The following is a 142670-nucleotide window of genomic DNA, read 5'->3' on the forward strand; positions in this document are numbered from 1 at the left end:
CAGAATACATTTGAGCCTAGGCTGAAAATTGAGTCATGAAACAGAACATACCTTGGACAAAGGCAAATGCCAAGGCGGTGGCTACAGCGAAGCGCATCTTGATTAGTTGCGTTTTTGAGAAGCTTAGAAGAGCTGGTGTCACAGATGACAATCAGTCAACACCAAAATGTGCGAACCACGAAACAGCAATCAGAATCAGAATTAGTATTGGATTGTTATTGTTGTAATGAACGATTTTGCCTCATGAACCTTCATATTGGAGAATATCTTCTAAACCTCAGACTAACCTTGTAATGGATTGGAATGCTTCGTGTGGAGTTTCTGTTAGTGGCTGGTGGTTGGGATGAGGAGAGAAGAATGGCGATATGAGAGCCTATTATATACTCTTCAGGTTACCACCAAGCTCCTGTGGCCGTCTCATTCTGACTGAGACCTCACTGGCCTTGTTTCCGAAAGTTTGTCAGTTGATCAATAGAACTCTTCCGAAGGAGTTTGCGCATGCATCCGTGTCGCCTAGAAGCTTGTCAGCTCTGAACTACCCAAGGAATCCGTGATTTACACAGAAGCCTATACAAGCTCCTTCCTTCCATGCTCAGTTTATATTTTCCATAAATGTGTTTTCCATGGGGTTTGATAAGGTGCACATTTATTACTACCCATTTGATCTACTCGGTACAGAGGGCCACGTGAAATTTTTGCCCCACAGTTAACATACATAGCAAGCGTCCTACCCCGTGCTAGGGACAAGAAAATGTTGTGTATAACCTCTAACCGATACGAATCTTCGCAAGTAAGACTGTTACGCGAGGGAGCTGTCTATGATCGCGATCAGCAATCATCAGAATTCCGTTTCCACCTGTGCCAGAATTCAAGGCGAATTGCTATGCATGTATGTAGATTCCAAGTTGAATCCCCAAGAAATTGGACAATTTTCTACGTGTGCGGTACATTTAGAGGCGGTTGACGCTTTGCAGTCCAGTGCTTTTCAGATTCCCCTGGGTTATCCCGGCTTTTGTTTATACACAGAAGGAAAAAAATTGAAACCTAAACATGTATGTACAAAGATTCGACCCTCTCTGCCACATCCTCTGTAGATTTAGCCGTGGTCTTCTCCTTCAACTCGACGCGAGTCGGTGAGTTTCAACCGGATTTCCGACTGACAACCGAGAGTTAAGCCTAACCCAGATGTCCTCAATTGGCTGGGGCTAGCTTAGTACAGGACAGTTCGGTATCGGACTCCTGTAAGCGTCAGCCTTGTCAGCGCAAAAGTGGTGCTACCTATTGACGAGCAACTGACCGCGCTATGTGGTGCTACCTATTGACGAGCAACTGACCATGAAGAGATGTATAAATTGGTGATTGAATGTAATCACAACACGTGCAAACAATCGGAAAGAGAACATGTGCATACATACAGCGTTTTCCTGGAAAGAGCTCTTGCCTGAACTCACGAGGACCCAGGAAACCCTCTATAAATGATGCTAATGAAAATGTATGTATTTTTGGCAAAACCCAAAAATGGTACGCACAAAAAGTGTATGAATGGCCTTTTGTGTCATCAAACGTACGCACCTCAAATGTATAAGAGCATCCTTACTGGTCAAGCGAAGTTTGCGCAGGGTTTGACTTGCGGCTGTTGCTAACTAAAGTAGTAAGGAGTGATTTGACCATATCAGTGTGTCAGCAGGACCCTGGAAAGCCCCTAAAAACGTGGGTGATGTAAAATCTGGAATTTTGGCTTAATTCATGGGGGGCACCGGGGAATGGCCTTTTGGGGGCCAATTCATACATTTTCATGTGGATGCTTGAGGCAAAATCCCCCTGGGCAACTCGAAAACCCGGACAAAAAGCCAGGTTCTGTGGGTAGTAGCCAATTTAACCAAATTTTGGGGGAGATTTCATCCATTTTTGATGCCTAACCTCTAGGATTTCAAAACCCATTCATACCAACTTCATGCATACCATTTTACAAAAAAATATAATCATACATTTACATTACCCACCTACTTTGGGGGTTTCCAGGGCCCTGTGTCAGCTGTGTGATATGTGCGGGTAGATAGCTAGCTTGTGAGCTAGCTAACAAGGGTTAGCTGAGGCTTAGCTCAGCCCAGTGTGGTTGAGTTTGCTGACTAAACTAGCTAGCGGTGACCTAAACTAGCCACTTGTAAAGAGCTCTAAGAATATTCTGGGGATGGGAGGGTAGTGACTGAAATGTATGAAATTCCTGAGAGTCAGTGGAAAGGGGGTTGTATTGGTTGCAACCCCCTGCAATAAGGTCAACTGGAGGCAAACAATATAATGGGGGGATTCAAATTTGGGCATGCACAACTTGCATGCACTTTTGCAAGTTGGTGTCCAAGGCTTTTATTGAAAACCAAATTTCAAAAAAAAAAAACATTCAAGAAGGCTTAGGGGTGTAGTACAGTGTGGCTTGCATGCACTTTTGCAAATTAGTGTTCAAGAATGAACTTCAACACCAACTTGCAAAAGTGCATGCAAGTTGCATCTGGCCAACTTTGAAACCCCCTAATATCAGTCTCCATGACCAATCTTATGTTTGGGGGGGCACCAATACCAGCACAGCCTGACAAGGTACATTACATTGTGTTATCCACATTATTTTTGTAACATAACTACCTGTGTTATCCAACCCACCCTGTTATGTTACAGCTTCAAGTAACACACCATTTGATTGCAATCTGGTTAGCATAACAGGGACTTTTGCCAAAGCCTTTACGCTAAGTTGTTGCTTGGATAACACAATAACAAACCATCAAAGGCCGCTTCAGCGCTGAATTTGACATCTTATTTGGGGCGCCGTGTGCGCCAATAACGTAAAAATTATAAAAAATGACATAAGTGTTGGTGCAATAATGTATCATACCACCGTTACGGGTAACTGTAACAATAACAGCTTGAAATCTGTTACGTTACTGTTATTGGTAATTTAACTACCATGTGTTGTCTCTAGCAAAGGTATTGAAGCTGGGGCTGGAGTTTGAGGAGAAGAGGAAGGATCCAGAGGGACTCTGAGGGAAAGAGCAAAGGGGGCCAAGGAAGCCCTCAAAGAGTGCAAAAAGCTACTAGCTTGTGTGGCGGAAAAGCACTCACGCTACAAGAGGTTGTATGCTGTAGAGAACTCAGTTAAATGTGCACAGAAAGCAGATGACTTTTATGTCTGTCTAAGCCAAGGTTATGTAAGCTATTACAATGGAGGGCCAGGTTGTGGGACAGAAGGTGAACTTTGGAGATGCAATCTGGAGGGATAGAAAAGGAGTGACAGTGAAGGGAAAGGAGAGAAAGGAGAGACCAGAGAGGATGGAATTTCAACAAAAGGGGAGGTGGTTTTGATGGGTCAGGTCTGACCACCTCCTAGCTGTCAGAGAAGGGGCACGATGTCCTCAGCAGGGCCCTGATCAGGCAATTTTTTTATCATCTGGGGGTGTTTTTTGCTCCTGCCAAGTAGATACACATCTTACCAGCCCAAGCCGTCAGATATCCATGCGCCAATCCTACCTTGCTGACTGGAGAATTGAATTATTTGGGCTGCCCTTCCTGTTGGGAGGGGCAGTCCGGCGTCAGTTTGGCTCCCTTGGACAGGTCAGTCTGACTGTGACCTTGTCAGACAGCTCGGCCCTTTTGCACAAACTTCCAACTGCCTGACAACATCTCAAACAAGCCAACCCTCTCCTTGTTGCAACGGTGGGCCGCTATGCTACAGGGCAACTTAGCGCTAGCGTAGTGGCACTAACAGCGGCCCTCTTTTCCGTTAGTGTTAGTGCCTTGCTGCAGCCGCTGCGCTGCCCTACAGCGCTTTCAGCAGCAAACTGGGCCAAAAACCCGCTAAAAAGCGCTGTAGCGCAGCGTAGCGGGCGCTTGTTTGGGCCCTTTGCGCGTAGCGTTAACGCAGAGAAGGCAGAATTCCGCTAAAGCTATGCTAAAAGTTAGGGGAATTCTGCTAAGCTACGATTAGCGTAGCTGGCCCACCAAAGTTGTTGGGACTGTCTAGTGGATCCATGTGGCAAGCTGACCATGCTGACCGGTCCATTGGCACATTTGGACAGCCCTTCTTGTTGGAAAGGGCAATCTGGTGTCAAATAAGGCCAGGTCCTAATCTGACATTGGGGGCGGTTTGACGTTGGCCCCCTTTTCAAGTGGTGCCGTGACCACAGCTGGCTGTGCATCCGCATCAGGGGCTAATTTGCTGAGACCTCCTCCAGAGAGCTTTGAACTTAACAAAGTCCCTCGCTGCTGCGGGCGTGTGACTTGCAAAGCAAGCCTCCAACAGCCTTTGGCAGGAGGGACTTATACCGTACCTCCCCATCCTGGCGCACGGAGAATGGGATTTTCACCCCTCTTTTCACTTTTCCTTGTGTATCTCTGTCATTCCGCAAGAACTTGTTTTTTTTTTGCTCCAGATGAGCCCAACATGCAACACCAGGAAAAAAAAAAGTCACTTGATGGCAAGTGACATGATGCAGCTTTGGTTTCCGCTCCAGAGCTACTCAAGCGCTGCTCCAAGTCTTCTCCACCAGCACTTGTAGAGCTTGCAGGACTGCACCAGAGCACTCAATGTGGCACAGTCAGCTGATCCTAATTTTTTCCCAGGAACAGCTGATGCTCATCATAAGCTGAGCAGTAGGCATTGACTGAGCCTGGGCCAAAGCTGAGCATTGGCTGAGCCTGGGCCACAGCTGAGCATTGGATATTCCAAGCCTGAAACAAATCCAAGTGTCAGCTGGACCAAGAATATTCCAAATCTGAGCATCAGCTTAGCCAACAATGGTCCAAAGCTGAGCATCATCTTGGAAAAGGCTTGTGCAGAGCTTAGGATCAGCTGGGACAATACTGTTCCAAAGATTAACACCAGTTGGGCCAAAAATTTTCAAAAGCTGAGCATTGGCTGAGCCAATGCTGGTACAAAGCTGAGCATTGGCTGAGCCAAGGCTGTTCCAAAGCTGAGTATCAGATTTTTTGAGACTATTCAAAAGATTAATATCACCTGAGCCAAGGCTGTTCTACAGCTGAGCATCAGCTGAGCCAAGGCTGGTCCACATCTGAGCATCCGCTGAGGCAAGGCTAGTCCACAGCTGAGCATCACCTGAGCCAAGGCTGGTCCACAGCTGAGCATTGTCTTAGCCAAGGTTGGTCCACAGCTGAGCATCAGCTGAGCCAAGGCTGGTCCACAGATGAGCATAAGCTGTTCAGGAGTGGTCAGACTCAGAATCTGAGCATTGGCTGGGCCGAGATTTATCCAAAGCTGAAAATCAGCTGAGCCAATACTGGTCCAAAGCTGAGCATTGGCTGGGCCAATGATAGTCCTAATCTGAGTCTAAGCTGAGCCATGAATGGAATAAAGCTGAAAATAAGCTGGGCCAGGACTGGTTCTGATCTGGGCAACCAAGCTGAGCATGAGCTGGGCACCAAAGCTGAGCATAAGCTGGGAGCTAAAGCTGAGTATCAGCTGACCAGAAATGGGGATCAGTGGTGCCCAGCAAAAACTGAGGATCTCCTGTGGAAATTCTTAAACTGGTTGGATGGTGGGTAGATGGTGGGTATATGATGGGTAGATGGTGGGTAGATGGTGGGTAGCCTGCTGGAGCTGGAATGATGTCACTTGTCATCAAGTGACTATTTTTTTTTCCTAGTGCAAGCGCTGAGGCTTGTATTTTTTTTTCTCTATTTACGGAATCATGGCAATCCTGAAAAATTATACAACACAAAATATGTTCAAGAGTGCTACCAACTCTGTAAGCCTGAATTGCAGAGATTCATTACAACACAAGAGCACAGACCTTCAAAGTAATACATAGCTTGTTTCACATGAATCTAGTTTGAGGACCGTGCTCAGTAGTGATCAATCCAGCTAGAGCATAAGTTCCAGCAACTAAAGCCAAGTTTCTTTTGGTGCTTGAAGATTGCTCTGCTAGATCTAAACATTTGGAGCTCAGCTAGGGTGGTTGATGGGCAAGGGAAATGTTGAAAGCTTATCAGTCAATAGTACTAGATATCATGATAAGATTGAAGTGGTACGAAGCGCTGAGAAACAATGAAATAAAAGGCTTGATCAACCAACTGCACTAAATGCACAAAACTTGACAAGATTAACCGTTGACTGGAGCGGCCACATCTTGACTGATTTTGTGATCCCATCCATGCCAGCACTCAGGGTTGATTCATTTGAGGACAATGTGGCGAGCAAGGGTAGACTGGATTCTCGGCGGGGATTAGTGTTGCCGGTTTGTGAGAGTGATTGGTGTTGCCAATCGTTGAGAGTGATTGGGTGGATGAGCTTTTTGAGTGTGTATACACGGGTTTATGCGGCCGTGAAAATGAAGTGTAAGTCAAAAAAAAACATATGTATATTTCATTGAGCACAGATATCTTCTGTTACTCGACTTCAGCAAGCTCCAAAATTTTATAATACTTTGATAATTTATCTACGGACTTACTTCGCGCACTGCGGAAAACTCTTCGCGCACTGTGGGGGTCGTCGTCTCGACGTCCAGCCCCCAGTGCGCGCTTCTGCCACGGCTCTTCGTGCACTGCATTTTCCGCCAAAAAAATGGCTTGCATTTCTTGAGATATTTTTTGATGAATCAATAGAATGGCTTTTTATGATCCCCCTAAAAAATAATCAAGTCATTTAGGGGTCTCCTTGAGCCTAGAGAAAATTGTCATGAAAAAACCATATTTTAACGCGGCAGGGACCTGTAATATCGCTTCCTGTGCCCCAGTAGCCCCAAAAATTTCACAGTATCATGGTACATGTGCAAATTCATGACCTGATAATTTTCAGAATTTTCACCAGCTTTCCTGTAGCCCAAATAGGTATTGTGTTTATTATTTTGTGTATATGTATAACTTTTTTGTTACACACACCAAAGGCACAAAATTTTGAGAGCACAGAGAAATATGCTTCAAATTAATTCCCTGAAATTCCTAGCAATAGTGTGTCATTATAAAATGAGATATAAGGGGTGCGCAGCAGGCTTAGTAGGAAAATTACTGCTAACTGTATAGCTTTTTTGTTACACACCCAAACAGTCCCAAAATTTCAGAAATGTTTTCATTGTGGATATTCTCCGCGCCATAAATTTCTTGGCAATATTGTGACATGATAACATGCGATATAAGGGGTGTGCGGAGGGCTTAGTAGGAAAATGGCTGCTACATGTGTAGATTTTTTTTTACACGCTGAAACAGTCTGAAATTTTCAGGAATGTTTCAATTTTGCATATTCTCCGCGCCATAAAGCTCTTAGCAATAGTGTGTCATTAAAACATGAGATAAGTTAGCAGTCATTTTCCAACTAAGCCCGCCGCACTCCATCTCATGTTATCATGACACACTATTGCCAAGAAATTTATTGCGCAGAGAATATCCACAATGAAAACATTTCTGAAATTTTGGGACTGTTTGAGTGTGTAAAAAAAAGCTATACAGTTAGCAGTAATTTTCCTACTAAGCCTGCCGCACACCCCTTATATCTCTGGGAAAAATTCTGAAAATTATCAGGTCATTAATTTGCACATGTGCCATGATACTGTGAAATTTTTGGGGCTAATGGGGCACAGGAAGCGATATTACAGGTCCCTGCCGCGTTAAAATATGGTTTTTTCATGACAATTTTCTCTAGGCTCAAGGAGACCCCTAAATGACTTGATTATTTTTTAGGGGGATCATAAAAAGCCATTCTATTGATTCATCAAAAAATATCTCAAGAAATGCAAGCCATTTTTTTGGCGGAAAATGCAGTGCGCAAAGAGCCGTGGCAGAAGCGCGCACTGGGGGCTGGACGTCGAGACGACGACCCCCACAGTGCGCGAAGTAAGTCCGTTTATCTAACCTTGAAGAAATGGTGTAACATAACTCAGATTGTGTGCGATGAAGCGCAAGAAGCAAGGCTTTGTGCCAAGCAAATCTTTAAGGTAAAAGGTTTTGAGGGCAAGGAACTGTGAAAAAACCACCCAGCCAAACTCAAATTCTAGGCTCTGCGAAAGGGGGTGATAGCGCGCAAGTCCCTCCTGCCGAGGGCTATCGGAGGCTTGCTTCGCATGACCAGACGCCCGCAGCAGCGAGGGACTTGGGTTAAGTTCGGGGCTCGACGCGCACTTGGCTTGGTTGACCCAACGTGAAGCCAGTTGCTGAGGCCGTCAAGTCCAACCATGTCGCGGCTCACACCCCAGCACCTCTCGCTACTCCGGTCCTACCTACGCCATCTAAGCCAGTTCCCAGACCCGATTACACGGTCTGCCAACTTCACGTCCCAAACCCCACGTAAAAGAGTAATTTATCGCTGAGGCTTGAGTTGATCGAGGTCTGACAACGTGATTTTTCATTATTTCTGTCTGTTTTTACTGCGGTCGGATGGTGTTGATGGGATCTTAGGGCTTATCTCTTGAACTTACTGCATCAGCGATGTCGAAGACCTCATGGTTCAGATCCTCAAAGAGTCCAGAAACGAATCGAGAAAACTCGACATTTTATTGAAAGTGTGAGTACACACCTAGCAGGAACACCCGGCAAATGTAACTTTTCAAGGCTAATATCGCTGAGGGGTTTGTTTCGTGTTTAGGTTCGACTAAAGATAGCTGCTGCAAACTCGGGCCATGTGAACGTATACGAGACCTTGTTGAAAGAAGCGTTTGCCCGAGTTGGTGAGAGGCGGAAGGAATTCCTGCAAGTGAGCCCAATAAATTTATAAACGATTGAAAAACAGACGAGTTGATCAAGTTGTGCTTTTATTGCACCAGCCATATTTGGAATTGGTTCCAGGGATCACCAAGGAACAACTGCCATACCCCTCGTCGGAGTTCCCTACCTATTCGCCAGCCTTGGTGGCTCTACTGAGCAGCCCAGATGTATATCCCGGACGAGGGCGACCGTCGATTGAAGACCTTCAATCGATCCCCCCAGGCACGCTGATCACCAATACCTGGTCTGACCTTCCACCCGAGCTCCAATCGCCCACACCACCCAAAGCAGCACACATGGGAATGCTGCATGAGGCCAGGCAGATCAACAAACGGCGCTGGCTACGCGACCGTTGGCTGGCTGGTCTCATCGGCCCGCCTCTCGCGGTACCCCCTGAACTCGAAACCTCACTGCCTCCCAAGATCCTCGAACAATCCCGGAAAATGCTCTCCGAGTTGAAGAGCAGAGCCGCCGATGTCGGTCCGGCTGGTTCGCCTCGCTTTTCCACCGGCCTGCCAAAACCGGAACCTACTTCGGCTGAGACACCCAAAACTCTTCCTGTACCTCTTATCAGGATCCCCGCTCAGATCCCTAAATCGCATCCCCTGAGCCCGACTCCAGTGAAAGTAGAATACGATCCACTTAGTGACCTCTTACCCAAAAGACAGCAGCACCCCATTCCGGGGCCTCCGCCTTTGGACCTCTCCCGGGGCCCACGAAACCTGACCAAACGGTTCGTCAGACGTCGCTACCAGAACGTGTTGAGCCAAGTGCCCATCCTGGTCCATAGCAATCAAAAGAACAAGCAAGCAATTCAAACCAACAAAGAAACTCCGTTGATGGAAGATAGCTTCGATGGCCAATCCGTCGATCGCAATTGGATTACTCCTTCTCCCTCCTGCGATGGGGATCGTCATCCATCGTATTCGGTCAAAATGGCCGGCGATCGTCTCGGGTCGATCAACTTTCACGACATGAGCGACGAAGATTTGGACTGGATGCCTTGAAGATTCTCCAAGGCACCATCGATTTATTATCACCCTTCATCCATCTCTTCCTATTCTACTCCTTGATATGGCATCCCTGCTACAAACTAGCACTGCATGTAAAACATACCAATCGTTTTTCAATCTTTGGATGCCCCTTGACCTGCTTCCTAACCGAGCGACTCCATATCTTTTCTTACATGAGCTCTAATCTGCTCTCTTAACATCAATTTGAACACGCCTTGAGTTGTTATAGTGTAGCAAAACTCATACTCAGTCCTGAGAAACACAATTTCTCATGGTGGCTTGTTGAAAGGGGAAAGCAACAGATGTTGAAGTTCTCAGCAAAGATTTCGCGTTTGCCCAACAAAATTAAGGCGCCAGGAAAGCCAGCACCCTGTAGGTGTTGGGAAGAAACCTCTGAAACATAGCCCACCCGCAGTTTCCTCGTTATCCACAACATTCTCTTCCTCTCCAACTTTAGGATCGACGTGCCCCATTCGACCACAAGTCTCGAAGAGTTTGACTAGTTGAATATACGCCTCTTCATCGGGTGCCACTACAAAAGTACTCTGCTGATCACCGTGGAATGGCTGGCAAGTGACCACCACCTGAATACCGGGCCGACGCCAGTTATTGTGTGGGCCCTTCGTCAAAGGATCAGCCGACGGCGGGCTTTAACGGAAGGCGGGCATCGGAACTTCAGCCGACGGCGGCTTTCGCGCCCCGCTATGGCACATCAGGTCTGTCAAAGGAATTTGGCGGGGGCGGAATCTTGGGCCAACAAAAAGCTTCACGTCGGCCCTGTGTCGACCGAAGTCTGCGATGTATGAATGATGATAAGGATGTTCGCTTCACATGTTAGAGGAGGTCGGAAGCCTGCATCATGCCCCCGAGAAGGCCTGGCCGCCAAGGCCGCCAAGCGACTTGCTCAAACATTTTCGCCGTTGAGCGCGATTCTTGGCTAAGGTTTTCAACCTCTCAACCTCTGGGGTCCCCTCCAAATTGAATGGCACTTTCAGTCACTTCGATGTCCTCATCGATGAGATCCACAGGAGTGTTCACGTCCTCACGTTCCCCCATCAACACCCAGCCAAACATTCCTCGCGGTCAAGACCGATATGTACAACATTCTTTTCGGCAAAGATGTTAGGTGGTCGGTCAGCAGTGATCGAGCCTCTAGCTTCTGTGACTCACTACGCATACGAAGTTGTGCACATGAGGGGCTGCAGTTCTGACGACAGATCGCTCCCTTGAGTTTCTGCAGACGTCATAGCCACCATTTGGCTAGGGAGAACTCTAAGCTCAGGAGAACTTGTGCCTTGGATGATGGAAGATGGTAGATATCAACACCGATAACACCGGTGCCATGAATCATCACCGCCGATGGTATGTGCCTGGCTATGTAACTTCAGGTCGCCCAGATCAGGCTGGCCGTCTACACACTTTGATGATGAGCACAGTGTCACTTTCGCATGTAGAGGGAATATGGACCCTCTACTCGAATGAACACACCACACTGGGAGAGGTCTGCACCAGTAGAAAAAACGCACCCTCAAAACTGAGGTGAGCAGTATTTAATTGGACCGTGATAGTCCACTTTTGCCGGCATTCCGAGCATCCCCATCAGTTCCTGGCGCCCTTCAACAAACACCCGGATCAATTGGATCAATCATTACATCTCAAACATAAGCTTCACGTACGTAGGTTGTTGTGACCGGTCACTGGTGTGAGGATGAAGTTCACATCGAGTTTGCTGATGGCTCCCTTTCATCAACATCTTGATCCCGGTGTACAGCCTCATTTTTCGAAATAAACACCACTCACGTACTTATCTACAATGCGTTGCTCATTGGTCTTATCTTTGGCTTTGAGCCTACTAGGTACGCTCCTCACTGACGTGCAGAAATTGACCAATCATACTAATGTCAAGGACGGCCGACTTCTTGTTTCGATTTGCAGCAATCCATGGGCCAGACTCAACCACTGGATCCTGCTTGAAAGTCGGCAAAAATAAGCTCAGCATGAAACAGTGAGTTTTGGCACAGATTTATCTGATCTTCCATAACTTTTTTGACTCATACTTCTGATTGATAGGTCGAGGTCAACTCATCACAATCGCCGAAACCTTTGCGAGTGGTTACATAAGGGCGATAAGAAGGAGATCGATATTAAGGCAAAGGACCCTAAGGAGTCCTACCAGAAGAAAGACGACCCGTCGTACGGCAAGGGTAAAAAAGACGACGCCCAAAGTGACCCTTCGTACGGCAAGGAGGGCGGTCACGAGGACCCTTCAAAGCAGGAAAACGGAGGGGGCTCTGGAAAATGGAATGGCGACGCAGACCCTGGAAAGGAAGCGAAGGCCGGCGATTCCAAAGGTGACCCTTCTTACGGTAAGACTGGCGATCAGGAGGACCCTGGGAAGGACGAGGACGAGGGGGACTCGGAAAGTGGCAATGGCGACGAAGACCCTGCGAAGGGGGAGGAGGAGGACGATCCTTGGGGACAAGGCGAAAGCGATCCTGACGGAAAAGCTGGCAAAGGCAGCGGTGTCGGAGCTAGCGACCCGGGTTCCTCTGGCTCCTCCGGCAGCGATGGATACACTAAGTAGAGTCGACACGAAATTGCCATGAAATCTCTGTTCCCTTATGCGACTGCCTATCAAAGTCTTACCGCCTCCCCCGTTAGATCCACTATACAAGGAATACATTTCTTCTCCAATGTCACATTTTGGGCCCTTGTCTATATCCTGACCCATCCGATCTTGGCAAGGATTGAGAACCTAATTGCTGAAAGATTTGGAACAACTAAAAGATATTCCTTTGTCTTAATGATCTTGTATGTACATTTACAATGATAGATTTGGGACAAAGAGCTGAAGAATCTTTACCTAAAAGCAGCACAGTTGGGTGCTTGGCTTAGTTTAAGTTTCTTCTTGGAGTTGCCTGTCTTACAGCTGGTGCGGCGACGGTCGCTATGCAAGGCTAGCTTGGGCGTTGCTGTGAAGAATGCCTACGTTAGCTAGAGTCTCCGCTGGCGTTGTTCTGGTCTGTTCTTTTCAAGCTCACCAATGGTGGGGCTAGCTAACTGAACAGCTTGGTCTTATTCAGCCTATGCGGATGAGCTAAGCTGGTGTCTGCTTATCGAACAGAGTTCGGTTCAGTCAGCTGTCTGTTCTATTTCTGTCAATCCTCGAGGAGGAGATTCTGCTCACCTTGCGCGGTGGTTGATGAGATCCTATGGAGGATGGACTCTTGGCTCTGGGTACCGATTCGGTCTGCAAGGGTTCTACGAGTGTAAAGTTGATTAGCTAGTAATTCAAACTTTAACTCTCTCTAGGTACGTACTTGGACGCTTGGTCTGATCTTGTTTTTCCCGTTACGGTTCCCGGTGTAGTTGCCGTATCTGCAAGTGATCGAGCGGAGCTCGTCAGCTAGAGATTGGGTTAGGGTTCTTGTCTGCAGAGGGGCTTACCTCTTTTTGCAGCTGGGGCTAATTCTGGTTCTGTCCGCGCTAGCTTCCTCAAGGGTTGCTGCGGGTGGTCTGGGTTTTGCTGGAGCCGCGCGAGCTTCCCGGAGGATAGCTGCGGGCCTGATTCCGTATTCTCACAATTGCCTGTGCAGTGTTAGGTAACCAGCAAGCGCCCGATTAGGTCTCTCTATCGTGCCGTATTGAGTCTGACTGAACCTCTGACATCGCAATGCGAGTCCTCAGAGAATGAGCAATAGGGCGCTTCGCGCCCTTGACCCTGTTAGTTGTTGTTTGGATGTAAATCGCGAAATGACCGTGCTCTTTCTTGACACAAGCAATTGTTTCCATGAGTCTTCCCAACTGAGTGGCATATATTCACATTCATTAAGTACAATTTCATAGGCCTGCGTTAAGACGAGCCAGTCCACCTGGCATATTTGCCAGATAAAGCATGGGATTGGAATTGAGTAGGCTATGTTGGCCATACATCCAATTGGTTCGGTTTTTGCGATGCACAGTCATTGTGTATCCGGTGAGGCGACCGCCGACACAAGGACTACTAATTCAAGTTCAAAGAAAATGCGGCGATTTGCCTAGTCGGCTGGGACTGGAATATAATTACACGAATTCTTCCAGCCGCGGTGCAGCTCCCATTCTCTGATCATTGACTGGTTAGCATCAGCCGCCTTAGCCAGTTTTGTGAGTTGGACCGATTTCTCATAATCTCGGTTTGTGAATTCTAAGAGTTCAACACGATGCATGGGGAGCAATTTGCATGTGAGTGATGACAAAAGATGCGGCTGGACATGGATAGCAGAGCTGACTGACCAAATATTACCATAAACCGAAGGGTTCGGCTTGGATCAGTGTATGATGGCTGAAGGCGACCGACAACGGATGAGTCGATGATTTCGCCGGCCTGAGTGCTCCTCCAGCCATCTAATGATTCCATTTCCAGAATCAATGGGCAAGATGGCTCGGCCAGCTCTACGGTGAGGAGGTGAGAATGATATGGATGGTGATGATCGGAAGAAGGCCTTTGTGCGACTTGGGTGCAGCGGTAAGTTCGTCGATCGATCGTGCCGATCCGGCTGAAAAGCTCGGCCTCTCTCGCCGAGCGGTTCGTACGCAGACCCTGGTACCTCGGCTGACGGAACAGTCCAAGAGAGCTGACCCGATAAATCGCAGCAAAGCTTGGATTCTGACCATCGATTGCCTCGTAGCGGGCACCCGTCTGGAACTCGGGAAATCTAGGGATGAAGTCCATTTCTGCTCAACCATAGCTTGATCAAAAACCTGTGTCTGGTATCTCGAACCTCATCCTTAATGGCACATGCTCTTCATCGTACCACTCTTGATTCAATCAAGATGAAGATATCAGTCCAATGAGGAGCTTGGGAATTTGAACGTTAGGGACCAATAAACTTGCCGTTAAACTCCTTCAATTCGACGGCCTCTCCCGGTTCTGAGAACACCACCAGGATCGCTTCGTGGTCTGTTTCATCCTCAGGCATCATCTCTGCTTCGGACTGATTTCAGTGGAACGGGCTGGTCGAACTGGTCGAATGCCTGGACGTGGGAAGTAGCAAGCACCAGAAACGAGCAATCCACGCAAAACGTATATCTTGACATGTGTTATGGTAGACGATTCTCGCGCATATGCAGACAATATTGGACCAAACAAAAAGCTCATAGATGTGGCCACATCTTCTTGAACATCCTGTCATCGGGCGGGGAGTAGGGACAGGACCCTGGAAAACCCCTATAGAGGTGGGTAACCAAAAATCCAAGATTTGGCCGAAATTCATACATTTTCACAAGGCATTCATACTGGTTTCGTGCGCAGCCTCAGGGCTCTGCCCAAAAATCCATACAAATTTGGTGCGTACCCCTTTTTTTTGGCCCAGAAACCCCACAGCTAGCCTTGTTGCGCAGTCAGCTTGCCGTTCTTTTCACTGCATAGCATTTTATAGGCAGCTGTAGCATTTGAAGTCAAACAAAATGAAAAAACAAATAGATTAAAAACCACAAAAGATCAATTGTGACTGTTTTACTTGGGAGCTCGTCCGCATTCCAAGAGGGGTGACCACGTGCTTTCTTCAAGTGCTCAAGCACAACTTCAATGCCAAACTTTCCACACCTGAGATTTTATTTGCAGTTTTCAACACCAAAGACCACATCCATGCTTTTACTCACAACATACCACATTCCCTCATCTTCTTCATCTTCAGGGATTATTGGAGGAGAGCTAAACTGCCAAAAGATTAAGTCATTTTGTGTTCCACAAGGTATCTGTGAATCTGATAGAGAGATTGAGAAGAATTTGTCAAACAGATCTGGAATAATGTATTGACCAACATTTTTACAAAGATGAATTAAACTTAGATGAGCTCTGATTTGCTCTGATGAGCCCGGACATGTTTCTACCTTTTTGAGAATTAGCTTGAATTTCTGTGTATTCAAGTAGAATCTAGATTAAACAGGATTAAGCCGGTTACGAGTTGTGGGCTCTCAAACCCCCGAGAACCCCTCCTGCTTGCCGGCGGGCAGTTGAAAAAAACAAATTAGGACAGTTCATGTAGGGCCGAAATCAGCAAGACCAAAATAAAGTTTATCCCACAGTCCCAGCCAATTTGGCTAAGAAGGCTTGCTGATTAATTATAACATCAGCAGGGTTAAAAAATCCCTACGTGAACCGTCCTATTGTTGGCTGGCCTTGGCTTGCTGCCAAGGGGGGGGGGGGGGGGGGGTACTGGGGTGCTTTTCTGCTCAACCCTGAACTTTCATACAATCTTCATTACCAACCCCCCAACCCCATGAGAAAAAAAGTACATCTTCCGTGCGTACCCTCATGCCAAAAAAAGGCCATTCATACATACTGTGTTTTGAATAATGCTTGGATTTTTTGAAATTTTTCCGGTTTCGTTATGCACTTCACTTTGATTTAACCTTCACACCAAACTTTAGCCAAACCTTCCATTCAAGGTTTATTAAGCACTACTCGCAGCAACAAGCACACCTAACTTTAATCAAAACTTGGATTATTGTTTTTGAAGCACATGCAGCTGGCATGTGCTTGTCAATTGCTGCGAAGAGCAGCAGTAATCTTGAGGATCCAGAAAGTAGTGTGCTGACCGGTTTCCTACCTCAAGCTCTCCCAGCCTCACTATCACCAATCGCCACCCTGCCCGTTGTGCCTCCAGCCCACATCACCAACCCCCCATCCTCACCCAGTTTCGCGCACACAACCTCGCCCAGTCAGGTTCTCCCAAACACCCCAGGCCCAATCGTGATTTTTCCCCTAAAATTTTGCTATCATGGTTTACCGCCCCTACTCTCCGGCAACAAAAGTAGCAGTCGCCCGCATGCTCAACCAAGGTTACCCGAAAGAAGAAATCCGAAAAGCACTTGGCGAATCCATTTCCGATCAATCTTTTACCCGATGGCTGTCTCTTTACAATTCTACTCAGCGGGTTGTTCGAGATTCAAACAAATACAAGCAACGGGGCGCTCCATTGCTCCTCACTGCCGAAGACCGTGCTTTCATGCTGGAGCTAGTTTGTACCGAACCTGGACTCTTCTTGGACGAGATACGAGAACGTGTGTATGACGATTGCGGTAAACTGCTAAGTGTTAGTGCAATCCACCTCAACCTCATCAATAAAATGGAGGTCACCTTGAAGAAAGCGAATACGGTGAACATCAAGAAATCCCTTGCAGCCAAGTTTGCCTGGGTTGAAAAAATGGCATTGGTCCCCGCAGAATACCTTGTATTCACTGGTGAGTCTCCCGCCCCGATTCCAAGCCTGATGTTGTGTTGTTTAGAACAATGAATGTCTCACATGTTTCCGCCAGTAGACGAATCAGGTATCTGTTCCCGAGATCTTCTCCGAACGTTCTCCCGATCTATACGAGGCACGGAAGCCAATCGAACTATCGTAGAGCAGAACGCATACCGATATAGCCTCATCCCTGCTATCAGCTATTACGGCGTGCTGGCCACGAGCATAATGGAGGATACTGTCAAGGGGAAGCATTTCAAACACTTTTTGAAACATCGCTTAGGAAGTCTTGAAGCTTTGGCTGGGTCCGACTTAGTTTAACTGAAATTGACTGGACTAATTCATATTTCATTAGCTCCCACGTATGAACCCCTATCCAGGGATAAACTCCATCCTGGTGATGGATAACGCAAAGATCCATCACACTCGGAAAGCGGCCCGATTGTGCCGCGACGCAGGAATTCATGTGGTATACCTTCCCCCTTACTGCCCGGAGCTCAATCCAATCGAGCTCGCCTTTTCTCAAATCAAATCTCACCTCCGCCGAACTCAGGGACTGGTCCGCTCTGACGATCCAATGTGGGCCATTCACCGCGTTATTCACCGTATCGTAACTCCGGCCTTATGCCGTAGTCTATTTAGCCATTGCAATTTTTTATGTCCTGAAGCTGACTGGCCTGTAGTGCTCCCTGCCGAGGATTGATTCCTGGCTACTATCCTCAACTTCATTTACATTTGCTTGGCTTGCTTATTCCTCCACCTCATATATATTTGTTGATAACCAAAACGTAACCAAACAAGATTGAGTTGTGCATGATAAATAGACCAGCGTAGCCGGTTAACAATTTCACTCACAGTGGAGTTTGAGAGAAAATCTGTTTTTAAGAAATGAACTTGAACGATGTCATTGCAGGGCAGCAAACAAATAAGAACAGTGCAGCGCCGGAACATCCGCAAGGCCAAATGAGACAGAGACACTTCGTGTAAGAGCCTCTGATCTCATAAATACACATCACACACAAACCACACACCGCCACACCAAAATGAGACCAAGAGAGAGAGACCCTTGGGGAGGGGAGCCTCAGATCACATATCAAACACAGACAACACGGGCACACAGACAACACGGACACGCAGACAAAGGAAGTACAGCCACATCGGTAGACAGGCAACAAGCAGATAACCACAGACAAACACACACAGACCGGAGCACAGGATTACTTTTTGGAGTGTTCCTTCGGAGTTGAGTGGTTTGCCATCATGAGTTGCATTTCCACAACTCCCGCGATCAGCAGTCGGCTAGTCCCCAAAGAGAATCCTAACTCGGTGAGTTCATCTTCCGAGGATTTGCGGAAGAAAGACCAGTGTACTATTCCGTGGATCTTCATGAGCGCACGCGTCAACAAATCGTTCTTTTCAATGAGCGCAACATTCAGGTAAGTCTCCAGGTGATCAAGGTCCTTCGGCGAAGCCAATTTCGAGGTTGATGGGGTTGATGCGGACCCGTTGCTGACTTCACCGTCATTGATGATTCCCTTCGGATGCTCCCGGAGGTATTGGTGTAATTGGGACACCCCGTCGCTAAGCAGACGGCTGGTTCCCAATGGGAAGCCCATCTTCAACAGCTCGCCTTTGCTCGAAGTTTGAAAGAAAGTCCAATGGATGATACCGTTGACAATCAGTCGCGCACAAGTTACCTCGTCTGTGTCCGGCAAGTGTGCCACTTTCAGATAAAAAGGCATGTCGACATAGTGTGCCGGAGCTGATGCCGGGGATTTTGGGTTTAGTCGTAATAATTTAGGGGTGATGGCACTGTAGAGGCCGGTGATCGGGTCTAAGACTTGAATGCCGTCGAAGGGCTCCTCTTGGCAAGCCGACGTCATTCCATCACGGCCCCCGCCCAAGGCGATCCGGCTCCTCTTGCATGGGATCTTGGGCAAGCTATACTTCCTGGTGTCCTAGATAGAAAACAATGCATGTTGGCACTCACTCGAGAAGAAGAGCACAAGACCTCAAGACAAGGAGAAATGACTTACCACCGATCCCTCCGAGGGGTCAAGGGGGCCCAACTGTTTTATCAAAATGTGTTCAGCATGTAATGCCTAATGAAAGATATAGCGTGAGGAGAATAGATGAATAGATTGATTCAGTTATTGGAGAAAAGAATGTGCATACATGGATGGAGTCTTACTTACATGCACTGGCTCTTCCATAATGGCGCGGATTTCAACCCTGCTGGGGTATGCATCATAAGCTTGCATTGCAAAGTCCTCGAAGGCAAGCTGGCCTTCAATCCGAGTTTGAATGCCATACTTTGAGTCGTTTTCGATCTTCCCGTACCAAGATAGCTTGTTGGTCTCGTTGACGCTTTGAAAATAATCAACCAAGAAGGGCTTTCCAGGAACTATCTGCTTGATGTATTCGGATTGGAAGTGTTTCCAAGTCATAGATTGAATGTTGACCATCCAGGATTCATTGACGTTGGTGTCAGGCGATATCTTTCTCCATTCCCCAGGCTCAGGGGGATCAGGGCGGACGCGCACTTGAACGAATAAGCAGTAGTCAAGGTGAACTGGTGCGACTCGAGGAGGACGCAACAAGACGTCTTTGGGCACAGTCTCAGGACTGTGCACTGGCCCAGGTGCGTGATCAACTTCCTCGTCCATAGAATTGACAAGAAATCACAGGAAAATATACAAGGCCTTTAACTCAAGAAGATTCTGATTTGAAGAGAAGGGAAGTGGAGTAGCCGAGTGATTTAGGGAGGGGGAGTGGCCAAGTGAAGGGCAGACTAGGTGGAGTCTCTCCCTCTTATAGAGCTGGTAGGTAGTTTGTATCATCAATTCGGCAAAGATGTGTGAATTTGAAAAGCATAATATTATGATTCAAATGTTTTTCGTCACCAGTCCTGTCGGCGGTGAATCCGAGGATATCAAGAAACCCAGCATCATTGCTCTTGGGATTCAAATAGCAGGTTAGTTCTGTCGGCGGTGAAACCGAGGCTCTTGGGAATCAAATAGCAGGTTCTTTCAAGGCTTCCCAGCCAAATGTCAAGCATAATCTTATGACATCTAATTATCTGAGGTGCTGTCTGCACTCACGGCCACTAATGCTCACATCAGGATATGACCACTGGCATATGACCACTGGCACGAACAACCAAGGTAGAAGTTGCAATTAAAAGATTATGCAGGTAATGATGCGGTTGAGGATTTAGAGTGGGTGCACACCAAAATCCAAATAATAATAAATGAATTGCCCTCGAGGCGGGGAATGCATTATCAACATATGAAATGAAACAAATTTCAGGGCCCTTGGGGGCGGAGAATAACAAGACAAACCCATTCAGAGGGCTTAAGAAAGACATTCAAGGAGCATACGAAACAGCAGGTTTTTTTTTATGGTTTTGTTAACTATATGGATCTTCAGGGCTTTTTGGGGTTAAATCTTTTGTTGGTGGATTAATGACTGATTTTGATAGGAATTTTACTAGACTAAAATACAAGTGAATCACAACATGCAGAACATAAGTACCAACTGGAGAGCAGAGATTAATTACGATATGTGTAACTTATACCGTTGGACACTGCAACGTAGCTTGGCTATTGTGCCCACCTTGATCCCCATGTCCGTTAGTTTTTCCACAGACACATCCTTTTGCTTGAAGAGCTTGTAGTGATCAATCCCGTTTTCGAGTAGAATTTGTAAAGTCATCTCCTTGTCAGTTCGAACCCCTGCAAAATCTAGATAATCTGACATTGCATGCGGAAGTCCCCCAATCGGCTCGTTGATCCCAGACAATACTGGCGAGGGATCCCGCACAGGAGGTGCAAGAGAGGCTTGCGCAGCCACATGTGCTTGCGTGATTGCGGATGCAATTGCAGCCAATTGTCCTGGGTCAATTGATGCAACAGCCCCAGTATATCCTTTGCGAGGGGAAGGCAAGCTGCGTGATTCATACTTCATGGACGATGGAGGCGAATCAATTGTCACACCTGGGGTACGCTTAAGCTACACGGAGTATTGATGTTAAACTAGACATCAATCTGATACCGGGAGATAAATATAAATTGAACCCACCAATGCCTTGGCCCAAATGTCCACGTGTGCGTTAGAAAGAACTATGTATTTTTCCGGGTCCGCTGGGTGGGGATAGGAGGGGAGCAACGTATTGTAGTGTGGGTTAATTGAGTATTTGTTGTAGATCTGATCCATATAGATTTCCAGGTCCTCGTATTCGTTGGTGGAAGAATTATCCTGAAGTATCAGAACACATCAGTCACATCAGATTGGTCATTTCTGAGCTCACAGTTCAAAAATATAACATACCTCTTCCGTATCCAAGTCCGACCCACGCGCGCGCCGTTGAGAATCAGATAAAGATAAACCGGATTGGCGAGCTTTCCTCTTCAGGACATGCTTAGTCAACAGGTCATTTTTGCGAGCTTGTTTCGCCATGTCTTCTGGATTCTCCATCGTGAGTAGGATGCCGCCTTTCTGTCGCCGGCTCATCACAATTTCCCTCATCCAATCTTGAAAAGTAGATTCATCGGCCATTCCTTTGGGTTCAGATTTCGACCACTCCTCGTTGCGGAGTATGTAGGCGCTCCATGTGATTGTAGGGGGGTTGGAATTAGTGCCGTCGTCAATCTTCAGTCCCATATTTTTATATTTGACGGAGCAAGCTTCTTTGACAATTTTTCGGAAGTATTCCCAAGAGGTTTGGTTTGGATTAAACTTAATTGAGCAGCCCTTTGGCTGTCGGTAACAAACATAGCGGTCTTTATTATTCGGCTTCTTATCTGGGCAGTATATTGTAAAGTATATGGCGCAGGTGAATACCAAGGGGGTGCACAGGACAGGACGACTGCGGGTTTTTGCAATGGGAGGAGGAGCCGGTGACGATTTGCGCGAGGCCGGGCCCGGTTGGTTGGATGAACGAGTGAAACTGTTTGGTTTGGTCTCTTCAGTTATTTTGGTTGAAGTACGTGAGAAAATTCGAATGGCTTACCGGATTGACTCAACCGAGTCAGGAAGGGGTGATGAACCATTTGAGAGGTGCCGGCCCGGCGCAGGAGTGATTCTGGCAAGTTCAGGTGGGTCAGTAAGCTCAAACAACATGGGAAAGGATAGTAGCTGCTGACCTGAATGGATCGGTTGAATCTGTTAAGGAAGTTGAAGCGCGCGAGAAGAGTCGGGGGGGCGCAGGAGCATAACTGAGGGAATCGGACAATTCTGGGGAATGTGCTGCACGCGTGAGATTTTGCGAGTATGTTGGATGTATGATGTTCTCGTCCAAGTCGATGGGGCCTGTTGAACCGCGCAAGATTGAGTGATAGGGTGCAGGGGACCTGCGGGAATCGGACCATTCTGGGGAATGTGCTGCACGGGTGAGATTTGGCGAGTATATTGGATTTATGATGTTCTTGTCCAAGTCGATGGGGCCTGTTGAGCCGCGCAATATTGATTGAGAGGGTGCAGGGGACCACCTGACCAAATCTGGGAATTCGGTGGGAGCGCGCAAAAAATGTGGGTCAGGGGCAGCAGCAAATCTAAATGAGTCCGAAACAAGGGGCGACCGTTGGGAGGGAGCAGGAGGCCGGTTGATGTGTGGGGACAGGCTATGGTCTCCATCGTAGGCGTGCTGGCTAGCTGGGGAGGGAAAAGAATATGTGGCAATGGGATGTGAACGGTTGGAACGAGGATAATTGTTTGCGTTGTACTGGTTTGGAGGCATGTAACGGTTTTGCAAGCTGTAATCTGGATTGTAATTGGAGCTCATTTTCAGTATTGGTAATTATTGGGTCAGTCGAAAATGGAGAATGATTTGAGACGGGGGTAGGGGAATGGGACAGGTGGGAGGGAAAAAAATCAGGCAAACGGCAGGCTTACCGGTTAGTCTGGCCTGCAGCCCCAAACAAGCACGATTGGGATGTTTCGTGGGCAGAAGTGATATGACTTGCGCAGTATCTTGTGTGATGGAGCTTAAATGAGTTGACACTTCACTTGGAGTGGGGTGTCACATTGTAACATATTAGCTTTGCGCAGCTGGTGCTCAAATGTTATAGTTATGCGACCAACAAAACCGGAAAAAATGAGAATGGATCCAAGCATTATTCAAAACACAATATTGTGTTTTCCGAATAGCTTGGAACGAGATGGTTTTTTATTTTTTATTGGAGGACTTCCTGTCGATCTGGAAAGTCAGATCTGAGCCACCAGATATCAAATTTCGCAGGGAAATCTGGGTCCCCGAAGATCCCTGAAGTGATCCAGAGTTCCAGATTCGAGATTTCCCTGCGAAATCTGAAATTCCAGATCTGTTCAAAAGTGACGGGAAGTCCTCCATTTTATGCATTTATTTCAAGTGGCCAGATTAACTTCTGGCTGAAGTATCCCACCACCCTCACATCCCTTACAGCTTGTGTAACGGGTCCGGTTCTTGGTCGGCCCCTCCGTTGGGGGCGGAGGGCAGTGTCCGTTCGCATTGGTAACGGGTGGGCTAGGTCAACAATGAGCTCCGGTTCAGAATCTGAACTCGGTTTTTACTGAACCCTGCTTCAAGATCATCTTCCAGAGGATGATGGCTTTGAGTTCTGGGCTGCGTCTGACACCTGTCAACTCAAAACTTGGACTGGATATGAAAAATATGCAATCTTCATGGATCCACCAAAAAAAAAAAAAGAAAGAAAGGTTCCAAGCTTTACGGAAAAGACAATATTCGGTGAGTACCCTTTTTGGTTTTGGCCAAAAAATTCATATATTTTGGTTACCCACCTCTATAGGGGGTTTCCAGGGTCCTGTCGGGACCTTTCTGTATATCCAGGCTTTATCAACGGCCGACCTTAACGAGTTGGAAAATTCAACAAAACGACCTGCTTGGGCGGATTCACGGTCTTTCAGCCTCACCAGCTTGCCAGGCGACATGCAGAAATCTGTGATAAAAAACTGCCATTGACGAGTTCGGCAAGTTACTGGCCACCGTGTGAGAATATACGGGCAGTTGAACTTATGATGGTCTAACACGCACGTTATAAGTGAAAAAAACTATAGCGAGTCAAGTTCTAGATTTTATGATGAATAAAGAAATACCAGCTTCGATACCCTTGTCTAGATGAGGAACGTCAAAGATGGAAGGTAAGGAGATTTTACCCCGTCTGAATGATAAGTAGATGTATTGGTTTTCACTGTTTTCACCAAGAAATCTATTGTCTATGTAATTGTATAACACTGATAGAAAGGGAGAGCAATCTAGTCATGAAGAGATCATGTAGTGTAAAACTTGATTGGGCTCCTGATGAATTAATTTGAGGTTAAAATTCTAGTGCATTCCGGTGGGGTGATCCAAGCTGAAATAAGAGTTGATTTATCATTCCTGTTGCTCTTGTTCAGTATCATTGGCATCTTTCATCTTTTCGAGATGAAATGGAAATGAGTCTGGAATCGTACCATCATGAAACCAGCTTCGATATAGCATTGAAACCTGTCAACTCATCACAAGAAGAACACAAAAAGAATCAGCATCAATTTGTCAATCTCGATATCGCTGAATAAATCTTAAGGAGGTCGTCAAATTTCGATCATGTTAACTCTTTTCTATTCATCAACCGAACATGTGTCTCAACTCCCAGATTTTGACGTAAGTTGGCATGTCATTAAGAGCATAATTGAATCACTCTACATGTATTGGCACGTGGAAATCAGAAAGAAAAAGAGTGCAGGCAACCTAACCGCTTGAGATAGTGGAATTGGTCCGGGGTGGCCCTGGGCCTGATTTGTCAATCGATCTGCGAAGTCAATCACCTGAAAAAAAAGTCCAACAGATAAAAGCAGATCATAAAAGGGTTAGATCACCAGGACAGTTTTAGGATGCCCTTGGCGGGGAAAGATAAGGTATGGTAAACACACGCTCAGCATAGGCTTTGGATTGGGATGGCCGAGTCGGGATGCTTTATCGTAATCGGCCAACATCTGATCAATTTTTGCCAGCCTCTTCACGGTTCGCTTCTGGCCATTATCGGAAGTGGAAGTAGTAATAGTAGTTTGATTCGTAGATGACGACGGTAGATTGTTGATATTGTTCGGTTGTAGCCATGACTGTCGGATCGCATTCCAATCGTTCAACGGCATGTTTTTCCGATCAGCATGGACCTGTGGTGATGAGTTGGCGGTGCTATTTTCGTTCGTCTTTGCTGTCGTTGATGGTCGTTCGGTCATGGTTGGTGTGATTGCGACGAGGGTTCGATGGCCATCATTCGACCGCGTCTTCATGCTTCTCCCTGCCCCTGCTGGCGATGCCCAGTGAACTGGCCGGACACATTCCCGTGAAACCCTCCTTTTTTCGCTGACAGGCATGTGACAGCAGATGTTTCTTCTCTCCGAGCAACAGCACATCGTCTACGAATGAGGAGATATTTGTATCCCGACATCCACCTCGCATATTATTGATCAGAAACGCGGTACATAATCAAGCTTATCTCAGCGGACCTTGTCTTTCCATTACGCAGAGATCGTCAGATAGCGTCAGATGAATTGGTGCCTGCAGGTCACATTCATCGAGCGGAGTCATGGCCAGCGGAAAATCTATTGAAATTCTCGGAATCGATGAAGAAGAACTCCTGAAAACTTACCGACTCTCGTCTTTGAAGCCTAGCAAATGGGAAGACATAGATCCCTCGACTACCTCTCAAGATGTCCGTGGTCTCAGTACTCCCAATTCGACCAAGTTCTCGAAAGGAGAAGACGATCCACTCGGACTACTAAGAGGGCCGATATTGTGAGTGCTTCTGGTAAACTGTTCCTGCCCCTATCTACGGTTCTTACAATCCTTGTCGTGCGTTTCAGGGCGGACGTGTCCGGGGACCTTCGTTGAGTCGAATTAATATCTGGAGTCACGGTCTCGAGAAAGATGTGAAACCTAATTCTGTGAATTTTAAATTCGTCAGGTAGCACTGTTTCGACAACCTCCAAAACTTTTGATCCCAAGGCTTTCTTATCCACTGTCCATCCCAACGCAAGTTTCAGTGACTTGAAGAAGGGGGGAGCCAGATTGAGAGGTAACAGATACGGTTCTTAGACTAAACACAGGTCGCTTTCATTCATGGGAAATTTTTGTCTCTCATATTTCTTCAGAAAGTTTGGAGCAGAGGAGTGAAGCCTTGAAAATATTGGTCGAAAGCGAATTCGATCGCTTTGTGGCCGTTAAAGTTGCCAATGAAGGTTTGTGACCCCCCATCACGTATCATTTGGCCATATGTGACAGTAGTTATGACTGATTGAAAGGTTTGCTTTTACTGACCTGATTTCGCTCAATGCCCCAGGTGTATACGAGCAAATGAAAGCCGGTCCTTTGAGATCAGAATGTGACTATGGAACCGCCGACCTCAAAGAGTCACTTCGGCGTGAGTTTCCATCTAAACTCAAGTATTCATTATTCAATACTCGTGGAGCTCAATGGTTAATAACCCACGTTTTTATTTTTTATTCTAGTGGGTACGTCCAAGGCCGATCAGGTCTATACACCACTGCTTGAGAACCGCAAAAAAGCGGAACGACTGCGAAGTACGCTTGGTGTTTTCGAGCGCAGCAAGTTCTTTTTCAACCTACCTGGTACCCTCATTGAGGCCATTGAAGCCGTCAGTGTTTTTACCGATCCATGCCTTCGCATGAAACTCATGGCCACGCTCTAATTTTCCGATGGTGGCGTGACAACATGTTCAGGAAAAGTACGACGCGGTCCTCTTGGCTTACAAGCGTGGCAAGAACATGCTGGATTCCCGACCAGGTCAAGTCTTGAATTTACCAGCACCAAGTAATCCCGAGCAGCTAGCACAACAAAAGAGAATTTTCGACAAAGTCTGGTCGGATGCCGAAAAAGTTGTTAATGATTTCAAGCTTAAGCTCCTCACAAAGTTGGCTTCATCCACTACTGGCTCCAAGCCGCTTGAAGAAATTGAAAAGACGATCGAGTTGAGTGTTTGACAATGCCGCTTGTTGATGGCGTCCTGCCAAAGGCTGGCATTCTCCGTGGCATCTTTACCCTAAACGTATCCCATCTAATCTAGCGCTTGCTGCTTTCGTGGATGTAACTAGGATAATATTGGAATTAGATCCGATGTCCGATCCTGCTTGGACTTTCTGCGAGAACCAATACAAATCGACCATGGAAAAGCTAGTGGTCACCTTCAAGGAAGCCGCTAGGAAAACCCGAGGTGGGCCAGTCCTTGCCTTTGACCACCAAGAAAACACTGACCCAGCTGCATCTCTCCAGTTATCACTGCACAAGCAAACTCTAAAGAGTTGTCCGAAGAACAGTTGATTGAGGAATTGCGAGGCTGTTTGATTGCGATCGAACCAACGACAATGATAGTTTCTGATGCTGTCGTCAAGCATGCGGCAGGCTCCGAGGTCTGGTGTGCGATTCTCGAATTGATCCGAGTCTCATCGCAATTACTTTCTAAGGAGCTTGCGGTATATTGGCATGTTGTCAATGGCTATTTGAATGGAAAATACCAGCGAGTGAGACCCAAAACTTCTCAATGAATTTTCTGGTTTTAAAAATCAATATTGCTTTCACAGAGCTGCAAAATTGATGAAGTTATTCTGAATTATATAGAGTGATGGAAAGTCGCGCAAAGATACGAGGTCCCGCAGATTGTTATCTTGCAAACAAATGACCAACGAAATCATCCTTCGATATTGTAGCTTGTTGTCTGAATTTTTCGTGCTCTCCTCGGATCCCAACTCTGCATCAATCCGTTCTCCAATCACACAACTATCAGAATTCGCACCGAAGTACGCGAACTCAGTCCAGGCCGCCTTTTATCTCCGGAAGCTCTTCGACCATCTAACCGAATGGGTGCATGAATTTATGCATCTTGAGATACCCAAGGAGAGCCTCAATTGTCTCACAGAGTTTCTTGAGAGTGCGGGCTTCAAGTTTCTATCAACTATATCTACCTATTGGGTCAAAGGTCTGTTTCTTGGATAATCATACGTTCATTGCATTTTCTCCTAATTGGTTTAAATACTCAATTCTATCGATGCCCTTATAATTTCTATCCACGCAGACGCCAAGATTTTCCATCTCCTTGAAGATTGGGTGCGTCCTGAGCGGAGTGAGGACGAGAGTCAGCCGGTCGGAACAACGATGTACTTGAAGCGGATGGACAATTTTCAGCGATACATGATGCTCAATTCGTACTGCTTGTCGGGAGGCAAAGAGCAGGCAGGACTTCAGATTATGGGCAGCCCGGGTCGGACTGACCAATCAGCAAGCAAATCCAAAATGAGTGTAAGTTGATGTCTCAGTTGGCCAGCTGAGTTTAGCAGTTTCTGATATCATGACTTTATGTTCTGTTAGAGGAGCTCGATCCCTGCCACTAATTCAAGAAAGGCCCAGGCTGCTTTCCTTGATGGTCTGTATGGCTTTTTGGATGGTTTGGTGCACATTGCATTCACTTCGACGAAACCTCGACCGGCGCCACCTGAGACTCTATCCTCATCGATCGAGCTTGGTTTCACTTCTACCTCCATGGATAACGAGACGATTGCCAAGGGAGAGAAAGGGAATGAGTCTGATGAAGAGGAAATTGTCAGTGAGGGTGCCTTTTTTCCAAGATTCCCAGCATGCGGGAAAACGTTGGAATGCTGAATATTGGCTGTGTTAAAACTGAAAATTTAATTGGTCATGATTTCTAATAAAGGACATCCGTTTGCTGTTAACAATCAGCAATCTGTCGAACTTCACGGCCGTCTACATTCCTAGGCTATTCCATCAGTTTTCTGAAGCCTTTTCTTCGGACATGACGAACGACCTAGAAGTCAGTTATCTTTTCAGCACAGCTGCATAGTCACTCAAAAAAGGGACATTCCTTCCGTGTGTGTAGGGGAAGGGGCTGATTTTCTTTTTTTCAATCCTCAGACTTTGATGGATGTGGTTGGGCAATTGGACACACTTTTACTAGGAGATTACATCAAAAGAAAGGCCGAGATCCTATCTGAGATCATTCAAACAGGTGTCCTTGGTGGCAAAGTGGATTGGCTGACAGCCCCTAAGCCGACTGGTGCGTGCTGCCTGAAACAGCCCTGATCATGATGCGTGTAGCTCTCAATGTTGACTCCTATATTGCTTTGAATCAGGCGTCAATTCGTTTGTCTACGATGCCCTGTTAACCCTAGTCTTGGTACATTCTCAAGTGACAAGCCTTGTCGGACCAATACCATCTAGCCAAAGTGGTGGTGAATCACTGGTGAAAGTCGTGCTGTCCAAATTGGTTGAGGAACTTGCTCAGGAATGCTTGAACGCGTTTGGCAGTGTCGAAAAGTTTGGAATGGGTGGAATGTTACAAGTGAGCTTCGACAATGACCGGTGGAAATAAGCGATGTTCCTTAGTCGTGCCTGAATGCTAACTTACCTTTTATCTGTCTCGTTAAACCCACAAGGCGACACTAGAGATTGAATTTATACATCGAACGCTCTCGGCCTACATCACACCGGAGGCAGACTTGAGTATGCAAGGTATCTACCAGAAGATCACCAGTGCCTACCAACGTGCCCCGGCCCAAGGTGAAAGGGATGGGGCTAATAACGAGCTCCAGAAGGAGTTAGAGGCCTTGAAGCGGACACTACATCTTAGCCGACGGACTACCGCTTTGGCATTCGTTTGCTTCAAGAAACCAAAAGCCGCCTCATCCGCTTCACCACATGAGGATATCACGGAACCTGTGACCAAATAAATGAATGCCATTTCTAATGTATCTCTTTCATCCATTTTCCACCTTTACAATGAAAATTTGTTGTTCCCCTAGCTTACCACCCATCTTTGGATTCTTCTACTGGAAAAATAGATAAATGCATTTTTTTCTCTTTGCCTTTGTGTTTCTGCGTGCGTTGTGAGAATGATAGTAAAAATAAAACCATCAAAACTTCAAGGCAACACTGGCAGTCACTGAAGCTCGTTGATCAATGAGTCTTGAGAGAAAAGACAATGATATTGTTGCCGTCATGAGGTGTGCGAATTGACATGTTTGTTAGCCTTGACAAGGCCCTCAGTCCCCGATGGCCAGGAAGGCGTCCGGGTCGACTCGTGTCTTGGGGACAACTGCCGGGATGGCCAACTGGATCTTGCAAAGATTTGAGCTTGATGGCTGAGCCCAAGACTCCCACTTCCAAGTTCCACTCAGCTGAACCCAAGAAAATACCTCAAGACCACCAATTAATAACATCAAGCTATCATCATCACATTAACGCTGACTTCCAAGTTGTAATTTTTCCAGGTTAAAGTATGGTTCCCAAAACATTTCCCGGTTAAAATATAGTTACAGAAATGTTTCACAGTTAAGATGTGGCTCCAGAAATGTTTCACTGCAGGAAAAACTCTAGAAACTGCTTGCAGTTGAGATGCAAGAGCTCAAGGCAAGCTGCGCCTCATGCAAGAATCAAGCACTGGTTGATTACATGCAAATTGCATAATTTATGCGTCTAGGCTCCAAAAAACTGAGTACAGGCTCCAAAATACTGAGTTGAAACTTGATACCTGTGCAAATTCCCCTTTCATGTGCACATACCCCTTTCATGTGCACATACCCCTTTCATGTGCACATACCCCTTTCATGTGCACATACCCCTTTCATGTGCACATACCCCTTTCATGTGCACATACCCCTTTCATGTGCACATACCCCTTTCATGTGCACATATCCCTTTTTATGCATTCACCCCTTTCATAAGGTGTCCATACCCCTTTATGTGCACATACCCCTTTCATGAGCGTGTATCCCTTTCATGTGCATGTATCACTTTCACAATGTGTACATACCCCTTTCATCATGCATTCATGAAGCTTTCATTTTTACATGTCCCCTTTGAGTTTTTTACATCCCTTTCAATACCCCTTTCATCATTCAGGTTTACATACCCCTTTGATGTTTACATATCCCTTTTATGTGTTAATACACCTTCTCCCATTCCCCTTTCATGCTTACATAGTAATTTATTATGTACATACCCCTTTCATGTGTACACACCCTTTTTATGTTATTTTGGCTGGATTCAATGGCACATGGAGTGTTTAATAAAATAAAATAAAATAAAAGGGTGCTCAGGGGGATGCTCATTTTTAAGGTTGAACATTTGACTCAGCCTACTGCATGTTCACTACAGAATGTTCAGCATTAGGATGCTGAACAAGGTATACACTCAAGGTGCACCAACACAGAATTTGGGTGCTTGACTACAGCTTGAACTGAGGCTTGATTCAAGCTTGCTGCATCTCAACTACAAGCAGTTTCTAGAGTTTTTCTTGCAGTGTTTCACAATTAAGATGTGGTTTTGTGTGGTTCCGGGAACATTTGAGCCTCTGTGCACCATTCTGGAACATTTTTGCTTCCCAAAGCATTTTTTTCAGCTTGCATGCCTAATTGGCGGCTTTTTATGTAGCTTTCTCTCAGGGGATGCTACAAGCCCTAAAACACCACACTTGTTCAGCAGCTGTGAACATAACTGGATGAAAAAAAATAATCAAAGCGGCATTCTTGCTGTGCCAATGTGGGGACTTGGGAGGTATGGTGTAAGTCCATCCTGACGGAGGCTTGCTTTGCAAGTTCAGCCTACCCCTCCAGGGCCCAAAGTCTTGAGGGACTTTGACAAGTTTGCCATTTATCACTTATCACGGGTGAGGCCAAACAGGGCCAAAGGAGTTAATTGAAATACAAAGCCCTGATGTTTTAATCTTGCTGATAGATTAGGGGGGGTTCTCAATTGAAATCTACAGACCTTTAGGCCATATTTCAAGGTGTTCATTGTTGAAATTTCATCTCTTTTCTCTTACTACTTATATTTCTTCCTCTTTTCTATTGTGATCATTATAGCCTGATCTTTTGTCTAGTTTATGCATTTCTGATCAAATTTCATGTAGTCTTCAAACCCTGACATCCCTGCTAGGGATGAAACCGGGTCGGGTTTGGGTCAGAAAACAGTGCCCAAACCCGACCCGCAATTTAGTGCGGGTCGGGTCGGGTCGGGTCAGATTTGAAAATATGCTGCCCGAACCCGACCCAATGTCTTACTGTTTTGGGTTGGGTCGGTTTCTGACCCAACGGGTCTTGGGTCGACCCGACCTATTAGGCGCCAAAAACCCCCAAATTTACTATTGGAGGCGTTGTAGTTGGGTCACAGGCCGACCCAATTAGAAAATAGGCTGCCCAAACCCAACCCAAAAATCTAGCGGGTCTGTGGCGGGTTGGGTTGAAAACCAGTTTTTGAGACAAAAGCCAACCCAAACCCGGCCTCAGACCCAACACGGGCCGGGTACCTGCCGGGTTGACCCGACCCACTTTCATCCCTGATCCCTGCCTTATCAACTCTCTAGCAACTCATGTCTTCTTGAAGCTTTATTCATCATGGCATAGTTGTTTATTCACCCACAGTTTACATTTACATAGTATACCGTGCTAGTTACATGTGATCAAATCAAAACCATTGGTTCTCTCTTTAATTTTTGGTGCCCACTTGAGCCAGGACCCCGGAAACCCCCTATAAATGGGGGCAATGAAAATGTATGAATTTTTTGGCAAAAACCCAAAATGGTAGGCACAAAAATGGTATGAATGGGCTTTTTTGGCCTCAATGGTAAGCACTTCAAGTGTATGAAATTTTTCCTGGGTAAGGGAGGGTAGTAACTAAGATGTATGAAATTCCTGAGAGTGCACCAGAAAATCCCCCTGGCCCCCTTCTCAGCAGCACACCTTGTCTTAGGGCCTATGCCATAGTGCATCAAAATTTAATTTTCCCAATTTTATCTCCCTCAATATTTCTTAAAACTCAAGCTGAAAATCACCAGAAGGAAATCTTGTGCCCCAAAGACTAAGGGTGCATACCATAGCGGAAAAAAAAATGATTCTTGCACAGATTTCAACTTTTTTTTTTCAAGAATCCATTTCACATCAGAATCATGTACCATAGCACACCAATTCTGGCTAGATTCCAGAATTGATTCTCATCAAAAAAAAGTGTTTCCAGAAACAGGTGTCCCCCTGTTTCTCCAGCTTTGAGAAACCATTTCTCCTTGCTGGGGAGGGTGTGAACTCCACTCATCCCGGCAATTGCAACCCTCCAATTGCTGACCACTCACCCCGGCCATCAATCAGAGGGTATATATTCCACTTGATGACCGGGATGACTGGCCATACCCGCCACTTGATGACATCTCATCCCGGCCATTGAGTGGAGTACACACCCTCCAATCAATGACTGGGATGACTGGTCAGACCCTCCACTCAATGAACACTCATCCCAGCCATTGGGTGGAGCACCCTCCAATTGATGACAACTCACCCCGGCCATCAATTGGAGGGTATACATACACTCCAATCAATGACCGGGATGACTGGTCAAGTCCTCCACTTGATGACCGCTCATCCTGGCCATTGGGTGGGTTACACCCTCCAATTGATGACCACTCATCCCGGTCATCAATTGGAGGGTGTGCGCTTCACTCGATGACCAGGATGACTGGTCATACCCCCTCTCATCTGGCCATTGGGTAGAGTAATTCCTTGAATTGATTACCACTCATCCCAGTCATTGATTGGAGGGTATACATTCCACTTGATGACTGGTCATTGAGTGGAGGGTATAGTCCACTCAATGACCGGGATGACAGATCATTGAGTGGAGTACACCCTCCAATTGATGACCAATCAACACTGGTCATCAATTGGAGGGTATATTCCAATGGATGACCGGTGTTGACCTGTCATCAAGCAGAGTATGTACACCCTCCAATCAATGACCGGTCAATACTGGTCATCAAGTGGAGTAGACCCTCCAATCAATGACCGGTGTTGAACGGTCATTGAGTGGAGGGTGTACTCCACTCGATGATCTGTCATCCCGGTCATTGAGCGGAGTATGTATACCCTCCACTTGAGGACTGGTCAACACCAGCCATTGAGTGGAATATGTATACCCTCCAATTGATGAACGGTGTTGACTGGTCATTGATTGGAGGGTATGCTATGCTCCATTCGATGAGCAGTGTTAGGTCATCGAGTGGAGTAGTTTGCTGGGATGTGACATTGATGGGAGGGACTTGTGAAGCCCCTTTGAGAGCTCCCAAGCGGAGATTACATAAGCCATCCAGCAGCCTCTTAAGCTCAGTTCCCCCGCGCCCTCCTAGCTCAGCAGAGAGAAGCTGATACTTCTCTCCTGGGCTAGGTGAGCGTCTTCCCTTCATCTTCTCATCATCTTAAGTTGTATGTAGAGAGAGAAGCTGATACTTCTCTCCTGGGCTAGTCCAATTGCAATACAAGAGTGGTTCATAGAACCTTTTAGGCCTTTGTGCCTCGTACCAGCTCAGTCAGTGGAGAGTCCTACAAGGACTCTTACAGGACTGCTGGGGTAATTTGTTGTATGTACATAAATAGGTTCCTGTGGTACACCAATTTAGGCAAACCTGTTTCTCAGAAGTCAAAAAAAAATATATGGGAAAGTGCTTTTTTGATTTGCATGGGAATCCATTCCAAAAAAAAAACAAAATGTATGGTACGCACCCTAAAGTGAAGAATTTCAACAATATTTGAACCCTCCTACTGTTTTCTTTTTTTGTGTAGAGGAAAAGACAAGTGGAAATTTTGCAAAATTGAAGCACAGGCCCTTACTTTGGGTACCCCCAAGATTTTACTTTTTTGCACCCCCCCCCCCCCCCCCCCCCAGAATTTTACATTACCCCCATTTATAGGGGGTCTCTAGGGTCCTCTTGAGCAGCATCCAGTGATCAACTCACTCTCACTGCCCTTTTCTCAAAGCATCAACTTGTTTCAACTTCTCCTCATTGTCAGCGTTTGGAGTCATAGTTTCAACATTTATGAACATTTTGTTTCAATTGATTAATTGGACTGATTAATCAGGGTCATTTGCTGCTGTGCATTTTACCAAAATAATAAAATTTTGTTCATAAAGGCCTTAAATTTCACCAGGAAAAAACAATGTTCCCTTGGCAGCAAGTGACATTTGAACAGCTCTGGCCATCTATCCACAGCTGGTACATCATAGCACAAATGCAATAACTGAGTATAAATTTGTTTGCCTTGAACAGCCAGCAGCAGCTAGTGTAGCTCATTCTGTCATGTGCACGCAAAGCTTGTGATGTGCATCTGCTCAAGCAACAGGCACCTGAGTTGTTCAACACCCCTCTCTCTACATTGGCACTGGGACAAGGGCATTGATAAATGCATGCCTGTCCCCCTGGTGCACGCCCATCCCCACACCCTTTGAAAAGGGTGTGTGGGGCCGCCCACCCTTTGAAAAGTGCGTGTAGGGCCACACTCCCTGTATTTGCGGAGGGCGTGCACAACCCTGCATGTGGGTGCAAGGGCATGAATGCCCCTGTATGGGCGTGAAAGGGCGTGCACGCCCCTACATGGGCATGCAAGGGCGTGCACGCCCCTACATGGGCGTGCAGGGGGCTCGCCAAGAGAGATACCTCTTGGCGAGCAGGCATACACATCCCTGCTCGCCGAGAGCCCCTTGGCAGGCAGGTGTACGTATACCTGCTCTCCAAGAGCCCCTTGGCAGGCAGGTGTACGTATACCTGCTCGCCAAGAGCCCCTCGGCAGGCAGGTGTACGTATACCTGCTTGCTGAGAGCCCCTCGGCAGGCAGGTGTACGTATACCTGCTCGCCAAGGGGCTTACCTCTCAGCAAGCAGGTATACATACCCCTGCCCGCTGAGCCTGCTCACCGAGAGCCCCTTGGTGGGCAGGTGCATGTGTGCCTGCTTGCCGGTATGCCTCTTGGCGAGCAGGCATACATACACCTGCCCGCCAAGAGCCTCTCGGCAAGCAGGAACATATGCACCTGCCCGCCAAGAGCCTCTCGGCGAGCAGGAACACATGCACCTTCCCGCTGAGCAAGTATACCTGCTTGCCGAGGGGCTTACCTCTTGGCTAAAGCTGTGACCCGGGGTTTGGGACGGGGGGTGAGACTCATCTCGACGCCCGTATCCGAGTTTACCCGGGTAGACACCAAAACACCTGGGTGTTCTTCTTTTTTCGTCTGTGTCACCAGCGCCCACCAGCGCCAGATACTGATCCTTGAAAAACCCTCAGAACATCTCCCTGAAGCTGCAGCATCATGAAGAGGAAGCAAAACCCAGCTCAACCTAACCCCAAGCCAGAAACACCAGATCCTACTCCAAAAACTGTGATTGAAGTCGACGGAGATAGCGACTCAGACCAAGGCAACATTTCTACGATGCAGAATTTGCACCGTAGTGGTAGTAAAATCCTTGCTTACTGGAGCGTTTGACAGCAAACCTTACCAATCTTGTCTAGAATGGCTCGATGCTATCTAGCCATGGCCAGCTACAAGTGCTGCATTGGAACATGTTTTCTCAAACGGACATTGGGTCTGCTTGTGGTCCCGCTCTTCACTCAGTCCGGGTATCATCAAACAGCTTCTCTGTGTCAAAGGCTGGAACAAATTCTTTGACAGCCCTGTTCTTTGACTTTCTTTTTTCTTTTCTTCCCTCTTAATTGTTGTCTCTTGGCTTCCGCCAAAAAACCTTCAAAACAAAGTTAAATGAAACTTAAAGCCCTAGGCTCATAAAACAAGCACCCAAGCTCAAAAAACAAGGGCAATCTGCTCTTCCCCCCCAATTATTTGTTTCAAAAACACCCGGGTGTTTGGGTGTTTCCAGGGACCCATCCCATAGACCAACACCAGGGTGGTACCACCTGTGAAAACACCCAAGGCACGGGGTTCGGGTCACAGCTTTACTTTTTGGCAAGCAGGTATACATACACCTGCCCGCCAAGCCTGCTCCACAAGAGCCCCTTGGCGGGCAGGTTCAAGTATAACTGCTCGCCAAGGGGCCCTTGGCGAGCAGGGATGTGTATGCCTGATTGCCGAGGGGCTCTTGGCGTGCAGGGATGTGTATGTCTGCACGCCAAACGCCGAGGGGCTCTTGGCAAGCAGGGATGTGTATGCCTGCTCGCCGAGGGGCTCTCAGCAAGCAGTGATGTGTATACCTGCTCGCCAAGGGGCTCTCAGCAAGCAGTGATGTGTATGCCTGCTGTCCAAGGGGCTCTCAGCAAGCAGTGGTGTGTATGCCTGCTCGCCGAGGGGCTCTTGGCAAGCAGGGATGTGTATGCCTGCTTGCCAAGAGGTATCCCTCTTGGCAAGCAGGCAAGGTGCATGCCCATACAGGGGCATGCACACCCTTGGCAAATACAGGGCATGCGGCCCCACACCCTTTTCAAAGGGTGTGGGTGTGGGCGTGCCCCCGGGGGACGGGCATGCGTTGATCAATGCCCGTTTTGCAGATCAAGGGAAGTATTTACATATGTGTGTAACAGCACAAACTTCCCCGCCTTTGCTGTATGTACATCTACATAGCAAGAGGCAGGCCTGGGCAGGCTTGTTGAACTTGGACCCAACAGTCATAGGCTCATAGCTCAGTGGCTCACTGTTAGTGCAGAACTGTGCCAGAATGAACAATGAGGGTGGCACTGCGGATCCTTGAGCTGGGCCAGTGAGCACTGAGCCATGAGGATATGTATGTACATAAACCACTAAAACACACTGAGCACCAAGGACACAGGTGGCACAGGATCAGAGCCACTTTGGAGCTGCAACCAAAGCTGTCAAATGTCACTTGTCTCCAAGGGACTATTGTTTTTCCTGGTGTTTAGCTCCAAACTTTAGTAAAATTCAATTGTGAACCCCCCTATTGAACTGTTGAGAAAAAAACAACAGAATCTTTGGATAACATATCTGCCCTCCACCAACATATGTAGAAGGCAGTTGGATGTGCCAATCGAGAATGTGTGGCATATGCACACTTATATTCAACATTATCTACCATACCATACTCCATGACCTCCTTCCTGCAAGACCTGCAAAAACAAAAGACAACATAATGGAAACAGGGAGAAGTGCAGTGTTTATGTGTCAACAGAAGAAAAATGGAAGCAGGAAAAGAGAGAGAGAGAGGATTCAAGAACTACAGCCACAACAAAGAATTAAGAAGTAAACTAGCAAACAACGCTGCAACCTATATTATACTGATAGATACCCAAGGGCATGAGCTTTGTAAGCGGTGAACCAGTCCAGAAAGAACGAGGTGAAAGAGGGTTCTTTGTCCTTTTTCTTCTTGAAAGCGTCAGTGACCTGGGCCAAGAAGGGCTGATTGACGGTGGTATACATGGTGTCGATGGCCGCGTTGAGAGAGACGTCTTGGAGGAGCCGGGCATCGGCCTGGGGTTTAGGATCGGAGTGGGGGGCAGCAGCAGCTGCAGCCGGCCGTAAGATCTGGCGAAAGAGGGCCAGCTTCTCGGCGCGCTCGTCCACATCGTCGGGCACGGCCATCGATCGCGCTTTCGTCTGTGGTCGCTGATCGGCATCCACATGGGCTGCGCGGGATGAGGACCTAGAGAGAAGAGTGGTTGATGGTTTCAGAGGTTTTTGAGTATCCTCGTTATGTTCCCCGCCCGTCGTAGCGCCCGAAACTCGATTTGAACGTTGGTGAATACGCTCGACTTTGAGCTGAATCAGGTCGTGCAAGAAGCGTTGAGAGACAACGAGGAGGTGGTAGCATTCGCGTTCGATCCTCGATTTCCGCTCCATCTTCTTCGCTTCCTCATCCATATCAATCCCGTTCTCATATTCTTCTTGCCCTCCATTCCTTTCGGTGCTCGGATGGCTGCTATACCTTGCATTCTTGCCTTTCAGCTTCTGATTAGCAGTTGCTCGTTTCCCTCTTGCCGCCGCGGCCGTCGTCGTTTTTCGTCTATCTTTTTGTGTGGTCGTCGTATCGCTGAATGTCGGTCTAGCAATCGATTTCTCTTCGATCAATTTCTTCGTTAGATAATGTAACCACTAAGCAAAACGAAGCAAAAATCAACACAGGAAGACCCATTTGAGTCCAAAGAGTTTACATTACTTACAATGATATTACTTATGGGATTAAACGCCGACCAAGGTTTATTTTCTCTGGTAAGATTGATCAAGTCATAACAATCGAATTGATAGTCGCCACCCGAAGCGCCAAAGATGTCGTGATCAGGATCAGTCCAAAGTATCTCATGATCTTTGACGGGCAAGGCTTTTGGGCCACCCTTCTTGACCTTAGAGTAAGTATTACCAGCCTTATTATTGACTATCTTGGCTCTTGACAAACCGTAATCAATGATCGATACCCCAACACCGCTAGTCTCTGGCTCTAAGGGGTCTGTGATAGCTGTTGAAGGTTTGTTCAATCCGATCCCACCCATGGAGTTGGTTAATTCGCTGACATCCACCTCGGCAATCTTCACTCGACTCTTGCAGTTAGTATTTGTCGGGCGTGGAAGCTGTGAAGGAGGCGGTTCTACTGAATGGATCAAAAGATTTCCCCAATGTAAATCTCGGTGCTTCAAGAGAGAAATGACATAAACCAAGTTTAGTCCAGCTGTCGAGGAAAGAAGACCTGATCGGGATTGCGCCGGACTTACTTCGAATTCATACTCATCTTCAACCTGACTTAGAGCACGGGTAACTTGTTCAAGGACACTAGCAGCTTGTTGCCATCCATTTAAAGTTGACGCCTCCAGATCTTTACCTGCATGTGCAAATAATAAGCAACAATACAGCTGAGTGGCTGCAAATTTACCTGCATGTCAAAGTAGTCCGCAAACCAGACACACACACGAAAACCGATATTAGAATTCACAGTTCACCAATCTTCAGTAAAACAGCTGTTAGTTCACCTGGCCTCGGATTTTCAGCTAGTTTTGGAAACTTTTTCCGGTACTTATCCCATTCTTTCAATAAGGTTCGGGGGTATTCACCTGAAACCACAAAGCAACTTTTTTTTCGGGCATACAAGTATGTTCAAGCAGAAAGGGAAGACGGGTTTAGTGAGAGTGATTCTCTGCAAGTTTACCTAAGAAGAGAGTAAATGATCACCCTTTAAAATCGATAAATCCTTCGGCTGACTTAGAGCCCAGCAATTGAGCCAGTTTGATTTCCTTTTCGGCATCCAGACAATCAGTTTCCAGTGGGAATTCATTTTCCAGAGATTGATTACCGATCTCATCCGGCGAAGACTCGTTTCGATTCTCATTGATCACGCTAGTAGTAGTGGTGGTGGTGGTCACTTGGGCTTTGAGGTATGACTTCTTCAGCCGTTTGATCGGGATGATCTTCATGACAATCTTAGATTCCAGCGATTTCTTGTCGTTCCCACCGCTCTCGTGTGAAACCCCAAGCTGGTTAGGAGACCAACAAAACACTTCGGAGTAGGTCGCTTCGCCAATCTTCTCCCACTTTCCTTTGGTCTTGGTCCGGAGATTAGATAGTCGATTTGAGACCGCCTTCTTCTCGATGCTCTCGACGGTCGTAGTAAAGTTAAGGACATGCGTTTGATTACAGATCTGCAGAAGACTTGAGATTCCATCATTGATCGCGCGGTTTACGTAGGGACTTCTGTTGGTTATTTGATGATGAGAGATCAGCGGAGAGTGGCATGAAATTTTGCGTGATGAGATTGGGACTACTAGTTGGCGTGGGGTCTGAGGACTGGGATGTCTCAGAGGGGATGAGCCAGGGGGCAGTTTTTGAGACTGCAGTAAATCCAGGAAGCGACTTCTTCTGGCCGAGCCGGTGACCATGGACATTCGCCCACGAACTTCGCGTGGAGCGGCAGCAGCGGTGGGTTGAACGGCCGGCGCGTCATTTTGAGGAGGTGGATGAGGATCGATTGTAGGTGCCTGCTGTGTCGGCGAGGGCTGAAGAACATGCTTTTGCGCGGCTATTAATTTCCTTGGTATCCGAGGAATCAGTACGACTGGAGAGTGTGGCAAAGTTCTGACAAAGACCACCCTGTGACGCGGTTTTGGCTTGACTGGTTGACTAGGTCGAGGTTCTAGTTGGACTGTGCTTGGATGATTGGGGGGCTTGGATAGCCGAGTGAGTTTTCGGTTCAGGGGCGAGTCATTATGGATATTTGATACTTTTCTCGGAGGTAGCTTAGCCAATGGGGATTGGTGGGTGGATTGGTTTGATTCAGTGTCGGAGTCGATTGAGATGATGACTGGCCTTTGGGGTAACTGGGCCTTCGATGGGGACGGGTGGTCTGATTCAGTGTCTGAGTCGATCGAGATGTGGCTTGGGGCTGTTCGCTGGATGGGTGTTTGGGTTACAATGGGAGGGCGTGTCTGCGCTGCCGGCTCGTCGTCCTGGTTGGATGAGTCTGAGTCGACATCGATGACCAGCTGTTTGTTGGTCCGCCGATAGACGTTCCTGTTCCGATTCAGTCGAACGAATGCCAGCGTGGATGGCTCTGCTCGGGGGGACGAGGGTGGTTGCTGGTGATGGGTTGGGCGAAAAGTGGGCCACAGTGGTCAACAAGAACATGCATAGGCTCGAAGAATGACGTCATCACTCAGCAAAAACTCCCTGTGCTAAACCTGGACCCGTCAAACCTTGCTTGCTGGTGCTTGATCTCAATCAGTTTTAACTTTTCGCCAGCCAAGTAAGGTTTAGCCTTTCCCTCCAGATCAAGCATTAAGGATGGTTCACCTAGGGCCAAAATCAGCAAGACCAAAACATAAAGTTTATCCCACGGTCCCAGCGAATTTGGCTGGGAAGGCTTGCTGATTTATAATTATGTACATCAGTAGGGTTAAAAAATGGGTCAGCCTAAATGCACTCCAAACTTTTACTTTGTGCACTCCACATTTTTGGCTTTGGGGGGCCAGCACTCCAAAAAAGTTGGAGTGCCTTGATTTTGTACTCCCAAAACATGGAGTCCCCAGATGGGCACTCCATGTTTATTGGAGTACACAACTGGGTACTCCAAAATTGACCAAAATAGGGGAGTGCAGCTAGATGCACTCAAAAAAAAAATGGAGTGCAAGCCCCAGCACTCCACCTTTTCAGTGAAGGATTTTGGCTTTGCACTCCAGCTGGCAAATACCAAATGGAGTGCATTGGGATGCACTCCAACTCTCCTTTTTTTTTGGAGTCCCCACAGGAATCACACCTCTCAATGATTGGTTGGACCAGTCATCGAGGGGACTCACACCTCTTGATGACCGGCACGGACCGGTCATCAGTCACACCTCCCAATGACCGGCACAGACTGGTCATTGAGGGTAATAACACCTCTTCTCAATGACCGGCCATCAAGGGAACTCACACCTCATCTTGTTGAACAGTGTGTACCGGTCATTGAGGGGAGGTGCTACTCCTCTCGATGACCGGCACAGACCGGTCATCAAGGGGAGATGTTACTCCCCTTGATGACCGGCACAGACTGGTCATCAAGATGAGATGTTACTCCCCTCAATGACCAGCGCAGACCGGTCATCAAGAGGAGATGTTACTCCCCTCGATGACCGGCACAGACCGGTCATCAAGAGATGTTACTCCCCCTTGGTGGCTGGTTCACACTGGTCATCCAGAGAAGTTTTTATTCCCCTCAATGACCGGTCTAACCGGTCATCAAGAGGAGATGTTACTCCCCTCAATGACCAGTGATGTCATCAAGGGGAGGTGCTACTCCTCTTGATGACCGGCACAGACCGGTCATCAAGAGGAGATGTTACTCCCCTTGATGACTGGCGCAGACCGGTCATCAAGAGGAGATGTTACTCCCCTTGATGACCAGCACAGACCGGTCATCAAGAGGAGATGTTACTCCCCCTCAATGGCCGGTTCACACTGGTCATCCAGAGAAGTTTTTATTCCCCTTGATGACCGGTCTGACCGGTCATTGAGAGGAGATGTTACTCCACTTGATGACCAGTGATGACCCGTCATTGAGGGGAGGTGTTATTACCCTTGATGACCGGTCTGTGCTGGTCATTGAGAGGTGTGACTGATGACCGGTCCGTGACGGTCATTGAGAGGTGTGAGTCCCCTTGGCAACCGGCACAGACCGGTCATCAAGAGGAGATGTTACTCCCCTTGATGACTGGCACAGACCAGTCATTGAGAGGAGATGTTACTCCCCTCAATGACCGGCACAGACCGGTCATTGAGAGGTGTGATTCCCCTCAATGACCGGTGGTCCGGCACAGACCAGTCATTGAGAGGAGATGTTAATCCGCTCAATGCCGGTCTGCACCGGTCATGGAGATCAGGAGGTGGCGGCTGGCATTGAGTGGGGTGTGTTTGTACATAGCCCAGTTGAAGTTGTAGGCACTCCAGCTCTGGCTGGAGTGCACAGTACTGCACTCCCCCTTTGAGGAGGAGAAATATCAGGAATGTAGTGCTGGGGGAATGTACTCCAATCTGATGGAGTGAGACTCATAAGCACTCACTACATTTCCTGGCCACTGGAGTTCTTTGTTGTGCACTCCAAAGAGTCTTGAGTCCCCGGTTCTGCAATCCAATTGACTTGGAGTGCTCTAGGCGGTGGTTTATTTTTACAATTGGTGTTTTACAATGCCCCTCCATTTCAAAGGAGGGACATTGTAAAATTGTGTATAATGTGTAATTGAATTATTTTTACAATTTCTTGGGTCCATGTCTGTCGCGCCTAAGCTGTACATTTTTCGGAGGATGTGTGGTATGGGGATTTATTTCCTCATACCCATGCAGCCTCCTAGGGTAGCCCAAACGTTCCACCACAGTGGTTGGCTCCAAGCTACCCAATGTGTGGGTCAAGTGCATGAGGAAACCTCTCAAGCTGGTGAAAGGCTCATAGCACTTTCCTCCTGCGCGGCGGCGGCTCTTGGCGCCGAGTGGTCTCTCCTCTGCGAGACAGCTTTGAGCGCATAGCAGGTTTCTTAGGAGGGCCTAATGTGAGCTTCAACTCCTCTTCTATTTCTCTGCTACCTGCTTTTTTCATTTACACCTTATCTTATTTGTGATTTGTTTCACTCTTCTCTCCTTCTTCCCTTGCCTTCCCCCCCCCCCCTCTCTTTTTTTTTTTTTTTTTTTTTTAAGGGAGGGAGGGTGGTTGAGAAAATTTCTGAGGCAAGAAGTACGCTTTTTTCAAATAAAATAGTGAAGGAAGGACGCTGGACGAGTGGACAAACCTTTGGGCAAGCTGCTGGCTTAAATAGCCATGAGACTGCCTGTGACCACTTCCTTGAACAGAACTTCCTTCACAAGGGCTGTTGCTGGCAATTTTGAAATGAGCCGTGCTTGTCTGTCGTAACTCTGGCTGTTCTGTGAGTGCGCGTATCTTGCTCTTGTGGAAAGGATCTGGCCTCGAGGTGCCTTTGGTCATACTTCTCAGCCAACGGTTTCAGACGGCGCTGTTCATGGACCTCGGCCACCTCTGCTGCGTGCCGGTAACCCCCAATTAAACCACTCATTGTAAACTAACACTATGTAAATCACCAATTGTAATTTGCAACCCAGTGACCTGTAACCTGTACATTTACAACCTGCCAGGTTACAATGTAATTTACAATGCATGTAAATATGTACAGTGGGTCATCTAATGTTTTTGGCACCACGTTTTTGAATGCAGAAGCTCAGGCCACAGCCTTCAAGTCATGAGATTGGCTACAGGGGTGGAAAATAAATTCCTAAGAATGATTATGAAATAAAAAAAATAAAAAATAAAAAAATGAAAAATGTGGAAATTTTTGAATTTCTTGCAAATTTCTCAGAATGCTCATTACTGTCCAAACCAAGGGGGGAAAATTAGAGCGCACAGTATGGCATGCAACAAGAATGATAAAAAATGAAAATTTTTGAAACCATTGCCAATGATTTTTATCCAAGTTTCTTAAATCCACACAAACGTGGAAACTTAGATCTAAGTTTTGGTGTATTTCTAATTTAAAAATAACCCAACAGAAGAGCACACAATTTAGACAATACACACAGCAGTTGAAAATATCCCCAAAGACCCAAAGGCCCTATGGATGACCCTCCAGCTGTGCCAGAGCAACAAGCAAAAAAGGGCCGGTTGTGAAAAACTCTATGAAAGAGCTGTCAAGGAGGGGCCTAATCAAGCAACTAGGGGCAAGCAGGTGACATACATATGTATCCTACTTGCCTGGAGGAAACATCTCAACAAGCCTGCATAACATGTATCCAGGCTCGCCAAGAGCTTTCCGCCCAGCGCGTAGGATACATAATCCAGGCTTGCTAAGAGGTGTTCTCCCGCAGGGTAGGATACATTTGTATCCTTCTCAACAAGAGGTTTCGAGGATACATATGTATCCTGCTTGCTGAGAGGATACAAGGGGATTCCTCGCGGCGCAAGCTATAGCCATATCACCCCTGCTCCAGGCTTGACAAGGGCAGGAGGGAAGGCCCACACTCCCTCTCCCATCTCGCCGGTCAAAGAGGAGCTCCTGGCGAGCCTAGATTGTATCCCAGCTCGCCGAGAGGTTTCCCTGGTGATTCAGGACACATAATCTAGGCTTTCTGAGGGAAACCTCCCGGCAATTGAGGATACATATGTATCCTTCTTGCCAAGAGGTTTCCTCTTGGCAAAGAGGATAACACCTGTATCCTGCTCGCCGAGAGGAAACAATGGAGGCGCACAGTAGCTGTATCCCCACTCCTCCCCACTTGAAAAGGGAAGGATGCAATGCCCTCACTCCCTCTCTCATCCTGCTGGACAGAGAGGAGGGCTCTACTCTCACCGGTTGAAGAGGAGCAAGGGCCCTCTTCTTTGACCAGTGAGAGGGGGAAGAAGGTGTGTGGCCCCACACACCCTTTTCAGCCAAGCTGCACACCCAAAAAAAGGGTGTGCAACCTTGCACACCCACTTGGCAAGGGTTGCCAAATAATGGCGTGTAAATAAACGCCAAAACACACCCAAAAGTGGGTGTGTTTGACCGCACACCTTGTTTTAAGGGAGTGTTTGGCCGCACACCCTTTTTTCAAGGGTGTGGGTGTGCGTTTATCAACACCCTTGACTGCACCTAACCTCAAAAGTCCTTTGACTTTCTGCCGGTGGCCAAAGCTTGACTTCAAGCCACTCAAGCCCCCACCCTTTGGCCAGACTTGACATAACAGACGCTAACCCTGGCTGCGGCAAAGTCAGCGCTACTTTGTGCACGTGTGTAGTCCCAGCTTCTTCTACTTATTGCAACTAGCTGCGGCAAGGTCAGTATAACTCAGTCCCAAGATTCTTTGAAGTATTGAAAGTGGCAGTTGCAAGGTCTTTTATACATTCAAACTTTAGTCTTTTAATTTATGATTGGGCTTTTTGTAAACACATTTAACAGACTACTTGTTATGCTTGTGCTCCCTTTCAGACTACTGGTTATGCTCTGGCTCCTTTTCAGACTGCTTTTTATGCTTGTGCTCCTTTTCCTTTTATACTCAAACTTTTATGTGTTTTTATGTTATTTTATTTGTCTAGCAGCTGGCTGAAAATAAAAGGGAGAATGATATTAGTTAACACTCTTTATAAAAAAACTGCTATGCTGAAAAATGATTCAAATTTCTGGCAAAGTTCAAGCATCCAGTGGACAGGATGGAGATAGGAATGGGTGGCAAGCCAAAAATTTTGCTAAAATTTCACAAAAATGGTTTCAAATCTTTTTGTTGGTTTCCAAGCAGTTTTTAAGATTTTTTGATGGTGATTCTTGCTAGGGAAACTAATTTGAACCACTAAAGCTGCTGCGGCAAAGCCGCCTTTGCCTCTAGTGAACTATAAAACCAGAGCAGAGTAGTAACCCTACTTCTGAATCCCACTAATGGTTCCTTGTTGTGAGTGGAGGCTGTTGCACTTTCTTGGCCTTGCATCGCTAGCATCCAAATTTTCCAGGTTAAGAATAGTCCAGATCATTCATTAAAGACTTGAAGTCTGACTGTCTAGGCCTGATCTTCTCTCTTTCTCTCTCTCTCAGTTTGTATTTCTTTATCCCAGGAAATCCAAAATATTCCCCCCATTTTTTCTTGTGTTGTGCTGTCACATAAGAGACACAGGCTCACATGCTTACTCTTGATGATTGGTCTTTACCAGCCATCAAGAGGGATGTGTCCTCCAAATTTGATCTAGCTGCTAAAAAGTGCGCCTAAAACCGGAGTGTCAAAATCTGGCTTTACAAGTTCCAGATCTGACTTTGCAAGGCCTTGTAAATTGAAGGGAATTACTCCATTAAATAGACAGAAACAGAGAGGATCCAAGAGAGCCAAGGAAGTAGGAAAAATAGTGAAATAAAATGAAATCACATTAAGCAAGTTTATAAAACACAATAGATTATTTTGTTCATTGAACAAGTGTTTTTTTTTCAAATTTCCTGGACCCAGGAGGGTTAGATCATGGGTGTCATCTTGGCAATCACAAATTAAAGTAGAATTTTGAAATCAGATCTCAAGGGAGAAATTCATATCAAAATTAATAAATACTTTCTGAGGCAGGCTCTCTCAGAAAAAATGCAAAGGGATTACTGTGGAAAATATGATTCCCCTTTTCTCCTTGAGAAATTCTATTATTCATGAGGGAAATAATTAGTCAAAAATTCTTCTGCTTCATGTGAAAGCCAACTTCCATAGAGACTCAGAGTGATTTGGCACATACAGATTATAAATTTCTAAGATTAGATACGTCTTTTCAAGATCAAAGTTAACAGGTTCTTTCATATTTGGCATTTTGGTCCTTGAAAAGAAAAATCAGTGAGAGGTATTGCAAAATCCAACTCTCTCAAAACAAACTCACGGAATTATCTTGTTTTCAAGAAAAAAATTTAAGCTGCTTGATACAAGATTCAGGACCCATTTTTCTTTTTCAAGAATTGGAGCTGGTGAAATGTCTCTAAATTGGGCTCTAAGTGATCAAAGACAGTATTTTTCTAAAATCAGAATAAGCTACACAGGTATTCTAAATGTTTTAAATTGGACGCCAACATACTTCAAATGTTTCTCCAATTTTGTTGCTTCTCTTTGACTGATTCCAAAAAGATCACATGTAGCTTGAACATATTTTTCCAATGACCTAAAAAATATTTTCAGTTTTTGTTAACAACTTATTTGGGATTAAAAAGGGAAACTTAGAGCATCCGCATCGGTGCGGGTGTAACTCGAGGAGTAACAGATCTGCTTACTCCCGGATTAGCGCTAATCCCGGCCGGCAGCCGCATTGGTGCGGGATAAAAAGCTGTGTAAGTATGTGGTATGCACCTACAGCTTATGTAAGCTGTGTTTGGTGCATACTTTTGGGTGGGGAGGAGTGTCTGCATGCATGTGAATATGCATGCAGCGCTTACTCCCAGGATTAGCGAGGAGTAACTTTACTCCCGCTTACTCCAAATCGTACTCCCGGGAGGAGTTTAGTCCAATTAAATCGGACCCGATGCGGTTGCCGAGGAGGATTAGTTACGCTAATCCTCCCTTAATCCGCAACCGATGCGGATGCTCTTACAGATTTACCATGGCTTCTTTTGCTTGACTGTGTTTTGCAGGAAGCAATATGAGTCATTTAATTCACAGCTTGTGAACATGGATATGATTTAACACATAGGTGAACTTCATTTCTGAAATAACTGTGTTGACCAATTTGCTTGGATCATCAATATTTGCAAAACCAAGGTTTTTACTTGAACAGAAGTAAAATGATTAGCAAATCAAAGAAAAATGAAAGAGCTTCAAATCCCACACTCACTATCGAATTTTCATTCTATCAAACTCTGCCTTGGTTTTTTGAATGAGTGTGTATAGCCATTTTTCTTGGCCAGGTTTCCCAATCTCAGGGTTGTTTCTAAGGTGGTGTTTGATCAAACAGTTTGATACATGAAATGGAAACTAAGCTTTGATGTATTCCCTTATGAAGTGTGTGTATTTTTTAGAAAATATGTTTGGGATATAACATACCTTATGATATCCTTCCATGCATCTCCGGCTGGCCCCTTCAAAGTGGGAAAAAGTTTTGGTACCACTCCAAAGAATTGCTCCAATGATCTAAAATCATATGATTATCAGCATTGAAACATGAAATTTCCTTGTAATAAACAAAAAACATTCAAAAGATAATCAATGGCTAGACTTACATATTATTCATGGCCTTTTCCAATTGACTTTTTTTGAAAGGAGATGTTTGGGCATTTGTCAGTAAGGTTAGTTTTATCAGCATGACTGGAAACATTTATTTGTTGTGCATACAGATCATCAAGCTCTGCAATCACAGATTGCACCATTCTCATTGGATGAGCGCGACTTGAAAGACCATACTTGTTTCTAAAATGTAATGAACAACAACAAAAAACTCAATTAAAATTCATAAAGAAATGAAATAACAAACTACAAACCCATAATTCTCTATACCTTTGTCACGAAGGAAAAAAACAGTCCCATAAATCAGGCTCCGGACCTGATCTTTTAGAAATTGAGCCATTCCTGGATGATCTTGATCCTCAGGAGCAAATTTCATTTTGCTGGGATGCCTCTCAAGTCTGCAATATTAGAAGGAAAATTGATTAATCTTGGTTACAATTTGCAGCACCTGTAGTCCAACCTACACTGAGTTCAGAAAATTAATCAGTTCTGCAATAGTTTCCTCATCTCCTTGGTATCCAAAAAGCCTGGGTGTGAGGGGTGCATAAGCCTCTAATGACCTAAGATGAGCCCATTTTTGAAGTACATTTCAGTTCTCTCTATTCAGAATCAAGTAACCCATCTTTTTCACAGTGAAACTTACATGTTTGCAAGGGTTTCCTCTGATTTCCAGGTAAGGACATCTTTTGGATGAAATGGTGTTCTTCGGCTCACTTGGGGTGCATCCCAATCCATGTATCTTCCCTTGCTGTGAATAATGTTTTTGAGCCTCCTCCTTCAAAAAGCTATGATACATGCCAAATAGATGCTACCCACCTTTGATGGGCTCCACCAGCTTCAATATTGATATCATTGTTGGACTGTATGACTTGTTCTAAATCTAAACAAGGTTTCCTAATTAGATACAGATGATTCATACGCACATTGTCAGAATCACAAAACCAAGAAATAAAATTGTTATAATCAGATCTAGCTATCACAGTTCAATATTATTGAGAGGTTGCTTACTTGGCTTTGCTTGATTCAGAGACACCGCTGGATCAAAGGGTAGAGCCGTATCAATAAGTTTAAGTAACTAAAAATTTCTTATATTTAAAGGGCTCTTTGAATACACACGCTTGAGTCCCCTCCAAGCTGCCAATCTCCCAGGGTACCATGTGCTTTGATGGAAATGAGCCAGCACATTGTCTTGGCATGTCTGCAATGCACATGGCAAGCATAACATAAACAGCCAGCAACCTGAAATTGACTCGAGCCATGGAATTAAGTATTCTTGTATAAGAGACTATAATGAGATGCAAATGATGAAAATTGTTGAATTTAATTGAATAGAGTTTGTTGCAAAAGTTAGTGGGGTTTCAGTGGGCAATTGACAGACGCTTTTGACAGCTACTTGCAACGGTGGAGGTCCGGATTGAAATTGGGAGACACTTTTGAACACTATCTGGGAGATGTGGAATCAGCCGCTTCCTTTTATCATGGGTGCAATAATGTGATCAAAAGCAAGATAAGTGGAGTGCCAATGTATGCTCCGGCTATAATACCATATTGATGTCGTTGGTAAAACTTGTCAAGTCACTGTAAAGTTAGAGTGTTGTATGGTAGGTTTGTATACTGGTAGGTCGTTAGACAGGTTTGACTGTGCCAATCTTTCAATGCTTCCGATAACACCAGTTATACATCCGTGTTGATTTTTGCACATCCGGGGATAAACTTGACGTGGACCATGGAGTACATGCAGTTCAACGTGTATGCCCGACTCCGGTCTAAACGAAGCCAAAGCTTGTCGGCGGTCTCTCAAACTCAGCATGCGCGGCGGCTTACAGAGCCAGTCAGCCGTGTAACTCGGTGTATGTATTGCAAGTGGCCCGCGATAAGACCTGGGCTAAGGTTTGTGTCGTCGAGGCAATTGAACAAATTCGAGTGAATAGATGTCTGGCCGGCTCTGTTATAAGCTGATGTGCCAATGTTGGGTGTTGTAAGGTTAGTTTTGGATTGCAATCAAGCACATACTTAATTTTACAATTTGGTTGTGGAGTACATAAGATAGAGAGACTTGATTTGATTGTGTACTACATACAAAAAAAGAAGAAATGACATAGCAGAAATGACTCCCTCATAAAAGAACATCAATAAGCAACACCTCGATAATCAGCATGGATCAGCTTGATGCGCTGTCTTCAGGTTTAGATGGAGAAGGAACAGGTTTTGAAGATGACGAGGATTCTTCTGTTTGCTGTTGATCGTCTTCGTTCGTCGTGTTTCGTACCGACCGACCGCTAATCCTACCATTGACGTACTGTTGTCCAATGATCTATGGGGGCAAATTGGTGAGCAATAGACTCGACACGACCAAGACAGCCTGGAAAGGAGAAGAGAGAGAGAGAGGGGGTACGCAACTTCGACCCCGCGTCTGATGACATCCACCAAGACGTCCTCGACCCATTCGTTTTCCTCGAAGGGGATATCGAGCCAAGTCGCCGGCGTAGACTGGGTGATAGTAGCATGGTCGAGGGAGTTCTTGACGTCCCTGAGCAGGATCAAGAAGAAGAGATGGTTCTCCTGGTCGACGGTGACCCCGCCCTTGGCAGGCTCGGCTGACGTCGCGCCCGAAGCCGTCGACGGGAGGGGCCCGGCCGAAGAGCCAAAGACGGGCAGACGGGAGAGGATCGGCTGGATGCGGACGTATACTGGACAGTGGGTGATCGGAAGCACGCCCTCTTCCGTCGTCGTCGTCTCTTTCGTCTCCGATCCTCCTGCCTCCGTCTTCGCGGAACCAAGCTCGGCTTTCTGGGCTTCGATCCGCTTGATCATCTGCTCGAGATTCGCCTGTGTGTCAAAAAAAAAAGTCTCTGATCAGCTCAGATCGCTCTTTCTGCTCTCTGAGGCCAAGCTATCCAAACGAACCAATGCAAGTTTATAGCCTTCCATCATCCCCTCAACTGCTTGCAGGTCGCGTTCAGGTTCGCCAGATTCCGACGGCTTCGGCCGCTCCTCGTCGCCCTTATTGAGAATCAAATCCCCCCCATCAACTTGCTCCATGACCTGTGTGAACATCACCAACCCAACAGGATCAGAAGCTGTTCTCGGGGACGCGTGCTCAGACACGCGACGAGATCCGATCAAAATCGGATGAGGATAACTACCTTGGAGAGGGAGCGATAGACTAAGGTCTCGATGCCGTCGTAGCCGACCATGTCGTAGGATAGTTGGACATCAATTATCTCGTGCTTGGAGATCGGTGGTGCAACCATGTTCAAGATATCCGTCAGCGACTTGATTCCAGTGGCCTGCAGATCTTTCCCTGATCGGTCATTTGTTTAGAAACAGGTGAGTGGACACCATAATCTGCTGCGGTCCAGGAGAGATGACGGCACATTTACCTAGTTGATCGATCCCACTGGCCTTGACGTAGCCCATGACGCCCTCCTTCCATTTCTTGGCAGCTTCACTCTGGCCACTAATCTGGTTCTGGAAGTTGGAGTTGAAGCTCTTGACGATTTCCGAGGACTTTGAGGGGTCAGAGACGACGGACTGGACCTGGCCGGCGGCGGACTTGGCCTGGCTCAGGACGGAGGAGGTGGCCTGTTTGAGCACGGAGCCCCAGCCCCAGGAAGAGGAGGGCGGGGCGGTAGGCGAGGTGAGAGGAGTGGTGGCCGGGGCTGGCTCGGGCTCGGCGAGACGGCCATCGGCGGAGCGTGGGCCGAGGGAGGAGGTGGACGGCTTGCGCGAGACCGGCCGGCTGGAGGTCAGCTTTTTGGTGGCGATCGAGGCCGTCGGCGTCGAGCTTCGTTGGGTGATCTCGTCGATGAAGTCGAGGACGCTTTGGGCGTCGCCAGAGTTGCTCGCCGGGTTGTTGCTGGGCTTGCCGCCTTTGGGATGAGTCGTCGGAGATGATGATGCTGGCTTGCTGCTGTTGCTCGCGGTCTTGAGGTATTTGGTTGTGTTCGGCTGGGTGGAGGAGGCAGTGTTGGGCCCTGCTGGGGTGGCTGGCACTGGCGCAAAGGAGTCTAGGTCGTCCAGGATCGAGAGCACCTGATCGTGGGAGGGGCGTTGTTTGGCTGGGTCTGCCATCCTTCCGGCGTGGTACGTGGTAGTTTGTAGTGGGTTTGTGGTGTCCGCCGACTTCTCCGCCGCCGTATCCATCCCGCCGACTGCGGAGTCCGAGCTGCTGCCGACTGCGCCGCACACAGCTGCAACAATGCAGTTCAGCAGTCTGGAATGAAGGGGCAGGAGGCCTCTTCCGAGAAGCACTCCCGCGTCGAATAAATGCCAAAGTATTCCAGCACATTCACATTGCCTGACAGTGAGTGGACTAGCAACAGGAAGCTGCGCCGAGAGTGTCAAGTTGGTTGGCTTGGACGGAGGACATCCAGTCCTCCCCCCAAGCAGATGTACTCAAAGACGACAAACGGGAGGAGAATAGAGTGGATGATCATTAATACGTGACTAACTTAGGAGGACTGGAAGATATTACACAACGACAAGGACAACGAGCAGACAAAACACATGCATACAAAACACACAACAACACGAGGGAATGGGGTCGGAGAACGAGGGGGATGCGGGGAAGATGGACGACGGGATGGGGAATGGAAGCCGACAATGACCGAAAAGCGTCCGGAAAAGAACCGAGTATGTAGGAGAAAAACTCGCGCATACACCATGAAGAAGGAGAAGAACGAATGGGGGGTGGGGGGAAGAAAGACACGAATGGGGGCGATTACTAGGCTATTAAGTGCGGACGACGACGGGGCGATAAATACTTCAGGCGGGGGGAAATCTAGCGAGAAAGAGAGATATGTACTGGTTGGATCGGGGGTCGGCTGAGGATTGGAGTCAGCTGACGTTTTGGATGACTTTCGGATGTCTGCAGCGCCGTGTCGAAAACACAGAGAAAAGGATGTGAGGGACGGCTGGGACGGCTCTGGAGGGCGAGTGAGAGGGAGCTTACAGGAAGATTTTTTTGATTTTGGACCAGGACTTGACGGGGGAGATGGCGTCGGGGATCTTGATGAGATGGGAGTAGGACCTGAGCGGCCCGACGGTCGTGGATTTCTTGCGATGGAGGTCTGGACTCTCGTGGTCGTCCTCAGAGCCGCCGGGCTTGTGGGGAGAGGGGAGGGCGGGGAGGGCGTCTGCTGGCAGGCCGACGAGGGCCGGCTGGTTGGGGTGCTCGTTCTCGAGACAAGAAGACGAGGGGAGCGGGAGCTCGGTCTTCTTGAAGGATGGGCTCTCTTGAAGCTCGGGGTGCGAGCCGTCAACGCTGGCCGCCGGCTGGCTGGTCGTACAGGCCGACACGCTCGGCACCCACCGCTTCTTGCGCGAGGTCCGCGCGACCCGATGTTCGGTTCGCTCGAGGGCGAAGTCCAGGTACTGGTAGATGAAGTTCACCGCTCGCGTCGGCCCGTCTTCCGCCCGGATCTTCTCCCCCACTTGACTCGCCTTCTCCTTCATGATTCGGTCCCCCGTCGCTTTCATGAAGGCATCCGACAGGCTCTGTGTCGTCAACGAATCCACACGCATCCCTGCTCCTAATTTAGTCACCCGCTAAACATCAACAAATAACAAGATGGATGATTAGCACTCCTTTCGATCTGCTCAGGATTTATATTTGCTTACGTCAGCCCAGAATGGTTGGTCTGAAAATGAAAATGATAGGGAAAGACAAGACAAGAAGAAGAAGAAGGAAAAGATCTGAGCTGTTTGATCCTGCAGATGAAGAGAAGAGGAAGAGGAAACGTACCACCAAAGAAAGGATGGATCAAGGTAGGCACGCCATATCTCAACGAGATCCCGGTTGTCCCTGCTCCGCCGTGATGACAGACAGCATCGAGCTGGGGAAAGAGCCAATCGTGGGGGACGGAATGGAGATCATAGACCTGAGGGGGCGGCTCGATGGGGGCGTCATCAAGGGAGGTTTTAGTGTTCCCCCGTTCGCTCCATCCTTTGGCCACGATAGCTCGGACACCGGCCTGGGTGACGGCCGCATAGATCGCTTTGGTGACTGCGGTGGGGTCGGAGACGGTGACGGAGCCGAAGCCGATGTAGATCAATGGCACCTGGTCCTTCCGAGCTGTCGCTATAAACGCGACTAGGTCGGCCGGCGGGACGTACTCCCCATGGGACTGGTCCAGGAACCAGTATCCGGTCACGTCGACATGGTCGCGCCAGTCCAGCGGCTTCGGGACGACCACCGAGCTGAAGTTGTACAGGAACGGGACCTTGTACGGCTGCATCTTCTCCAACGAGGTCGACGGGATCTTCAGGGTCTGTTTCCGCCATCGGTTCACTTGGCCGGCCATGGCACGCCAGATCAAGTTGTCGAAGAGCGAGTAGGACAGAAGGTTGTAAGACGGTCCCAGGTCGATATTCGAGGCAAACGCTTGAGGATATGTCGACGTGCTCGTCCAGGTCATCGTGAATGCCCGGAAGTAGGGAATCCGAAGAGCCTCGGCGATGTGAATGCCAGCAAACGTCGAAGGACTCTCGATCAGCAATTCGGCTTCAGAGTCTCGACATGCCAGCCAGGAGTCCATGAAGAGGTCATCCAGCCAGGTTCTAAAACGACCGAGCCCTTCTTTGAAAAACCCGGTGCTGAAAAATGGATGCTCAACCGACAGTTTCTGAGGGTGAGGTTTGATTAGTATATATCTCGGCCTTTGAATGGAGAGGCAGAAGGGAAGACTTACCATCAACGCTGCGGGGTCTCCTCCAACGTCCTTGTAGCGGATGCCGAAGGACTCGACCCAAGGGCGGTATTCAGGATGAGATGCAATGGTGACGGTGTGGCCGTCCTGGATGAGCCGTTTGGCGAGAGACTAGAGAGGGGAGGCGGTGGGCACGGATTAAGGCACAGCCGAAAGGGGGCGCAAGTTAGAAGGGAGACTTACGATATACGGCTGGACATCGCCACGGGAGCCGATGGCAAGACAGATGATCTTCATAGCTTTAACAGGTCTCTCGACCTGTTGCTTGTCGATCACCACCGGCCTCTGTTTCTTCAGGGCGGGCGAGCTGAGCTTGAACTGTTCGGTGTTCTGGCCTAGGGGTTTGGGGATCGGCATGTTACTGAGCCGTCTGTTGATCCGCTTTTCTTCCGCCTTCGCCGCCTGGGCATGTTCTTCGAGGGCTTGCACGACTTCCTCCCGCGTCGACCTGGATGAAAAATCCAGTCGGATGTCCGGCGCTCCTGCTAGTTCGATCGCGATCCCAAAACGCGTCAGTCCGAATGCAGTCGCTTCCCGGACTTGTCCAATGTCCTTGATCGGAACCCTCAGCTTATAATCTTGAGTGATCACTGTACCCCTCCGCCAAAAGCCTTGTTTAGAAAAAGAAGAGATCAGTAAGTAGAGAGTCACTTCTGATGGCGAAGTAAACGCGTACAAAAGTAGTCATTGCTGAGGACCATATGGCCCAGAGTTGGCAAAGTGCGCAGCAAAGCACACGTGTATACTAAAAAAAAAAAGTTACATATCAAGAGTTGAGTAACTCGTCAAACTTGATGGGTAGAGATAAGATCCCACCAGTAAGTTTTTCGGACGCATCCAAGCCGAAGGCCTTGATGAATCGATTGGCCAACTTGCTATTACTCGAATTATTCGAGTCAGGTTTCCCGGCGGTATTATTCTCGGCCTCAGCCTCGTCTTCAGCCGACGAATGGTCCAAAAGTTCGAGCAGCGGTGCTGGAGTGGAATCGGGGAAAGGGTGGCCAGACGCGTGAAGTTTGGCCTGGGTGATGGCGGCGATGACAGTGTCGTCGAAGGGGTCGTGTTTGAGATAGTAGGACAGCTCGATGGTTGGCCGTTCGGGGCTGCTGGGATGGTCAGATTGCTGCTCGATGACGTCACTCTTGGAGGAGCCGCAGAAGGAGGGTGCACAGTCGACCTCGAAGACCATCATCTTGGCGATGTTCTCAAACGTCTCGCGGTGGACGCTGTTGATCCGGCTGAGTGGGAGCATCATCCTGATCTGGTTGGAGTAGTCGGTCTTGAAGCTGAATAAGGCCCGGACAAAGTCTTGGTGCCATAGGTCGGCTGCTTCAGAGGTATCAAATTCAACCACGACCAGCCGACCATCCAGAAGCCTGATGGATAGTGTTCTGGATTGTCCGGAACTGATGGGCAGGATTCTTTGGATCTCCGAGAAGTGGTAAGATGACAAGGGGCGGAATAATTCGGTGCTCAAGCGGTATTCGGTTAATGAACTAAGAGATAGAGAGAAAGTTAGCTCAAGTTGATCATAAGGGTGGAAGGGGAACAAACTCTGTTCTTAATTCGACCCATCTCCTCCGGCGTTTGTTGAACCGGCTGTCAGCTTTGACGGTAGCTGGCCCGCTCTGTAAAAAGAAAAGGATGGGTCAGACGGAGGCTTGTGGAAGAAGGGCCAGCTGAAGACTTACGCGGATGATCTGGCCCTTGTCAAACGTAGGCAGGTATGCAAGATAGCACAGCCTGCGATCGGTGAGTACGATGAGACCGTTGACGAGCACGCTCCGATAGAGGACGCCAGGGACTTGGGCGATCCAGGCTTCAGTTTCGGGTTGGCCCTGGGAGTCCTTGCCGGGCCATACGCCGAACTGTTCTTCCAATCTGTGGAGCCTCTCTTCGCTGCTGACGTACGAGTCGGAGTCGGCGCAGGAGGATTGGATGGTGTTGTTGGAATCGGAGAGCTTGATCGGCGTGCTGGTGTGGCGGTTGAGCTGGAGAGAGGATCGAGGGGTGGGCTGGTTCAGGGACGATCGATGGGAGGAAGGCTCAGGAGTGAATGTGGTGGAGTTGATCCCCTTGCGTACTGCCAGGTCTGCGACGCGCTTCTGCTGGTTGATCAGTTCGCAGGCTAGGCCCTGGAGTGCTTTTGGGCTTGGATAGCCGAGTTGGGATGGCCCGCGGAAGGAGTTGAACCGAGGCGATGTTTCTGGGGGCGTGTCAACAAGGTCGTCTTGAGCACTCTCGCCGTCGTCGTCGTCATCGTCGTCTTCTTCTTCTGCCGTGTCCTCGTCGTCGTCTTCGTCATCCTCTTCACTGTCAGGCTCAATTAGTTTCCCCTTGTGGGCTGATTTTTGGAGTGCCATGGGAGATTTCTTGTCGGGTGTCTGTGATGAGGGATAGAAGTCTGGGTTTTCGAGGTCGCTGAGGGCTGCCTGTGATGGGGCAAGGTGATGGTGAGCACATGGTGGATAGGATGGTGCAGATGATGGCTGGGCACTGACCGCTTTGAGGATGCCGACGAATGAGGCGGTGCTGCCGAGGGAGTGTTGGGCAAAGGCCATTGGGGGGCGGACGGGGGATGGTGAGCTGGGGCCCATCGTTGCGTTTGCGTTTGTGTTGGTGTTGGTGTTGGTGGTGAGTGAGAGGGAAGATGGACGAGGGAAGATGGGCGAAGGCTTTAAGGGAATCCAAGGGTCCGGTTTCAGCAGGCTAAAGCCATACCCCATAGCGATTTCCACAAGAACTGTCTGTATCTTACCGACCAGCGCATACACCCACCATCCTCAAACCGGCCACTTACATCACACCCTGACTGCCAAAGATGGCCATGTCCCGGCTCAGCCTCGATTGCCGCCGACTAATAGCACCCTGAGCACAATCCCCCGCTTAGCCGGCACGGCCAGACCCAGCCATCTCTGTGCCAGGCACACACATCCCCTCACCAAAAATGCCGCTTCATGATTGGATGGAGAACGAGGCTGTCATGGGTGAACGCGGATGCAGGACGCGCATGGCCCGGCTGTCACCATCCACGCGCTTCCCGCCGAGCTTCCACTCCCACCCCCGCCAACCCGCCCGCCCAGCTTTTTTTGTTTTGTTTTTTTGAGTGCAGTTTTGATTTTACATCGCGCAACGATCCTCTCTCTGTAAAAAAAAAAAGGCATTTGATCATTGGACCCGCTCAACCTCTCCAACGATCACATACAGCTCATCCCTTTTTTATGCCAACTCAGGGGCCTCATCTTTCCATCCTAGGAGAGATGTATGTATTCAAACAAAAATATTTACGTATGTATCAGGCTTACCGCGTGAACCGGTACACATGTACAACATACATTTTTATGTGAGGAAGAAGACAAAGCGTTGCCGCGATCCAATCCATCCGTTCTCCTGGATCATCTTGTCACCTCCCATTCAAACACTTCACCAGCAACGGGCGGGCTGCCACGTACGTACACACATGAAACACATAACACGTGCCAGAAAAAATGTGAGGAAAAGTACATGTGGGCGATAGTCCAGTGCAATATGAGACGTATGATCAAAGACGGAAGAAGAAAAGCCTTGGGCGCATGTAAGAGTCTTGGGCTATCCGAGGTGATCACATGTACTTTCATCATTAGTAGAAGACAATGCTAGAAAAGATAGAATTCAGGGATAACCAATTGGTGATCTTCTTGTTCACATTTTTTTGTTCTGGGCAACTTGGGAGACCAGAAGAAAGGATCAGTCGGCGTCTGAATCGTCGGTGTGGATAATTGACTTGCTGCGATGGATCTTCTTCTTGTAGCTCTTCTTGGTTTGGCCCGTCTTCTTTCCGCTTGCCTTCTTTTCACTCGCCTTTCGTTGGCTGGCCGTCTTTTGGCTCTTCTTATCTGAGGAGGCTCCCTCCTCCTTGCCCTCTTCCTCCTTGCCCGCTTGATCCTTGCTCTCCTCCTCATTGCCCTCTTCATCGGTATCCTCTTCCTCTACGATTGCCTTCGATTTTCTTTGCCTCTTGGTGATCGCGCGGGAGTCGAGAAGCTCGTCGTCTTCACTGCTCCATTTCTCGATCAATTTATCTATGGTCTGTTGATTGCCGAGCGCTGGAGTGGCATACATATCCCAAATCAGTTTCACATCTGCTCGCCTAAATACAGACAACAAACTGATTTGGCAATCGAGCAGATGAGAGAGAGAGACGTACGTGGAGGATCACTGGAATCGGCGGATTCCCGCGAGCACTCCCAATCGTTGCAGTGCTTCTTCTGCTCATACTTCTGAATCATCTTCCATTTTTGTCGCATATATTGTTTACTATAAACCTCCCAGCCTTCGACTGCATTCAAGAGTTGTTTCCAATCGAACTCTACTTCATCAACTAGACCCAATTTCTTTAGTCTGTTGTGTTCAAACGGTAAGGAATTCGGTCAAAGTCCTGGACACCCTACAGAAGAGTAGCGAGGGGCTTTGTGCTCAACTGTTGTGCCAAGTGTAAAGTGTCTCTATTCGTCCAAAGCCTTATTTCGCCATCCTTGGCACATCTACATTGTAAGGTCCGGACCCTAAATGCAAAGAAAGAGATATGAGCATAATAATAAATCGAGGAGCAGTAGAGAGGAAAAGGAGGAGTGGGTCACAAACCATTTGTTTCTACACTGAAGTGGAGAACGACGACCCTTCATTTCCTGACTGATCCAAGTCCACAGGCCATCCCAGCTGAGAGACTTCGGGTCAGAGTAAATCGATTTGGATTTGACCATCAGTTGCCTCAGATGCTCTATTTCCTCCTGAGACCATTTATTTTGATTCTTAACGTCCCGAATAGAGCTTTGATTCTTCCACCGGTCCCTGCAGTCATCCGCGGACCGGCCAACGGCTGCACTGATCGCCGTCCAGGACTGGCCATGCTTCCTGTGCGCCTCCACCAACGCGGCCTCTTCCTCCGGAGTCCATGGGCCCAGCCTGCACCGCGTATCGTACGCCCTACGGATGTACTTCCATACCGAGATCAACGGCCGCCCCGGAAGTTCGTCCGATATCGTCGGCACTATCTCTTTCACCTTGTGCCCCTCCCCTTTCTTCTTCTTTTGCGTCAACAGCTCCCTAAATTGCTGCATGCTTATCCTCTGCTCTTGGCAATACTTTTGAATCATATTCGCGATCGTCGTTTTCTCCGCCGTACTAAATATCCCCTTTTTAAATTTCAGTCCTGAACCCATATCCAATCATTTGTTAGAACAATAATCATCTTTTTCGTATTCTCCGTTGTAAGGAAAAAAAAGAACAAGCTAGCATCCCCCTCTGTCTTAGGGATGACTGACCGAAGAGAGCGGTGAGCTCGTTTAGATGAGTGATGTCTAACCATTTAGTCGCCAACATCTCGCGACAGGTAATATTTACGATTTTTTCTTGAAAGAAGAGAGGCAAGTGAGATGCTTGCAAGAGTTCTTGATTTGAGGAATCGATCAAGATTCGATCTAAATCGGGGTCCTCTACTGCATCTTTGGCTTTCAGAGTTGAGTCTACCTGATCTTTTCGCGACGCTGTCTTGAGACCCTTGTCCGAAGTTGCTGTGTCGGAACTCCTGGCCTTCTTCTGGGGAGCATCAAGTTTGGTTGCGGACGTGGCCGAGGATTCAGGGGCCGGAATCGAGTCGCTCGTGCTCTGAGTTGCTTTCCGCGATTTCTTAGCCTTCTCGGGAGAATGAAGTTTTCTGGCGGCCTTGTCCGAGAATTCAGACGGTGGAATCGGCTCCCTCGCCGCTGAACTAGAGATGACAGTCATTTGGACACGATTATTAAAATAGCCCGGTGGTCGATCGTCCTGAGCTTCATCGTTGGCAATCACCGAAGGTATCAAATCGTCCAAAGGTCGATTTTGTTCCTTTCGTTTCTTCTTCTTCGGGGGAACCAGTTCATTGGTGGATCCAACTAAGGCTTCCGTTTTTGGCGAACTATCCGTTTGTCCCAAAGAGCTAGTAGTGATCGGAAGGCTATTATCAGCTGGACAGGTCTGAGGCTTGGCGACTCGGTCGTGATTATGTGGGGATTGATGTTTGTCAGTGGTCGGGTGTGGTCCTTCCGCTTGGGGTTCTTCGGGCTCATCTCGTTTCCGTTTTCTCTCCAACTGTCTGAGCTTTTTCTTCTCTTTCCTCTGCTTCTTCCACTCCGCCTCCGCCGCGTTCGTCTCGCTCTCGACCTGCATCTTGCTCTTCTGTTGTCGATCAGGTCGTTGGCCGCACATCAGCGCGCAGCCTTGAAATATCAATTCACCACAAATTGCATATTCAATTTCCGACTGTACCCCCTCATGAACAAACCTAAGCCCCTAATCACTAGTCCTCATATCCAACAAAATAAATATTTATGTAACACCCAATCACTCAAAACAGAGCAATGAATATTAAATGGTACATGAAAAATTATCACTCAAAAGTGCTATGATGTGATGTTTAAAAAAAAATTATAATTTCAACTAACATTCAACACCCTGATGTATTCTCTGTTTTGAGTGATTGGATGTCTTGGCGGAGCTGGACGGCACGGAGCTCAAGCGGCGCTTCACCGCGGATCAAGTGAAGAAGTTCTTTTCCTTGATCAGAAGTAAGTTCCTCTCCAAGTGTGCACTTCTCGGGTAGTTACTACCGCAATTCCAAAAACTCTACTTTATGCCACGCTTGTGAGCACTGCTGTGAGCCCGCTTCCCGCGAGCTCACAAGGACAATCACGGGGATGTCGCAGATCCAGTCCTGGCAGGACTCTTAGACCTCGACCGCCCGCACCCTCCTAGCTCAGCAGGGAAGAACTAACCACTTCCCCTGAGCTAGGTACGCCTCGACCATTTTCCTTCTATATCATCCTTGTTTCCTCATCTCCCTCTTCAGTTGTACATAGAGGGAAGAACTAACCACTTCCCCTTTGCAAATTCAGAGTTACAGTGGTTCTAGAATCCCTCCAAGGCATAATTGCCTTGCCCCCTGCACTCTGTCCCAAACCAGCCCTGCCCAGACCCAGAAAGATTAGCCTCAGCCCCAGACCAGTGAAGAGGACCATCGTAGCCTCTTACACTTTTTTTTTCTTGAACTGATTCCACTCCGTTTTGTTTTGCCTGGACGACACGAACATCCCACACCTGCACTACGCACGGAATGCCAACCTCAGGTGGCAGAAGACCACCCCCACGAGTCATCCTCACTCTAAAACTGGCAAACACCCCCTTACGCGTCCTGATCGACTCCGGTTCTGAGATTAATCTCATCTCACCCAAAGCAGCAACGGCGACCAGCCTCCCCATCCGACCTCTACCCACCCCAACCCAAGTGAACCTAGCCTTGAAAAAAAGTTCAGGATCCCCCTTCCTTCTACCAACGGTGAAACAAATACAATACATGTATCTGTATCTGCCTGTATTTGTATCTGTTTTGCACCCAATACTATTTATTTGTATTGTATTCAAAGACCAATACTATACAAATGTATTCAAACTTTGGTATCTTGTTGAAAATACAGCCCAATACAAGATACTGTATTTTTACGTTTTTTGATCGTTTTTCTGTATACAGTCCACAGTGGCCAAAAACAAGAAAATCAAGTTTTAATAATTTATTGATACAATACTGTGGTATTGTATCTTCAGGCAGATACAATACATTTGTATTTACAATTTTGTATTTTTCAACAGATACAATACACAAGTATCTGAAGATACCGTATTGTATAGTAGCTGTTTCACCGTTGCTTCTACACACCTACACCATTGGTACTCTCACGGCCGATAACTCTCCCCTGGAGTTCGAGGCAGTTTGGCTACGGATTGGACCAGTTGCAGGAGATTACGACGTCATACTCGGCACCCCTTTTCTGTACCGGTTCGACATCCTGATCTCAATCCGCGGCCGCTCGATCACACACAAACCGTGCGGATTGCGGATTCTAGCCAAGCTTGTCCCTGATCTAGACGTCGCGGCGATTACAACTGACCCCCCAAACACTACAAACATGGATGAACTAGAGGCCAAGCGGCTTTGCCGCTGCGGGGCCGCCCCGCACCTGACGCCAAAACCCCGTGACCCTAGAGACGGCTTGTGATCCACCGAGAGCTGAGTAGCGTACTAAAAACAATACGGGTTGTTGTCAATTGTTGGGCATTCAGGCGCACTGCTTCAAGGGGCACGAACTTCAAAAATGTGAGCAACGGTCTCTTTGCCGTCGATTTCTTTTTTCATCAGTCCATCCTGATAAACGCCAACAGTGGCAAGAATATCAAGCACATTCTAGCACGATTTACAAAAAAAAGGATAAAAAACCAAGTTCAGTAATCAGGATTCATCGGTGGAGAGGAAGAAGAACTGCTGAACTTTGTCACATGGCCCAATTCCGTCAAAAATCAAGCAAACAACAATTTTCTGCCATCCACTACCCTTTTGGCCAGCTTCGGCCCCTTTGCCATTCCAAAATTTGGAGTTGGATTTGCAAATGTCCCGTATCTTTAATCAAAAAGAAAAAAATATTCGCTTAATTGATTAAGTACTCTGTGATGAAGTATGCGGAAGAAAGCTCACGTTCAACATCACACCATGCATGGTATGAGCAAAGAGCACCTTATCCTCATTGTAGTACGTGACTGCGATGAGTAATTTGGTTTCATTGCCAGTGGTTGCAGTCCTAAGTTTCCACCCGTTTTCGGGAGTGAAGTCATCCAGGTCACAAGTAGCTGCTGTGTAACGAAGATGAGAGAATTGCTTCCCAACAGCTTGCTGAAGGTATTTTTGTTCGATGGAGTTAGAAACCGCCTTAGGAACCCTGTGTCAGCAAGCGTGAAGCATGGTCAGCTGGCGTGGCTAGATAGCGCACACTGGTACGTAGGCAATGAGCAACTTACGGATAGTTGTTGATGAAGTTACCCTGTGTAAGCTTCACCCGGCGAGTGATACCACGCTGAACAGGTCTAGCACGGCGTCTCCAATCGTCATCACTGCGATTCGCTAATTACTGAGCCCAGCGGACATCCTGGCCCCTATCCAAGGTTTGAAACCATCGATGAAACAAACCCCAACTGGTCATAGGGACTTGGCTCTAGGTGCTTTTATGTACTACGAGATGTATGGGATGGAAAAGGTTATGCAGGGATCACGGAGAATGTGTGTATCTCAATTGACCAATGATGTCGGAATATGTATCACAGATGGTCCAAAAATTGGGCGCATTGCAACCTTCGAGCAATCACATCTTGTCGTCCATAGGCATCAGCCGCGTGTCCACATATGTAACGGCCTGAGAGCATCGCCGGTAGAGCGTCGAGGAACCCAGATAAAACGTTGATAGAAGCCCAAAATAACCTTTCAAATCAAGGGGCTGGTAGCTGCGTCGCCTTCGAGAATGATCAAGATGGCACCAAGTAGCGGTGAGAGCAGAAGGAAGGTTGGACCCCTAGGGCTGGGTGCTGTAAGCCCCCGATTGGAACTGTTTATGTGTTGTGATCTCCCACTTGATTCTAAATGATGAGACGCGCCCTTTTCTAAATCTAACGACCTAACGCTCGCATGATCCAAAATTCTCACGAGCAAATGATCAGGACTAACAGTGGAGGGTACGGTATGTGAGCACGACCTCGAAACCTGACATCGTCATGCAAATCCGAGCATGCAAGAGCGTTTCTTGAGCTGACAATAGCGCAATGAAACGGTATCGTTACACATATTTACGTTATAGATGCACCTTGCTTCGAACTTGCGAAGACCTCGCTTCGAGCTTGCGAAGTTGTGGGACTAGCCTGATGTCAAGCGAGACGAGATTCGGCTACTGGTAGGATTTGAATCTGTTAGGGTGGAAAATAATGGCAAGGGATATCTTAATTCAAATGGGCTAGGCGAGTCGTTGGCGCCAGGATGGTGAAAACCGGGTGATACCCCTGAGGTATTGGTGCAGGACGGCTTGTGCGAGTCAATTGGCGAGGGAGTTAGTCTGACGGTGGGCTTGGCGTTTGTAGAGTGAATTGCAGTGGGGGATCGATGCGTTTGGTGAGTAGGTGGCTTGGGTAAGCCCGTTGCTGGTTACGATGGCTAAGACCGGTGGAAAATCAGGGTGGTTGGCGAGGCGATGGCGAGGGGGGTGGCGCGGCAGAGTGTCATTTTTGGGTATAGACATTCAATTTGGGGTCGGATTGCGGAATGCCGTGGTGGGGAGGGCGCCTAGCTTAACAAAGCTTCTCGAGCGGAGGGTCCGGGGGACCCCGCCCGGAGGGCTCTCCGCAGGAGAGGCTTATGAGTTATGTCTTGATTTAAGCAGGAGCAGAAAGGATCTGCTACACTAAAAATCCCAACCAATATAGAAAAACTGAATACACAGAGTTTTAGTTTCTGTTCTTGCAAGGAATTTGAGCCACTCATTTATCTTGTAGCCAGAAAAACAACTCCTGGAGTCCCAAACAAGTGGAGCCTCATTTGGAAGACTTGTGCATTTTTTATCTTTTGAAAAGGTCAACAGATTGGGATAGAAAAAATCTGAGTAGACCAAATTGTAGAGAAAGAAAATTAGCATAGGGTCCAGATAGGGCATAGTGGTGGAGAGGCTGGGGGAGGAGCTATAAAAATTTTAAAAACCTCTCAGCCAAATGAACTTTCTGCTCCCGCGTAAAATTTGGGATAATGCGCAAGTCCCTCCCTGCGGGAGGGGCGGCTTCGCCGCCAGCCACAGCGCTCCCACCAGGGGGGACTTGTGTTAAGTTAGGAGGGCGCAGGGTTTGATGTTTCGTCAACGTGCGCGCTGGGGAGGGGATTGTTTGAGGAGGGGGCCCCGCGGCGTGTTGCGAGGGATGTGACGTAGCAGTGAATTGGTGAAGCGGTGTAGGCGACAGGTGGGGTCCGAGGCGCCTGGATGCACTATAAAAAGAGGGCCGGAGCAGGATTTGCTTCCCCAGACGACTCGAATGCTGTGTTTTCCAGCTGACAGGTCGTCTCACCCCCGTCCGCTGTAGCATTTGCGCAGTCCGGCGGGGGATATTCGGGGGCCCCCCTGTGCTTTTGGGCTGGGAGTCCTCTTCCCAACGCTTTTTAACCCTGCTAGACAGGGATGGGTGTTGGGCCACGGTGCGTCAGCTTGCTGCGCTAGGTGGCTGGGTGTGGGTTTTTGGAGTGGAGATTGTTGGAATTGTGGGGGATTTTTTTGTAATTATTCTGTTTGTATGATATTTGCGGCTTGTGGGTTCTCTGTTTTGACAGAAGGGAAACCTGTGACCTTTTTTTTTGTATTTGAGCAGATTGTAGGGTGAACCCTTGATTTTTTTTTCTACGAACCTGAGACTTTAGTATACTTGGATTTGGGGAGGCATATATTTATGGTGTTCAAAGTTGGCTTGCATAATTTTATGCATGCATAATTCATAAAATCATAAAAATATTTTGCTGAGGAAATTTTGTATTACATAATCAGACAGTCATATCCCCTGCAAAGATGATTTTATGATTTTATGATTTACGCATGCATAAAATTATGCAAACCAACTTTGAACACCATAATTGATCAATATGGCATATATTGATCAAATTATATTGATCATTTTTTTTTTTTGAAATTTCTCTTTAATTTGTTTCCTTCCTGCAACATCATAACCCTTCTATCATCTCTCTTTCTCTTGATTTCCTCCTTTCTTAGTTTTCAACCATAGTAAAAGCTTCATTTTGTTGCCAGATCAAACAGGGCATTTTTACATACTCAATATATGAATTATTCCTGAGAACAAATAGTCTGTTAAGTCAGGCAGGGAGGGGAAGGGGGGAGGAGGAATGGGGAGGCATGAATTATTGTCACTTGAACCTTGCAGAAGTGTTGAAATCTACTTTCCAAAGAAAAAAATAAAAAAAACAAACCAAAAAGAAAATAAGTCTCAATATATCATGCTACATCAGTTTGGTTCAAATTTAATGGCTTTTATATATGACTCATCATATCCAATATTGTAAATTTCTACTAGGCCTGAGATTGATTTAATGTTTGTACCAGATTTGAGTAAGGTGTCTTTTGCTTCTGTTGTTCAATCAAAGACTAATGGGAGATGTTGCCATTCAATGGGTCAACTGATGTTATCTCAGAATCTGAGGTTCAACATTTTTTGAATCTAAAGAGATTGATTGAGTATGGTTGGTTTGAAACTATCCCCTAAAATTATCAGGCAGTGTTTTTTGTGCTTCTGCCACTGTGTCTCAACCAGGGCTAAAATTTATTTCATGATATTGGTACCATGAGGATCAGAAATATCTAAACAATAATCTGAGAAATTTTTGTTCTATGAAAGTCCCAAAATGTTGCAGTTACAGTCTGATCAGTGTGAAATATTGCCTAATTGGTTGGTTTTGTTGTGTTTCTGCAACTATATCTCAACTAGCAATGGGGATGAATTCATGATATTAGTACCATAATGATGAGAAAAGTTGAAAGATTAATTTAGGAAGTCTTTTTGCCAATGAAAATCTCCCAATGTAGCAGCCCCATTTAATCAGTCACAAACTATTGCGTCATTTTTTGTGTTTCTGCCATTATATCTCCACCAGGAATGTTGATTATTCCATGATATTGGTACCAGAATGGTCATCCATTTGCAAAGAGTATTTTGGTATAGCTTTCATGGATTAAAATGCCAAAACCGAGCGGCTAAAGTCTGATTAGTTTCAAAATATTGCCTAATTGGGTATTTTTTGGTGTTTCTGCCACTGTATCTCAACCAGGGCTAACATTTATTTTATGATATTGATACCATTATAATAAGATATGTTGAGAGAGTAATTTGGGTCAGCTCTTGACCATGAAAATCCAAAAATGTGGCAGCTAAAGTCTCGTGAGTCTCAAAATATCACCAAATTGGGGTTTTCTTTCTGTTTCTGCCACTATATCTCAACCAGGAATGGTGATTATTTCATGATATTGGAACCAGAATATTCATCCGTTTCCAAAGATTATTCTGGTGTAGCTTTCATGTATGGAAATGCCCAAAAGGAGCTGCTATAGTCTGATTAGTCTCCAAATATTGCCTAATTGGGTATTTTTTGGTGTTTCTGCCACTTTATCTCAACCCAAAATGTGAATGATTTCATGATATTGATACCATTATGATAAGACATGTTGAGAATTAATTTTGGTCAGCTCTTGACCATGAAAATCCCAAAATGTGGCAGCTACATTCTCATGAGTCTCAAAATATCACCAAATTGGGGTTTTCTTTGTCTTTTGGCCACTATATCTCAACCGGGAATGGTGATTATTTCATGATATTGGAACCAGAATATTCATCCATTTCCAAAGATTATTTTGGTATATCTTTCATGTATGGAAATGCCCAAAAGGAGCTGCTATAGTCTGATTAGTCTCAAAATATTGCCTAATTGGGTACGTTTTGGTGTTTCTGCCACTGTATCTCAACCCGCAATGGGAATGATTTCATGATATTAATACCATTATGATAAGAGATTTTGAGAGATTAATTTGGGTGAGCTCATTCCCATGAAAAACCCAAAATGTGGCAGCTACAGTCTCATGGGTCTCAAACAATCACCAAAGTAGGTTTTTCTTTGTGTTTCTGCCACTATATCTCAACCAGGAATGATGATAATTTCATGATATTGGTACCAGAATATTGATACATTCCTAAAGAATATTTTGGTATAGAGTTCATGGATTGAAATGCCGAAGAGGAGATGCTATAGTCCAATTAGTCTCACAATGTTGCCTAATTGGGTATTTTATGGTGTTTATGCCACTGTATCTGAACCTGGGCTAACATTTATTTCATGATATTGATACCATTATAATAAGACATGTTGAGATATTAATATGGGTCAGCTCTTGACCATGAAAATCCCAAAATGAGGCAGCTTCATTCTCATTAGTTTCAAAATATCACCAAATTGGGCTTTTCTTTCTGTTTCTGCCACCATATCTCAACCGGGAATGGTGATCACTTCATGATATTGGGACCAGAATATTCATCCTTTTCCAAAGATTATTTTGGTATACCTTTATGTATGGAAATGCCCAAAATTAGGAGCTGCTATAGTCTGATTAGTCTCAAAATATTGCCTAATTGGGTATGTTTTGGTGTTTCTGCCACTGTATCTCAACCCAAAATGCAAATGATTTCCTGATATTGATACCATTATAATAAGAGATGTTGAAAGAGTAATATGGGTCAGCTCTTGACCATGAAAATCCCAAAATGAGGCAGCTACCGTCTCATGAGTCTCAAAATATCACCAAATTGGGGTTTTCTTTGTGTTTCTGCCACTATATCTCAACCGGGAACCGTGATGACTTCATGACATTGGGACCAAAATATCCATCCTTTTCCAAAGATTGTTTTGGTATAGCTTTCATGTATGGAAATGCCCAAAAGGAGCTGCTATAGTCTGATTAGTCTCAAAATATTGCCTAATTGGGTATTGTTTGTTTCTGCCACTGTATCTCAACCCACAATGCGAGTGATTTCATGATATTGATACCATTATGATGAGACATGTTGCGGGATTAATTTGGGTCGTCTCTTTACCATGAAACTCCCAAAATGTGGCAGCTACATTCTCATGAGTCTCAAAATATCACCAAATTGGGGTTTTCTTTGTGTTTCTGCCACTTTATCTCAACCGGGAATGGTGATTATTTCATGATATTGGTACCAGAATATTAATCCATTTCCAAAGATTATTTTGGTATAGCTTGCATGTATGGAAATGCCCAAAAGGAGCTGCTATAGTCTGATTAGTCTCAAAATATTGCCTCATTGGGTATTTTTTGGTGTTTCTGCCACTGTATCTCAACTCAAAATGTGAATGATTTCATGATATTGATACCATTATGATAAGAAATGTTGAGAGATTAATTTTGTTCAGCTCTTGCCCATGAAAAACCCAAAATGAGCCAGTTACAGTCTCATGAGTCTCAAAATATTACCAAATTGGGCTTTTCTTTCTGTTTCTGCCACCATATCTGAACCAGGAATGGTGATTATTTCATGATATTGGGACAAGAATATCAATCTACTTCCAAAGATTATTTTGGTATAGTTTTCATGTATGGAAATGCCCAAAAGGAGCTGCTATAGTCTGATTAGTCTCAAAATATTGCCTAATTGGGTAATTTTTGATGTTTCTGCCACTGTATCTCAACTCACAATGGGAATAATTTCATGATATTGATACCATTATGATAAGCAATGTTGACAGATTAATTTGGGTCAGCTCTTCCCCATGAAACTCCCAAAATGTGGCAGCTACATTCTCATGAGTCTCAAAATATCACCAAATTGGTGTTTTATTTGTGTTTCTGCCACCATATCTGAACCAGGAATGGTGATTATTTCATGATATTGGGACCAGAATATTCATCCACCTTCAAAGAGTATTTTGGTATAGCTTTCATGGATGGAAATTCCCAAAAGGAGCTGCTACAGTCTGATTAGTCTCAAAATATTGCCCAATTGGGTATTTTTTGGTGTTTCTGCCACTGTATCTCAACCCACAATGCAAGTGATTTCATGATATTGATACTATTACGATAAGAGATTTTGAGAGATTAATTTGGGTCAGCTCATTCCCATGAAAAACCCAAAATGTGGCACCTACAGTCTCATAGGTCTCAAACAATCACCAAATTAGGTTTTGCTTTGTGTTTCTGCCACTATATATCAACCAGGAATGGTGATCATTTCATGATATTGGTACCAGAATATTGATACATTTCCAAAGATTATTTTGGTATAGAGTTCATGGATTGGAATCCCAAAAAGGAGCTGCTATAGTCTAATTAGTCTCACAATATTGCCTAATTGGTATTTTATGGTGTTTCTGCCACTGTATCTGGACTGGGGCTAACATTTATTTCATGATATTGATACCATTATAATAAGAAATTTTGAGAGATCAATTTGGGTCAGCACTTGACCATGAAAATCCCAAAATGAGGCAGCTACAGTCTCATGAGTCTTGAAATATCACCAAATTGGGCTTTTCTTTCTGTTTCTGCCACCATATCTCAACCAGGAATGGTGATTATTTCATGATATTGGTGCCAACATATTCATCCATTCCCAAAGATTATTTTTGTATAGCTTTCATGCATGGAAATGCCCAAAAGGAGCTGCTATAGTCTGATTAGTCTCAAAATATTGCATAATTGGGTATTTTTTGGTGTTTCTGCCACCTATCTTGACCGGCAATGGGAATGATTTCATGATATTGATACCATTATAATGAAAGATGTTGAGAGAGTAATTTGTTTCAGCTCTTGACCATGAAAATCCCAACATGTGACAGCTACATTCTCATGAGTCTCAAAATATCACCAAATTGGGGTTTTCCTTGTGTTTCTGCCAGTATATCTCAACCTGGAATGGTGATCATTGCATGATATTGGTACCAGAATATTCATCCATTTCAAAAGATTATTACGGTTTAGTCTGTTAATCAATATCATGAAATCCTTCCCATAGCCGGTTGAGATGCAGTGGTAGAAACACCAAAATATAACCAATTAGGCAATATTTTGAGACTAATCAGACTATAGCAGCTCCTTTTGGGCATTTCCATTCAGGGAAGCTATACCAAAATAATGCTTGGAAAAGGAATAATATTCTGGTCCCAGTACCATGAAATGATCACCATTCCCGTTAGAGATATGGTGGCAGAAACAGAAAGAAAAGCCCAATTTGGCAATATTTTGAGACTCATGAGACTGTAACTGACTCATTTTGGGATTTTCATGGTCAAGAGCTGACCCAACTTAATCCCTCAACATTTTTTATCATAATTGTATCAATATCATGAAATCATTCACATTTTGGGTTGAGATAAAGTGGCAGAAACACCAAAAAATACCCAATTAGGCAATATTTTGAGACTAATCAGACTATAGCAGCTCCTTTTGGGCATTTCCATACATGAAAGATATACCAAAATAATCTTTGGAAATGAATGAACATTCTGGTACCAATATCATGAAATAATCACCATTCCCGGTCAAGGTATAGTGGCAGAAACTGAAAGAAAACCCCTATTTGGTGATATTTTGAGACTCATGAGAATGTAGCTGCCTCATTTTGGGATTTTCATGGTCAAGAGCTGACCAAAATTAATCCTCAACATGTCTTATCACAATGGTACAAACATCATGAAATCATTCTTATTGCGGGGTTAAGATACAGCGGCAGAAACACCAAAAAATACCCAATTAGGTGATATTTTGAGATTAATCAGACTATAGCAGCTCCTTTTGGGCATTTCCATACATGAAAGCTATACCAAAGTAATCTTTGGAAATAGGTGAATATTCTGGTCCCAACATCATGAAATAATCACCATTACCGGTGTGGTACTCAAAAATGTGAAAAATCAAAAGTTTTTCTCATGTACATATAGAAGGCCTCAAGATACTATCCATTGGACACCATGAATGGACTCCACGGCTAAATTAACCCTTATTCCCCACTGGAAGCATCACTGGAGCCCCAGTACACTAGAAGTTAGACCCTCTGGACAACCTGTAGCACCCAGTCAACCACCCCGTCAGGCGCCTCAAGTCACATTCCCCGTACCATTCTATCCCCACTACATATATTGGTTTGGGTTTGTTTGTTATGTACATGACATCATGCAGCACTGCCCCCGCAGGCTGTGCCCCTTCAACTGAATGGTTCCCCACATTCTAGTTCCTTCTAACTCCACTTTGTTTTGTCTTATTACATCACCTGATCATTCCCTGCACAGCTTATGCGCCCCTTGCATGAACTATGACATCATTTGGCACAGCCCCTCCTCATGTATGCAACCCTTGCATAAATTGTACACAGCCACTCCCTCTTAACTCCCTCATGTTGTACAGCCCAGGCCAGCTAAAATACCTCACTCAGGGGCTTCCCTGGAGCCAAAATCCCTCACATTTGTCTATATAAGGAGCTCTCTCCCCCCCCCCATTTGTAGTTCTCCAGTTTATGACTCATCAAGTTTTACACTCACCCATCACCCAAAACACTTACGTACCCACTCAACCCTCTTACTTACATATAACAACTTTTACATACTGAATAACAACCTTTTTATACTGTGTCACGAGAAACTTGTCTTGAGCTAACCACTCCTATCACTTATTAAAACTTGCCAAGCTTACCTTGGTGGGTCTTGTAGCTGGTAGTATAGAAGGGCAGAGCTTGCACCTCCTTCATCCCCTTCTCCATTCAGCAAAATGGTTTCACAACCACTTTTGAGTCTTACACCGGTTGAGATATAGTGGCCAAAAGACAAAGAAAACCCCAATTTGGTGATATTTTGAGACCCATGAGACTGTAGCTGCCACATTTTTGGTTTTTCATGGGAAATAGCTGATTCAAATCAATCTCTCAACATCTCTTATCATAATGGTATCAATATCATGAAATCATGCCCATTGCGGGTTGAGATACAGTGGCAGAAACACCAAAAAATACCCATTTAGGCAATATTTCTAGACTAATCAGACTATAGCAGCTCCTTTTGGGCATTTCCATTCATGAAAGCTATACCAAAATAATCCTTGGAAAAGAGAGAATATTCTGGTCCCAATATCATGAAATAATCCCCATTCTTGGTTGAGATATAGTGGCAGAAACAGAAAGAAAACCCCAATTTGGTGATATTTTGAGACTCATGAGACTGTAGCTGCCTCATTTTGGGATTTTAATGGTCAAAAGCTGAACAAAATTACTCTCTCAACATCTCTTATTATAATGGTATCAATATCATGGAATCATTCCCATTGCGGGGTGAGATACAGTGGCAGAAACACCAAAACAAATACCCAATTGGGCAATATTTTGAGACTAATCAGACTATAGCAGCTCCTTTTGGGCATTTACATACATGAAAGCTATACAAAAATAATCTTTGGAAAAGGATCAATATTTTGGTCTTAATATCATGAAATAATCACCATTCCCGGTTGAGATATGGTGGCAGAAACAGAAAGAAAAGCCCAATTTGGTAATATTTTGAGACTCATGAGACTGTAACTGACTCATTTTGGGATTTTCATGGTCAAGAGCTGACCCAAATCAATCTCTCAACATGTCTTATCATAATGGTATCAATATCATGAAATCATTTGCATTTTGGGTTGAGATACAGTGGCAGAAACACCAAAAAATACCCAATTAGGCAATATTTTGAGACTAATCAGACTATAGCAGCTCCTTTTGGGCATTTCCATACATGAAAGCTATACCAAAATAATCTTTGGAAAAGGATCAATATTTTGGTCTTAATATCATGAAATAATCACCATTCCCGGTTGAGATATGGTGGCAGAAACAGAAAGAAAAGCCCAATTTGGTAATATTTTGAGACCCATGAGACTGTAACTGACTCATTTTGGGATTTTCATGGTCAAGAGCTGATCCAAATTACTCTCTCAACATGTCTTATCATAATGGTATCAATATCATGAAATCATTTCACTGCAAGAAAAACTCTAGAAACTGCTTGCAGTTGAGATGCAAGAGCTCAAGGCAAGCTGTGCCTCATGCATGAATCAAGCACTGGTTGATTCCATGCACATTGCCTAATTTATGCAAGAGTGAGTTTAAGGTACAAAAAACTGAGTACAAGAGTTGATACCTGTGCAAATTCCCCTTTCATGTGAAAATTCCCCTTTCATGTGCACATACCCCTTTCATGTGCACAGATCCCTTTTTTATGCATTCACCCCTTTCATAATGTGTACATAGTCCTTTATGTGCGCATACCCCTTTGATGTGTGCATATCCCTTTCATGTGCATGTATCCCTTTCACAATGTGTACATACCCCTTTCATCATGTGTTCATGACCCTTTCATGTTTACATTTCCCCTTTGAGTTTTTTACATCTCTTTCAATACCCCTTTCATCATTCAGGTTTACATACCCCTTTGATGTTTATATATCCCTTTCATGTGCAAATACCCCTTACTGCACATACCCCTTTCATGCATGAATACCCCTGCCATGCATACATACCCCTTTCATCATGTGTACATATCCCTTTTATGTGTTAATACACCTTCTCACATTCCCCTTTCATGCGTACATATTTCTTTCATCTGTACATATCCCTTTCACGTGTACATACCCTTTTTATTTTATTCTGGCTGGAGTCAATGGCGCGTGCACCAGCATGTCATTTGGGTGCTTGACTCCAGCTTGAGCTGATCCTTGATTGAAGCTTGCTGCATCTCAACTACAAGCAGTTTCTAGAGTTTTTCTTGCAGTGTTTGCATTTTGGGTTGAGATACTAGTGGCAGAAACACCAAAAAATACCCAATTAGGCAATATTTTGAGACTAATCAGACTATAGCAGCTCCTTTTGGGCATTTCCATACATGAAAGCTACACCAGAATAATCTTTGGAAATGGATGAATATTCTGGTTCCAATATCATGAAATAATCACCATTCCTGGTTGAGATATAGTGGCAGAAACAGAAAGAAAAGCCCAATTTGGTGATATTTTGAGACTCATGAGACTGTAGCTGCCTCATTTTTTGATTTTCATGGTCAAGAGCTGACCCAAATTACTCTCTCATGAACATCTCTTATTATAATGGTATCAATATCATAAAATAAATGTTAGCCCTGGTTGAGATACAGTGGCAGAAACACCAAAAAATACCCAATTAGGCAATATTTTGAAACTAATCAGATCTTAGCCGCTTGGTTTTGGCATTTTAATCCATGAAAGCTACACCAAAATACTCTTTGCAAATGGATGACCATTCTGGTACCAATATCATGGAATAATCAACATTCCTGGTTGAGATATAATGGCAGAATGTTATGAGCTGCGCTTGCGCGCCTGGCTTACTCCAAGGGGCATGTTACTTGTTGTATGTACATGTCACAGGTCCTCAGCATTAGAGGGACCTGGGGGGGAGATCATCTTGCTTCCCCATCGAGCAATCAACTATTTAGCTAGACAGATCAGACAGCGCCTCCTCACCCCGACAGACAGACCAATACATATTGCTAGATCACCAAACGGGGGACAAGGCCGAAACCAGAACAAACCAAACTCCAGAAGAGACAGAACCAAACGAACCGAACTCCAGAAGAAAAGAACCGCACCCCAGAACGCCTACCTTGATTGTTTGAATCACCAATCTTCAAGCCAACAGTTCACCGGATGGCCAACGATGCGGCAGCACTACGCGCCCAAATCGAGGAACTAGCGGCTTCCATCCAGGAGGAGAGAGGACTCCGACAACGTGCCAAGGCCAAACTCGCAACAGCGCGGACGGGTATGGTCGCACCCGCCGTTGTACCCATCGTTCTGGGACAGCCCCCTAACGCGCCTCCAATGCAAGATGAGATCCCGGCAAAGGGCCCCAAGGTCGGCCTCCCGGACAAATACGACGGCACGAGAGGGCTGAAGGCCAAAGTTTACGTGACGCAGATCGGCCTCTACGTCCTCTCCAACCCCCGCATTTTCCCGGACGACCGCAGTAAGGTGATCTTTTCAATCTTGTATCTTACTGGGCAGGCTAGCGAGTGGGCCCAGCCCTACACGATCAAACTATTCGTGGGCTAACCAGTATCCTACCTCAAATTCGCCACGGCCTTCCAGATGATGTACTACGACACCAAACAAAAGTCCAGAGCCGAGAAGGCGCTCCGACAGCTGAAGCAGACCAGGTTGGTGGCGCACTACACATTTCAATTCAATCAACAAGCATCCAACACGGGATGGGAGATGTCAACCCTCATGAGCCAGTATCAACAGGGACTCAAGAAAGACATTCAACTAGCGCTGGTCCTTGCACGAACCCAATTCACCGCGCTCACCGACCTCAGCAACCTCGCCCTGAAGATCGACAACGAGATCAATGGAGCCGATACGGGCATGGCCGACTCTAACCCCGCGACGACAGACCCCAAAGCCATGGACATCTTGGCTATGAAGGTACCTCTCTCCAGCTCGGATAAAGCCGCCATGATGCGGGCCGGCCAGTGCTTCTACTGCGGCGAAAAGGGCCACTTGGCGAGGGGATGCCCGAAGAAGGGGAAGGGCAAGAACAAGGCGGACGCGAGGATCGCCGAACTGGAGGACCAAGTCCGGCGACTAACCATGGGCAAAGGGACAAGCGGTGGAGCGGGAAGAGCGGACGAATCAAAAAATGGCGATGCTCAGGAGTGACGGTTGTGCCTCCCCCGAGCAGTAGGGATACTGTAGTAGCTAAAGTAGGAACTTGTAAACTAGTCGTCCGGAATGCAATGGATTCACGGCTGTTTGCAAGCCTCAGCTTCTCCACACTACATGATCCCCAAGCCACAACCCCCTTTTCCGCCACATTTCTCATAGACTCAGGAGCCACCCACAACATCCTGAGTGGGGCCTTTGCTGCGAGAGCGGGCCTGGCACTGACCGATTCGGTCGCTGTGAGGACCATTTCTGGTTTTGACGGCTCGGGGAGCCAGGCCTCCCAGGAGGTGGACCTCATACTCGACCAAGACCCAAACCCCTCGACATTCATTATCACGACTCTGAAGGACAGCTACGACGGGATCCTAGGGATGCCGTGGATCAAACAGCACAGTGTGGTGTTCCATATGCGTGACAATGCCAAAAGCTCATTGCAGAGGTATTAGGGGGTTTCAAAGTTGGCCAGGTCTGACTTGCATGCACCTTTTCAAGTCAGTGTTCAAGTTCATTCTTGAACACTGAGTTGCAAAAGTGCATGCAAGTCATATTGTACTACACCCCCCAAACCTGCTTGAAGTTTTTTTTGAATGTTGGTGCTGAGGGAAATTCTTGAAAACCAACTTGCAACAGTACATGCAAGTCATGCATGGCCAACTTTGAATCCCCCTATTATAGTGGAGGGAGTGTCTAATACAGTGCGGGGGAAGAAGGGAAGAAGGAGCAAGAGGGGAGGAGAGGCCTTGACCCCCAACATTGGAAGTGGAACAGGTTAGACAATGGATGCAGAGTGTGTGGAAGAGGATGGAAGATGGCTTGGTTGCATAGCAACACATGACATCATGCAGCGCAGTACATGCATGAAAGTGCTGTGTAGCTCAAGCGCCTCATGCAGTATATATCCCTCATTGTTTGTACGCATAGTACAGCATATGCAGGTAGATAAGCTGTACAGGAAGTGTCTCCCGCAGCATAAATCCCTCATTTTTTGTAAATGTAGCACAGCATATGCAGGCAGATAAGCTGTACAGGAAGTGTCTCCTGCAGCATAAATCCCTCATTGTTTGTACACAAAGCACATCATATGCAGGTAGATAAGATGTACAGGAGGTGTCTCCTGCAGCATAAATCCCTCATTGTTTGTAAGGCAGTGCAGCACATGCATGCAGATGCTGTGTAGTTGAGTGTCTCCTGCAGCATAAACCCCTCGTTGTTTGTACATGCATCGCAGTACATGCATGAGAGGCTGTGTAGTTGAGATCCCCTGCAGCAATAATCCCTCATGAGGAGCTTCCCTGGAGCAAAAAATCCCTCACCCTTCAATATATAAGGATGCCCTTTCTCCCCTCATCAGATGTTTCGCCATCAGCCTACAGAGGTTTGGTCACAAGTGGTTAGTTAGTTTAGTCAGCAGTGGTTATTAGCGGTATTAGTGATTAGTACAAGTACCGTAGAAGTTTAGTAGTGGTATAAGTGTGTCAGCAGTAGTAGAACCAATCATAACACAACAACAAATTCGAGTTAAGCAGCATATTAGTAACGTGTAGTACGAGTATAACAAAGTAAGTATATTGTCTGCGAGCAAAGAAGTTATAACAGATTTACTAGCCTGTTGAATCAAGTGATCTAGGTCTGATAGAGATTACTATATGAAAGTAAGATCTATCTTGGAATCAGCCATATCTTTATAACTATTGATTACAAGACTCTTAGATATTTGCATAGTATTATTAGAGGGGCAGGTCTTTCAAACCACCCGTAAGTTGTAATAGCCTTTCAACCTATTAAGCAATTTATTTCCCCCTCAGCGGATATTCCACCAAATTATATTTAGTGTCCCACACGAGTCCTACAACGGAAACAGGATCAACTGGCGCAACCGCCAACTGACACCCCTCTCAACAAGGATCGCCACTGCCGAGACAGTGTTGTCAACTCTGAAAACAACCTCGCAGGACGGGGAGGAGCCTGTAGTGAGGCAAGTGAGGAGAATTGACGAGGGGGTGCGTGCTTTATGCCGATCAACACCCCCGCGATGTGAGTCCCACCAACCTCCCACTCCACATGCCCATATAAGAACAACTGGCAAGCGGATACATCCGCTAGAACTTCTCACACAGGTATCAACAACAACACCCCCTCACAAGGGGCCGGCCGGCGGCGAGATTCCAGCGGGACAGCCCGTAGGGGCGACACCAATGGGTACCACTGCGACCGCTCCAGCGGTTTTGTCTATACCAAAATCGACCTCCACCGACGGGGAGGAGCCCGTAGGGAGGTAAGCAAGGTTAAATGACGAGGGGGTGCGCGCTTTATGCGGAACAACGCCCCCGCAATGTGAGTCCCCAACCATCACCCCATTACCCCTGTATCCCGCAGATTTAAGGGCAACTGGCAAGCGGATACGTTTTCCGGATCTGGTGGAACAGGTACCCGGGTCGATTTGTGTGGATAAGACATCCTGGTCCACATTGGCGAGGCTGGCAGCGGAGGCTAAGGGAGCCGAGCCGGCGAGAGCACTGGAGGAAATGGTACCGTCGAGGTACCACTCTTACCTCCACATGTTTCGCAAGACGGAGGCCCAACAACTGCCTCCACAACGCAAATACGACTTCTGAGTGGATCTAGTCCCGGGAGCGGTACCGCAAGCCAGCTGGGTGATCCCACTATCCCCGGCGGAGAACGAAACGTTGGACAAGCTCATCAGAGAGGGCCTCGACAACGGGACGATCAGGCGGACGACGTTTCCGTGGGCAGCGCCGGTGCTATTTACGGGGAAGAAGGACGGTAACCTGAGACCGTGCTTTGACTATCGGAAATTGAACGCACTTACCGTGAAGAATAAGTACCCACTTCCCTTGACAATGGACTTAGTGGATAGCCTACTTGACGCTGATAGGTTCACCAAACTCAACCTGTGCAATGCTTATGGCAACCTCAGAGTGGCCAAGGGTGACGAGGAAAAATTGGCTTTTGTGTGCCGCGCTGGTCAGTTTGCGCCGTTGACGATGCCGTTCGGACCGACGGGGGCGCCTGGTTTTTTCCAATTCTTCATACAGGATATCCTACTGGGCAGGATCGGAAGAGATACGGCGGCGTACCTGGACAACATCATGATCTATACGCAGCGGGGGACCGACCATGAAGAAGCGGTCAGCGGAGTGCTTGAGACACTTAGCAAGCACCAGCTTTGGCTTAAGCCGGAGAAATGCGAGTTCTTGCGAGAGGAGGTCGAATACCTCGGCCTGCTCATATTGTGTAACCGAGTGCGGATGGACCCAGCAAAGGTCAAAGCGGTAACGGACTGGCCGGCCCCCACCAACGTCACAGAACTGCAACGTTTTGTGGGGTTCACTAATTTCTACCGGCGGTTCATAGATCAATTTTCGAGGACAACACGGCCGCTCCATGAACGCACAAGAATGGACACGCGCTTCATTTGGGATAAACGTTGTGATGCGGCTTTCAAATCCCTCAAAACGGCGTTCACAAAAGCCCCGATTTTGACGATCGCGGACCCTTACCGACCATTCCTGCTGGAGTGTGACTTCTCGGACTTCGCATTGGGAGCGGTATTGTCTCAGGTATGCGAGAAGGACAAAGAATTACACCCAGTAGCTTACCTATTGAGATCCCTCATCCAAGCGGAGCGGAATTACGAAATATTTGACAAAGAGCTCCTGGCGATCGTGGCGGCATTCAAGGAGTGGCGCCACTACTTGGAAGGCAACCCCAACAGGTTGAAAGCTATAGTGTACACGGATCACAGGAACCTCGAGAGATTTATGACCACCAAAAGCTTGTCACGTCGGCAAGCGCGCTGGGCCGAAACGCTGGGGAATTTCGATTTCGAGATCATCTTCCGCCCCGGGAGACAAGGGACGAAGCCTGATGCTTTGTCTAGGCGTCCAGACCTAGCGCCTAGCAAGGAGGACAAGCTGTGTCAGCCGGGCTACTATAATAAGTTAGAGCCCGGCTAACTATTGTAGCATTACAAAAATTATATGTAATAATAGCGGCGCAGAGCGCCGCGTAAAAAATAGACTTCTTTCTTGTAAAGAGACCTAGCTGCGGCGCGGAGCGCCGCGCACATAATAATAAAGATTCCTTAGACGAGTAAGGAAAATAAAGCTCCGGCCGAAGAATCGGCAGGAGAAAGAATATTAGTTAAAACCCGTTCTCAAGCCAAGAGAACGGGTCGTCAGAAACTCTCAAGAGACTACTAAACAGAGAGTAGTCTCTATGAGAAATAGAAGCACTTCGGTTGGGGAGGAGAGAAACAGAATTATACTACTCCTCCTCCCCCGGCCGAGGATAGAACATAAACCACGCTATTCCTCGAGCCGAGGAATAGCAAATAGATCACAGGACAAATAACCATGAAAGAGAGCGAAGGGACTAGTAGAATCCCCCTTCACTCCCGTCATCCTTGTTAGAAGCACGGCTTCCTCCGGCCGAGAAACGGAGGAAGTATTTGCAATAAGAGCTACAACCCTATTGGTTGTAGCTTGAATATATAATAGAGGGCCTTCGGGCGAAGGAAGGCCCCTCAGATACCTTCATAACCGACTCGCCGCTTCGCCAGACCCGCCCTCGTCCTATCCGACCAGCGCGCCTTCTGACCCAGCTCCGATTACGGTTTCTTAAGGAATCAACAGTCTTTTTTTTTCCGCAAACATACTTCAAAAAGTAAGTTTGCGTTTTTTTTGTCTTTCTACCGGGATCTATATCCCTATCATTATCCTGGGAGCGAACCATCGCTCAATCACCCCCTTTTCAAGGGCCCCAGACGCCACAGGTCACGAAAACCCCTGCGCATTTCGTGCGCAGGCCCTGTAAGAACTGCGGAGGGCACTAAAACACCCCAGGCGCCCCTGGCCCCTCCGTTAAACCTATTTTTTTGGTTCATTAGAAATAGCTTTCTAAGCTATTTCACACTTTTTACCGCGCTTTTGCTGCGCGCGCTACTGTACCGTGCTCTGTCGTCGGCGTAGCTAGAAGAGCACTCGTGCTCTTGGCATCACCAAGCCTGACAAGCTGTCATTTGGCCAGCTACTACGACCGGAGAACATCACGCCGGAAACATTCGCGGCGGTCTCCGTACTGGAGTGGGCCGAGGTGGATTAGTGGTTTGTCGACGAGACGATCGAGTTGGAGGACGCCGAAAGGTACTTCAAGGTGGATGTGCTTGGCAGCGGGGAAGGGGACCACTTAAATCCTTCAGATAGGGACATAGCGCCAACAGACGCCGAGCTGATAAGTCTCATCCGCGCTTCCACACATAAGGATCAACGACTGATGGCCCTTTTACAAAGGATGCAGGCAGGCGACGCTAGTCTGGGCGAATACACGTACACGGATGGGGTGATGTACCGGAACGGGCTGATTGAGGTACTGGCGGACAAGTCAATTAAGCGAGCCGTCACGCAAAGTCGTCACGACTGCCAGCCGGTGGGACACCCAGGCAGGACCAAGACGCTGGCGCTGATCCAACGTTGCTTTACTTGGCCGTCGATGAAACGCTTTGTGAACGGATATGTCGACGGCTGCGACTCGTGCCAGAGGGTTAAGTCATCAACGCAAAAGCCGCTTGGGACCCTTGAACCGCTGCCCATACCAGCGGGCCCGTGGACCGACATCTCCTACGACCTAATCACAGATCTGCCGAATCCAAATGGAGCTGATAGCATCCTGACGGTAGTAGACCGTCTCACGAAGATGGCCCATTTCATACCTTGTAAAAAGACCACGAACGCGGGAGAGCTGGCGGATCTAATGCTACGACACGTGTGGAAACTCCACGGGACGCCCAAAACAATTGTATCGGATAGAGGAAGCATCTTTATCTCACAGATCACAAGAGAGCTTAGCAAAGCTCTGGGTATCCGACTAAGCCCCTTGACAGCGTTCCACCCACAGACTGACGGCCAGTCCGAAATAGTCAACAAAGCCGTCGAGCAGTACTTACAACATTTTGTGAATTACCATCAAGACAACTGGGAACCGCTACTCGCCATTGCGGAATTCGCGTATAACAACCATGACCATTCCTCAACAGGTATGTCACCGTTCAAAGCTAATTACGGTTTCGACGCGACAATAGGGGGCGTACCCTTGACAGGACAGTGTCTCCCAGCGGTCGAGAAGAGATTAGAAGACCTAGTCGAGGTACAACAAGAGCTGAAGGCAAACCTGGAGGGGGCACAACTTACCATGAAAAGACATTTTGACAAACGGGTGCGGGAAACACCATCGCGGAGCGTCGGCGACGCGGTCTGGCTCAGTAGCAGGAACATCTCAACGACGAGGCCCAGTCCAAAATTATCTCACCGGTGGCTAGGACCGTATTTTATCTCTAATAAGGTTTCCCCATTGGTGTACACGCTGACACTACCGCCCTCAATGAAGGGGGTGCATCCAAACTTTTATGTTTCTTTGCTTAGGAAGGCTAGTCAAGACACCATAGAAGGAATAGCCGCGGCGGAACAAGGACCAGTCAAGGTAGAAGGGGAAGAAGAGTGGGAAGTTGAGGAAATTTTGGACAGTAGGAAATGGCGAGGAAAAAAGGAGTATCTAGTGGGATGGAAGGGCTACGGACCGGAAGCTGTGGTGATCAATCTTGTGGCGCCGGTGGCGCATTCAGTTTCCAATTTTTTTCTTTTCACTCCCCTCTTCTCAGATTTCCACTCTTACTTCCTCTCAGCTCACCAGCTTTTGTTTTCAGCTTTCTTGGTCCTAACACAGCGCCTGCTGTGGGTTTTATTTCCTTGTTTGTTTTTTGGTTTCTGTTTCTTTCTTGTTTGTCATTGCCTGCCCTAAGTGTTTTCTGTCTTTTCCCTTTTTCTCTTTTCCTGTTTTGTTTCACTTTTGGTTCTTTTCTTTCTGCTTCCCATCACTGTGTTTTCCTTCTTTCTGTGTTGTTTTCTTTTTTTTCCTTCTGTTTCTCCTGGTTTTTGTCGCGCGCTTGTGCGCGCGGGGGTATGATGACTTGTCCGCAGCATGTCACAGTCCCCAGAGTCTGAGTTCAGCTCGAACTCAGATGATGGGGCGGCATGGACTTCGTCTGAACCATAGAATTTTATCTCAGATCATCCATCAACCTCAGAATCCCGAATCCAAAGTTTATTGATCCGACTGTTTGCCAATATACTCGCGGAGCTTCTGAGTTCATCCTCTCAGCCCCGCGCCAATCCTCTTCTAGATCCCTTTGCTTTTTTTTAGATCACTTTTCTCCGGCTAAGTTCGCCGGCTTTCCTTTTCCCTCAGACTCACAACACCAAAACCACCACCGACGGAAATCTACTTTCCGTCGTCTCTCAAAAATCCCCCTTCCCAAACGCTACCCCCTTCGAATCCCAGAATCCTCAGTTTTTCCTATACCACCGCAAAGGCAGCGCATCAGCGCAACATCCCTTCCAGTAACTGCCGACGGCCCAGCACCGGTCGGAGTTCCACAACGCCAATTCATGGGAAACAAGCGCCAATCTCACCCACTGTTGACAATTAACCCAGGAATTCAACAACAATTTTCCCAACGCGGCGGATCAACACCGGAGGTCACGGCGGTTTAAATGAGGGTTGGCTTTTTCCCTGCGGGGTTTTTTGACGCCGCCCGGGGATCAGAGCGCAGAGCCGGGGGCTTGGGCGTTAAGGGCGGAGTAATGTTATGAGCTGCGCTTGCGCGCCTGGCTTACTCCAAGGGGCATGTTACTTGTTGTATGTACATGTCACAGGTCCCCAGCATTAGAGGGACCTGGGGGGGAGATCATCTTGCTTCCCCATCTAGCAATCAACTATTTAGCTAGACAGATCAGACAGCGCCTCCTCACCCCGACAGACAGACCAATACACAGAAACACAAAAAATGACGCAATAGTTTGTGACTGATTAAATGGGGCTGCTACATTGGGAGATTTCATTGGCAAAAAAACTTCCTAAATTAATCTTTCAGCTTTTCTCATCATTACGGTACTAATATCATGAATTCATCCCCATTTCTAGTTGAGATATAGTTGCAGAAACACAACAAAACCAACCAACTAGGCAATATTTCACACTGATCAGACTGTAACTGCAACATTTTGGGACTTTCATAGAACAAAAATTTCTCAGATTATTGTTCAGATATTGCTGATCCTCATGGTACCAATATCATGAAATAAATCTTAGCCCTGGTTGAGACACAGTGGCAGAAGCACAAAAAACACTGCCTGATAATTTTAGGGGATAGTTTCAAACCAACCATACTCAATCAATCTCTTTAGATTCAAAAAATGTTGAACCTCAGATTCTGAGATAACATCAGTTGACCCATTGAATATATTGGGGCAACACCTCCCATTAGTCTTTGATTGAACAACAGAAGCAAAAGACACCTTACTCAAATCTGGTACAAACATTAAATCAATCTCAGGCCTAGTAGAAATTTACGATATTGGATATGATGAGTCATATATAAAAGCCATTAAGTTTGAACAAAATTGATGTAGCATGATATATTGAGACTTATTTTTTTGGACTTACTTCGCGCACTGCGAAAAGCTCTTCGCGCACTGTGCAGTGCGCGAAGTTTGCAAACACTTCGCGCACTGCGCGTGAAGGGCGCAACTTTTTCAAATTATTTTTTGACCAATCAATAGAAAAGCTTATTATTGTCCTCTGTGAATTTATTTGGAGTTTTTTGAAGCTTCCTTGTATGCTTAAAAATCACACCAATAAAAAAAACAAGTACAGCCATTTGGGGACCTGGAATTCATATTCCCACCAGTCAAAAAATCCAAATAATTTAGTGAATAATGATACATATGAATTCAAACTTTTTAGAATTTTTTGGCCACTTTGTGCAAGAATAAGGCTTTCAAAAATTAGGAAAGTTCACCACTTACTGGCGCATTTTGGCATATCTTGAGAAACAGTTACTGGTTTTTGAAAGCCTTGTCCTTGTACAAAGTGGCCAAAAAGTTCTAAAACTTTTAAATACATGTTTAATATGATTCAATAAATTAATTGGATTTTTTGGCCTGTGGGAATATGAATTCCAGGTCCCCAAATGGCTGTACTTGTTTTTTTTATTGGTGGGATTTTTAAGCATACAAGGAAGCTTCAAAAAACTCCAAATAAATTCACAGAGGACAATAATAAGCTTGTCTATTGATTGGTCAAAAAATAATTTGAAAAAGTTGCGCCCTTCACGCGCAGTGCGCGAAGTGTTTGCAAACTTCGCGCACTGCACAGTGCGCGAAGAGCTTTTCGCAGGGCGCGAAGTAAGTCCGTATTTTTTTTTTTTTTTTTTCTTTTTTTTTTTTTTTTTTCTTTGGAAAGTAGATTTCAACACTTCTGCAAGTTTCAAGTGACAATAATTCATGCTTCCCCATTCCTCCTCCCCCCTACCCCTTACCGCCTGACTTAAAAGACTATTCTTTCTCAGGAATAATTCATATGAGTATGTAAAAATGACCTATTTGATCTGGCAACAAAATGAAACTTTTACTATGGTTGAAAACTAAGAAAGGAGGAAATCAAGAGAAATAGAGATGATAGAAGGTCTATGATGCTGCAGGAAGGAAACAAATTAAAGAGAAATTTCAAAAAAAAAAAAAACATGATCAATATAATTTGATCAATATATGCCATATTGATCAATATAATTTGATCAATATATGCCATATTGATCAATATATGCCTCCCCAAATTCATCCATGTTTGTAGTGTTAAAGCACAACTGCAAGGCTGCGGAAGAAGCCATCCTGCGAGAATTCCAAGACCTTTTTCCAGCAGACATACCAGCGGTCTCCGACAAAGCTGAGGAAGCGGGCAAATTCACAGATGGTTCTTTCCCGAAAACGATGCAATCGGCCAGCTCGAGAGTCAGACATAAGATTATCCTGACCAACCCCGACGCCATTATCAACGAGAAGCAATACACTTACCCCCGCAAACATCTCGCCGCCTGGCGAACCCTTCTTTATCAACACCTTGACGCCGGCCGCATACGCAGATCAACTAGCCAATACGCATCCCGCAGTCTAATCATACCAAAAAAAGACCCCGCCGCCCTGCCTCGTTGGGTCTGTGACTACCACAAAATGAACAGCATTACAGTCCGCAACCGGTCCCCGTTACCCAATGTCGACAAGTTGGTCCGGATGGTAGCCACAGGACGGGTTTTTTCAATCCTCAACCAAACCAACGCCTTCTTCCAAACGCGGATGCGCGAAGAAGATATCCCCCTAACAGCCGTGAAGACGCCCTGGGGCCTCATGGAATGGGTTGTAATGCCCATGGGCTTAACCAACGCTCCAGCCACACACCAAGCGAGGCTTGAGGAAGCGCTAGGCGATCTACTCAACGTCATTTGCGTCATTTACTTAGACGACATTGTGGTGTTCTCAGACTTGTTTGACAAACACGAAAAGCACCTACGACTGGTTCTCAACCGCCTCCGCCAAGCACATCTGTACTGCAGCCCAAAGAAGACTCAACTGTTCAGACAAGAAATCAAATTTTTTGGTCACTGGGTCTCGGCCAATGGAATCAAACCAGATAACAGCAAGGTACAAGCAGTGCAAAACTGGCCTCCCCTAAGTCGGCAAAAGGAGTGAAACGATTCCTAGGTACCGTCCAGTGGATGAAAAAATTCATCTGGGGCCTCCAGAAGTACGTTGGAACTTTAACCCCGCTCACCAGCTCTAAAGCTGACCAGAAAAATTTCAAATGGGGCGAAAAAGAAGAAACAGCTTTCAATAATATCAAGCGCATCATGACCAGCCTCCCGGCCTTAAAAAACGTGGATTTTGACTCCGACGATCCCCTCTGGGTTTTTACAGACACAAGCGGCGCTGGCTTGGGTGCTGCCCTCTTTCAGGGAGCTGAATGGAAAAGCGCCTCCCCCATAGCGTACAAATCTCGCCAGATGTCACCTGCGGAGCGAAACTACCCGGTTCACAAACAAGAATTACTCGCCGTAGTACACGCACTACAGAAATGGAAGATGCTACTTCTAGGCATGAAAGTGAACATCATGACGGACCACCACTCCCTCACCCATCTCTTACGACAACGCAACCTTAGCCGGCAACAAGCGCGCTGGACTGAACTCTTAGCCGACTTCGATCTTCACGTCGAATACATCCGCGGCGAAGACAACACGGTGGCCGATGCACTCTCCTGGGAAGACTCTAACGATGAAGCCCAACCAGTCAACGTCAAAGATGTTGCCTGTGTAGCCGCGTTGACCAAAATGAAATCAGCTCTATACAAAGAGCTGCGTCACCAAATTTTGACAGGTTATGCAGTGGACCAGTTCTGCCTCTTGGTACGGAAAATCATGCCCCTGCAAGATGACTGCCCCGAAGTGGACAGACTCCTCTTCATCGACGGACGCCTCCTTATCCCGTCAATCGGCAACACCCGCAAATTGTTGATCAGTGAAGCACACGCACGGCTCGGACACCTGGGATACCAGAAGACACTAGATGAACTGCGTCTAGACTTCTTCTGGCCCCAAATGCCCGCAGACGTGGCAAAATTCACCGCTTCCTGCTTGACTTGCCAGAAAACAAAGGCCCCAACCACCAATCCAACTGGAAAGATGCTAACACCCCCTGTTCCCCGCGTTCCCCTCTCGGATATTGCCATTGATTTTGTAGGCCCCCTCAAACAATCCGGTCACTACAACATGATCTTGACAAGCACATGCAGGCTCTCCGGATTCACCCACATCATTCCCGCCCTCCAAGCCGACTCCGCCGAAAAAAAAAACCGCAACCCGGTTTTTCGCCCGTTGGATCGCAACATTTGGCGCCCCCCCAATCAATCCTCAGCGACCGGGACAAAACATGGACATCAAAGTTCTGGAAAACACTCATGGAAAAACTTTGCATCAAGTTTCACATGACGTCAGCTTTCCACCCTCAAGCCGACGGCCACAGCAAAAGAACCAACAAGACAGCCGGCCAAATAGTCCGGACTACAACCTGTAAACGCCAGGGTAAGTGGCTGGAAGCCATACCCGCGGTGGAATTTGCCATCAACTCGGCAGTCAACGTGTCCACCGGGAAAAGCCCTTTACACTACCAAGATGGATGAATTTGCGATGTTGTATATTGATCAATATAGCGTATATTGATCAATTTTTTTTTTTATTATTCTTCTTGATACGTTTGTCTGTTTTCCATGTCTCCTTAATACCATTCTATAATCTCTCTCCTTCCCCTTGTGTTAGCTTCAAGCCACAGGAATCTTTTTTTTTTGCCTGATAGAATTCATAAATTTCTACATACACCATTCAATTCTTCCTGAAAAAAATACATTGCAAGTTTTAGGATTAATCCAGGGTGGCTGAGGGGTTTCAATTTTTTTTTTCTTTTTTTTTTTTACTTCAACAATTGGTCTGTTATCAGAAGTCTGCAAATCGACTTTTTTTTCCAAAAAGGAAAAACATTGACCCCTGACCTCTCTCATGATACCATCCTGCACACATTTTTAATTTGGTTGGTTGAACTTGCTCAAGATATTGCATATCATACTTGAAGTGATACATGCATAGGAGGCCTTTTGAAATTAGTTTACCATGGTTTAGCATATTTTTGTCAGGTTCCTTTTTTTAACTACTTTTGTTATCAACCACAGATTAATGAGGAATATTTCCACATAAAATTTCATTGGACAATTTTTCTGCATGTAAAACCCAGGAATGATTTATTTGGGGTCACATCCATTATGCAGCAGCTGCAATCTGATCAGTTGCCAAATCTCACTACTTTGTTAGTTTCTTGGTATTTCTGCAACTATATCTCAACACAGCCTTGGAATTTTTCCATGAAATTGGTACCAAAATGTTTAAAAGCCCCCATAGATTCATTGTGTACCTTAAATGACCACAAAATCCCCAAATGTAGCTGCTACAATCTGATCAGTGGCCAAATATCACTAATTTGGTAGTTTCTTGGTGTTTCTGACACTATATCTCAACACAGCCTGGGAGTTCTTCCATGATATTGGTTTCGAAATGATCAATAGTCCCCAAGGATTCATTGTGTACCTTAAGTGACCACAAAACTACCTAATGTAGCCCCTACAACCTGATCAGTTGCCAAATATCACTAATTTGGTAGTTTCTTAGTGTTTGTGCCACTATATCTCAACACAGCCTAGGATTCTTCCATGATATTGGTATCAAAATGTTCAGTAGCCCCCAAGGATCCATTGTACCTTAAATGACCACAAAACCCCCAAATGTAGCAGCTACAATCTGATCAGTTGCCAAATCTCACTAATTTGGTAGTTTCTTGGTGTTTCTGCAACTATATCTCAATGCAGCCTGGCAGTTCTTCCATGATATTGGTTTCAAAATGATTGATAGTTCCCAAGGATTCATTTTGTACCTTATATGTCCATAAAACCCCCTAATGTAGCCCCTACGACCTGATCAGTTGCCAAATATCACTAATTTGGTAGTTTCTTGGTGTTTCTGCCACTATATCTCAAAGCGGCATGGGAGTTCTTCCATGATATTGGTATCAAAATGATAAATAGCCCCCAAGGATTCATTGTGTACCTTAAATGACCACAAAACCCCCAAATGTAGCAGCTACAATCTGATCAGTTGCCAAATCTCACTAATTTGGTAGTTTCTTGGTGTGACTGCCACTATATCTCAAAGAAGCCTGGAATTCTTCCATGATATTGGTATCAAAATGATACATAGCCCCCAAGGATTCATTGTGTCCCTTGAATGACCACAAAACCCCCAAATGTAGCAGCCACAATGTGATCAGTTGCCAAATATCACTAATTTGGTAGTTTCTTGGTGTTTCTGCCACTATATCTCAGGCCAGCATGGGATTTCTTCCATGATATTGGTACCAAAATGATCAAATTCCCCTGAAGATTTATTGTGTACCTTGGATGACCACAATACCCCCAAATGTAGCAGCTACGATGTGATCAGTTGAAGAATATCACCAATTTGGTAGTTTCTTGGTGTTTCTGCCACTATATGTCAGCCTACGTGATGCCAAAGACAGAAACTTCTAGCTACACGTGGTGCAATAATAATATGAAAGAGTATAAAACTCTCAGACAAAAGTATAAGGGATAATTCCAATGGATATATTGGTAATTAATATATGAAAAAATGACGTAATTATATTAATAAAATTAATATAGTTAAATAAAGAGAGGCCTGATAAAATCAGGGGTGTTTAAGCCCTCAAAAGCAAAAACTGGGGCCTGTAAACAGGTGTGGTTTAAATCCCAGCAAGGAATGGCGAAGAATCTCAAGAGAAAGGGGTTTGAACTTACTAGTAAAAAGCCCTTAAAGTCTTGAGGTTCTTCAGGGTAGAAACTGGGCAGTTGAAAGCGCTTGAAGAGGTTGATTCTGAAGGCTTGGTGGACACTGGGCAATTTCTGGCGACAAAATGAGGCTAAAAACAACTGCTAAGGGACTTACCAGGCTAGAAACAGGCTATTGAGCACGTGTTGAAGGCGGGTAAATTCAAGTAGGTATGTAAAAGCGTGAGAAAAGGCCTTTTGGGGCGGCCAGAGGGCCCTTTGAATACCCGTGGTAGCTCTCTGGGGCGCCTGGGGAGCTACAGGGCCACTGGCCAACTTGTGGGCGCTTTTTGGCCAGGCTGTTGACGCTACAAGGGCTAATTCTTCTTTGGGAAGATGTACTAGCCTGTTTGGGGCGCCTCCAGGCGGATTTCCATCCTGGCTGATGGCGCCATAGAAGCTAGTCTTCTTTGGGAATATGTACTGGCCATTTGTGGGCGCCTACAGTTCAGGATTCCCTCATCCAGGCAGATGAGCTGTTACATGTCTCATATTTATTCAAATGGGCCACAGTGCTTCCCAATTGTTCTGTACTATGTATGCATTAGGTATTGAATTGTTTTAGGGTCAGCCTAAATGCACTCCACATATTTACTTCATGCACTCCAAATATGAGTGCCTAGAATGTGCACTCACAACAAAGCTGGCGTGGGGACCAGTGCACTCCAAAAGACTATGAGTGATGACATCACCACTCCAAAAAAGGAGGAGTGCGCAACCAGACACTCCAAAGGCCCCCAAAAACAATGAGTGCACAATTCATTCACTCCCTTAGTTTTGAGTGCAAAAACACCGCACTCCCTTTTAGATTTATTGTCCCCCTGAAAAGGGAGTGCATTACTGTGAACTCCAGTTATATATGGAGTTCACAGTTCTGCACTCCCTTTTTGGTGCATTTAGATTGACTCACAAGTCCACGTGTCCCACTCAGCAAGACTCACACTCCTCCCTCAAGACGACCAGAAACATCTTACCCCACCAAGCAGTACTCTTGACAATCTCGACAAACCCCAAAGTCAACATGTCTAACCAACAAGTTAACCCATCCAAACAAACAACATCGAATGGCGGTACTCAAACAACATCAAACGGCGGTACTCCATCGACCACAAGCGCGATAGGTAAAAACTCTGGAATTGGCACTCCAATGACCGCCGGAATGACCGCCGGCGTGACTGTTACTCCAGAGGTTTGGGCACAAATGCAAAGCCTCCTTGCTTTGTCTCCAATTCAACAAGTCCAACCAAACACAATCAGCAGTTGTCCGGAAGCTCTTTCAATAGGATCTGCAGCTCCAACCGATCTTGCGATGGCTTCCGATTCCACATTGTTGATACCATCTTTGGACCATTCTTTGTTGAACTCTGGCTTGGACAACGGTGGCTCTAAAAACAAAGAAGTCAAATCAGATTCCAACTGCGGCAAACAACTCTCCACCAATTCCGAAGCCAATCAAGCAGCCAAGGAAACCGTCTCTTATTCCGAAGCTAATCAAGCAGCCAAGGAAACCATCTCCGAAGCTAATCATTTCGGCGCCTGTCCTGACACTGAAGTCCTCAAACCTGTTACTCAAGTCCTTAACAAAACGCTTGATTTTTTGAAAAAAAGTGACTTTGATAAGTATGATTTCAAAGCCGGAGGTAATATCTTAGTTGTTTTAGACTGCCTTTTTCTGCCGATCTGATATTTTACTAATTTTTTTGCTATGTAGGGCCATTGGACCCTCCCCCGTCCACTTGCTTTGCCTCGATGGATGATGTTGTTTGCTTCTGTCAATTGTGGGCGAAAACGCACGGATATGCTGTTTCCAAGTCAAACTCTCACCCCGGCAAAAACATTTACATCAAATGCGACCGCTCAGGTCATTTTTGTGGCTCGATAATAAACAAATCCGGCCGAAAAACATCCTCAACCAAGATCAACTGCCCTTTTCACCTTAAAGCCTCAATCCCGACCAGCAAAAAAATCACCAACAAAGTATGGACTCTGGAAGTCTTGAATGGAACCCACAACCATGGCCCATCCGATGTACCTGCCAGTCACTCTTCTCACAAACAGCTTATACCAGAGCAGGTAGAGGAGATCAGAAAGCTTTCACAAGCAAATCTGAAGCCCGCCCAGATCTTATTACAACAAAACATTTGCAACTAACAAAACTATTAGTAACGCTCTCCAGAAGATTTGTCGAGAAGAACTCAACGGTAGGGACCCAATACAAGCCTTATTGGCCGTCCTGAGGGAATTGAACTGGGCCTACGACGTAAAGGTGAACTCGAGTGGTGTGGTTGTCAATCTTTTCTTTGCTCATCCGGGGGCAATTCACCTTGCACGCATAAACCATCATGTTGCTCTCTTGGATTCAACGTACAAGACAAACCGCTACGACATTCCGCTCCTACACGTAATTGGTCAAACGGCAACAAACCGATCTTTTTTGATTGCATTCTGCTTTCTGACTTTTGAGGACAATGATAACTATCTCTGGGCTGTGAATACCCTGAAAAAGCTTGTCTGGCGACCTCAACGCATACCAAAGGTCTTTATTACTGATCGGGACTCTGCCTTACGGAAAGCTTTGGCCGCCATCTTCCATGAATCACAAGCAAACCTGTGCATGCACTACCAAGATGGATGAATTTGCAATGTCGTATATTGATCAATTTATATTGATCAATTTTTTTTTATTCCTGTTGATACCTTTGTCTGTGTTCCATGTCTCCTTAAGACTCTCCTATAATCTCTATCCTTCCCCCTGTGTTAGCTTCAAGCCGCAGGAATCTTTTTTTTTTTTTTTTTTTTTGCCTGATAAAATTCATGAATTTCTACATAAACCATTCAATTCTTCCTGAAAATGCAAGTTTTAGGATTGATCCAGGGTAGCTGAGGGGTCTCAATTTTTTTTCTTCTTTTTTTTACATCAAAAATTGATGTTTGATGAAGTCTCCAAATCTACTTTTTTTCAAAGAAGGAAAAACATTGACCCCTGACCTCTCTCATGATACCATCCTGCACTCATTCTTCACTTGGTTGGTTGAACTTCCTGAAGATATTGCATATCATACTGGGAGTACTACATGCATAGAAGGCCTTTTTGAGATTAGTTTACCATGGTTTAGCATATTTTTGTCAGGTTCTTTTTTTATCTACTTTTGTTATCAACCACAGATTGATGAGGAATATTTCCTCAGAAAATTTCATTGGGAAATTTTTCTGCATATAAAACCCAGAAGTATTATATTTGGGGTCACATCCCTTATGCAGCAGCTATAATCTGATCAGTTGCCAAATAGCACTAGTTTGGTTGTTTCTTGGTGTTTCTGCGACTATATCTCATCCCAGCCTGAAAATTCTTCCAGAATATTGGTACAAAAATGTTTAAAAGCGCACAAAGTTTCATAATTTACCTTTGCTGACCACAAACCCCCCAAATGTAGCAGCTACAGTCTGATCAGTATCCAAATATCACTACTTTGGCAGTTTCTGGGTGTTTCTGCCACTATATCTCATCCCAGCGTGGGTATTCTTCTGCCATATGGTTACCAAAATGTTTACAAGCCCCCAAGGTTTCATTATGTACCTCTGCTGACCACAAAACCCCCAAATGTAGCAGCTAAAGTTTGATCAGTTTCCAAATATCACTACTTTGGCAGTTTCTGGGTGTTTCTGCCACTATATCTCATCCCAGCGTGGGAATTCTTCTGCCATATGGTTACAAAAATGTTGAAAAGCCATCAAAGTTCCATTATGTTCCTTTTATGACCACAAAATCCCCACATTGAGCAGGTACAGTATGATCAGTTTCCTAATATCACTACTTTAGTAGTTTCTGGTTGTTCCTGTCACTATATCTCATCCCAGCGTGGGAATTCTTCTGCCACAGTGTTACCAAAAAGTTCACAAGCGGAGAAATTTCCATCATGTACCTTTACTGACCACAAAACCCCCAAATGTAGCAGCTACAGTCTGATCAGTTTCCAAATATCACTACTTTGGTAGTTTCTGGGTGTTTCTGCCACTGTATCTCATCCCAGCGTGGGAATTCTTCTGCCATATGGTTACCGAAATGTTTAAAAGCGTCCAAAATTTCATTACGTACCTTTACTGACCACAAAACCCCCAAATGTAGCAGCTACAGTCTGATAAGTTTCCAAATATCACTACTTTGGCAGTTTCTGGGTGTTTCTGCCACTATATCTCATCCTACCATGGGTATTCTTCTGCCATATGGTTACCAAAATGTTTAGAAGCCCCCAAAGTTTCATTATGTACCTTTGCTGACTGCAAAACCACCAAATGTAGCAGCCACAGTCTGATCAGTTTCCAAATATCACTACTTTGGCAGTTTCTGGGTGTTTCTGCCACTATATCTCATCCCAGCGTGGGAATTCTTCTGCCACATGGTTACCAAAATGTTGACAAGCCTTCAAAGTATCATTATGTACCTTTGCTGACCACAAAACCCCCAAGCGTAGCAGCTACAGTATGATCAGTTTGCAAATATCACTACTTTGGTAGTTTTTGGGTGTTTCTGCCACTGTATCTCATCCCAGCGTGGGACTTCTTCTGCCATATGTGTACCAAAATGTTTACTACATTTGGGGGTTTTGTGGTCAGCAAAGGTACATAATAAACCTTTGGGGGCTTTTCAAACTTTTGGTAACCATATGGTAGAAAAAAACCCACGCTGGGATGAGATATAGTGGCAGAAACACCCAGAACATGCCAAGGTAGTGATATTTGGAAACTGATCAGACTGTAGCTGCTACATTTGGGGGTTTTGTGGTCAGCAAACACCAGGACAAAAAAATAGTCACTTGATGGCAAAGCTTTGGTTTCTGCTCCAGAGCTACTCCAGTGCTGCTCCAAGTCTGCTCCTCCAGCACTTGTAGAGCTTGCAGGACTGCACCAGAGCACTCAATGTGGCACAGTCAGCTGATCGTAATTTTTTCCCAGGAACAGCTGATGCTCATCATAAGCTGAGCAGTAGGCATTGACTGAGCCTGGGCCAAAGCTGAGCATTGGCTGAGCCTGGGCCACAGCTGAGCATTGGATATTCCAAGCCTGAAACAAATCGAAGTGTCAGCTGGACCAAGAATATTCCAAATCTGAGCATCAGCTTAGCCAACAATGGCCCAAAGCTGAGCATACAAAGCTGAGCATTGGCTGAGCCAAGGCTGTTCCAAAGCTGAGTATCAGATTTTTTGAGACTATTCAAAAGATTAATATCACCTGAGCCAAGGCTGGTCCACAGCTGAGCATCAGCTGAGCCAAGGCTGGTCCACAGCTGAGCATCAGCTGAGCCAAGGCTGGTCCGCAGCTGAGTATCAGCTGAGCCAAGGCTGGTCCACAGCTGAGCATCAGCTGAGCCAAGGCTGGTCCACAGCTGAGCATCAGCTGAGCCAAGGCTGGTCCACAGCTGAGGATCAGCTGAGCCAAGGCTGGTCCACAGCTGAGGATCAGCTGAGCCAAGGCTGGTCCACAGCTGAGCATTGTCTTAGCCAAGATTGGTCCACAGCTGAGCATCAGCTGAGCCAAGGCTGGTCCACAGGTGAGCATAAGCTGTTACAGGAGTGGTCAGACTCAGAATCTGAGCATTTGCTGGGCCGAGATTTATCCAAAGCTGAAAATCAGCTGAGCCAATACTGGTCCAAAGCTGAGCATTGGCTGGGCCAATGATAGTCCTAATCTGAGTGTAAGCTGAGCCATGACTGGAATAAAGCTGAAAATAAGCTGGGCCAGGACTGGTTCTGATCTGGGCAACAAAGCTGAGCATGAGCTGGGCACCAAAGCTGAGCATAAGCTGGGAGCTAAAGCTGAGTATCAGCTGACCAGAAATGGGGATCAGTGGTGCCCAGCAAAAACTGAGGATCTCCTGTGGAAATTCTTAAACTGGTGAGATGGTGGGTAGATGGTGGGTAGATGATGGGTAGATGGTGGGTAGATGGTGGGTAGATGGTGGGTAGCCCGCTGGAGCTGGCATGATGTCACTTGTCATCAAGTGACTATTTTTTTTTCCTGGTGAAAGGTACATATTCAAACTTTGGGGGCTTGTAAACATTTTGGTAATCATATGGCAGAAGAATACCCACGGTGGGATAAGATATAGTGGCCAAAACACCCAGAACATGCCAAGGTAGTGATATTTGGAAACTGATCAGACTGTAGCTGCTACATTTGGGGGTTTTGTGGTGAACAAAGGTATGTAATGAAATTTTGGACGCTGGTAAACATTTTGGTTACCCTATGGCAGAAGAATACACACGCTGGGATGAGATATAGTGGCAGAAACACCCAGAAACTGCCAAAGTAGTGATATTTGGGAACTGATCAGACTGTAGCTGCTACATTTGGCGGCTTTGTGGTCAGCAAAGGTACATAATAAACCTTTGGGGGCTTTTCAACATTTTGGTAACCATATGGCAGAAGAATACCCACGCTGGGATGAGATATAGTGGCAGAAACACCCAGAAACTGCCAAAGTAGTGATATTTGGAAACTGATCAGACTGTAGCTGCTACATTTGGGGGTTTTGTGGTGAACAAAGGTACGTAATGAAATTTTGGACGCTCGTAAACATTTTGATGCCCATATGGCAGAAGGATACCCACGCTGGGATGAGATATACTCGCAGAAACACCCAGAAACTGCCAAAGTAGTGATATTTGGAAACTGATCAGACTGTAGCTGCTACATTTGGGGGCTTTGTGGTCAGCAAAGGTACCTAATAAACCTTTGGGGGCTTTGAAACATTTTGGTAACCATATGGCAGAAGGATACCCACGCTGGGATGAGATACAGTGGCAGAAACACCCAGAAAATGCCAAAGTAGTGATATTTGGAAACTGATCAGACTGTAGCTGCTACATTGGGGGTTTTGTGGTCAGTAAAGGTACATAATGAAATTTTGGGGGCTTGTCAACATTTTGGTAACCATATGGCAGAAGAATACCCATGCTGGGATGAGATATAGTGGCAGAAACACCCAGAAACTGCCAAAGTAGTGATATTTGGAAACTGATCAGACTGTAGCTGCTACATTTGGTGGTTTTGCAGTCAGCAAAGGTACATAATGAAACTTTGGGGGCTTCTAAACATTTTGGTAACCATATGGCAGAAGAATACCCACGGTGGGATGAGATATAGTGGCAGAAACACCCAGAAACTACCAAAGTAGTGATATTTGGAAACTGATCAGACTGTAGCTGCTACATTTGGGGGTTTTTTGGTCAGCAAAGGTACGTAATGAAATTTTGGACGCTCGTAAACATTTTGGTGCCCATATGGCAGAAGAAGTCCCACGCTGGGATGAGATATAGCAACAGAAACACCCAGAAACTACCAAAGTAGTGATATTTGGAAACTGATCAGACTGTAGCTGCTAAATTTGGGGGTTTTGTGGTCAGTAAAGGTACATAGTGAAACTTTTGAGGCTTGTCAATTTTTTTGTTACAATATGACAGAAGAATTCCCACACTGGGATGAGATATAGTGGCAGAAAAACCAAGAAGCTACCAAAGTAGTGATATTTGGAAACTGATTAGACTGTAGGTGCTACATTTGGGGGTTTTGTGGTCAACAAAGGTACATTATGAAACTTTGTGTGCTTGTCAACATTTTGGTACCAATATTTTGGAAGAATTACCAGGCTGGGATGAGATATAGTCGCAGAAACACCAAGAAACAACCAAAGTAGTGCTATGTGGCAACTGATCAGATTATAGCTGCTGCATAAGGGATGTGACCCCAAATATAATATTTATGGGTTTTATATGCAGAAAAATTTCCCAATGAAATTTTCTGAGGAATATTCCTCATCAATCTGTGGTTGATAACAAAAGTAGATAAAAAAAGAACCTGACAAAAATATGCTAAACCATGGTAAACTAATTTCAAAAAGGCCTTCTATGCATGTAGTACTCCCAGTATGATATGCAATATCTTCAAGAAGTTCAACCAACAAAGTTAAGAATGAGTGCAGGATGGTATCATGAGAGAGGTCAGGGGTCAATGTTTTTCCTTTTTCAAAAAAAGTAGATTCTGAGACTTCTGATAAGATCAATTGTTGATGTAAAAAAAAGAAAAAAGAATTTGAGACCCCTCAGCTACCCTGGATTAATCTCAAAACTTGCATTTTCAGGAAGAATTGAATGGTGTATGTAGAAATTCATGAATTTTATCAGGCAAAAAAAAAAAAAGATTCCTGTGGCTTGAAGCTAACACAGGGCGAAGGAGAGAGATTATAGAAGAGTATTAAGGAGACATGGAACACAGAAAAAGGTATCAACAGGAATAAAAAAAAAAAAAAGATCAATATAAATTGATCAATATACGCTATATTGATCAATATAAATTGATCAATATACGCTATATTGATCAATATAAATTGATCAATATACGCTATATTGATCAATATACGACATCGCAAATTCATCCATCTTGGTAGTGGCACATGGCACATCAACAATAATTTTACCTCAAACTGCAAGAAGTATTTTCCTGCGAACCCCAAGAGTGCTGCTAAAAAATCAGATGAACCCGCTCAAATCCCGAAAAATCAGACCAAAAGTCCTGAAGATTGATGTAGTCAAAAATCTTGGGATAAGAAGCCCAAAGCTCCCTGGGATGTCTTCATGCAACTTTGGCAGCAAGTCACCAGCGCGAAAACAGAAGATCTATACAACAAGCACTTCAATACTTTGAAATCCTTCCTTGCGACTTGGCCTGCGGTGCTCTATTACCTCGAAAAAAATATCATCCCACTTAAACATCTCTTTGTCGTTGCCTGGGCTGTCAGTATCCGCACCTTTGAAATCTCAACACCTCAAGAGTGGAATCTGGCCATGCTTACGTTAAAAACTTCATAAAAAACTCGACTGGCGACTTGCTCACTGTCTTCCATTCCCTGTCCCACGCAGTTGACACCCAACTCAACCATGTTCACAAAGCAATTGGACGAGATACTGTCAAGAATCTTGTCAATGTCCCCAAACCGTTTGTTCCTCTCCTTGGCAAGATATCTACGTTTGCATTGAATGAATGCGTGGACCAATACAAGAGGCTTGCCGATCTTGATCCAACCAAGCCGTGCTCTAAAACTCTTACCGTAGGAATTGGTATTCCGTGTGCCCACAAGCTATTTGATATACTCGAAAACGGTGATGTGTTGTCTCCGTCGGATTTTCACTCCCAGTGGAGTCTCAAATATAACCCAGAGATAACTGTAGGAGATTGTTTTTTCAACATTATATTGTTTTTTACAGTTGCTAATATTATGAAGTGGTCCTCTTTCAAAACAACAACAGCATACCAATGACACTGGGATCGATTTGGATGAAGAATTGAAGAAGATAAGTCTTGTACTCTCTCAAGAAGATCCCAGCACCCTTGCAAGGATTCTTGAGCAATTTGATCAAATTATTGCCGGAACTCACATAGCGGTTCCAATTAAAGCTCCCAGCGTGAAAAAACAAACAAAAGGGAGGCCATCATTGAAGAAAGCGCGATCAACATCGACTAAAAGAAATCCTTCGACCTTTGAACTAGTCGAAGCAAAGTTAAAAAAGCAGCAATCGGCGGCCAGAAAGCGCGCCTTGAAGGCTCCGGAGCGAAAGTCCAAGCGAATCAAATAAGGTACCAACAGTTATAAAGCCGCCTCCGAATCAGAAGCGGCCTCCGAATCAGAAGCGGCCTCCAAATCAGAGGAATTTGCCGATGAAGTAAGCAATAAAGAGAGTGAAGAAGAAAGTGGAGAAGAAAGCAATGAAGTTTCTGACCAAGAAAGTGGAGAGGAAGGCGAAAACCGTGCTTCTGAGAATGGACGCAGCGGATTGGCTAATGAATCCGGGCAAGATGGTGGAGTTACTTCGTCTCCCAAAGTGATTTTTTTTCCTCTGCTTTGCCTTTTTATGCAATAATTGCCTGACAATGTACTGATTTTCGCGTTTTTTTAGCCTTATTATGCTTCTCAGATCCCGTCACATCTTCAACAGTATGTCAAATCGATTTTTGATCCTTCAGCCAACAGCAATTGTGGATTTAGATGCATTGCCAAAGCGCTCGGGTACAATCACGACGATGGTTGGTTCCGCGTCAGGAATGATATCTTGGACGAGGTCAAAACAAACAAGACACTTTACTCTAAGCTACAGGGCGGCGAGACGGAGATGGAGAGGATCATTGCGGGCCTCAAGGTGGAAAGCTTGGAAGCCGAGATTGACCGCAGTCAATGGCTCGACAAACTTTTGCATGGACAGATGCTTGCAAATGCATATGTCCAACCGATAATCTTTCTTTCTGTAGAGTCCTGCAGCACCTATCTTCTGCTGCGACTTGGTCCTGTCTCTGGAGCTTCGGAGCCCATCTACCTGCTTCACGTAAATGGCAATCATTGGGTCCTCCCTAATGTCGAGGGGGAAGATGGGGTACAACCAATTCCCCCTATCATGAAGGCCACGAGAAATACTACTAAGAACGCAAAGATCTGGGACAATTTCATCCAGAAGGGCCTGGATCTCTTTGTGGCCGGGCAACTTGAAATGTAGTTTTTTTCTATTGTTTCTTGATTTTCAAATCTTATTGCTTGGTTTTCTTCCCTTTTTACTTTCTTTCAGATGCTTGTGTCCGGATGATGACTGGTCCCATATGAAACTTATCCTCCCCAGCCAATATGGCTTGCTTCACTTGCAATTGCACCAGTTTCAGTTTCTTGGAGTGCACTCCAAGGTTCCTTCTAAATATTGGAGTGCACTGAAATGCACTCCATCTAGCATTGTGCTAGCTGGAATGCACTCCAATTCACCTTTGTGGGAAATTGGAGTGCATGCCCCAGCACTCCAATGTTATTGGAGTGCTTTGACCCTCACTCCAAAATAAATGGCTTTTTGGAGTGGCCATGCTGGTACTCCAATAAATATGGAGTGCCAAGGCAGGCACTCCTACATTTGGGAGTGCGATAACCCAGTACTCCAGAATTTTTGGAGTACCATGTCAAATTAGCCAAAAACATGGAGTGCATGAAGTAAAAAAGTGGGGTGCATTTAGGCCGACCCTTGTTTTAATGCGTCAGGAATATTCTGTTTGCATTCACGTGACATCATTACATATGTACAGCTTATGTAATGTGTGTAGTGTTTTACGTGGAGGGGCAGAATTGATGTCATTACTTCCCTGGAGGGCGTGCTGTAATGTACAGGTAGCCCTTCTTGGGGTTTCATTCCTTTTTAGAGCTCTGCGCCGTCTTCAGGCATAGCGCGCAGCCCGCGGGTTTAGAGTTAACTCAACCTGAGTTGGGCTATCTTCTAAACTTAACATAACACTTCAGTTTTGTGGCTATTGAAGTGTTATAAGCATATGTACATATGTATACAAGCAAGAAGGTTGCTCAATTCGAGGATACCTTGTAAATTCTAATTGGGTGATTACATAATGAAGCAGTAAGAATTAAGGGTATCTGTGAGTGGGGTACCCTAGGTTAATTTAGGCGCAGATTAAGAATATACAATAATATTCAGATTTTTACTTATGTAAGAGACAGTAATAATGTCTCTTTCATAGGTAATTATTTTTTATGTTTTTATTTTATGGTATTACATGTGTAAGAGTGTAATAATATCTCTTTTATATGTAATATACTTTTTATTTTTATGTTACGGTGGCTCTGCTATAATAGCCAGCTGACACTATATCTCAGCCCAGCATGGGAGTTCTTCCATGATATTGGTACCAAAATGATCAAATTCTCTCAAAGATTTATTGTGTACCTTGAATGACCACAAAACCGCCAAATGTAGCAGCTAAAATGTGATTGGTTGCCAAATTTCACTAATTTGGTTGTTTATTGGTGTTTCTGCCACTATATCTCAGCACAGCGTGGGATTTCTTCCATTATATTGGTGCCAAAATGATCAAATTCCCTCAAAGATTCATTGAGTACTTTGAATGACCACAAAAACCCCAAATGTAGCAGCCACAATGTAATCAGTTGCCAAATATCACTAATTTGGTAGTTTTTTGGTGTTTCTGCCACTATATCTCAGCGCAGCGTGGGAGTTCTTCAATGATATTGGTACCAAAATTATTGAATGCCCTCAAAGATGAATTGTGTACCTTGAATGACCACAAAACACCCAAATGTAGCAGCTACAATGTGAATGGTTGCCAAATATCACCAATTTGGCAACTAATCACATTGTGGCTGCTACACTTGGGTGTTTTGTGGTCATTCAAGGTACTCAATCAATCTTTGAGGGAGTTTGATCATTTTGGTACCAATATCTTGGAAGAACTCCCAAGCTGCGCTGAGATGTAGTGGCAGAAACACCAAGACACTACCAAATTAGTGATGTTTGGCAACTGATCACATTGTGGCTGCTACACTTGGGGGTTTTGGTCATTCGAGGTACTCAATCAATCTTTGAGGGCATTTGATCATTGTGGCACCAATATCATGGAAGAATTCCCATGCTGCGCTGAGATAAAGTGGCAGAAACACCAAAAAACTACCAAATTAGTGATATTTGGCAACTGATCAAATTGTGGCTGCTACATATGGGGGTTTTGTGGTCATTTGAGGGACTCAATCAATCTTTGAGGGCATTTGATCATCTTTGTACCAATATTATGGAAGAACTCCCATGCTGCGCTGAGATATAGTGGCAGAAACACCAAGAAACTACCAAATTAGTGATACTAGAGGCCAAGGCAGCTGCGCCGCTGCAGAGTTCAAGAAAAATGGTTGTCTTGCTGCACCGGTATCCAATTGGCAAAACCACTGGAAAATCAATAATACCTCTTGAATCAGCACAATTGATGAATTTTTTTTTCCCATCTCATTTGCTTTTTTATGTAAAAAGTTATCCAGTTGGCAGTCATTTTCCAAATGAGCCCTCCGCCCGTCGCTTAAATTTCATCCTCTGGTGAAAAAACATCATTGCCAATGGTTTAACAGCTCAAATAATATGCAACACTGAAGAATTACTGAAAGTTTTGGACTGTTTGGGTGTGCAAAACATTGTTTATACATGTTAGCAGTCATTTTCCTTCTAATCCTGCAGCATATCACTTATAATTCATTTTTCTCCTGTTATAAAATCAAAAAATCATCAACTCTACAATACTTCACAATCCCTTACAATCCCTTACAATTTGTTTCAGGCTGTATTTGAAGAAACCAACCTGTAACTGCTGTTGTCAAGGGTATTCTTTTATTCCTCAAGTCTACCATTAGCTAACTATTTTATTTTATTTTATTTTATTTTATTTTATTTTATGATATGTTTAAGTCATGGGTAAATGTAACAGACCTGTGTTGTAGAGCACAATTCCCACCTGCAAAGGGCTGTCATGGGCTTGCTTGGGAAGATCACATGCCCACTGACAAGAGAGGCTTCGTTGAGTTTAAATCTGCTCATGATAATTCATTGGTTTGGCTCAGGAGTTAAGCAGTAAAGCTTTTAAAGATGCAGGGAGAAAATTGACCAAAAATATCCAAACATATCTGTACCAACATTTGGGTAGATCAGCAACAAACATGACATTGATCACGCGGACAGAGAAATAAGGGAGGGAGAGACTATAAGAGAGAATTACTGTTATCACAAAACTTGAGGGGTTATTGACTGTGGGGACTGACCAATGTTAGTGGTGTAGTTGGTTGCCCCAAAAATCAGCTTTGGTGCTCGGTAGTACCTTGAACAAACTGAGGTTCGGTTCTCCAGCCACCAAGATCTTTGCTGATCCAAAATCACACGACTCAAGCACTCCAGTCGAGGGGTTTAATAACAAGTTCTGAGGCTTGATGTCTCGATGGCATATTCCAAGCGAGTGGACGTAGGCTAGCGATTGCAAGAGCTGATAGACGTATAGCTTGATGTTCAAGATCGGCATGACCTGAAGCATGAGTGGTACCAACGGATTGATTAGACCATATTGGACGAGATGCGAGAGCGATCAGTCGGCGATGAGAGCCAGCCGCCTGATACACTGGAGCATGGACTGGGGGACTGACCTGCTTTAATTTGGAGGAGTGGCGGGAGGCCCGGTACACGGTTTCGGGCACATCCTCAATCACCAAGTTCAAAAAGACTTCATTGCGCTTTGCCTGCCGAGGATCGTATGGGGGGGTGATGTAAGCAACCAAGAATATCAATACTCTAGGAGCTTGGATAGGAGTGGCTCGCCTTATCTCCACTCCAATAGAAATAAGCACGTAGATTGACGACGTTTGGATGGATCAGCAGTTTCATAATTTGGAGCTCTCAATTCTGGGGCCGTGCATAGATACAGGTGAGCAGGTCTGGGGGGAACGAGGAGAAGGATGCGACGGACTTTGAATTGTTTATCTTGCAAGACTTTCTTGATCGCGACCTCTTCTTTGCCAGAGGGATGGACGGATCCAACGACTAGTTGAGCGCTGAGGAAAACGCCAAAGGAGCCGTTCCCAACGGCCGGTGTAGCCAATCTCGCGTTGCTCGCCCGTCCGCCCATTGCAGGCCAGGTCCTTCATTACTTTGTTTGGTTTGTTGACTGTGTGTGGCGGGGTGGTAGGTCAGCCGCTGTTTTGGTAGTCAGTTTGCTTCTGGCTAGGATGGTGGCTGGACAAATCAGAGGTGTTAGAGCCTGCGCGGAGTGAATTATCAGCTGCAAGGACAAAGATGTCAGCATGGACAAAAACACAGACAAAGTTGAGTGTGCAGTTCGAGGTTAGTGGTTGCGCGGGAGTGGCGTTGGTGCAAAGGAACATGGCAGTGGCGCCACGATGCCCCCGACAGGTCAAATTCTACGGTCAATTTCAGCTTCCAGTAGCGCACATCAGATGTGTTGACCAGGATGGCCAGAAGATCTGAGATGTAGCTAATGCCTTGCGGGTCAAAAATTTGTACAGCGGCGGCGTGGCGGAGGCATTGTTGTTGAGGATACATGCGGGGGGATCCCAGGGGAAGGCTTGAGGCGAGCTTGGCACTGCTGGTTGATGGTGTATAAAAGGGGGTTGTTGTGTTCAAATGATCCCCCAGGCGTCCTCTGCCGCTGTACTTCCAGGTGCGGTTCATCCTCACCCCCTCCGCTGTTGCACTTGTGCAGTTTGAGGGGTTAAACTTGTTGGCCCCCCTTTGCATAATGCCTTAAATGCCGCGCGCTTGGGGTCATCCTCTCATTGTTTTTTAACCCTGCTAGACAGGGATGGACGGTGGGCCACGGTGCATCAGCTTGCTGATACTAGGTGGCTGGGTGCAGGTTGTTGTAAAATTGTGTTTTTTTGTTGATTTTGGCATTTGTAGAGGGAAAACCCTTCATGTCTTTTTCTGGAAGTTGTAGAGGGGAAAACCTTCATTTTTTGTTTGTGATTTTTGGAGATTTGTAGGGGAAACCCTTGAATTTTTGTTTTGTGATTCAGAGGCTTTAATAAACTTGGATTTTGCAACTGATCACAGTGTGGCTGCTACATTTGGGGGTTTTGTGGTCATTCAAGGTACACAAGTCATCCTGAGGGCATTTGATCATTTTGGTACCAATATCATGGAAAAAATCCCACGCTGCGCTGAGATGTAGTGGCAGAAACACCAAGAAACTACCAAATTAGTGATATTTGGCAACTGATCAAATTGTGGCTGCTACATATATTTGGGGGTTTTGTGGTCATTCAAGGTACACAAGTCATCCTTGAGGGCATTTAATCATTTTGGTACCAATATCATCAAAGAACCCCCACGCCGGGCTGAGATGTAGTGGCAGAAACACCAAGAAACTACCACATTAGTGATATTTTGCAACTGATCACAGTGTGGCTGCTACATTTGGGGATTTTGTGGTCATTTGAGGTACTCAATTAATCTGTGAGGGAATTTTATCATTTTGGTACCAATATCATGGAAGAACTCCCATGCTGCGCTGAGATATAGTGGCAGAAACACCAAGAAACTACCAAATTAGTGATATTTTGCAACTGATCACATTGTAGCTGCTACATTTGGGGGTTTTGTTGTCATTCAAGGCACTCAATTAATCTTTGAGGGAATTCATCATTTTGGTACCAATATCATGGAAGAAATCCCACGCTGCGCTGAGATATAGTGGCAGAAACACCAAGAAACTACAAAATTAGTGATATTCGGCAACTGATCACATTGTGGCTCCTACACTTGGGGGTTTTGTGGTCATTCAAGGTATTCAATCAATATTCGAGGGCATTTGATCATCTTGGTACCAATATCATGGAAGAACTCCCATGCTGCGCTGAGATATAGCAGCAGAAACACCAAAAAACTACCAAATTAGTGATATTTTGCAACTCATCACAGTGTGGCTGCTACATTTGGGGGTATTGTGGCCATTCAAGGTACACAATGAATCTTCAGGGGCATTTGATCCTTTTGGTACCAATATCATGGAAGAAATCCCACGCTGCGCTGAGATATAGTGGCAGAAACACCAATAAATGACCAAATTAGTGATTTTTGGCAACCGATCACATTGTAGCTGCTACATTTGGGGGTTTTGTGGTCATTCAAGGAACACAATGAATCTTTGAGGCATTTGATCATTTTGGTACCAATATCATCAAAGAAATTCCACACTGGGCTGAGATATAGTGGCAGAAACACCAAGAAACTACCAAATTAGTGATATTTGGCAACTGATCACATTGTGGCTGCTCCATTTGGGGGTTTTGTGGTCATTCAAGGTACTCGATGGATCTTTGAGGGAATTTCATCATTTTGGTACCAATATCATGAAAGAAATCCCACCCTGCGCTGAGATATAGTGGCAGAAACACCAATAAACAACCAAATTAGTGATATTTGGCAACCAATCACATTTTAGCTGCTACATTTGGCGTTTTGTGGTCATTCAAGGTACACAATGAATCTTTGAGGGCATTTGATCATTTTGGTACCAATAACATGGAAGAACTCCCACACTGCGCTGAGATATAGTGGCAGGAACACCAAGAAACTACCAACAACACTGCAAGAGCTACGCTGCGCTACGAAAAGCGGCGCTTTTGCGTAGCAAAGCGGAAACACGCTACTCTGGATCCAGAATAGCGTTAGCGCTAGCGGAAAATTGCTACTTTGAGCAGTAGGAAAGCACCAGAACCGCTACTGCAGTTTTGGCCTCCGCGTAGCGAAGCGCTTTCTTTTGCCGCTTTGCTACAGTATAGCGCAGCGGAAAAATTGACGCTTTTGGGCGCATTTTGGCGCTAATACACTACCAAGATGGATGAATTTGCGATGTCGTATATTGGCCAATATAGCGTATATTGATCAATTTTTTTTTTTTGATTATTCCTCTTGATACCTTTGTCTGTTTTCCATGTCTCCTTGATACTATTCTATAATCTATCTCCTTCTGAATGTGTTAGCTTCAAGCCACAGGATTTTTTTTTTCTTTTGCCTGATAACATTCATAAATTTCTACATACACCACTCAATTCTTCCTGAAAAAAAGATGTTGCAAGTTTTAGGATTAATCCAGGGTAGCTGAGGGGTCTCAAATTTTTTTTCTTTTTTTTTTTACTTCAACAATTGATGTTATCAGAAGTCTCCAAATCAACTTTTTTTCAAAAGAGGAAAAACATTGACCCCTGACCTCTCTCATGATACCATCCTGCACACATTTTTAATTTGGTTGGTTGAACTTGCTCATGATATTGCATATCATACTTGAAGTGCTACATGCATAGAAGGCCTTTTTGGAATTAGTTTACCATGGTTTAGCATCTTTTTGTCAGGTTCTTTTTTTTCTCTACTTTTGTTATCAACCACAGATTAATGAGGAATATTTCTACATAAAATTTCATCGGACGATTGTTCTGCATATAAAACCCAGAAATATTTTAACATATAATTTCTTTGGGGTCGCATCCATTATGCAGCAGCAACAATGTGATCAGTTCCCAAATATCACTAATTTGGTAGTTTCTGGCCATTTCTGCCACTATATCTCAACACAGCGTGGGAGTTCTTCCATGATATTATTATCAAAATGATCAATAGCCACCAAGAATTCATTGTGTACCTTAAATGACCACAAAACCTCCAAATGTAGCAGCTACAATCTGACCAGTTGCCAAATCTCACTAATTTGGTATTTTCTTGGTGTTTCTGCCACTATATCTCTGCGCAGCATGGGAGTTCTTCCATGATATTGGTACCAAGATGATCAAATGCCCTCAAAGATTGATTGAGTACCTCCAATGAGCACAAAACCCCCAATTGTAGCAGGCACAATGTGATCAGTTGCCAAATATCACTAATTTGGTAGTTTCTTGGTGTTTCTGCCACTATATCTCAGCGGAGAATGGGGGTTCTTCCATGATATTGGTACCAAAATGATCAAATGCCCCTGAAGATTCATTGTGTACCTTGTATGACCACAAAACCCCCAAATGTAGCAGCCACAGCGCAGCATGGGAGTTCTTCCATGATATTGGTACCAAAATGATCAAATGCCCTCAAACATTCAGTGAGTACCTTGAATGACCACAATACCCCCAAATGTAGCAGCCACACTGTGATCAGTTGCAAAATATCACTAATTTGGTAGTTTCTTGGTGTTTCTGCCACTATATCTTAGCACAGCATGGGAGTTCTTCCATGATATTGGTACCAAAATTATCACACGCCCTCAAACATTTATTGAGGCCCTTGGGTGACCACAAAACCCCCAAATGTAGCAGCCACAATGTGATAGGTTTCCAAATATCACTAATTTGGTAGTTTGTTGGTGTTTCTGCCACTATATCTCGGCCCAGCATGGGAGTTCTTTCATGATATAGGTATATCAAAATGATCACCTGCCCTCACAAATTCATTGAGTACCTTGGATGACCACAAAACCCCCAAATGTAGCAGCCACAATGTGATCAGTTGACAAATATCACTAATTGGTAGTTTCTTGATGTTCCTGCCACTATATCTCAGCACAGCGTGGCATTTTTTCCATGATATTGGTACCAAAATGATCACTTGCCCTCAAACATTCATTGAGGACCTTGGATGATCACAAAACCCCCAAATGTAGCAGCCACAATGTGATCAGTTGACGAATATCACTAATCTGGTAGTTTCTTGATGTTTCCGCCACTATATCTCAGCGCAGCGTGGGATTTCTTCCATGATATTTGTACCAAAATGATCACATGCCCTCAAGCATCTATTGGGTACCTTGGATGACCACAAAACCCCCAAATGTAGCAGCCACAATGTGATCAGTTGCCAAATATCACTAATTTGGTAGTTTCTTGGTGTTTCTGCCACTATATCTCAGCGCAGCATAGGAGTTCTTCCATGATAATTGTACCAAAATGATCAAATGCCCTCAAACATTCATTGAGTACCTTGGATGACCACAAAACCCCCAATTGTAGCAGCCACAATGTGAGCAGTTGCCAAATATCACTAATTTGGTAGTTTCTTGGTGTTTCTGCCACTATATCTCAGCGCAGCATAGGAGTTCTTCCATGATATTGGTACCAAAGGTTACATGCCCTCAAGGATTCTTGGAGTACCTTGGATGACCACAAAACCCCCAAATGTAGCAGCCACAATGTGACCAGTTGACAAATATCACTAATTTGGTAGTTTCTTGATGTTTCCGCCACTATATCTCAGCACAGCGTGGGAGTTCTTCCATGATATTGGTACCAAAATGATTAATCAACGCTAGAGATTTATCGTGTACCTTGAATGACCACAAAACCCCCAAATGTAGCAGCGACACTGTGATCAGTTGCCAAATATCACTAATTTGGTAGTTTCTTGGTGTTTCTGCCACTATATCTCAGTGCAGCATGGGAGTTCTTCCATGATATTGGTACCAAAATGATCACATGCCCTTTAACATTTATTGAGTATCTTGGATGACCACCAAACCCCCAAATGTAGCAGCCACAATGTGATCAGTTGACGATTCACTGATTTGGTAGTTTCTTGGTGTTTCTGCCACTATATCTCAGCACAGTGGGGGAGTTCTTCCATGATATTGGTACCAAAATGATCAAATGCCATCAAAAATTCATTGAGTATCTTGTATGACCACAAAACCCCCAAATGTAGCAGCCACAATGTGATCAGTTGGCAAATGTTCTAATTTGGTAGTTTCTTGGTGTTTCTGCCACTATATCTCAGCGCAGCATGGGAGTTCTTCCATGATATTGGTATCAAAATGATCACATGCCCTCGAAAATTCATTGAGTACCTTGGATGACCACAAAACCCCCAAATGTAGCAGCCACAATGTGATCATTTGCCAAATATCACTAATTTGGTAGTTTCTTGGTGTTTCTGCCACTATATCTCAGCTCAGCGTGGGAGTTCTTCCATGATGTTGGTACCAAAATGATCAAATTCCCCTGAAGATTCATTGTGTACCTTGAATGACCACAATACCCCCAAATGTAGCAGCCACACTGTGATCAGTTGCCAAATCAGTGATATTTGGCAATCATGACATTGTAGCTGCTACATTTGGGGGTTTTGTGGTCATTCAAGGTACACAATTCATCTTTGAGGGCATTCAATAATTTTGGTACCAATATCATTGAAGAATTCCCACGCTGCGCTGAGATATAGTGGCAGAAACACCAAGAAACTACCAAATTGGTGATATTTGGCAACTGATCACATTGTGGCTGCTACATATGGAGGTTTTGTGGTCATTCCAGGTACTCAATGAATCTTTGAGGGAATTTAATCATTTTGATACCAATATTATGGAATAAATCCCACGCTGCGCTGAGATATAGTGGCAGAAACACCAGAAACTACCAAATTAGTGTTATTTTGCAACTGATCACATCCTAGCTGCTACATTTGGGGGTATTGTGGTCATTCAAGGTACAAAATTAATCTTCAGGGGAATTTGATCATTTTGGTACCACTATCATGGAAGAACTCCCACGCTGTGCTGAGATATAGTGGCAGAAACACCAAGAAACTACCAAATTAGTGATATTTGGCAACTCATCACATTGTGGCTGCTACATTTGGGAGTTTTGTGTTCATTCAAGGCACAGAATGAATCTTCAGGGGCATTTGATCATTTTGGTACCAATATCATGGAAGAACTCCCACGCTGTGCTGAGATATAGTGGCAGAAACACCAAGAAACTACCAAATTAGTGATATTTGGTAACTGATCACATTGTGGCTGCTACATTTGGGGGTTTTGTGGTCATCAAAGGTGCTCAATGAATGATTGAGGGCATGTGATTATTTTGGTACCAATATCATGGAAGAACTCCCAGGTTGCTTTGAGATATAGTGGCAGAAACACCAAGAAACTACCAAATTAGTGATATTTGGCAACTGATCAGATCGTAGGGCTACATTAGGGAGTTTCATGGTAATTTAAGGTACACAATCAATCCTTGGGGACTATTGATCATTTTGAAACCAATATCATGGAAGAACTCCCAGGTTGTGTTGAGATATAAATTAGTGAGATTTGGCAACTGATGAGATTGTAGCTGCCACATTTGGGGGTTTTGTGGTCATTTAAGGTACACAATGGATCCTTGGGGGCTACTGAACATTTTGATACCAATATCATGGAAGAACCCCCAGGCTGTGTTGAGATATAGTGGCAGAAACACCAAGAAACTACCAAATTAGTGATATTTGGCAACTGATCAGATTGCAGCTGCTGCATAATGGATATGACCCCAAAAACATTATTTCTGGGTTTTATTTTCAAAAAAATTGTCCAAAAAAATTTTATGTGGAAATATTCCCCATTAATCTGTGGTTGATAACAAAAGTAGATAAAAAAAAGAACCTGACAAAAATATGCTAACCCATGGTAAACTAATTTCAAAAAGGCCTCCTATGCATGTAGCACTTCAAGTATGATATGCAACATCTTGAGCAAGTTCAACCAACCAAATTCAAAATGTGTGCAGGATGGTATCATGAGAGAGGCCAGGGGTCAATGTTTTTCCTTTTTTGAAAAAAAAGTCAATTTGCAGACTTCTGATAACAGATCAATTGTTGAAGTAAAAAAAAAAGAAAAAAAAAATTGAGACCCCTCAGCCACCCTGGATTAATCCTAAAACTTGCAATGTCTTTTTTTCAGGAAGAATTGAATGGTGTATGTAGAAATTTATGAATTCTATCAGGCAAAAAAAAAAGATTCCTGTGGCTTGAAGCTAACACAAGGGGAAGGAGAGAGATTATAGAATGGTATTAAGGAGACATGGAAAACAGACAAAGGTATAAAGAAGAATAATAAAAAAAAATTGATCAATATAAATTGATCAATATACGACATTGCAAATTCATCCATCTTGGTAGTGAAGGAGGAGGAGGGATGGTCGTCGGCGTCGGAGCAGAAGCCAATGTTGAAGGGGATGCCCTCGAGCACGGAGCCGTAGCCGGAGCGGACCGAGGAAGTGGACGAGAGACGGACCAGACTGGCCGCCGGCGAGCCCTCCGAGCCTCGCGCTGTCGCCCCCAATTGCCCACTCGGCCGCTGCGGCTTTTGGCCCGCAAACGGCTTGAACGGCTCCGGCAGACTGCCCGAGGGACTCCCGCCTGCGGAAGGCGTGGAAGGAACAAAGCCGGCGCAGGCGGGGAGCGAGGTCATCGGCGGGGGCGAGCCGTTGCGAGACGTCCGTCGGGCCTCCTCAGTGATGATCGAGGAGAGCGAGATAGCCCTGTTGCGTCCGAGAGCCTTGAGATTCACATGGTGATGCGCAGTCTCGCTGGCCGCGCCCTGCATCTGGTCGTGCTGTTGTCGAGGATGCGTTGGGCGAGGGTGGCGGCGGAGCGGCCGAGGACGGTGGGAAACTCGACCTCCTTGTCTTCGATAAAGCTGTCGCAGACGCTGCTGCCGCCAAAGCTGGAGCTAGCAATCGAGTAGGCGGCCGTCAAGCGGGCCCTGCGCAGGTTGGTACTGCTCTTCCTGCCCACATGCTCGTTCTTGTTGTTGCTGGGGAGACTGCCGATGTCTTCGCGGCCTTCGTTGTGCTGCTCCTCCTCCTGCCCCATTTTGTCCATCACAGCCAGGGCCGAGAGATCTGAAAACGGGTCAAGAGTGCTGCCTCTCAGTCCGGCCGCCGACGGGTGTTCAAAGTCAAAGGCCTGGTGGATGGACAGGGAAGGGAAGGGCTGGTGAGCAGAGTGGGGGCGGGCCAGTGTGTCCTGGGCCCGGCCGATGCCGGGCGTGGTAGGCAAGAAGCCGAAGGTCTCGCGGACGTTGGCGGTCGGGGAGCGGATGGTGCTGGAGGTGGTGCCGTTGGAGAGCAAGAGCGGGGAGGTTCCGTGGGGGTGGCCGCTGGGGGGCAGCCGGACGACGCGGGCCTTCTCCTGACCGCGCAGGGCGACCTGCTGGACGGCGGCCTGCCTTCCCAAGGCCGTCCCGACCAGGGTGACGGGGGTGACGATCATGGCGGGGTCGAGGATGCTGCTCAGATGGCTGTTGTGGGTGGTGGCGTCGGCGGAGCCGGAGAGCCGGCAGAGGCTGCTCTGCTGGGTGTCCTGGCCGGGGGAGAGGTACGAGTTGTTGTTAGCCGGCTTGGCGCCTCCCGTCAGCTCCTTCTTCTTGGCCTCGTCGCTCTCTACCTGGGCCGTCCCAGGCAGTCGGAGGTCGAGGTCGGGGGCGCGGTGGGGCCGGATCGGCCGGTGCTGCTGGGCGGTCGGCGTGGGATGGGTGGGCGAGGGCTGGCCAGGGGTGAGGAAGAAGGAGGAGGCGCGGTGGTGTTGTTCGGCTGCTGGGCTGGGCAGGTTGGTCAAGGAGGTGGAGGAGGGAGGCTCGGCTGATGATGGGCTGCGGTATGGACTCCTGTCGGGTCTGAGCCGTGGCAGTCGGTTGAGGGGATGGTGCTTGAGTGCTGCCCTCGTCGGTGGTCCTGCGAAAAGTATCGGGAAAAAATCGAACAAGGTGATAGCGGTTGGGGGGGGATTTGTTGAGAGGGAACGAGGGGGTTGGAATACCCTCGGCGGTTTGGTAGGATGGAAAAAGCTCAGAACAGAAGGGACTCGGAAGAAAGCTGGCGCGGTCGTCGGAATCTCGGGTAGTGATCAAAAAGGAATAAACTCAGGAAGCTCGGGTACTCAAACTCAGAGGTAGATGCGGGGCTGGATCGACACGATCCGGATCAATAAGCTCAGAAAATGTGATGATATCTTGTTCCTTATGGGGGAGGCCAGAATACCATGCGGATCCTTCCTCCAAGTTCGGCTGAACTTGGATTCAGGCCGCAACATGCCGCGCGACGAGCCCTCGTGCCCGCCGCGCCCATACAACTAAGATGAGCAGAGAAAGAGGAAAAGAACAACCAAAGAGAAAACAACCTCCACACCAAAGCCAAAAAGACAAACAAACAAAGCAAAATCTGAAAAGAAACAAAGAACCAACCCTCCTCCAACTCATCCTCTCCAACGCGCGCAAAGAAGAAACAATAAAAAAAGAACCAAGAAAAGAAAACAATCAATGGAAGAATCAAAACAAATCAAACCAACAAAAGAGAAGGAAAAAAGGGAGAAAGGGCAAAGGGAAAGAAAGGAAAGAGAGGGAAGGGGGGGGGGGGAAGAAATGATAACAGAAGAATTGAGGGTCTTGAGGGTCTTGATGATCTTGAGGCCTTTATCCGGGTGTCTTGATCCTGTGTACGCGCCAGAACACCACATCCCCATCCCATTTGCAGTCTGTCCCTAGACTGCGCGTCGCCTCTCTGATACCTGCCGCCAAACAAGGGAGAAAACCGCAAAAAAAGTGGCTCACATAGTGGCATGTAATGCTATTGACGACGCGCGTAGAAAACCCTCGAGATGCACACACATGGGAGGGCTTACTTTTGTGCCTGCCCCTCATCGCGCGAGTAGTACTTCTTGACCTGATCGGCCGCAAATTGCCGCTTGAGTTCGGTGCCGTCCAGTTCGGCCAGAATGTAGGAGCCTCCTTCGACTTGGCGGACCACTCGGTAGGGCCCGTTCCACCTATTAGCAAATAACTGGCCCCACTGAGTCTCCAACGATCGGTTATACGCCATAACCATCGCACCAGTCTCGAGCGCGTCACGAAGCCGATCAGAGCGCTTGTCCGTCCAATATCTGACTGATTCGCCCCGCGCCTCCATCATTTTGCGATAGGCCAGACCCCGAGTTTCTTCGCTGCGCTCGAGTTGAAGAGATCTCGCGGCTAGAAGATCCGTCGTAGTGCGCACTGATTCCCAGTCCACGCCGAGGTATGACTCCATTTCCAAATCTATCGGCAAGACTGCCCGCTGCCCGAAAACCAACTCATACGGAGAGTACCCTGTCGTGCGCTTGGCCAAAATCCGATCCGCAAAGAGAACCAACGGAAGGAACTTGCGGCAATTCTTGCCACTCTCTCCCGCTAACTTGACCAACGCCGCCTTCAGTGGTGCGTGCCCCCGCTCGACCATACCCTGCCCCTCTGGATAATAAGGGGTAGAAACTCAGTGTTCCCCCGGCAAAGCACAAAGCATTTCCGCCAGTGCACCGCCAAATTCCGAACCGCCGTCTGTCGAATAAGATTGAGCCGGGCCGTACCGCATTGTCCAATGTTCCTGAAGGAACGAAGTCAGGTTGTTCAGTATTTTGGCCTCCACCCAACCAGAAAAGTCATTGCGAGCCACGATAAGGTACTTAGCTCCGCTAGCTTTTAAATGGACCGCATCCAAGGCCACTCGCCCAAAAACAGTCGATTCTCCCGTCGGATAACGCTGCTCTAGTGGTCTTCGAAGGCTGCGCCGTTGACAGGCGTCACAGCTCTGGCACCAGCGAGCCACAGATTGCTTCAATGACGGCCACCAAAAGCGCTCGGAAACCCTTCAATAGGTCTCTGTTGCTCCGCGGTGACCCAAATCCTCGTGTAGCCGCCGGAGAACTTCTTCTTGTTTGAAGGGGAGGGTGATGACAATCCGAGGTAGTGGGCTCCCCCTCTTCATAAGTCTACCATTCTGCACAAAGAAATCCGAGGACCTTCGCTTCAAAGCCCGAAATTTGTCCGCTCCCATGCCCTCTGGCCAGGTTAACGTGGATAGAAACAACTCCATCTGGCGCCAGTAACCGTCCTGATATCCGGTATACTCGTCCTTCAGAGCCGAAAAAGAAAAAACGGGTCGAATCAAGGGGGGAATCCTCGTCAAAATCGGAAGGAGGGTCAGACTCCTCGTCGTCTTGCGGGCGGCGAGATAGACCGTTGGGCATGGTGAAGGATTTACCGGGGCGATGGACGATGTCAAACAAGAACAACTGTATGAACAAAACCCACCGCGTCATCGGCGCATTTGGCAGACTCGGGGCATTGATCATCTGGATCAGGGACTGGGCATCCACTTGTAGCTCGAAATGCTGGCCCCACAGGACCGTCTGTAGTTTCTTCAGAATTCGCGCGACACCACATAACTCGAGCTTGGCCTGCGAGTATCTTGACTCCACGTCCGAAAAGAGCAGAGACTCATAGAGAGCCGGGCGATCCAAGCCGTTTGAGTCTTCCTGAGTGAGCACGGCACCAGAGGCGTGGAAACTAGAGTCCACTGCCAGCTTAAGCTTCCCGGCGTCCGGTCCATAGTCTATCTTAGCCAGGACTATGTCCTTTCCGACCAAGATCTTGAGTTCTTGAAAGGCCCGTTCACAGTCCTCGGTCCAGCTCCATTCAGAATCCTTGCGGGTTAATCGACGGAGGGGCAGACAGATCTGGGAAAGTGATGGGATAAAAATCCGGACGTAAACAACAACCCCTAGGAACCCTTGCACTTCAGTTGCATTGCTCGGTGTAGGCCAAGAAACGATCTTGTTGACTTTACTGGCGGCCATCTTGCGCCCCTCCTTGCAAACAACATGGCCCACTATCTCAAGTGCCGGAACACAGGCCGCAAGCTTCGAAGCTGAGACCGTCAATCCCGACTCTTCAATCCGAAAAAGAATACGCTCCAAAGTTTTGGCGTATTCCCAGATGAACCGCCAAATTCCGGTATGCCAAGGAAGCCACTCATTGTTGTAATCGGACTTTGGGCCCTTGATGCCTCCATCGTCAATGAAAATTCCCACATGCTCAGGAATCTTGGCCTGGAGAATCCACATCATCTGCGCCTGGTAAACGGCGACAGAGTTGGTGGCCCCTTGCGGCAATTGAGTGAGTTGAAACCGCCCCAAAGGCGTGTCAAAGGTGGTAAGTGGCCGCGAGATTGGATCCAAAGCGCGCTCGTCGTAGCCGCCCATAATGTCGCCAAGCCCATAACAAGCCCGCCCGGAGGAAGACTCAACGAATTCCTCCGTGGCGGGAGGCACTCCCGCATCCCGAACTGTAACTTTATTGAGCGGTTGTAGATCGTGAACTATGCGAAGTTTCCCGTTCCCTTTAAGCACGCAAAATACTGGGCTCGAATACGAAGACGTGGATTGCTCGTATAAACCCGTGCGGACCCGCTCCCGGATGAGGCGCGTGTACTCCTTGAGCTTGGCGGCCGGAATCGGAATCTTCTTTTTCTGCCACGGCTCGTGTTCGACCACGGGGATAATGTACGGGAGTCCGTAAGTTTCCTTCAAGAGACCTCTTTCTTCCTCGTTGAAAGCTATCAACAAATTGCGCTCAGCCAGGACGTTCTTGATCAGACTCAACTCATCGGGATACAGCCAGTCCTCCGGTCCGAAATTGACCACCAACAATCTTTCTTCCGTCACGCGCCCCTTTGGCCTAAACGGGCCAACCAGTGCCCTCGACAGTCCTTGATATGGATCGCGGGTGAGAGTAGGTCGCTGGAGAGGAGGATTTAAACCTTGCGGCATCGCAAGATTCACGGGCTTGATCTTCTTAGCAACAGGCTTATACTTGGCTGCAAAAGCCAAGTACTCGCCCGCTTTCCACGACTCCAGAAGACTTGTTTGCGCCCGCGATCCAAGTCCGGCTTCCAACAAGAGACTCGTCCGGTGCTCTGCTTGATCCTCGAACGCTGCCTTGTCTGCAAAGGAAAATCGAAGGGGTTGCAAGTCGCTCACGAGTGTGGCCCGAGATAGAGTTTTCGACAAATTGGGAGCATCACGCCGCGGAGGTGCATATTGGTGGGAACTTACTTGCACCCCATATGCCCTCCACGACGGTCCAAACGTGACAATTCCCTCTTCACATTCCATTTGAAAAGAGCATAGTTTAAGCTCGTTGCGGAGCACCACACTGCACGCCGCGCCTTTTGTCGCACCCAACCCTAAAAGAAAAACGCCAGGATCCGGGGTGTGGCTCACCAGAGTGGCACGTGGCAGGGTTTTCGACAAATGATAGGCATCACGCCTCGGAGGTGCATATTGGGAGGAACTTACTTTGTTACTCCCAATCCTCCGTAGTACCTCAGAATCCTGTTCACATGTCCGGACCTCTGCTTCCAGGGAAATTAGTTTATCCTCTTCGCGGAGGTTGCCGCGAGGCGAAAATAGTTTACCCTCGTCGCGGAGGCCGTCATAAGACGTAAATAGTTTTCCCTCTTTGCGGAGGAGGAGTAGTTTATTCTCTTCGCGGAGATGTTCGCAGGTTGAATCTTGATGCTTTCCTTGAGGTGAGAATCGAGAACTAGCGGAGGGTTCCCATGATGGGGCTGAGACCTCCTTGAAATGAAACGAGGATAGTTTATTCTCTTCTCGGAGACAATGATCCGGAATTGCATGGTCGATGGCACTGAAGGAAGAACAGGGCGAAGAGGGGCGGCTCACAGCGTGGCATGTAATGTTTTCGACGCTTGTAGAGAACCCTGGAGGTGCATAATGGATGGGACTTACCTTTGTCCCTCCTTTAGCCGCCGAACCTCCTCTGTTGTACACTGGAAGCCGAGAATTGAAATGAAATCGAGCCTCTATATTGTTTTTGATGTTTCGAATTATCTTGAGATGTTTTTCGGGTTTGATGTTTTGTCGATAGGAGAATAAAAGAGAAGGAAATATGGGCCGTTGATCTTCTACAAACTGAGTTGGTTCGACGGCGAGGCTGCGAAGATCTAGATTAAGCCCTCCGCAATTCGAACCAACTGTCCTCATAAAAAAGGACGATCTTCCGACAAATCGCCGGCCAGGCGTGCCATATGTGTCAACACTGCCTTGCGACCGTGACCGGGAAAGTCGCGCTCCCATCGCCCCGTACTAGTTGAGCACAGGGATACCTCGATGTTTCGTCCAGTTGCGTCTGGGATAACGAGCTTTTCGCCGGTTTGCGAAGAGAAAGCCAAAGTCGCCCCCACATCCATCAGAAAAGGGCGCCCGAGGATCAACGGACCTTCCATTTTTGTGATCCAGAAGTGACAGGTCTTCACCAAGTTCTTGCCGATCCTGATCTGAACGTCCTCCGCCACTCCCATCAGCTCGCACGCTTGATTGTTGATCCCATAGACAGCGGACGCGAAGTTCACCCGAGGGCTTAAGTTGAACTGGTTAGCCATGACGTCCGAAATGAGATTCAACTGAGACCCCGAGTCTATGAGGGGAAAGGCCGAAGTTTCGTCATCACCAATGAGACAAGGAAGATGCCCCAGCGGGCATGAGTAAAGATTTGGGTCGGCTCCGAGATCCCGATCTGAGACTTCCGCCAGAGTTCCTGAATTGACCTTCAGCTCCTCGCTCCCCACCTCTACTCGACGCTTCGACACCCATTTCTTCATTCCCTCCGCTATAGATGGCGCCATGGCCATGAGATCAGAAACGGTGATATCCGGGATCTTCAGTACCGAGATCTTTTTCAAAACGACGTCCACCGCATTCGGATTCTCGCGTGAAACTTCCCTCTCGAACCGTACCTTCGGACCAGTAGCTCTCGTAGGTGGGGTGGTTGCCAGGGGAACGTCCACCGGCGAAACCGGCGGATCTCCTTCAACTGTGCCCCTTTCGAAAAGGGCAGGGTCCTCGTCCATTTCGCTCTTCTCCTCAGGAATTGGCGGCGTCGACGCTCTGCGCAGCGGACGCCGTGCACTACTCGCCGGAACCGCTGGAGCCTTGAAAAGTTTTGGATCTTCGTGTCTCTTCCTTCCCGCCGGACCCGACTCGTACATCCCAGTGAAAGACTGAGAAGAAACCGATGGGGGACACCATGGTTGTAACGCTCCGCACCCCGCCTTGAAACCCGAGTCAAGTCCCTCGGATGCCTGATTCACAGTAGTCCTTGGGGGCTGATACGACGCCACCACGTGCCTTATTGGCCTGGTCGGGTCCCACGGAATGAGAGCCCCGTTCGGCAAAAAGAAATTTGTGCCTCTTTGTTCAACCAATTTGTCGTCCTTGTCCTTCTGGAGTTCGAAACAACGCGCCGTCCCGTGGCCCTCACGATGGCAATAATGACAAACCATGGGCGGCCTCGCGCCGGAAACTTGCGGGGCCCGACCAGCGGCGAATTTCAGCTCTAACCTCTGCTCAAAAGCTTCGAACATCCTCGTCAGATCCTCCATATTCGGCGACGGATTAACCGGTTGCGGAACGTCTTTTCCCCGTTTATCGGCGCCCATCTTCTTCATCACTTCGTTTGACTGCTTCAGGGACGAAGTGGCCACCGGTTTACTCGACTTCGGATCTTCAAAAATCAAGGCCGTCTGACGCCTCATTACATCGTTGATTGCAGATTTGAGCACCTCGAACTTAGGCAGTTTGAAACGTCGGTCCACGGTCGTTATCATCGTGTTATCTTTGAAAAGCTGATCTCGAATCCTTTCCTGGACAGTGTCGGCGAAAGACTGATAATAATCATTACGAATTTCTTCAACCGATTCAATATGAGCTTTGGCGAGTAGGTAGGCCTGAATAGGCTCCCATTCTTTGCGGAAAGCTTGATAGTCCGCGAACGATGCGACTCCCCCACGCCCAAGCCATTCCTCCTTCAGGGACCTAATGTTCCCAGTCGTGAACTTAGCCGCATCAATATCCTCCCAGTACGACAACATCGAAGCCTTCAACTTAGGCCAGTCCGGAGGATCGTAACCGTCCAGAGTCTCTAGTACATCCAGCAAACTGTCGTCCACAAAGAAGAAGAGCTGTTCGGCCATGTCTCTTCCCGAGGCCTTGTCCAAACGCGCCGCCACCTGATACTGGCTCAGAAACCTCTCGACGTTTGTTCCGTCAAACCTCAGACTCTTGCCGTGCGGTGGCTTGATCTTGACGGATTCGACGACGTTGGGTTCGGCCATGATGCTTCAGTGGATCTTCAGACTGAAAAAGCGAAAACGGCAGATAGGGTGCGGCTCACAGCGTGGCAGGTAATGCTTTCGACGGCGTGTAGAGATGCCCGGAGGTGCACAATGGATGGGACTTACTTTTACCCCTCCTATGCCCGCGGCAGACACCTAAAAACCTAAAACAAAAAGCTTCTTCTTGATCCTGAAACGAGGATCCTGAAACGTCTTCGGATAAGGCGAAAATCGACAACAAAAAATAAAGCAAAGAAAGAAGGAAGATTCCAGCCTCAGACCACCCGTCCGTCTCGAAATCCTGAGGCGAGACTGTAAATCTTGAGGTCGCTGGTTTGATCCCAACTTGGGGGACCAAATATGGACTCCTGTCGGGTCTGAGCCGTGGCAGTCGGTTGAGGGGATGGTGCTTGAGTGCTGCCCTCGTCGGTGGTCCTGCGAAAAGTATCGGGAAAAAATCGAACAAGGTGATAGCGGTTGGGGGGGGATTTGTTGAGAGGGAACGAGGGGGTTGGAATACCCTCGGCGGTTTGGTAGGATGGAAAAAGCTCAGAACAGAAGGGACTCGGAAGAAAGCTGGCGCGGTCGTCGGAATCTCAGGTAGTGATCAAAAAGGAATAAACTCAGGAAGCTCGGGTACTCAAACTCAGAGGTAGATGCGGGGCTGGATCGACACGATCCGGATCAATAAGCTCAGAAAATGTGATGATATCTTGTTCCTTATGGGGGAGGCCAGAGTACCATGCGGATCCTTCCTCCAAGTTTGGCTGAACTTGGATTCAGGCCGCGACATGCCGCGCGACAAGCCCTCGTGCCCGCCGCGCCCATACAACTAAGATGAGCAGAGAAAGAGGAAAAGAACAACCAAAGAGAAAACAACCTCCACACCAAAGCCAAAAAGACAAACAAACAAAGCAAAATCTGAAAAGAAACAAAGAACCAACCCTCCTCCAACTCATCCTCTCCAACGCGCGCAAAGAAGAAACAATAAAAAAAGAACCAAGAAAAGAAAACAATCAATGGAAGAATCAAAACAAATCAAACCAACAAAAGAGAAGGAAAAAAGGGAGAAAGGGCAAAGGGAAAGAAAGGAAAGAGAGGGAAGGGGGGGGAAGAAATGATAACAGAAGAATTGAGGGTCTTGAGGGTCTTGATGATCTTGAGGCCTTTATCCGGGTGTCTTGATCCTGTGTACGCGCCAGAACACCACAGCGGTCCTCGGGCCCGGTGAGCGAGAGTGTCCGGGATGGGTTGTAGGCGGCTGGTGGGCTGGGATGGAAGGGAGAGCCTAGCAGTTCGACGGTGTAAGACTCAAAAGTGGTTGTGAAACCCTTTTGCTGAATGGAGAAGGGGATGAAGGAGTTGCAAGCTCTGCCCTTCTATACTACCAGCTACAAGACCCACCAAGCTCAGCTTGGCAAGCTTTAATTAGGTGATAGGAGTGAATGCTCAAGATGAGTTTATTCGATACACTTTATAAAGATTTGTTATTGATATATAAGGGTTGTTATGAGTATAGTTGTAAGTGTTGAGAGTACAAGGTGGTGAGTGAATCACTGATGAGTAATAAACTGAAGAGCTACAAATGAGGGGGAGAGAGCCCCTTATATAGACAAATGTGAGGGATTTTAGCTCCAGGGCAGCCCCAGTGAGGGATTTTAGCTGGCCTGCGCTGTGTACAATTTATGCGAGGGGTGCATGCATGATGCAGGGAACAATGGCATGTGATGCAATAAAACCAAACAAAAGTGGAGGTGAAAGTTCTAGAATGCGGAGAACAATGGCACAGACTGCAGTGGCAGTGCTGGATGATGTCATGCAGCTAGAAAACAAAGGCAAAATAATATATGCAGTGGAGATACCATGGAGTAGGGAAAGGTGGCTTGAGGTGCGTGACAGGGGTCAACAGGGTGCTACAGGTTGTCCGGAGGGTCTAACTTCCAGTGCAGTGGGGCTACAGTTACACTTTCAGTGGAGACTAGGGGGTAATTTGGCCGTAGATTCCATTTCTGGGGTCCATATGGTCGTACCATGAGGCATTCTATGACTAATTACGCAAATGAGAGAAAAACTTTTGATTTTTCCCATTTTGTATACCACATTCTCCCCCAACTTATTGTCTGTCCCCAGACAATTCGCCGTGAAAAAGTGCCCCGTTTAGATTTTTGAAAGCTTGAAAGTTGAGTTTGCACAGCTGTCATTCCAGAATTCTGGAATATTGGCTTTCTTTTGTCGCTGGAGTACCATGGAGTGAAGTTTGCACAAAAATTGGATTTTGTGATTTTTGAGGTGCTTTATGAGCTGGAAAATTTTTCATGTCTGGGAGTCAAAGTGCTGCGCGCAGTCCGCAGCTGCGCAGTTGCGCAGCGCCGCAGCATGTGACTTTGTGTCGCCGTTGTACGTAGTTGCCGCGCTAGAGCTCCAGAGTGCGCGCGCTTGAAGCTGCAAGCCCGGATCAACGAGTATTGATCGGGGACCCGTACGCTGTTCCTGAGTAAACGGGCCATGGGCCTGGGTGCTCTGTGTTGATCGCGCCCGCCCGTTCTGTTGTCGAGTAGTGATCGGGGGCGCGCGCTACCCGTCCAGTCTGTCTGATCCCCCCGTCTGCGATGCCGGCCAATCGTGTTTGGCTCCGACCATACCTGAGGTCCGACTCGGATCATAGATAATCCTCCCGACACATAGTTCGTTGCCCACGATTCATCAAGCTGTCTTCGCCTCCACCACCGCTAGCCTCAGGAACGAATTCGAGCTCGCTTCTGCAGTCTCGAGCTGCATGGGACCAAACTTCGCGACCTTCCGGCGTCTTCTCGATCCAAACGACCTCCAAACAACTCACAAGCCAACTTCGCCAACCACCTCCTCCATCTCCCGGGGCGGATTCCTTTGAGGCGCACTCAACGCCTCAGAGCCAATCCGTCGATTTCGCCGCCTCCTGCCGCCGTCACCAGCCTTCAGGATTGAACTCGAGCTTGCTTCTGCGGCCTTGAGCTGCAGGAATTCGATCCCCGCTTTGTTCTTCCGGACAGCCAAAGCTGAGCCCATAAGGTATGTAATGTTATTTGTTTATATTAAGTTTATATTGCTTCAGCTGCATTGTCTTCCAGCTGAAGCCCTTTCATCCTTTACTCAGTACGTTATGCTCCGGTTGGGACGTCCGGGTCATGACCGGCTTCATGACGGGTGCGTTTGGTTATATTACCTCGGCCATCGCCCGCCGAGCCGTGATCAAAGGATCCGAATAATGAGGCAGGGCCCTCAAGCCTTTGTTGTCGCCAGGCAGCCAGGTAAGTCGTCTACTCGCATCCTGATTCCTGGTGATGTCCGGCCATACGGGCAAGGCTGATAGGCTCTCTGAAGGGTATAAAACAAGCCTTCTCTCCGTTGATTCAGGTTTCCTCCCCATCATCTCCTCAGCGTCCAACCACCCTTTTGCATTAGTTCCTTCAATCCCCATCGACCCTGTTATGACTACCTCCTCTAGCCAACCTTCACACCCTTATTATTTACGTCCTCGTGTGAGTTCTGCTGCAAAACAGGTGCGTCCTCCCTTCTTCAGATTCAACTTTCATCCTTGCTAACAATGCTCTCTTCTGTAGATGAATTCCTCGGTCCTTGATACCATGGGTTTCGATCGAAACCTCTTAAACCACCACCCTCTTGGGCAGCCATTCCCCAAGGTAGGTTTTCTTTCCCTGTATCTCTGATGTTTTATTATTTCAAGGGAAACTGATCGTTGTGTTCGCCAGACGCCTCGTGCTGATGCGCCTGCTGAGCCGCCAACCCATTCTTCACTTGATCACATGAACTGGACCCAGGACCAGCGTGACTATCTCTCAAACTCGCTGATGATGTCTGACATCTGTCTTGAGTCCCCGGTGGCTCTTCGACCGTTCATTGTTGGCGATGCAACCATGCAGACTTTAGAGACGGTAAGGTATTTTCTTTAGTCATCTTTGCCCATACTGCCATCTGACCCTATCTTGTGTAGTTCTTGGGCTCTAATAACAGTGATTGGGCCCCTCCGAACGTCCAAACTCTCCTTGGCTCGACTTCCTCTGCAGCTGAGGTCGCAGCCCCGGCAATCCCTCCCGGTTTGGTTGGGCTTCACCCCCGATTCAGAACTCCAACACCGTATCCAACTTCTAGCCCGCCTGAGGGTATTAATCCTGTTGCCGGATCGCCGGTCTACTGCCCTCGAATCCCAGATTGCTTGCCTAACCCTGACTCGCCCATCTTCCATCCAAGAGCCCCTGACAGTTCCCCAGCGCCGGTAAGTTACTCTTTTGATTCTTTTCTCAGCGCAGAACTGTGCTGATGCCCATTGAGTTGTATATCTACATAGGTCTTATCGTCCAACCGAGTTGCTCTTGAAGACTCCTGGACACCGCTACCCGCTTGGACAGTTCGTCCTTGCGGCCTTCCATTGCAGCCCAAAACTCAGCAGGCTATCGAGGTGGATGAGTTGGCTTCTACTGAGAACGAGCCGGCCCATCCCAGATCCGAAATCGATGAACTTTCTGACCACGATAATGAACCCATTGAGGGCTTCCCGCGCATCCCTTCGCCGTCTGTTCGCGGTGATTATGGTATAACGGAATTTCCCTTCCTTCGCCCTCATCAAATCAAAGCGCTTCTTACCCGCCGACACGGTATTGTCCCAACGACTCCCGCCACGGTTGAACCAGCTATCCTTTTTCATTTCTATGTCGGAATGGTCGAGGACTTTGTTGCGTTCTCTAACCGCAACCCTTCTCCGAATGGATTCGACCACATGGAACGTATTGACCTTTTTCAGGCCTGGGCCCATCGATATCTGACCACCGACCATCTTGTTCGTCAAGCCAATTGACCAAAAGTGAGTTTCTATCTTTCTTTTTTTTTTTTTTTATGCATTATTATTTTTATACTAATTATTTTTGCTTTGCTTTTTCTTTTAGTCGCCTATGCTGCGTGTTTCCTGGGGTAAAATCGTCACAAAACCAAAAAAAATCAATAGATAATAGAAAAAAAAATAAAAAAAACTTATATGAGTTAAAACTAAAAAATGTATTATTCTTTTCTTTTTATCTCTTGTACAGTAGGCTAGTCTCTTTTTATCTTTTGATTATTAGCCTGAAATATATATACCAACACCCCTCCCCCAACTTAAACAGGTTGTCCTCAACCTTGCTTGAGAAGTGAGTTTTTAATGTTCTGAATGACTTCAACATAGAGAAAATGTGTTGTTCAAGAATAACCCAAAGAGAAAAATTTCAATTTTAAATATAATACTTTTTCTAGGGAGAAAAACATTCTCAAATAGAATGTTGTTTTCTCCCCCAACTTGGAGATGGGCACCAATTCAGATTGTTGTCCAGTTCTTCATCAGAATCTTCATGCAAATTTTCACCAGTGTCGTCCTCATCCGACAAATCAGGTTGATCTGGATCCTCGTCTTGTTGGATCTCCTCAAGTTCACGTCCACGTGGGTAAAAGCGTTTGATATGAGAAGCTGCGTAAGCCCTTTTAAGTTCCACACCATCCAATTCCTCCAAGATATACGACCCCTTTGGTAGTTGTTTAGTGATTCTAAAAGGACCATTCCATCGGTTAAGAAAAAGCTTTCCCCATTGGTCCTCCAAGCTTTTATTGTAAATTAAAACTAGTTCGCCAGGATCAAGAGGGTTTCGGAGTCTTGCTGCCATTTTTCGGTCCCAGTACCGAACAGAGGATTCTCTAGCTTTCATTAGTTTCTCGTGAGCTATTTCCAGAATTTCGTCCCTCCTTTCTAATTGCTTTGTTTGAGCTTCTAACAGCTGTTCTGTAGTTTTGATTTCCGTCCAATCAATTCCTAGATAGGTGTCCATTTCTAGATCCACAGGTAGCACCGCTTTTTGTCCAAAAACAAGTTCAAATGGTGAGTAACCTGTTGTACGTTTTGTCAAAATCCTGTCTGAAAAAAGCACTAGAGGTAGATATTCTCTCCATTTTCCTCCAGACTCGCCGCACATCTTGATCAATGTGTCTTTAATTGGCCGGTGTCCTCTTTCTATCATGCCGTTGGCCTCCGGATAATAAGGTGTAGGCGGTTTGAAAGTTACTCCAATCTTTTCCACAGCTTTGATAAATTCATTTTTGAATTCGGGTCCATTGTCCGCCGTAACCGTCTTGATTACCCCATACCAATAAACCCATTCCTCCAAGAGAAATTTTCCAATTGTTGCCGCTGTGAGTTTGACCAAAGGAGCTGCCTCTACCCATCCTGATAAGTCATCTCGAGCCACAAGTAAATATTTATATCTTCCAGCCTTGATGTGGCAGACATCCAACGCTACTCGTCCGAATAAAGTGTTTTCACCAGTTGGGTTTCGAATTTCCCTAGGTACCAGTGGGTCCCTTTTTTGACATGGTTCACAGCTTTTTACCCATAAGCGAACCTTTTTCTTCAGACTTGGCCACCAAAATCGGCAGACTAGGCGTTGGTATGTTTCTTCAAGTCCTCGATGACCGAGTTCCTCGTGAACCTTCCGTAAGAGCTTACTTTGATACGAGATGTTAGAAATTACTAGTTGCGCCATTGGAGAGTGCCGGCGCATCAGTCGTCCATCCTGAATAAAATAATTTGCTGATTTTTGTTTGAGTTTCTGAAATTCTTCAGGATCCAATCCTTGTGGTTTACGCAGGGTTTGTAAATAGTCCTTGAGATCTTTCCAAAATCCAGATGATTCCCATTCTAGAATACTTGTGGACATTGAGCATGTTCTAAATCGGGAGCAGACTTTAATCAGTGGTTCCTCTTCATCAAAGTCGTCTGAATCGTTATAAAACTCGTCCTCGTCATTGCTTATAGGTCTTCTCGACAATGCATCTGGTAAAGTAAATGTCTTCCCTGGCTTATGTACCATATCAAATGAGAATAGCTGAATGAAAGCCACCCATCTGGTCATAGGTGCATTGGGAAGCGAAGGAGAGTTGATCATTTGGATTAGGGATTGAGCATCGACTTGTAACTCAAAGTGTTGACCCCAAAGAAGTGTCTGTAATTTCTTGAGGATCCTAGCTACGCCACAGAGCTCTAACTTTGGCTGGGAATATTTCGATTCCACCGGTGAGAAGACAACTGATTCGTAGAGAACTGGTCGAATAAGTCCTGTTTGTAGTTCTTGCTGAGAAAGTACTCCTCCTGCTGCGATGAAGCTGGAATCCACGGCTAAGATAATAAGTCCGGCATCTTCAGAATAGTCAAGGCTTTTCAAGGTGAAGTCTTCTCCAATGATCTTTTTGAGAAGGTTGAAAGCTTGATCACAGTCCTTGTCCCAGGCCCATTCGACATCCTTTCGTGTGAGTTTCCTGAGAGGTGCAGCAATCTCTGACAGATTTTTAATAAAAATTCTGACATAGGTTACTATTCCCATGAAGCCTCGGAGTTCTGTGACATTATTTGGAGTAGGCCAGGTTGAGATTTTGTTTTTCTTCTGGGATGACACACGCCTTCCTTCTCTGCAAACCACATGTCCAACAATGTCCAAAGCCGGTACACAACACGCAAACTTCTTTCCTGAGATGGTAAGTCCTGCTTCTTCAATCCAAAATAAAACTCTTTCAAGAGTTTGAGCGTAATCCCAAATAAACCGCCGAATTCCCGGAGTTTCTTCTAGTGCCTCGTTGTTGTATGTTGAAACAGGTCCTTTTATACCGCCATTGTCAATAAATACGCCTACGTGTTCCGGTATCTCGTCCTGGAGGATCCACATCATTTGAGCTTGGTAAACCGCCACAGAATTTGTTGCTCCTTGGGGAAGTCTTGTAAGTTGGAATCTTCCTAGTGGTGTATCAAATGTGGTTAAGGGTCTTGATTCTGGGGCCAATTCTCTTTCGTCGTAGCCGCCCATGATGTCGCCTAGTCCGTAACAGGCGCGTCCTGCAAAGGATTCCACAAATTCTTCTGTTGCAGGAGGTAGCCCAGCATCCTTGATGGTAACCTTGTTCATTTCTTGTAAGTCGTGAACTATTCTTAGTTTTCCATCATGCTTTAGGACACAGAAAACTGGACTAGAATAGCTGGATGTTGATTGTTCGTAAAGTTTGTTTCGTATACGTTCCCGTACTTGTTCCACATATTCGTCCTTAATTGCCGCAGGTATTGGAATTGGCTTCTTCTGCCAAGGTTGGTGATCCACTACTGGTATAATATAAGGCAAACCGTAGGAATGCTTCAAAAGCCCTCTTTCTTCTGGGGTGAATGCTATAGCCTTCTCTCGAATTATAATTAAGTGCTTGAAGAGCTTCAATTCTTCTTCCCAAAGCCATCCTTCCGGTCCAAAATTGACTACCTTTAGGCTTTCTTCTGTAATCCTGGCGGTGGGTTTGAATTCTGGAGGATTTGGTGTGAGTGGTGTCTTGTACGGATCTCGTGAGAGTGGTGGTCGTTGAAGAGGCGGGTTTAGCGTTTGCGGAATAGGTTCATTAATGGGCCAAATTTTCTTTGCTACTGGTTTGTATTTGGTCATACACCATAGACTTCCATCCTTCCAACTTTGACATAACTTTGCTTGAAATGCCAAGCCCAAACCCTTTTTGAATAGCTTCCCAACTCTATTGTTGGTAGGTTGGTGTGAAGCTAATAATTTTACACTATTGATAGACGGAATACATTTGAGAAACTTGGTTGATTCAGCTGTCCCATTAGTCCTTGTTAGTTCCGGTTTGATGGATAGAATCTTCAAGAAATATTTTATAGTTTGTTTTTGTAGTTTCTCCAATAAGTACAGAAAGGATGTTTCAAGCCAGTCTAAAAAACCCAGTGTTCGAGACATAGCCTGCTCGACCAGCTGTAGCAAGCTATTCCCTAAGTGAACACCGGTGATCATAAAAAAGATTGAGTAGGTTTCTTTGAAAACATCCGATGTTCTTCACCTCCTTCTCCTGTAGACCCGTGTTCAGTGGCTGGCATAAGTATGTTTGTGCTCAGATCCTTCCGATTATTCCAGCCTTTCCCTTGTCCAATTCTAGCCAAGGGTACAGAAACTCTTCTGCCTTTTGATCCTTGGAAAGAGAGTGTCTCGCCGGTTTCGTGGTATTCCAACGTACATTTGTAGTCAAAAAGAAATGGTCTTCCAAGAATGCATTCTTGTGCTTTAGGTGAAACAAATAGGTGAGCAGGTCCGGAGAATCGACCAATTGCTAACGAGCAGTTTTCCGCCACACCGTTTATGTCACATCTAGCACCGCCAACTCCTTTCATGGGTATGTCTACTGAAACCAATTCCAAATCCAAGTCTTCTGCAACTGATCGGGGTATGACATTTACCATAGATCCGGAATCAACCATGAAGTCTACTTTTGCTCCCCCCACTTCGGCAGTTACATATCCCAGAGCACAACTATAATAACACGGGTCTGAGATATCTTCGTCTTTCTGGGGTGTAGTCATTGCAGCTGAAACTTTGGTGGATTCCGTAGCAATGTAGGTAGCACTGTTTTTACCCGGAAGGCGTCCTTGAAGTTTGGCAATGACTTGTTCCGTGTATGATGGTGAAATAGCCGTAAGCTGGGCAAAAGTTGTCGGAATTTTTACTTGGTCTAAATCTTGTAGTAGTGATTCCTCCGGAGAATTTTTCTTGATACTGATAGGTGCCCTTTCTCGACTCCATATTTTCTCTGGTGCCTTTCTAGGATTTTCCTGTTGAATTTCTGCTAATTCGTCCTCCGCATCAATGTCCATGCCGTCTTTTTCTGGTTCTTGGATCCTCACGCTACGCCGACCTTTCTGAGCTTCAGATCTTGTAATTGCATGAGTTCTCAGATAGTTTTCTGCACCAAGTTGAGGTGGTTCCCATTCAACAGTCTGAGCTGAGCTTTGCATCATGGGAGTGCTTCCGTTATTTTGTCTTGATTCAGCTAAGTTTCTAATCGCATCTTGCATGGCGGGATCTGCCGAAGCACTTGCCACTACTGAACGGATTGGCCGAGATGGGTTCCAAGGAATGTGTTGTCCATTCGGTAAGTACCACTCTTTCCCCTCTCTCTTCACCAATCCTTGACTCTTGTCTTTAATGAATTCTGGGCATTGTCCGGTAGAGTGCCCTTCCCGTTTACAATAGTAGCAGATTGTAGATTCATATAGTGGGGTGGATGGTCTTGGCGCTTCGCAAGAAAATTCTTGTCTCTCCACTGGTCCCTTTCGATAAACTGGTGCCGTGTTTTTAAGCTGCTGCTTAAGCAATGCCAACTCCTGTTGGACTTCATTTAACTTCTGTTCTACTGCTTTGTCATTTGGGGTTTCTTGTAACATTTGTTCTCGCCGTTTCCCGTCACCTTTCCTAGCCTCTAGATTTTTCTGCATAGCTTGATTTGACTCGGAAAAGCTTGAGAAATTGACATAGCCTTTGTTAATTTGGATTTCAGTTTCTGCCGCTGCCACAAGGTCATCCCATTTAGGTGCCTTATTGCTTCCATCCTTGGCTTTTGGAAGTTGTCCCTTGTTGACTAGAGTCCGTTTGATGCTTCTTTGACTTTCATTTGAAAAGGCACTTAGGAATAGCAGGGCCGCGTCCTCCTCCTTGCTAATGTGATCATTTTTAATAAGGTACTTGAGAATTGAGGTGAACTTCCCAAGATAGGTCTTGTAGTCTTGATAATTTGTGACTCCGTTCTTGGCTTGCTGTTTTGCTACTTTGATTAAATCATCGGTGGTGTACATAATAGTATTATCTAATTCGCCCCATGTTTTGACCATTTCTTTCCGTAATTTTTTCCAGTCGCAGTCATTGTATCCGTCCATCTCCTCGAGTTCGCTCTTGAGTTCCTCTGTCCGCACAAATCGTCCAATCTGAAGCGCCTTATTGTAATCCGTTGCTTGGAAAGCGTTGGCCGTTCTTTCGAAACGCTTTAAGAACTTCATGAATTGGCTGCCATCATAGAAGAGTCCAGGCCCTTTAATAATGACTGGTTTGACTTGGTGGAACTGTGGGGGTTGGTAGTACTGTGGATAAAAAGCTTGTGGATGCTGAATGGGTGGTTGTTGAACCGGTGGGGGTGGAATTGGCTGTTGTCGTTGTTGAAACTGAGGTTGATACATAGTTTCTTGAATATTTTCCGTGTTGTGAATTCCGTACCCCGATATAGGTTGATGTGGAGTATTGTTACGTTGCGGTAAGTTTGTGTTTTGAGGAGTTTCATCCAAATCTGATAATTCATCTCCGTATTGGTCTCTGAGTTGAAGGTCAATTCCCTTTCCTTTGTCTTTTCTGGGTGGTGCAGGTGGGTTTGTTGTATCCGGATTCCAATTCAAGGCTGAAGTTCCGGCCGCAGGTCTGTTCCTAAAAGGGGTTGATGGAGGAGCAAATCCATTCTCCAAATCTGGTGCGCTAAACGGTAAACTCATTTTGTTCTTGTTGAATCCTAGTTTTGTAATATCACAATCTTTTGCTAACGGTTACTGTGCTCTGAAAAAGAAACAATAATATCTGGTCTCTGGTCTCTTTACCAGGGCTAATTGGGGCTTTTTCTTTAATAATTGATATAAATAACTTTACCGTACTGGGAGTGTTCTTCAAACAGTATCCTAATTATCTGAATTCTTTGGTACAACAACCGTCTTTCAGTATATAATTGGCTGTTTCCTTCGAGTGGACTCCGGAGTTTTCTTCTAGCAGTATCTGATTATCCAGATCCTTTGGTACGACACACCGTCTTCCAGTATATAATCAGCCGCTTTCTTCGAAATTCTCCTTTCAGGTCTGGTGGTTACACGTTCTCTTCAGAGGCTTGTAATCCGTTTCGTAAATGATGTTTTAGTATTCAACTGGTTTTCCAACAGAAGAAGTGAATATGCCGTGGAGTTTGTAGATTTTGTTGAAGAATTTGATCCTTTCGCCGCTAGAAGTAGGTATCCTTCGACGTTATTCCAAGTTGTTGAAATCGGTAATCTGGTGTTGATCAAACAAATTTATCCTAATCACGTTGGGGACTCCCTTGTAAGACTCAAAAGTGGTTGTGAAACCCTTTTGCTGAATGGAGAAGGGGATGAAGGAGTTGCAAGCTCTGCCCTTCTATACTACCAGCTACAAGACCCACCAAGCTCAGCTTGGCAAGCTTTAATTAGGTGATAGGAGTGAATGCTCAAGATGAGTTTATTCAATACACTTTATAAAGATTTGTTATTGATATATAAGGGTTGTTATGAGTATAGTTGTAAGTGTTGAGAGTACAAGGTGGTGAGTGAATCACTGATGAGTAATAAACTGAAGAGCTACAAATGAGGGGGAGAGAGCCCCTTATATAGACAAATGTGAGGGATTTTAGCTCCAGGGCAGCCCCAGTGAGGGATTTTAGCTGGCCTGCGCTGTGTACAATTTATGCGAGGGGTGCATGCATGATGCAGGGAACAATGGCATGTGATGCAATAAAACCAAACAAAAGTGGAGGTGAAAGTTCTAGAATGCGGAGAACAATGGCACAGACTGCAGTGGCAGTGCTGGATGATGTCATGCAGCTAGAAAACAAAGGCAAAATAATATATGCAGTGGAGATACCATGGAGTAGGGAAAGGTGGCTTGAGGTGCGTGACAGGGGTCAACAGGGTGCTACAGGTTGTCCGGAGGGTCTAACTTCCAGTGCAGTGGGGCTACAGTTACACTTTCAGTGGAGACTAGGGGGTAATTTGGCCATAGATTCCATTTCTGGGGTCCATATGGTCGTACCATGAGGCATTCTATGACTAATTACGCAAATGAGAGAAAAACTTTTGATTTTTCCCATTTTGTATACCACAACGGTCGGATTGATTGAATGGCTTGTTTTTGGTTGGGCGCCGATGATGGACACCCCGGAGTGTTTATCTGAGAAGGGGTCATCTGATGATGATAGGGTCAGTTTAGTTATGTGCTTTATTTTTTTGTGGGGAGGTGAGAAGGACATACCATCTGATTCGATTATCCATGCCGTCTTGGGGTCCCTGGTATCTGTTGGCAGATAGATGACTGATTGGTGGGGCAGCTTGTTCTGGGACTTGAGGTTGTGGCTGTTTGATTGGAGGAAGCGGTTCTTTTTCTGGTTGTTGTTCCTGAGACGGTGGGGGTGTTTTTTGGAGAATGATTTGGTTGATCTGGATTCAAAGATGGCTGTGAAGCAGGACGGGAGCATGTTCCGCTTGTAGAGGATCCAGAGGGAGAGAATGATGAGTAGACCAGCTGCCAGTCTTCCGATTGCGCCTCCAATGGGTGCGGCCAGTCCGGCTGAGCCTGGGTGGGTTGCAGGCGAGGATGCTGCTGAGCTGATGCAGATGTTCCGGGGGCAGGTGGAGCAGTTCCTGGGTGTCTGGACGACACCCGGCGTGGCGGTTTTCGCCGAGCGGAGATTGACAGTCGCCACCTCCCCCATGGCCTTGTCCACGGAGAAAGCCGCGTCAGACGTCAGTAGGGACGAGGTGTAGGATCCCCGGTCTTCTTTGTGCAAGTCAGCTCGCCCAGCCTGGCCAGCCCCCAGAACGCAACTTTCACCCGTTGTTTTTCCTCGACTTTTGTGGATCGACATAGCCCCAGCCAAAATCAGAGGAAGCTGCAAACCAAAAAGACCATCAAGAAAAACAATCGGTCGATTTGTTTTTCTAATGACTGGAGATCAAAGGAGGGGAGTTAGAGAAGGGACTGACCTGGGAGCAATGGGATTGGACTTCACCGTCCATGTTCTCAACTTTGAATTCGGCGCGCTTGACAACGATGAATTCGCGCTTGGCGTTCATGAGGAAACATTCGACCAACGGGACAAAGGCCGCGAGGGGTTTATTAGGGGCATCGGTGGGCAAACCTTTAGCTTTATCCAGTATCCAGTAAAGGGTCCTCATTGTTGGACAGAGGGGGGCGTGCTGAAGGTGTAGCATGGGGCGTTCCTGGACCCTGGTTGGTGTTTGCCACGGGGCCGGGTGGGCGTGGTATCAGTAGTGTCCCCAAGGCGGTTACGGGTTGGCAAGGCGTGGTGTGGTGCTGCTGATGGGTATATAAGGGGAGGGAAGTGGAACGATGGATCCGCAGGGGATTCGGTTTTGTCTGCCCCCTCCCTGGGAGGCCCCTAACTGCTTGGTTAGGCCCCCCCTGGCTAGTTTACCAACCGGCCCACTTTTGCTCGTTGCTCCGGCACAGCTGGAGGGTCATCCATATGGCCTTCGGGCCTTTGGGGATATTCAACGTGCCAAGTGAGAATAATGGGGCATTTCTTGCCCCATTTTGTGAGAAACAAACACCCCAAAACTTAGATCTGCAGATCTAGAATTTTGTGGATTTAAGAAAGTGGGATTTTGGGACTAATCAGATTATAGCATCTCCTTTTGGGCATTTCCATACATGAGAGCTTTACCAAAATAATCTTTGCAAATGGATGAATATTCTGGTCCCAATATCATGAATTAATCACCATTCCAGGTTGAGATATAGTCGCAGAAACACAAAGAAAAACCTAATTTGGTGATTCTTTGAAACCCATGAGACTGTAGCTGCCACATTTTGGTTTTTTCATGGGCAAGAGCTGACCCAAATTAATCTATCAATATGTCTTATCATAATGGTATCAATATCATGAAATCATTCCCATTGCGGGTTGAGATACAGTGGCAGAAACACCAAAAAATACCCAATTAGGCAATATTTTGAGACTAATCAGACTATAGCAGCTCCTTTTGGGCATTTCCATACATGAAAGCTATACCAAAATAATCTCTGGAAATGGATTAATATTCTGGTACACATATCATGGACTAGGGAAAACGCGGCTGCACCGCATAAACTAAGACACAGCTGAAATGACCCCACAGAAGAACTGGCACACACGCTAACTGAGCACACCACATCACTCCTGTCCAGTAAAGCTACACATCCGTGGACCATTGGTCAGAAACTAAATAATTTTTTTTACAAACAGTTACTTAATATGTATACAAAGACAAACGTTACAAAAGAAGCAATGGAGCCAAGTCCAGTATGTACAAACACACACCACACAAACATGAAGCTCTTGTTCACACAACAGCATTTCTAATGACACCCAATTTCACTACATTTGTGGTCTTCAAAACACTATTCTCACCTACAATGCCAGCAAGTAGGCCGGCACGACTTGTTGCGTGAGACAGGGCAACATATAGCTGCCCATGAGAAAACACTGGTTGAGGAAGATAAACACCCACACAACCTAGAGTCTGTCCTTGAGCTTTGTTGATTGTCATTGCAAAAGCGGGAACAACCGGGAATTGACATTGTCCAAACCTTGTAGCACACATCTGATCTGGCTCGTGGATCAGAACCATCTTTGGGAGTAAAATGCCTTTGAACGTCCTCAAGTCATTGAAACTGGTTGGGCCCCTCACATTCAGTAAGAGAAGCCTAAGATAATACCGTTCTCCATTAACTGGAGTCGCAAAATACAACCGGCCAATAGTGTCCAATAGCACGGTTCACGTAGGGCCAAAATCAGCAAGACCAAAATAAAGTTTATCCCACGGTCCCAGCCAATTTGGCTGGGAAGGATTGCTGATTTATAACATCAGCAGGGTTAAAGAATCCCTACGTGAACCATCCTAATGGGCCGCGTCTGGGTAGCCATTCCTTGGCAGAGGCCCAGTATAAATGGTCAGGAATTTCACCATACAGAAGTTCACGTGCGGGTTTACCATAGCCTTGCGCGTTGTCTCTATTCAATTGAAAAAATTGAGTTAATGTAGTCAAACCAGAAGCGCCTGACGTCATTTGTTCTTGCGCCCCCTCCGCGTCTTGGTAAAAGATTGTTTGATGGCCAGGCAAGTGCAAAGCAAGTTGCATAATTTCTGGATACCTGTTGTAAAAAGGGTATTGCAAAAGCCTGTGGACAGCTGTGACAAATCACATCAAAAACAATCAATACTGGCTATCGGGACCCAATTCCCACAATTTGACCCATTGAGAAGGTTATGAGCACGGCACTCTGATTTCAAACATCATAATGTTCCACTACATTACACCATTCCGGGGCCCAATAAACACAATGGACCAAGACCTATAATGTGGTCTTTACCGTCAAAGCTGACAGCTCAAATAGTTATGACAATGCATGTTCTGACACTTGCATATATGCCTGCAATTTGTATGTACACGCAGGGAACAAAACCACCATTCCAAAGCATAGGACAGAACCTCAATCGCGGAGATATATATGACTGAGAAGAAACAGGAAAATAACCTTTGCAGGGACCAATTTATCGACCTTGAACAAACCTAAGAGTTTCATCTCTGTCTCTTAATTGCAATGCCAAACAATCAACACCCTTACAGATGTATTTGAAGAGGTACTTGGTGGCTGTAATGCCACATGAATATGTTGTAGGGAAGTTTATTGAACAACGTCCATTGATTAGACAACCTTTTGCTGTAGAGCAGGGGCCGTGGATCATCTGCGTCTTCACTAAGTTCTGTAACGTTGGCTCCGTCTTGTGGTCTGGGATCCTGGCGCAAACCAAAGCATCGACTGCCTCCGCTGTTTGAGGTATGTCAGCTGGGTGCAACATCAACATGATATGGCAATGGGGCAGGCCCCGCTTTTGGAACTCGACACAATAGGAATTACAGCGGCAGAGGACAACCTGGGGGACACAAGCAAGCAAGCCAAAGTCTATTTTATAGACAATCAAGCATCAATCAAGCCCTGACATGAACTACGCCACCGCCACGCCCCTCCGGTACCTCCGACCTGCAAGGCCGTGTTTTGACTGGCTAGGCGTTGTCTAGGTTTTGGGCTGCACGTGGCTACGACAACCATGTACATAACCAGAAACCACCCAAGCCACAAGCAACCCAACCATCACCAGCCTCAAGGCCAAGATTTGAACTCGAATCTACACCACTGGCCCTCGAGCTCCGGCTTGGCCGTCCCCTTGACCAGCAACAATTTCCGCTTTTGGCTCTTGGGCATGCCAAAATCCACTGCATCTGTGACCGCCCGTTTGAACTCGGCCAGCATCCGTCTGCTAGAAGCACTGGCGTCCGTCGACCACTAGCCACCTCGCCCTTCCTTCCATCATCCCTTCCCCTAAACTCAATGGAAATACTGGAAAAGTAAGGATCCTCCTCACTCCTCGGCCCAAGCATCCACCCCTCCCAAATACTAATAACCCCAGCTCTACCTTCTGTGGATTTAATTTGCGGACTTAGTGTAGCTTGATGGATCCGCCGACCTTGTCGGCCTATTACGAGAAGGAGAAGACCTGGACTTACCAGCTGATGTAGACGAATGGAGGCTTCGACGAGATCCGCAAGATCCTTTTGCGGTGTTTTACCGCGGGCTCAAGCCTCTGCTTGGCATGGGGGTGGCGACAATTGATGAGATGAACCAGGTTCTGAATCTGAGACCAGCGGACACGATGCGGGTCGAGTGGCGGTGGTTGTGGAAGGATAGCATTGCACATCAGATGAGGAAGCTGGGAAAGAGGAAAAACAGAAAGAAAGAGAACAAAGAATGAGAAAAGGGAAAGCTACTGTACCTGAGACCAGCGGACACAATGCGGGTCGAGTGGCGGTGGTTGTGGAAGGATGAGGAAAGTCCTTCCACGTCCGCTGGGCTCAGGTAAACTACCTACAAGGGACATGAGATGTGACATGGAGTGGAAATGTGTGTAGCAGAGAAACAGAGAAGGAAAAGATGAAACATGACAACTACAACTCAACACCCCCCCTTGCTGCACACATGCAGAAAGAAAAGAAAAGGAAAGGAAGAAAAGAAAGAAAAGAAGAGAAAAAAAATAATAAGAGACGGGAAAGAGAAAAAGAAGGAAAGAAGAAAAATTTACAAAATATAGAGAGGTCAAATGGGAGTGGGAATGAGAGGGGATGGGGAAGATAGAAGATAGAATGTATGAGGGATGGGAGATTATTTGACTAGTCCAAACATAGTCCTGTGCCTCTCAAGCGCTACGCGGGCGAGCGGTTTGGTTAGCATGTCGGCAAGCATCTCCTTTGTCGACACGTGAAGCAAGGAGATGTCGCCTTCTCGCACGCATTCCCAGATGAAATGGTAACGCGCGTGAATATGCTTTGTCCGCGCATGATGTTCCGGGTTTTTCGCAAGCACCTCTGCACCTTCGTTGTCCACATGCAGAGGTATGGCAGTGTCTGGACGCAGACGGATTTCGGTTAGGAGGTGACGGAGCCAAAGAGCCTCTTTGCAGGAGTCCGAGAGCGCCTTGTACTCCGCTTCCGTGCTTGAGAGAGAGACGGTGGCTTGTTTTCTTGATTTCCAGGAGATGGCTCCGTCCCCAATGCGGTAAGTATAGGCAGAGGTCAAACGGCGGTCATCACGGTCTTCAGCCCAGTCCAAGTCTGAATAGCCGGAGCAGGAGAGATCTCCGCCGAGACGAAGTTTCAGGCCCTTTGTTGCTATAAGGTAGTTGAGCACCCGTACGGCTGCGAACCAGTGCGCAGCGGAGGGATCGCGGAGAAATTGGGAGAGTCTGTTTACGGCAAATGAGATCTTGCAATGAAACTAGCTCAACGGACGAGGATGGTGAGTACGTGCGTGGAAGGATTAGTTTCATTGCAATGACAAGAGAAAAGAAAAAGAAAAAGAAAAAGGAAAAGACTCACCTAGCTCAACGGACGAGGATGGTGAGTACGTGCGTGGAAGGATGAGGAAAGGGAACTTCCACGCACGCCCGTTGAGCTAGATGCCTACATACAACATGTCACAGAAATGAAGAAAGACAAGTGAAAGGTTGGAAGCACACAGGACAAAGAAAAACAGGAAAGAAAAGAAAAAGGAACCGCAACACCCCCCCTTGCTGACAACCTGAACAGAAGAGAAAGGAAAAAAAAGAAGAGAGAAGAAGAAAAAAAAGATATAAAGAAGCACAGGATAGAGATTAGAAGGGAAGGAGTAGAGAGAAAGAAAAGGAATAGGGAGTTAGACGAGTCCGAATTGTGTCCGCTGAGATTTGAGAGAAATCCTGGAGAGAGGCTTGGTTAACATGTCCGCCAGCATGTCCTTTGTCGACACATGGAGGACCACAAGTCTTCTGGGCTTGACGCAATCACGGACGAAATGGAAGCGCGCGTCTATGTGTTTTGTCCGGGAGTGGTGCTCGGGGTTTTTTGCCAGGGCTTCAGCGCCCGCGTTATCGACGTGGAGTGGCAGAGCGGATTTGGGGCGAAGACGAAGTTCCGAGAGGATGTATCGGATCCACAGACCTTCTTTGCATGAGTCCAACATTGCCTTGTACTCTGCCTCAGTACTGGATAAAGAGACAGTTGCCTGCTTGCGAGACTTCCAGGAGATCGCACCATCTCCTATGCAAAATGTGTACGCCAAGGTCCAACGCCTGTCATGGCGGTCTTCCGCCCAGTCCGAGTCACTGTATCCTGAGCAGTTTAAATTTCCGCCTAGCCGGAGCCGGAGGTCCTTAAATTCTCACCGCCGCCTTCCAGTGGGAGTCCAAAGGATCTCGGAGAAACTGCAAC

General features: G+C 46.3%; 14 protein-coding genes across 14 annotated transcripts; 4 read left to right on the forward strand and 10 right to left on the reverse strand.

Annotated features, from left to right (window-relative positions):
- Positions 1 to 8168: 8168 nt before the first annotated feature.
- On the forward strand, positions 8169 to 9704 carry PtA15_5A554 (uncharacterized protein; the record flags this gene model as incomplete). Its single annotated transcript, XM_053169328.1, has 5 exons — positions 8169 to 8251; positions 8392 to 8497; positions 8579 to 8686; positions 8757 to 9457; positions 9548 to 9704. 5 exons carry the CDS (start codon positions 8169 to 8171, stop codon positions 9702 to 9704), a joined length of 1155 nt encoding a protein of 384 aa, XP_053020536.1.
- Positions 9705 to 11523: 1819 nt separating this feature from the next.
- PtA15_5A555 (uncharacterized protein) lies at positions 11524 to 12294 on the forward strand (the record flags this gene model as incomplete). The annotated part of the gene is made up of 3 exons (XM_053169329.1): positions 11524 to 11566; positions 11646 to 11715; positions 11781 to 12294. The coding sequence occupies 3 exons, from the start codon at positions 11524 to 11526 to the stop codon at positions 12292 to 12294; spliced, it is 627 nt and encodes a 208-aa protein (XP_053020537.1).
- A 1453-nt stretch (positions 12295 to 13747) lies between these two features.
- Positions 13748 to 14671, reverse strand: PtA15_5A556 (uncharacterized protein; the record flags this gene model as incomplete). The annotated part of the gene is made up of 4 exons (XM_053169330.1): positions 13748 to 13893; positions 13983 to 14404; positions 14471 to 14507; positions 14584 to 14671. 4 exons carry the CDS (start codon positions 14669 to 14671, stop codon positions 13748 to 13750), a joined length of 693 nt encoding a protein of 230 aa, XP_053020538.1.
- A 3482-nt stretch (positions 14672 to 18153) lies between these two features.
- PtA15_5A557 (uncharacterized protein) lies at positions 18154 to 19602 on the reverse strand (the record flags this gene model as incomplete). Its single annotated transcript, XM_053169331.1, has 3 exons — positions 18154 to 18894; positions 18973 to 19038; positions 19132 to 19602. 3 exons carry the CDS (start codon positions 19600 to 19602, stop codon positions 18154 to 18156), a joined length of 1278 nt encoding a protein of 425 aa, XP_053020539.1.
- Positions 19603 to 20397: 795 nt separating this feature from the next.
- PtA15_5A558 (uncharacterized protein) lies at positions 20398 to 22718 on the reverse strand (the record flags this gene model as incomplete). Its single annotated transcript, XM_053169332.1, has 6 exons — positions 20398 to 20430; positions 20552 to 20947; positions 21017 to 21193; positions 21266 to 21884; positions 21948 to 22019; positions 22081 to 22718. The coding sequence occupies 6 exons, from the start codon at positions 22716 to 22718 to the stop codon at positions 20398 to 20400; spliced, it is 1935 nt and encodes a 644-aa protein (XP_053020540.1).
- Positions 22719 to 24305: 1587 nt separating this feature from the next.
- Positions 24306 to 25207, reverse strand: PtA15_5A559 (uncharacterized protein; the record flags this gene model as incomplete). Its single annotated transcript, XM_053169333.1, has 3 exons — positions 24306 to 24419; positions 24668 to 24739; positions 24845 to 25207. The coding sequence occupies 3 exons, from the start codon at positions 25205 to 25207 to the stop codon at positions 24306 to 24308; spliced, it is 549 nt and encodes a 182-aa protein (XP_053020541.1).
- A 296-nt stretch (positions 25208 to 25503) lies between these two features.
- PtA15_5A560 (uncharacterized protein) lies at positions 25504 to 29674 on the forward strand (the record flags this gene model as incomplete). The annotated part of the gene is made up of 16 exons (XM_053169335.1): positions 25504 to 25712; positions 25781 to 25803; positions 25882 to 25992; positions 26069 to 26155; positions 26257 to 26337; positions 26426 to 26571; positions 26657 to 26904; positions 27029 to 27147; positions 27207 to 27454; positions 27552 to 27909; positions 28006 to 28229; positions 28299 to 28529; positions 28642 to 28758; positions 28860 to 29001; positions 29078 to 29286; positions 29381 to 29674. 16 exons carry the CDS (start codon positions 25504 to 25506, stop codon positions 29672 to 29674), a joined length of 2847 nt encoding a protein of 948 aa, XP_053020542.1.
- An 8322-nt stretch (positions 29675 to 37996) lies between these two features.
- On the reverse strand, positions 37997 to 50046 carry PtA15_5A561 (uncharacterized protein; the record flags this gene model as incomplete). The annotated part of the gene is made up of 17 exons (XM_053169336.1): positions 37997 to 38815; positions 38884 to 39348; positions 39430 to 39587; positions 39685 to 39782; positions 39884 to 41283; positions 48269 to 48287; positions 48366 to 48434; positions 48501 to 48596; positions 48710 to 48796; positions 48886 to 48912; positions 48998 to 49072; positions 49144 to 49287; positions 49354 to 49449; positions 49533 to 49637; positions 49706 to 49783; positions 49898 to 49924; positions 50006 to 50046. The coding sequence occupies 17 exons, from the start codon at positions 50044 to 50046 to the stop codon at positions 37997 to 37999; spliced, it is 3804 nt and encodes a 1267-aa protein (XP_053020543.1).
- A 1004-nt stretch (positions 50047 to 51050) lies between these two features.
- On the reverse strand, positions 51051 to 53035 carry PtA15_5A562 (uncharacterized protein; the record flags this gene model as incomplete). The annotated part of the gene is made up of 5 exons (XM_053169337.1): positions 51051 to 51203; positions 51290 to 51718; positions 51797 to 51934; positions 52036 to 52193; positions 52273 to 53035. 5 exons carry the CDS (start codon positions 53033 to 53035, stop codon positions 51051 to 51053), a joined length of 1641 nt encoding a protein of 546 aa, XP_053020544.1.
- Positions 53036 to 53728: 693 nt separating this feature from the next.
- Positions 53729 to 58196, reverse strand: PtA15_5A563 (uncharacterized protein; the record flags this gene model as incomplete). Its single annotated transcript, XM_053169338.1, has 11 exons — positions 53729 to 53759; positions 53844 to 54439; positions 54512 to 54531; positions 54636 to 55515; positions 55582 to 55710; positions 55783 to 56210; positions 56276 to 56344; positions 56416 to 57095; positions 57154 to 57227; positions 57291 to 58031; positions 58101 to 58196. The coding sequence occupies 11 exons, from the start codon at positions 58194 to 58196 to the stop codon at positions 53729 to 53731; spliced, it is 3744 nt and encodes a 1247-aa protein (XP_053020545.1).
- Positions 58197 to 59325: 1129 nt separating this feature from the next.
- PtA15_5A564 (uncharacterized protein) lies at positions 59326 to 64643 on the reverse strand (the record flags this gene model as incomplete). The annotated part of the gene is made up of 11 exons (XM_053169339.1): positions 59326 to 59684; positions 59786 to 59979; positions 60060 to 60143; positions 60223 to 60790; positions 60903 to 61794; positions 63674 to 63691; positions 63758 to 63853; positions 63938 to 64066; positions 64142 to 64382; positions 64462 to 64517; positions 64587 to 64643. 11 exons carry the CDS (start codon positions 64641 to 64643, stop codon positions 59326 to 59328), a joined length of 2694 nt encoding a protein of 897 aa, XP_053020546.1.
- A 28474-nt stretch (positions 64644 to 93117) lies between these two features.
- Positions 93118 to 93707, forward strand: PtA15_5A565 (uncharacterized protein; the record flags this gene model as incomplete). The annotated part of the gene is made up of 2 exons (XM_053169340.1): positions 93118 to 93669; positions 93705 to 93707. 2 exons carry the CDS (start codon positions 93118 to 93120, stop codon positions 93705 to 93707), a joined length of 555 nt encoding a protein of 184 aa, XP_053020547.1.
- A 12024-nt stretch (positions 93708 to 105731) lies between these two features.
- Positions 105732 to 106580, reverse strand: PtA15_5A566 (uncharacterized protein; the record flags this gene model as incomplete). The annotated part of the gene is made up of 3 exons (XM_053169341.1): positions 105732 to 105983; positions 106102 to 106278; positions 106422 to 106580. The coding sequence occupies 3 exons, from the start codon at positions 106578 to 106580 to the stop codon at positions 105732 to 105734; spliced, it is 588 nt and encodes a 195-aa protein (XP_053020548.1).
- Positions 106581 to 114772: 8192 nt separating this feature from the next.
- On the reverse strand, positions 114773 to 137041 carry PtA15_5A567 (uncharacterized protein; the record flags this gene model as incomplete). The annotated part of the gene is made up of 3 exons (XM_053169342.1): positions 114773 to 115848; positions 136119 to 136515; positions 136850 to 137041. The coding sequence occupies 3 exons, from the start codon at positions 137039 to 137041 to the stop codon at positions 114773 to 114775; spliced, it is 1665 nt and encodes a 554-aa protein (XP_053020549.1).
- Between the last annotated feature and the right edge of the window lie 5629 nt (positions 137042 to 142670).

Source organism: Puccinia triticina, chromosome 5A (genome assembly GCF_026914185.1).
Source record: "Puccinia triticina chromosome 5A, complete sequence".
Taxonomy (NCBI): Eukaryota; Fungi; Basidiomycota; class Pucciniomycetes; order Pucciniales; family Pucciniaceae; genus Puccinia; species Puccinia triticina.